Here is a 144,179-nt window from a genome sequence, read left to right as displayed (position 1 = left end):
GGAAAATAGTAGGAAAAGAAATCTAGATTCATTCTTCTGTAAAGTGGAGTTAAACAGTAAAGGGTGAGTAGGGCCAGTGCTGCTTACTCACCTTTTTTGGCCACAAAAATGAGTCTATTACTAATTTAATTATAGAGAAGGTTGATAGCTATTGGCCCTTGGGTTCAGTGCATATAGTCACTGCTAAAGAGGTTTAAGACAAGCTAGATTATTTGTTCACATGTGTGCCTGCTGTCTGCTCCATGCTAGAATGTAAGCTTCGCAAAGACAGGTGTATTTGTGGAATCACAGTGGAGAGGGTTGTGGTGAGATGAAAGAATGCATGCAAAGCCCTCACAGTTGACCATGGGCATTGCTTGACTAAATGTAAGACTGAGTTCACCTGTAGCCAATATGAGTACCTGGCAGCTTTGAACTTTTGCATTGACTTTTGTCAGGTGTCAATTTGAAAACTTTTGAATAAAGTTAATTATAAAAGTTGGAGCTCTTGTTCTGGCTTGCTTTGTTTCCCATCAAGTAGTCAGGTACAGCAGAAACCTCATACATACATGCAAATGTATTTCTGAGCCCTTATTCCGCAATGTCAATGACTAACAAAGTTAGTGAAATGAGAGTGCGGTCATCAGAACGGTAGAAAATGTCTGTTGGAAGGATAGTCTTATCAAATAGCATGATTGGTTCTGAGATATGCTAAGCCCCACAATATTAGGTTAGAAGATAAGCTTTCCTGATTCCATATTTAAAGTTTGTAGGGGATGGACAGTCCTAGAAAATAGTTTCAAGTGTACTAATGATGGACACTAAGACATTTTTGATATGTGAAACTTACAGGAAATACATCTTCATTATTCAACAGAACATAATACATTGGTTGGGAAAAGAGTTTATTATTTATTAGCCAACTCAAAAGGCTCACCAGATGTTTTAACAATTCACCGAATTATTTATCCCAACATTTACTGAGACTCAAAGATGCCACAAATAAATTCTTTTAGAATTGTCTTTTAGAGAGTTGTCTAAAAGATTCTATTGTAATCAATTCTTTTAGATTTAACAGAAATTCTTCGAATGATTGTTATAGTGGCGAATGATTTCAACATCTTAACCTACAAATGGGACTAAGGTGGCTCCCCAAAGACATTGCTTTTAAGTGCTTTGTTTGCAAATTGATACCATTCTAGAAGTTTTGGAATCCTGAATTAAAAACATCAAAATTGACATATTATGTAAATAACCTGTTTGTTTTTAAAGTTTAACTGACAAAACTGTAGCATTCAACAAAGATCTTGCCGTTGCAATGATTACTGTGGCTTTTACGTGATGATTTTCTATCTATATGTTTATTAATTGAAATTCTACTGTAAGGAAGATTTATTTCATTTTTGTCAGTATGGACTCTTGGTTTTACATTATTCTTTGGTTGTTATGCAGGACTGTCATTTTTACTGTTGCTCAGATTATCCCAGCTCTGTCCTTTGAGAGCTCTTTGGCTCCCTCATCCTTTTGACATACTCCGACTCTTTGTTTTGTTTAATGTTTAATAACACTTCCTTTCTGGAGCATCAAGATGCTCCAGGCTCATCTCATCTTTTCCTCCCCAGCCTCAGAACCCATCACATTACAAGGAACCATGGTTCCTTTTTCTGATAATGTTATTGAGAAACCAAAAGTGGGGTACAAGGTATGCTCATTGCCACTGCTACTAGAATGTCCACCCTTGATTGACGAAGCTAGAAAATCTGTGTCCATGAACCCATGTATCGGCAGTGGTACCTATGTTTCTATGTCTAGACATAGTAAAATAAATTAGTTCATACTGGTTTCTTCAACTCATCTATGATGTGGAGAACAAAGGCAAAAGAAATATGGAAAAAAATTAAACTTCCTTATAACTTACAGCTCATTGACAAGTACTTGGGACAGGCAGGGTGACCTTCCTCAAGAAGCCGAGCTGCCTTAATGTTAATACTTCGCTAGAAGGAAAAGGCAACTTTAGCTTGACATTCGCCTGACCTCCAGGATCATGTAAAAATCTCTTTGGAAGCTTCGTTTATCTCTACCCAGCCCACCAAGATGTATGTTAGCAATCATCCTCCATGTATACGGCCCACTGATACACATCTGAAGGGTCTCATGACTCAGGTTTTACTACAGTGATAAATTACCTTCTCCTAACAGCGCCCAGCCCCTCAAGGTCCTGGAAACCTTGCTTGCTAATTCCTTAGAGACTTATGCTATCCCTACCCCCCTCCCAACTTGAAAATGTATAATCAGTCACTTCTCACAACCCCAGTGCAACTCTTTCTGCCCACAGGTCCTGTCCCCTTTAGTAAGGCCAACTTTTTGCACCAAAAATTTCTCAAGAATTCTTTCTTGACCACTCAGTCCTGAACCTCTACTTTTCACATCACTCTGTATATTTTTTTCTGAAACAATGAACTATTTTATAATATATGTACGGACACACACACACACGTGTGTATATCATAAACGAATAGGTATATAGATAACCTCTTTAAAAGTTGATCCATCATTGGAATCTAAATAATCTAAATACAAAATAGAAATGATCAAGAAAACCACTTAAATTACTTAAAAGAAATGAAGTCATTTCCTCACTCAATTCTACGTTACACAGATGGACTACTGGGTAAGGATTACTTTTTATTCTGATGATTACATTGTGACTTTATAGAAGATAGAATATTTAAATGTAGTCTTAACCAGCACTCCTGCAAAGGAATATTTCAGAGGAAGAGTTGCATTATTACGTTGCAACAATTTTGTAGGATGGAACTTTCAAACCAAGAGATCTGAAAAAACCAAAGATTAAGAGGATTTCTATTGAACATCAAAAAAAATTATAGCACATAGTAAAAACAACTGTGGGTAAACATGTATAATAAAAATAATTGTTAAGGAAAATGTGGATGATTTTCTCTATTTTCCAAACTGAATGTCTTAGGATTTAATGATCTATTTCTGAGGGAGATCTTTGTGGTGACATAATTCTGTGTCTTGATTGTGATGGTGGTTACATGAATCTACACATGACAAAACACAGAAAACCATGGAACACTGGCACACATATACCAGTGTTAGTTTTCTTTTTTTTAATATTTATTTTTGAGAGACAGAGCGCAAGCTGGGGGGGGGGGGTCGGAGGGCACAGAGAGACAGGAAGACACAGAATCTGAAGCAGGCTCCAGGCTCTGTGCTGTCAGCACAGAGTCTGACTTGGGGCTTCACCCCACGAACTGTGAGATCATGACTTAAACGGAAGTCAGACACTCAACGAACTAAGCCACCCAGGCATGCCCCAATGTTAATTTTCTGGTTTTGATATTATAGTTTTGTCTGCTGGAAGAATGTGGGTGAATATTTTTGTAGCTTTTTGTGAATCTATAATTCAGAGTAAAAAGGTTTTTTTCCCCCAGAGTAAACTTTTGAATGAGAATTTTTTTTAATGTTTTTTATTTATTTCTGAGAGAGAGAGAGAGACAGCATGAACAGGGGAGGGTCAGAGAGAGAGGGAGATACAGAATCTGAAACAGGCTCCAGTCTCTGAGCTGTCAGCACAGAGCCTGATGCAGGGCTTGAACCCATGAACTGTGAGATCATGACCTGAGCTGAAGTCAGACGCTCAACCGACTGAGCCACCCAGGTGCCCCTTGAATGAGAATTTTAAAATGATCCTTCTGTCCTTTTGTAATCCCGTTTGTTTTCTACGTCAAGTTCAGTAATTTCTTAATTATCTGCTGAGTTACTCATCCATTCATTCCACAAAGAGTCGTTGAGTACTTACTATGTGCTGGCCATTGTTCTAGGTCTCGGACACATGGCAGTGAACAAGAGAGAGGTAAGGCTTGCATTCGATCAAGAGAAGAAAAACAAAAGATCACACTTCGAAAAAGTAAAAATAAAAACAGCGAGGTGGCTATGAGTGGCTGGCAGGCTACCTTATACGCAGCAGAGCAATTAAGTGAAATCTCTGACAAACTACTGTCTTTCGGTTATATCGGGATCTTTGCATTCCTTTGCTGGAATTCAGGTTTCCTTACTATAAGATGGGAATGATAATAATAATAAAATCCAGCTTCTTGCTGAATGCCACCAACACGGCATTTCGTGGAGATTGTCCAGGGTGGCCTACGTCTCCTTTGGGCCTCACACTGGGAAGCTGTTGATGATTGTAGATATTATTGATCAGAACAGGGCTTTGGCTGATGGCCCTCGCTTTCAGGTGACGAGATAGGCTATGCCTTTCAAGTGCACGCAGCTCACTGACTTCATCCTCAAGTTCCCTCACCAGTGCCTGCCAGAAGTATGTCTGAGGAGCCTGGCAGAAGGCAGATATCAAACATGGGCAGCCGCAAGATAGGCCAAGAAAATTGAAACCAGAGAAAGGAAAGCCAAGATGACAGATTCTGATCATTACAAAGTCACGAAGGCAAAGAAAATGAGGGATTGAATAATCAAGCTTGAAGTTAGGAAGCTACAAAAAGCAACTCTCCTGAAAGCTTCTCCCAAAAAAGCAGTTGCTGCTTAGGGTGCGGCTTCGGCAGCTGCTGCAAGGGTGCCAGCAAAAAAAAAAAAATGGCTGCTGTGGGCCAGAAGGTTCCAACCCAGAATGTTCCTGCCCTGAAAGCTGAAGGCCAGAAGGCGGAGGCTCCAAAGGCTCCAAAGGATCAGAAAGCACCTGCTCTGAAGGCATCTGGCAAGAAAGCATAAAAGCGTAAGAGGCTATTATAAACAAGTAATAATAAAGGTTCTTTTTGACAGGTAGTAAAAATAAACTCTCTCCCTGGGTTTTTTGTGAGATAGTATGAGCTTTGCACACGTGTTGGAAAATGCCTGCCATATAGAGAAATAATTTATAAATATTAGTCTCATTATTACTTTAAACTGGGGTCTCAGATAAGGTTTGCTGGAGGAAGAAAAATTTAAGCTGAGTCCTAAAAGATGAAAAGGGTCCAGCCTTGTGGAGATGAGGGCCAGGAAGAGTATTCCAGGCAGAGGAAAGAGCTGGTACAAAGATTCAAGTGGAACAGTTCAGCCACTGAAACTGAGTAGAAGGTGAGTGATCATGTGCTGGGTAAGCCTGGCTAGAGGTTGTGAGTTTTATTTAAGTGCTTTGGAAAAGCAATGATCCTTAAAAAAAAAAAGGTCACTCAGGGAGGGCCTGGGTGGCCCAGACAGTTGAGTGCCCGATTTCTGTTCAGGTCATGATCTGAGGGTTTGTGAGTTGGAGCCCTGTGTCAGGCTCTCTGCTTTCAGCACACAGCCTGCTTCGGATCCTCTATCTCCCTCTTTCTATCTGCCCGCCCCCCCTCACTTGTGCATGCACTCTCTCTCAAAAATAAACATTTAAAAAGTCATAAGATAAAAATAATTAGAAAGGATCACTCAGCCTGTCTTGCAGGGAAAGGAGTGTTATGAAGGAAAGGGTGAAAGCAGAGAGACCAGCAGGAGGAAGGGTTATTTTGAAGGCCAAGGTAAGAGATTCTATACCCAGGATAGTAGAAGTGGAGATAGAAAGAAGTAAGGGATTAACCTTGTGTCATACTTGATTTATAAACCTCCTGTTTTGCTATTGTGCTTTCCTTTTCCATTTTATAGATATTTAAAGTTGTAATATATATTCAGATATTCCAGTCCTTTTCTACTGAGTTCTTCAGAGCAGAGAGAAATGAACTTTTCTTCCACAGATGTGTTTCAAAAATTGTCTACTAAGAATTCTCCATGAACTTAAGCTTCTATATTTAATTTCTTATCTATAGACTACATATTTTCAAATTTTGAATCAATTATCAAAATGCATTCATTAGTTTTCCTTATCGTTTTGATTTTGAAAAATCATATACAACCAGGTTTTCTGTTTCTCTTTTAAGTTGGAGTTGTGTCTCTTTCTGGATTCTTATCCATTGAAGTAGAATTCGATACCATTGCTCTTTTCAATTTCTCCATAATAGGTTGTAAAACCTGATAATAGCCCTCCTCTCCTCTTCTGGGCATTCTTTTATATTCTAATCCATTTATTTTCTCCTTGTGAATTAAAAAATAAATTTTCTCTTTATATTTAGCCTTCTCTATATATTTAATTAGATTTGCAGGAAAATAAAAACTGCATAATTTACATACATGTATGCAATGATAAATTCAAGAGGGAAAACAGACATAAAAATATTTAGCATCAAGTTTCAGAACTTACTTCCTAAACATACCTGGTCATCCAATATTTATTTATTTTCTGACTCCCTCCATCCTTTATGCCTGTAAACTCACTGTATTTAAGAATATGCTTAATGGGGCACCTGGGTGGCTCAGTTGGTTAAGTGTCGTCCGACTCTTGGTCACCGCTCAGGTCATGATCTCATGGTTCATGAGAACAGTGCTACCTCCCTCAAGCTCTGTGTTGACCGCATGGTGCCTGCTTGGGAGTCTCCCTCTCCCTAACTCTCTGCCCCTCCCCTGCTTGTGCTCCTGTTTGCTCTCTCTCTCTCTCTCTCTCTCTCTCTCTCAAAACAAAACAACAACAAAAAATGCTGTAGCTCTCCATCTATTCAATTCCTTTTTCAAGAGACTCCCAGTAACAAAGTTAAAAGCTAGCAGGATACTATGTAGCAGGGAGTGTTTTAAGCACTCTACATTTTCAACTTGTAATTTTCCCAACTGTATGCGGTAGGTGCTATTATTATCCCAATGTTACAGATGGATAAACTAAATCACAGAGAGGTTAAGTAATTTCCCAGTTCCTACAGCCACGAAGGGTGGACGCCAAGAATAGCACCAGGCAGCCTTGTCTACAGGCCAATCTCTGAAGCATTACCCAATATGGTTTATAACTACACAAATATATATTCCATCTTTTGTTGTTTTAAGTATTTTATATTTTTGTGACTATTACAGATTAGATCTCTTATTTTTCAGCTTTTAAGACTGGTCATACAAGGATCCTATTGACTTTTATCTATTTTTATTGCCACTTACCTATTTTTATATCTCCAGGATATTTTTAAGCTAATTTCTTTGGATTTTCTAAAAATATCACCTACATCACCTAAAAATAATGGTGCTTTTCTCTTTTCATGTTTCATTATATAAACATGGAATTTCCAAAGCAATATGGAATCATCATGTCAGTGAGAATAAATCTTTAGTCCTGAAGTCAAAGAGGATGTGTCTAGAGTTTCATTATTGGATCAAATTGTCTAAATGTTTTTTAAACTTAGTTGAACATTTATCTTGTCTCAAATAGGAGCAAACATTCCTTTAATTATGAGAGGTAGATCTGGGATTTCCCTCCCATTCAAACTTAAATTATATTGTTAATTAATTAATTAATTAAAGTCGTTTCCACACCCTACATGGGGGTTGAAATCATAATCCTGAGATCAAGAGTTGCATGCTCTACTGACTTAGCCAGACAGGCACCCCTCAAACTTAAATTATGAAGTGAAGTGCTTTGGCTTAGTGGATCTTGAAAATATAAAAATGAATTTAATTCAGCTAAATTGGATTTGAAGGTCTAGGAAACCTAAGTATGATTTAGAGATTATAGGGAAGGGAAACAAGTTTGAGATGAAACCATGTTTACTAATACACTGTTCAGAGCACCAGTTCTCAAGCTTGGCTGCATGTTAGAATCAACTGGTGGATTTACATAAGATACTGATTCCTGGGTCCCATTCCCGGGTAATCTGATATCATTAGTCTGGAGTGCAGTATGGGCATTGGGAATTTTTAAAAATGTCCCAGGTGATTCTAATGTATGGCCAAGTTTATAACCACGAATTTAGGGGAGACTTTAAACCTATTTCCACTCTGCAAATTCTGGTTATTAGGCTTTTGTAGGCTACTACTAAAATATACCAGTGTATACACCAATTTTCATAGCAGTATTATTCACAGTAATGAGGAGATGGAAACAACCCAGTGCCCACTGATGGATGTAAATGGATAAAGAAAATGTGGTGTGTACATACTATGGAAGATTATTCAACCTTGAAAAGGAATGGACGTCTGACAGATACTACCACATGTGTGGACCCAGAAGATATCATGCTGAGTGAAATAAGCCAAACACAGAAAAAGTACTGGAGGATTCCATTTGTGTGACATTCCTAGAACAGATTCATAGAGACAGAAAGTAGATAAGAGATTCCCGGGGGGTTGGGAGGAGAGTGGATGGGAAGTTATTTTTTAATAGGTACAGAGTTTTAGTTGGGGAAGATGAAAAGTTTCTGGAAGTGGATAGTCATGATGGTTGTATGATGTAAAAGTTCCTAATGCTACTGAATTATATACTGAAAACGGTAAAAGTGGTAAAATTTCATGTTATGTATATTTCACAACAATAAGATATTTCAAGCAAAAACATTGCCAGTGGTGGGATATGAACCTTTTCCAACTAGGTTTAGAGTCTTAATGTTAAGGAATATAATACAAAGTGGTTTAATGATTGCCTTAATAGAGTTTGTCTGGTGGTACTTCCCACACACACACACCATTTTCAAAGAAGGTTGCCCTTCTACTTTCTTCACAAATGGCTGTCATAAAACCTGCCCACATGTGCAGACAGGTGGAGGCATGAACTGAAACCAGCAGCACAGCACTGGGAGGCCTATCGTGTGGAGCCTTTTGAAGCAGAGATCCGAAGTGAGCCTCCTCCATCCTCACACCTGTGATTCACTCCCTCCTGGACGGCTCATGGACACACCGAACAAAACCAAGACCTCAAAAGCACCATTTTTTATTAAGCAAAATATTTATCAAGAGGGAAATAATTTGTATCTGACTTAATATGCTTAAGGTGTTCCATAGAGGAAGATGAATTGAATGGAAGCATGTCTGATTGCTATCAATTTTCATGAGGTAAATGAGGCCATTTAGAAATGGTCTTGACTGAAAGAAATGGATCACAATATCAGAGAAAGGCTTGGATTCACAGTAGATGTGATGATCTGCTTCAGCAGGAGATATGTGAGCTTTCTTGGCTTGGTGTTCCTATGCGAAATCATCATATCCTAAATCCATTTTGGATGCAAGTAGCAAATTACTAACATTTAGAAAGTATAAAATTTTGAAAAATGCAGTGTCTAGGAGATCTATCATAGATACTACCTCACCAAACAGAAGATTTTAGAAACTGCACCATCTAGCAGTGCGTTCCTGGAATGCGGCTAGTGCTACTGTGTGTATGAATTTCCTGCTGTAAGGAAATTACCACAAACGCAAGGACTTAAAACAGTGCGTGTTTATTGTCTTACAGTTTGAAACTTGTTTCACTGGGCTAACACTAAGCGGTCTGTAGGGCATGCTTCTTTTGTAGGCTTTAGGGAACAACCCATTTCTTTGCCTCTCCCAGCTTCCAGAGCTTCCTTCTATGCAGTTCTTCCTCCTTCTTCAAAGCCAGCAGCGTAACCTAAGCCGGATTGCTGTTTCCTTCCGTTCTGCCATCCGGTCGCTCTGTGTCTCCTTCTTATAAGGACACCTTTAGAGTGCACTCAGATCAGCCAAGATAATTTCCCCATCTCAAGATCTTCAGTTTAGTCACATTTGCAAAGTCCCTTTTTCTGTATAAAGTAAAGTTCACAGGTTCTGGAGACTAGGATGTGGTTATAATTGGAGGCCATTATTCAACCTACCATATTGAGGAACTGCATTTTGAATGGAGTGAAATTTGAATTTAATTGGCCATGTGGCTAGTGGCTACCATATTGGACAGTACATTTTCAAACTCACAGGAAGTTGTATAGGTCGCACTGCTTTAGAAGGCATCTAAAAGCCAATACCAGTTATAAAATAGATAAGTCACAGAGATGAAAAGTACGGCACAGGGAATATAGTCAATAATATTGTGATAACATTGTGTGGTGACAGATGCTATGTACACTTACCGTGGTGAGCACCGTGTAATGTAGAGAATTGTTGAACCACTGTGTTGTGCACCCCAAACTAATACAACATTGTATGTCACCTACACTTAAATAATTTTAAAAAATGTTTCAAGCTACTCATGCCTAAAATGGAAAAAGGCGGCGGGGGGGGGGGGGCAGTCCCAGATGCTTTATTTCACAGCCATCTTGAGTTTATTGCTGGGCTGCTCTTCAAAAAAAAAAAAAATCTACATAAGTTTGTCTTTTAGAAATTTGGAGCACATCATCCCATAGATAGGATGAGGAAAACTCCTAGTGATCCTTCACCACTGAGCAAAATTTAACGAGTATTTATGATAGACCTGGCACTGAACTCCAAAAGTAGTTCACAATCTACAGCATAATGGATCTACATTGTGATCACAGGAAGCACTGGGACCATGAGATCAGAAACTGACCTCAGGGAGGTCCAGGAAGGAATTCTGGAGGATGTGAAACCTAGGTAAAGAGATGGCCAAAACAAGAAGATAAGAAAGAACACCGGCAGAGAGAAAGGGGGTGGGAAAGCTGTTACCAGGAGACGAGGAAGCGCGCACAGAGGGAAGAGGTTAAGAGAAGGATCTGGAAGGACAGTGGTCCTATATGACTGAATATGTGGGGTCAGAAGGGGCAAGGCAGAGACAGGGGCCAAATCTTGTGGGGTCTGGTAGGTCATGATTAGAGTTTGGACTTTATCCCGAGTGTCCATTAGGATTGGTTTCAATGAAGATAACAGAGAGCCAGTGTGAGTGCCTAAAACAAGGCAGATGATCATCTTTACAGGCACCAAGCCTGGTGGGAATGTGCTCCATGAAGCACCTCGGGGCTCAGATTCCTTCCACCTCATTTCTTTGCCATCTCTAATGTATTCATTTGCTAGGGCTGTCATAAGAAAGTCCCACAGGAGGTGCCTGGGTGGCTCAGTCGGTTAAGCATCCGACTTTGGCTCAGGTCATGATCTCATGGTTTGTGGGTTCAAGCCCCACATTGAGCTCTGTGCTGACAGCTCAGAGCCTGGAGGCTGCTTCAGCCTCCCTCTCTCTCTGACCCTCCCCTGCTCACGCTGTCTCTCTCTCTCTCAGAAATAAATATAACAGTAAAAAAAATTAAAAAGAAAAGAAAGTCCCACAAACTGGGTGGCTTAAACAACAGAAATTTATTCTCACCATTCTGGTGGCCAGACATCCAGGAGGAAGGGGCTGACAGGGTTAGTTTCTTCTGAGGGCTGGAAGGAGGAATCTGTTCTAGTCCTCTCCCACAGCTTCCAGTGGGGTTCTAGAAACCTTTGGCATTCCTTGGTTTGTAGAAGCATCCCTGCCTTCATTTCCATGTTCACATAGTGTTCTCCCTGTGTGTGTATGTCTCTGTGTCCGGATTTCCCCTTGATATAAGTACACCAGTCATATTAGATTAGGGGACACTTCAGTATGCCCTCATCTTAACCGGTTTACATCTGCAATGACCCTGTCATATCACATTCCAAATAAGGTCACATTCTAAGATATTGGAGGTTAGGACTTCAACCTATAAATATGGGGGGCAGGGGATGACAGAATTCAACCCATAACGCCTCAGATGGGGTCCTTATCCTTATGGCCCAAGAGAGCACTAGAGACCCAGCCACTCCGTTCATAGGCAGAGTCTCCTTGAAGGGCCCTCCCTGTAGGTCCTTTTTTCCACATTGGCTCAGAGGTTTGCCCTGGCAGCTCTAACAGATTCTACACCTAAAGAGGACACTGACCATTTGTTGGCAATGCCTCTTCCTCAGACGCAGGGTCAGAGAATAGCTTAGCTGCAGAATGAGGAGGGGAAAGGTTGTTACTTCTCAGATCATTTTAGAAGGAGTTCAGGAAGAAGAAGGGATTTCAGGACACATTCACAAGACCAAGTTGATGGGCAGCGGGGCTCATTTCCCCCAGGTTAGCTCCCTGTACCTCCCCCTCCCTTCTGTAACGTCTGTTCTCCTGTGGGTTGTGGTTATCACGTCTGTCTCCTTTACCAGACAAGGTGTTTCTTGAGAGGGGAACAAAGCCCCTTTGAAGTCTGAAGGGTCTCACAGAGGTGGGAGAGAGGTTAGGGATTCAAAGCTTAAATCTCAGCTCTAGCACTTAAAAGCTGCAGAAATTTGACCCCCCCAACCTTAGCTTTATCATCTGAAAAATGAGGTAACAATATTTACCTTATAGCATTGTTATGATCATTAAAAATAACAAATGCAGATATGTGAGTTATAATAGAAGCTCAATGGTAACCATTTATTATTCACCATCATCTCTCTCTAAGGCCTCTCTCTCAAGGCACCTCGCAGGTTAGGTACTCAATAAATACTTGTTGCCCCAGTGGAAATGTAGATCACCACTAAAGCCCTGTGCTATACTCAAGTCTGGAAATTGATGACAAATTAAAATAGCCATCACAGGAGGAACCTGAGTGGCTCAGTCAGTTCAGCATCTGACTCTTGATTTTGGCTCAGGTCATGATGTCATGGTTCATGAGTTTGAGCCCTGCATTGAACTGTCAGCACAGAGCCTGCTTGGGATTCTCTCTCTCTCTCTCTCTCTCCCCTACCCCGCTCACACATACATTCTCTCTCTTGAAATAAATAAATAAACATTAAAAAACTAAAATAGCCATCACAGTGCTAGAAAACACAATACATCAGAAAAAAAAAACAGTTCTCAAATTCAAGCATTGTAGGGGCAAATAAATATACCTACTGTAAGAAGTAACACCAGAAGTACATAATAAGTACATGTGCATCATTTTTGTGGCATGAGACTTGAATGTCACTGATGGAATAAGCAGGACAAAATGGTTCGAGGAATTCCTTACACACAGGAGCCAGATCTGAGGGAGTCTTCTATGACAGGTCAGACAGCAACCTCTCTCAAACACAGCTAGTGACAGCCCAGAAAAGACCTCTGAAGGAGAATTAAGTGTGACCTTGGACCAGAACAGATAGTAAACTACATGTAAGGGCACTCCAGCAGGAATCTTATCATGTGATTTGGGGCTGCATATTTTATGGTGTCTCATCAGAGGAAATGTCTCCCAAAGCATGTTTTCATTGCTAAAAGTGCAAGGTCAAAAGAGTTGGGTGATTTGCTTACATGTGGGAAAATGTGTTTTGCGTTTCTAAACTGATTTTACACAAATATTTTTTGAAGAGCAGCCCAGCAATAAACTCAAAATGGCCTGTAGCTATGATAGGAAGGATCTGGCATTGGCCTCTAAATGTCTTCCAAAGCCGTGCTGTCAACAGGACCTCTCATGGGGGTGGAAATGTTCTGTATCTGTGCTGTCCAGTTTGGTGGTCACTAGCTACACGGCTATTTAGATTCAATTTTAATTAAATTAGAAATTCACTCCAGTGATACATACTATCAAGGGTAATCATACAGCAAATAGTAATGAAGACTGTGTGGCATTGATGCAAAGGTAGACAAAGCAAATCTATCAAACACAATAGCATTGCCAAATAGGCCGATTCATATATGGCCACCTGATTTAGACAGTGCAAATGGGGAAAATGGTCTTTTTAAATCACGTGTTGGATTAATTGGATATCCACATGCAAAAAAAAAAAAAGGCATCTGGATCCACTTCTACAGCCCATCATTTAAACAGTCAATTCCAAATGGTTTACTGTTCTTAATGGGCAAATTAAAATAGTAAAATTTTTAGAAGAAAACAGAAGAGAAATCTTAATAACCTGGAGTAAGCAAAGACTTCTTAAATCAGAAACACTTAACACAGAAGTCAACAAATTAGAATATTGAAATTAAGAACTTATTTTTTTCTCAAAAGCTTCATTCACTAAAAGAATGAAAAGAAACCCAGAATGGAAGAAGATATTTGCAACACATATACCTGACAAAGGATGCATACAAAAAAAATCTCTTCTACATCAACAGATTGTGGTATTTTCATCCAGTGAAATATCACTCAGCAATGAAAAGAAATAGGCGGCTGACGCATGCAAAAATATGGAATCAGAAATACAGTATGCTGAGTGAAAGCAGGCTTACTCAAAAGAGTACCCACTGTTCAATTCCAGGATTATGCACTTTTGAAACACATAAAGCTATACAGTGGAGAACAAATCAGAATGGTGGGGGGGGGGTGTCCCCAGGAAAGTGGAAATGAAGATGGACTGGGGAGAGGTATAGAACTCAAGATTCACTTGTTCAAAAATCATCAAATATACAATAAAGATTTGTGGATTTAATTTCGTGTAAGTTGTACATCAAAAGAAACCTTAGACATTGAATTTTAGTAATATACAGGCTAAAGTATTTTTTTAATGTTTGTTTATTTTTGAGAGACAGAAAGAGAGAGCATGAGCAGGGGAAGGGCAGAGTGAGAAGGAGACACAGAATCTGAAGCAGGCCCCACTCAGAGCCCGACGCGGGGCTCAGACGCAAGAACCAGAGATCATGACCTGGGCCGAAGTCGGCCGCTTAACCAACTGAGCTACCCAGGCGCCCCAACAGGCTAAAGTATTTAGAGGACATGTATTGCTATCTGCAATTTACTTTGAAATGCAACAACATTCAGATGGATAAAGGATAGAAATGTAATAAAGCATGTTTTATAAAATGTTATTCATAGACTCTATATGGTATGTTTATGTATGTTTACTATAAAATTCTTTATACTTTGCTAAATATTTGAAAATGTTTATAATCAAATGTTAGGAAAAATACAAATAAAAAAGACAGCTCACAAAAATGGGCAAAATTTTAACAGACACTTCATAAATTTATAAACAACTAATAAACATGTGAAAAGGTGCTCAACCTTATTAATCATCAGGGACATGCACATTAAAATCACATGAGACATGATTATCACCCACCAAAATTGCCAAAATGAAAAAAGATGGAAAATACCAAGTGTTGATGGGAGTGTGGAAAAACTAGAACTGTCATATTTTTCTGATAGGAATGTAATTGGTGTGCTTTGGAAAACTTTAAAAATATCTAAATTTGAATATGGCACAACCTATGACCCAACAATTCCATTTCTAGGTACAGATCCAAGAGAAATGCGTTCATCATGTTCATCAGAAGATTTCTATTACAATGTTCATAGCAGCAATATTTTTAATAGCTGCAAAATATACACTATTTCACTGGATACACTAGATCCACTATTGACTGGATAAATTGTGGTGTATTCTCACAGTGAAATTCGCACATATGGCATCCTCATGAACAAACTATAAGTGTACTCAACGTATGGATGAAGCTGATGAACATATAAGTGAATTAGTTAAAGAAACTACACATCAAAGATTATGTGCTATAATGGTCCCCTTTATATAATTACAAACACAAGGATACTACTCTACTTACTACTTAAAATTCTAAGGATAGTGGGTAACTCTGGGGTAGGAAGGAAATGGTTAGTGATTAGAAAGAAACACTTCTGGGATGCTGGTTATGTTCTGTTTTTATGACCCATTTGTGAAATTTCAGCAGGCTGCGCATATATGATTTGTGTACTTACTATAGGTATGTAATATTTCAATAAAAAGCAGCTTCTGTCAGAACCTGAGAGCAATACAGGGCCACAGAAGGACTGACATTTGAGAGACTTGAGAAGGATTTGAGACATGATTAGACTTGCATTAGAGAATTTAATCCTTGGCTTTGTAGAGGATAGCAAGGAGAGGAGCTAGGGGGGTGTTTGTACACGTAATCCAGGCAAGCAATTATGAAGGCGTGAATTAAAGTAGGGCAATAGGGCTGACAAGGACAGTAACAGTACCTACTTCATTGGGGGCTATTTTGATGACTTAATGAAAGGCACTTAATGGGTTTAGTTAGTTCTAAATTAAAAAAAAAAATAAATCAATGCTTTATACCTTGCTCTATTCCGGTTAGACAGGGAAATATCTTTTATTTATTTATTTATTTATTTATTTATTTATTTATTTATTTATAGGAGAGAGAGAAAGAGCGTGAGCAGGGGAGGGTCAGAGAGAGAGGGAGTCACAGACCGAAACAGGCTCCAGGCTCTGAGCCGGCAGTCAGCGCAGAGCCCGACGCGGGGCTCGAACCCACGAACCGCGAGATCACGCGTAGGACTATTCGGGGGACTGAGCTCCAGCACCAGGAGCCCAGCACAACTGTGGGCGTTTCCCCTTCCGCTCCCTACCCACTCAGCTCAGAGGTGGAGCCACTGAAGGGGGCGGGCATTCGGGTCGAGGGGTTGGAGTTGGGGCCAGAAAAGATGCCCATGGGACGCGAGCTTTCCCATGTTTAACCAATTGAACGCGCTCCGGACCGCCCCCGTCCGCTGATTGCCACAACGCGCCTCCCAGTCTTCTCGCCGCTGGCGGGCGCAGGTCTTGTGTCTCGCGAGAGTTCCGAACATCGTCTCGCGGCGGTGTCTTACCAAGAGGTCTCGTTGCTCCGACACCCGGAGGCGTGTGCCGGGTCCAGACTGGGTCGAGGGCTGTTGTGGTGCAGTGGGGACGGCCAGGGACCTTGACGAGGCGCGGGCTGCGAGCTCCGTCTCCTCCCACGCTGGCGGTGCCGCGCCCGAGGCCCAGGTGAGGCGCGGCCCGGGCACTGGGGTCTCGCTCCGCAGGAGCCGCGACGGGCGGGCAGAGATGCTCTGCTGCCACTTGGCAGAAGGTCCCCGTGGTAGGAAGGCGACACCTGATTGCGCCCTGCCTGGTACTGACTCTCACTCCACCTGTGTTGAAGGGTTTGCAACCTTGAAAGGGACGTGTGGACTAAGAATAGAACTTGTTCTGTCGCTAACACACTTTTTAGTTCATGGCACTCACGTAAGTGTCCCAGCCCGTTTTTAACACGTGCTTATTCTGCTAGTTTACAGAGTTTAAGCGGAGTCACATTTTGAACTTCGTTTCTGATGCACTTAAACTGGCCCTGTTCACCTCCTAAAAAGGTAATGCAGATTCCTCCAGCAAAGGAGCATGTCAGTATGTTTTGAATTCTTGCGCGTGTCAAAACCGACAAAACTGTCTGTGTTTTCACCGAAGGAAAGGCACTGCCGAAAAAGTAGGGGGCCTGGGAAGAGGGGGAGGCAAAAAAGTATTGGGAAGCAAATACTTAACCCTGTAGATACCTGAATTTTCACCTCCCGGTGTGAAAGTTTGTAGACAATAAGTGTTGGCGAGGATATGGAGAAACTGGGACCCCCGTGCATTGCTGGTGGGCGTGTAAAAATGGTGTAGCTGCTGTGGAAAACAGTTTGATGATTTCTCGAAAAATTAAACACAGTTACCATATGATCCTGCAATTCTACTTCTTAGTATATAACCCAGAAAATTGAGAGCAGACACTCAAACAATTACTGGTACACCCATGTAACATAGTACCATGCATACATAGTTACTGTGTATCATAGTAACATTGCTTCAATAGCCTAAGGGTGGAAACAACCCAAATAAATGTAGAGATGAATAGATAAACAAAATGTGGTATATATTTGGCAACCTTTAAAAAGAGTAATACCTGCTACGAAGTAGGAGAACCTTGGAAACATACTAAGTGAAATAAGCCAGATACACAGACAAATACTGTATGATTTCACTGATATAAGGTACTCAGCATAGTCAAATTCATAGAGACAAAAAAGTAGCATAGAGGTCGAGGGAGAGGAGAGAATGGGGAGTTACTGTTTAATAGGTAGAGAATTTCTGTTTGGAATGATGGAAACGTTCTGGAAATGTGATGGTTACACAACATTGGGAATGTAAGGAACACCTCTGAATTATACACTTAAAAATGATTTATGGTATGTATATTTCACCACACAAACAAAAAGGAAAACTCATCAAATACAATCTAAATTTGCCACCAATCATTGGATACTCTTGTTTTAATTTTAGTTCCAGTATTTGCGTTGTACACACATACTTCGTGAAAACCTTTTCAAATTTTGATTTGAGAACTAAATGGAAGAAATTCATGTTCAAAGCTTACAGGATGGTGTTCTTCAGTGTATGTGTGTTTGTTTTAAACTCTGAATACACTAGGTAGTATGCACAGGATGAATATAGGTAACAGTATTTAAATGATAGAATTCCTAAACACTCAACTGCATACATTGTATTATACAGACTGGAGACAACAGCATCGATTCTCTTGTTATGTATTTGGAAATAAACTATTTTGGTATCTTACATTTGGCCTCCCTATCAATCAATATCATTAGAAAACCATAATTTCAGGATGCCTGGGTGCCTCAGTCCGTTAAGTGTCCGACTCTTGGTTTGGCTCAGGTCATGATGTTATGGTCATGAGATCAAGCCCACTTTGGGCCCTGGGCTGAGCATGGAGCCTCCTTAAGATTCTCCGCCCCCCTCTCTCTCCTCCTCCCTCACTCTCCTCCTTTCCCTCTCTACCTCCCCCTCTCCTCCTCTCCCTCCCTCCCTCTGCACCTCTTCCATACTCACGGTCTCCCTAAAAATAAATAAGTAAACTTTAAAAAGCCCCATAATTTCACCCTAGCTCTTTCTAAACATACAGCCAAGACGCATGGCATCTTCTATACTGTTATTAGGATGGATTTTACCTTAGGGTTGTTTTTTTGGGGGGAGGTGGGGAGGGTAAATGCTCCCTGCACATAAAATTCATGTATTTCAAATATCATTTTCTTAGCCATTTGACAAGTAAGCAAATGCTGATTTATTTTCTCCCTTTTTGTATATATATGGGAAAATAAAAGGCATTCAAGCTGAGATGGTATATACGAGGCTGAAACCTTCATCCACTCCTCCAAAGATTGTTTGCTCTCTTCTGTTTTGACTGTTTTTCATGTGTGGCTTGTGAATCACAGGAGTGACTGTTGCCCAGATGCCCAGATGCAACATGTTGTGAGTACACGTGAATAGAATTATTCTTTTTTCCACCATCAAAATGAGTGACTGTTATTTAGACCGTTATTTTAGACCGTTATTTAATATAAGTATGAATTCATATTAAGTTTTGTGTAAAGTCAAATCTGCCAGTGAGACACTTGAGATGTTAAAAGTAGTTTATGGTGAAGAAGTAATGTCAAGAGCAAGAGTTTTTGACTGGCACGAAAGGTTTAAAGAAGGCAGAGATGATATCCATGGTGACATGAAAAGTGGCTGTCCAGTTATGCACAGAACACATGAAAACATGAAGAGGGTCAGAAACTGGCTGGGCTCAAATAGCCAAAAAGTTAAATTTAGACCAAGAAACAGACTCATGCTGACAGAAAACTTGCATGTGAGCAAAGCTGCTAGGAGGATCATATCTCATTCTGTTGTGGTTCGAGATCCTGCAGAGGCCAGACAAAAACAGAGCTGTACATGAACCTGACACTTGGCTATACATTCAGGGCACAATTGCACAGTTTAGTTTCACTGGTCTTGGAATAACTTCTTTCTGAGTCTAAAGTGAGCTGAGCTTTTCCAAACGTGTTCCATTGGCTTTGTAGGTACATGATTTGAGCAGAGTCAAACCTGTAGAGTTGAGTGTGACAAAGTAGAGAGCATTGAGCCTAGAGGTTTATTAGGAACCTGGCAAACTGTTATCATAGTACCAAAATTTCTACCTTGGTTTTTCAGGGTGAGCTCATTTGAATAGTCAGTAGGTTACCTAGAGTCTGGGCAGTTAAGCAAACTTCCAACAGGGAGCTAGACATCATTGTTACTCTGTACAGAAACACTTCATTTTATTATTATTATTTTAATGTTTATTTTTGAGAGAGAGAGTGTGCGAGCAGGGGAGGGGCAAAGAGAGAATGGGGGACAGAGGATCCAAAGCAGGATCTGCATTGACAGCAGTGAGCCCGATGCAGGACTTGAATTCACAAACCATGAGATCATGATCTGAACTGAAGTCGGATGCTTAACCGACTGAGCCACCCACGCACCCCTTTATGGAAATATTTCAACAGCAGTAAGAAAAGAATGGCCATCTTTAGGAAAAAATATTCACACTTGTAAAAATGAAACTTCTTGTAGTAGGAGATTGAGGTCGGATGTTGGAAAGAGGTATTCAAGTCTGTCAGCAAGAACTAAACAGAAGAGGCTGTAAGGAATAGTGGGCAGCTTTAGTAAAAATATACTCTTCCCTTCCACTCCCCCCCACCCCCAAATCAGGACCTGATTTTGATCAAAAGCCCACAAAACTTTCTATTCTTTATGTAATCTAAATTTCAGTTTTAAATGGATGCTTACATATAAACTGTGTGGGTCTGGAATTAGAGTTCAATTTTGTTCCTTACATCTTTCACCAGAAGAATGAGTTACCGTGCTCTGAGTTTTGAAAGGCATTATGGCAATTAGCAACGTGTGAATAACAACATACACAGTCTTTTCATCAACAACAAGGAGCTGAGTTCTGACCTCACCGTCTCCACGTGTACTACTGATTGAGTGTGGTGGTCATAGTCTAAGCTTCGGCTCTAGTAAGCATTCATCAAAGGGAAGGCATGATCTTGAATATTCAGTTGGCCACCAATAACGATAAATACATTATGGTCAAGTCCAGTGGTAGTTTTGCTGAAATGGTAATAAAAAAGCATTGGTAATCCATGTCAGAATGAGATACAAAGCAATAGGTGAAAAATGATTTCACATAAAAGAAATTTTGGGGGCGCCTGGGTGGCTTAGTCGGTTGAGCGTCCGACTTTCGCTTGGGTCATGATCTCGCGGTTCGTGGGTTCGAACCCCGCGTCGGGCTCTGTGCTGACTGCCAGCTCGGAGCCTGGAGCCTGTTTCAGTCTGTGACTCCCTCTCCCTCTCTGATCCTCCCCTGCTCACCCGGTCTCTCTCTCTCTCTCCTAGAAATAAATAAAAACATTTAAAAAAAAAAAAAAGAAATTTTGATAAACCTAGAAAACGACTTTAGTTATTTTTGTCCATTAACATTCGCATTTTGGGTTAAGGAGCTAGTTGAATCATGTGCCATTCCTTCCTGTAAGAAGAAATTTTGAGTACAACAGATAGGAATTTCTCATTCAGAAACTTGTGTTTTTGCCCCACTTTCCTTCCCAGTCTCCAGTAGGATACTGTCATCATTCAGTATTGGTATCATTGCAACTTAGACACACCGAAGTTGCAATGTACAGGACTTAAGTGAACGCCGTATGGCAGTGACTCTGAAAAGACTAAGTTTTATTAGTTATGCTGTTAAGGTTTTTTGTTGCTGTTTTAAAAGACTCCCAGAAATTCAAATTTTGTGGAACATGAGCCAAAACTAATTGAGGCTGTTACGGAAAAATTATCTCATTTTAATGGTCTATATATTCCCTCTGGGACACTGCTGGTCAAAGCTGTATGGCCCACAAGGCAAAAATTATAATTAGAATGATGTTTTTCATATTGTCTTAATTTGTTTTTATTACTGACTTTTTATAGCTTCATCTTTGGAGGTGCTTTGTACTGTGTAAATGAAATTTACTGAAAGTGTACATAAATAACTGATGTCCCAATAAACCATAAATTGATTTTTTAAAAATAGTGTTGATCATCTGTGTTGTTTGAGGCACTTGCTAATCCTCCATATTTTACCCACATGCTCATGTGGCTCATGATTTAAATCTAAATAACGTTTAACTTCATTGCTATACATCTGAAATAAAAAAAAAAAAAAATCAACTAATGGATAGAGAAGATCTACCCCCCTGACCTGCAGGCCCATAAGGCACTAAAAACAACAAAACACAGCACTGGAGGCAGTGTGGTGAGGGTACAGCTCCAGCTAGATTTGCGATCCGAAGCTTTCCATCTAAAGTATTAGTTACCAGAGGCTCGTTACTGCAACCAATTACTACAAACTTGGTGGCTTACAACAGAAACTTACTCTGTCAGTTCCAAAGCCCAGAAATCAGTTTCACTGGGTCAAATCAAGTCTATGCTCTCAGGGTAGGTCTGTTCCTCGAGTCTCCCAGTTTCTGGCGGCCCAGCCTGAAGTTGTATCTACATCATCAAGGCCAAAATCAAATCTTTTTTTTTTAAGCTTATTTATTTTTGAGAGACAGAGAGAGCAGGGGAGGGGCAGAGAGAGAGGGAGACACAGAATCCAAAGCAGATTCCAGGGTCTGAGCTGTCAGCACAGAGCCTGATGTGGGGCTTTAAGGGGCTTGAACTCACAAAGCGGGAGATCATGACCTGAGCCGAAGTCTGACGCTCAACTGACTGAACCACCCAGGTTCCCCAATCTTTTTCTACTTGTCTTCACACAGCCTCCTCCTCTGAGCATGGAATCTCCTTCTGCCTCCCTCTTACAAAGGCATTTCGGATTAGATTTAGGGCTCACAGAGATTATCCAGGATAATCTTTCCATCTCAAGATTCCTAATCTAATCACATCTGCAAATCACCTTTTCCAAAGAAGCTACCATTTACAGGTTTGCAATTAGGGCTTGATTATCTTTGAGAGTCATTATTCAGCCCACGGTACCCTGTAGAACACCTTATAACCTCTAGTACAGTGCTGCCTATGAAACTTTCTGTAGTAATGGGTGTGTTCTCCACCTGTTTCTAGTAGCTTCTAGCCCCATGTGACTTCCGAGCATTTGAAATGTGGCTAACAACTGACGAGCTGAATTTTTCAGTTTTGATTTAAATGTAAATAGCTCCATGTGACTAATGGCCATCACACTGGACAGTGCAGTTCTAGTATCTGTAGTTCTAAATACTCTGTGGCACCTTAAAAAAAAAACTGAGTTCCCTGTTTTCCCGCACCGTTTCACTGCCTGGCTTAAGACTGCTTCTATTTTTCAGCTGCTATTGTTTAGTCTAGTGGACTTCAAGCTTTTTAGCATCAAAATCCTTCCTACCAAAAAAGAAAAAAATTATTTGGAAAACCAGAGTGTAAAGAGGCTGCGCTGGCTCAGGCTTGGTAGTGGGGAAAGCAAGGAGGACCCCTGCGGACCCGGGGTCTCCAGCCGTTCACTCACCCAGGTAACTCTGAGGGGCAAGGAGCCACCATTAGTGGTCCTGGTGTCATTTGTGACACCAACGGGTTGTCCCTGGGAGCTGTCTGCCACGGCCCTCAGTCAGACTTTAACACTTGCGGCTCGACCCCAGCTTTAGACAGGAGCTAGTGCAGTTGTTCCCCGGGCCCTCCTCCCTGGGCCTCTGTTGCGGTTAACGTCTCGCGCATCCCGTGCTCTGCCGGAACGTGCTGCCCTGTTTAAAGCTCTGGGACTCAGGTTTTCCTTTCCCTTCCCCTGCCTAGCATTTGACGTTGCCTCCCACGGGCCTTCTGTTCTCCTGAGACCTTCCCCACCGCCCCGCACCCTCCCCATTGCTACCAGGCAGCAAGCAAGCGTCGCAGGGCTTTACACCGGAGCGCTATCAAGGGATCGGCTGCAACCATGTGCTCGGGTTTTGTCCGATTTGTGCTCCGATGCACTCACCTAGAGTAGTACTTGACCTAACACACGTGCTCTATTATTTACTAATGAAAATAAAAGCCAGCATTTTATTTTTTTAGTGTTTGAGAGCGAGTGACCATAGGGGAGGAGCAGAAACTGAAGCAGGCTCTGCACTGTCAGCTCAGAGCCCAACCTGGGGCTCAATCTCACATGCTGTGAAGTTGCGACATGAGCTGAAACCAATATGGCGGGAACCAAGATGGACTTTACCTGTAACAGTCCAGAGCCAGCAGCCTGTGGGGCAGGGGTATACAAGCAACCACAAAATGTACCTCTGAGTATGACAAGCCTATTGCAAGATGCTGTAGAATTCCAGAGCCAGAAACTCATGGCCACAGAAAAGCTGGACGGGAGTATGGTGGTTAGGAGCATTCCTAGGTAAATGTTAAGGCATTCTAAGACAGGAGAGGCCGGAAAGTTGCCATTTTAGAATAGTCTCAAATACTGTCGCTGCATACAAGTGGTCATGAAACCCTCCCCTTAAGGTCACTTCGCTGCAGTTTCACTTGGAGTTCCCCCAAACTTTTACATGCTCTGCTCAGGACCTTTCACTGGTTTCCACTCTGCCTGAAATGTTCTTCACCCACACCCACACCCCCATCTCCCTCAGGTCTGTCATCAGCACTCCCCAGCCAGCCCTGAGCTTATAAATGTCCTCCATTCACAGTGCAAATACATGCACTTCCTATTCCCCCAACACTCCCCCCCCACTTTTTCCCGGCTAGCAATTATGGTCTAACACAGTTAAGTAAATTACCTGAAAGTCACAAGGCTGGGTTTTACCATGAAATCGGGAATATTTAAAAATGTAGTTTAGATAGAAAGGCTGCAACAGTGTTATGAAATAAGCATGAAGAGGGACTCCAAGGTGGGAGTGCCTGGGTGGCTCCGTGGGCTGAGCTTCAACTCTTGATTTCTGCCCAGGGCTGTGGGATCAGGCCCCACAAGGGCTCCAAACGAAGCATGGAAACTGCTGGAGAATCTCTCAAAAAATAAGTAAATAAATAAGAGTGACTCCAAGGTGAGTATTAGTTATCTTTATTTAAAACGTCTGGAGGGGCACCTGGGTGGCTTAGTCGGTTAAGCGTCCGACTTTCGCTTAGGTCATGATCTCGCGGTTCGTGGGTTCGAGCCCCGCGTCAGGCTCTGTGCTGACTGCCAGCTCAGAGCCTGGAGCCTGTTTCGGTCTGATTCCCTCTCTCTCTGACCCTCCCCTGCTCATGCTGTCTCTCTCTCTCTCTCCTAGAAATAAATAAAACATTAAAAAATAAATAAATAAAACGTCTGGAAAATGAGGTATCTGCAGACAATCAGAGCTGATCAGCAAGAACTAGCGGTCCTAGGCTCTGCTGCTCTCGCTACACTGTCTCATTTCTTCCCCCAAACTCCCCCATCACCTGTCATACTTTCATGTTCTAACCATCTAGCACCACTGTGCCCTTCAAATCCCTGTTCACAGCTGTTATGCTAATTCATCAGAACCACCTAACGTGCTGACAGATACTCGCTTTGTGCCAAATCGTGGGTTCACCGGGATTAAATGCTATGAAGACCTTATGTTCTTCACAGCTCTAACTGTGGTCTCCCCTGACCAGACTGGCCTCGTCTGTTTCAGCATTTCTACTGTGACGCTACAACATTAAATGCCCATAGAGGGAAGTTAACTTTCTAAGAGGTCACAGAGCCAGGAAGTTACATGAGGATTCACATTCAGGGCTCCACATGTGACAGGACCCTGAGTCGGTACCTGACCTGCAGTTGCTTGACTAAAACGAGAGGCCGGCGTCAACTTCACAAAGTTGTAAGAACTAACCGACAAGATGAGAAATCGAACACCTGCTGTGCTGCCCTGTTGCTGCCAGCACTGGACACGTGGTTAAATATGTGACCTCATTAGAGGCATGTGTATGTTATAAACTGCATAGTTGGTGTAAGTCAGTTAAAATACCAGCATCAGAGTACTCCAGCATCTGTGGCTCATACCTGTAGTTTTCCACCTATAAAAAAGAAAACATTTTCAAATATGCCTTTCAACAGAAAGCAAAATTGAGGTACATTCTTTTCAGTTTGTCTCAAAGGATGTCTAGAAAAAAGCCCTGTATACACTGTCCTATCGCCTGGGTTTCCCCACCTTTAAAAATAAGCTGTTTCTGAGGCACTTGGGTGGCTGAGATGGTTCAGCATGGGACTCTAGATCTGGGCTCATCATGATCTCACGCTGTGGAAGTGAGCCCCACTTCTGGCTCTGTGCTGGCGGCAGGGAGCCTGCTTGGGATTCTCTCGGTCTCTCTCAAAATAAATAATTATATAAAAAAAAAACCCACCTCTGAAGGTATCATCAAAACAAGGTTAAGTTTAAATTTACCACTGTGCTATATTAACTCTATGAAAATATCACAAGCGTGCTCAAACTTAAAGAAAACTGTCCTCTGGTTCAGCTGTGACTCCAGACAGGATCCAGAGAGGAGTTTTAGTCTCTTCCCTGGGTTTTATGGAGACTTCCTTTACCCTTCTGTGTTAGCCTCTTAAGGCACCGCGTCAGCCTTAAAAGGGCACAGGAAAGGGCGGCCTGGGTTTTTTTTTTTACAGGCTTCTGTACGACCCCTGCTCTCCTCGCCCGTCTATACCCCCTGGATCTCAGCGGTTCTGGGCCAAATCCGAGAACTCAACCAAGCAGCCGTTCTGCATGGGGTGGGGCGCTCGGGAACGTACATTCCCTCAGTGCGAAGGGGCAGCCAATTGGGGGCCTGAGAACCAAACACGTGGGGACCCGGTCGCCATCGGCCACTTGCTCCGGGCCGAGCTCCCCGCATTGCCCTCCAGGACCGGGACGTACCTGCGCGTGGAAGTCGGGCCGCTGCTGCCCCGCACACGTCGGAGAAGGACTCCGCAGGCCCCGGGCTGGGCTCCGGCAGCCGCAGGCGGGCCGGGCCTCGAACCCGCCACAAAGAAGCCGCGCCCGCGCCCTGGGGGAGCAAAGCGCGAGGTAGTTAAGACACCCGGGCCTGGCCGCGGGGAAGCCTCCCGGCGGCTCCGCGCGGCGTCTGTGCCTCGCGCGGCCCCGGGACGGGCTGGACCGCCCGCCCCCCGGGCCGCCGAGGGCTGCTCTACCCCTCCGTTCTGGCCGCCGGGAGCAGCGGAGCTCCGGGCGGGCAAAGCTCGAGGGGACGCGGGGCGAGCGCAGCGCCAGCCGGGCCCGCGGACCGGGTACCCTCTCCGCCGCCCACCTGCACTTACCGCTCAGCTCGGCGGGACTGAGGCCGGCGTCTCGCGTGCGGCACAGAGACCCGGGCGGCGCCGCGACGACGAGGACGGCGGCGCGGCGGGCGGCGGGCAGCCAATCCCGGGCAGCCTCCGGCCGGGGGGCGGGGCGGGCCTGGCCATTGGCGCCCGCGGCCCTCGGCCCGCCCAGAGCCTTCGGAATCCTTCGGGCCCTTCCGCGGTGGGAGGACGCGCTAGGCCTGCGCGCAGCACTTCTCGGAAGCTCTGGAGTGTGAGCGCCTCCCCTTGGCCCTAGAGGACCTGGTTCTCGCCGGCGCCGTCTTCCTCAGGGCCCCTCTGGAGGGTTCGTGGTGACTCTAGGGCTGCTCCACGACCCAGAGGTGCCCTTTCCTACAACCACCCCAGTCCAGTATGCGTTTAGAGTCTCTCCTGCTCACCTGGCAGCTTAAAGAGAAGCCAGAGCTTGTCTCTGACCAGGCTCACCCAACGGCCCCTCCTAAACCTGAAACGCCCACTGTTCCTTCATTCAGTAACCGCGTTCAACCAGCAGACTTCAGTCGGCAAGGGAAGGGGTCGGGGAGCACCATAAACCTTCCCTAGTGACAGACTCAAACTTGACAAGCAAGGGGAATAAAATCGGAGTATATGCTAAAATGAGAACTTGTATCACAGGCCTAAGAGTTCATCATCCGTTATCAAATTTAGTCCTCAAAATACCTTTTATCAGCCCCACATTTTAAGTGGAGAAACTGACACATTGAGTAACTTTCCAAGGTGACGGAGGAGCTAGCAAGTGGTGGATCCGGGATTCCAACCCAAGAAGTCTGGAAGTCTAGCCCCTCAAAACACTCTACTAGTCACTGCCTTTCCACAGGTGTGTGAGGTGGGGCGGGAAGGGAAACAACGTAGCATCTACATTTGACTGGCTGAACAAGATAGGCCATCTCCCACGTGGTTGGGGGTCTACAGGCGCGAAGAAGAGCTTGTGGTAGAACCGAAAGGCACCCTACCCGTTTAAGGACCCCAGGGTGTAAATGGAATTTAAGGATGGAGCAGAGCGGTCTGAGATGTGGGTGGCTCAGGGCCATAGCAAGCCTGACCCCAGGCTAGAATGCATATTATATGCTAAGAACAATGGAAAGCTGTTCAGGCAGATTTTAGGGCTGGAAATGATATGATCTGATGGAGGGTGTGGTGTGAGAGTCCTTCAGTTGCTTTGGGGGAGGGGAAGAAATAGGGTACCTTTTATTAATAAATCCTGGCAGCCAGCCCCTACTTGGTAGCTATTCAAAAGATGAATGTAAAATGGGTTAGAGTGGCAGAGGGAGCACCAGTTTGCTGTCCCTTTACCTTTCTTATCTCAGATTCTTCTAAGTACGTCTCTGGTTTTGAATCTGTTCTTGTCCTTTTGGGTAGCTGAGCGATGTTAACCTTGCCTTCCATTATGCCAATGAATGTGGACAAGTTGCATAATAAGAATCTGAGGACAGAGAAGAAAATCTCGGGAAAGAGACCAATGTAGGAATCCAGTGGCGACCTAGTGGGGTTGGCAGTAGTTGTCCATTATGTCTTCCTCCTGAACCGGGTGATAAAAACTGAAAGAGGTTATGAGATCATTACAACTAGTGTTTAACTCGAACTCAGGGAGAAACCCACCTCAGTCTGAAGGCTTCGCACAACCCTGGCCAAAGGACAACTGCAGTTCATTGGAAAAGGCAAAACCATTCATTTTGTGTAGAGGAAAAATGCCTTCTCAACTATTAAAAAAATTCTTAATTAAAATTAATATAGAGATGGCAGATTAAAATGAACTCATTGTATAAATTCAGGGTAATCTGCATTTGGTATTAAAAATGCTTCTAAAATGGGCAGAAGACATGAACAGACACTTCTCCAAAGAGGACATCCAGATGGCCAACAGACACATGAAACGATGCTCAGCATCCCTCCTCATCAGGGAAATACAAATCAAAACCACACTGAGATACCACCTCACGCCAGTCAGAGTGGCTAAAATGAGCAAATCAGAGAACTCTAGATGCTGGCGAGGATGTGGAGAAACGGGCACCCTCCTACACTGTTGGTGGGAATGTAAACTGGTACAGCCCCTCTGGAAAACAGTGTGGAGGTTCCTCAGGAAACTAACAATAGAACTCCCTTATGACCCAGCAATAGCACTGCTAGGAATTTACCCAAGGGATACAGAAATGCTGAGGCATAGGAGCACATGTACCCCAATGTTCATAGCAGCACTCTCCACAATAGCTAAAACATGGAAAGAGCCTAAGTGTCCATCAACAGATGAATGGATCAAGAAGATGTGGTTTATCTATACCATGGAATACTACATGGCAATGAGAAACAATGAAATCTGGCCATGTGTAGCAACATGGATGGACCTTGAGGGTGTTATGCTGAGCGAAATAAGTCAGGCAGAGAAGGACAAATATCATATGTTTGCACGTATAGGAGGATTAGGAGGAACTTGACGGAGGAACAAGGGGGAGAAGAAGGGCGGAAATGGTGGGGGAAAGGGAGAGAGGCAAACCATGAGAGACTCTTGAATGCTGACAAAAACTGAGGACTGATGGATGTGGGGGGGAGGGGGGTGGGCATGGAGGAGGGCACTTTGGGGATGAGCACTGAGTGTTATGTGGAAACTAATTTGACAATAAACTATTTGTAAAAAAAAAAAATAAAAATAAAAAACATAAATAAATAAAAATGCTTCTAATTCAGTTTAAAGAAAATGGAATCGGGGCGCCTGGGTGGCTTAGTCGGTTAAACGTCCAACTTTCGCTTAGGTCATGATCTCGCGGTTCGTGTGTTCGAGCCCCGCGTCGGGCTCTGTGCCGACAGCCAGCTCAGAGCCTGGAGCTTGCTTCGGATTCTGTAACTCCCTCTCTCTCTGACCCTCCCCTGCTCACGATGTCTCTCTCTCTCTCTCTCCTAGAAATAAATAAAAATATTTTTTTAAAAAATGGAATCAATTGGCTTTATTACCAGATGTGATTGTTTGAGAGAAATTTGTCCAATCTGAGAGAATTTAGCTTGACCCAGAAGACCAGGGATCAGGTGGAAAAGCACAGGAGACCTGATGGGCCCATACTGTCTTCATATTTCCCCAAACACTCCCTTCAATAAACAGGTCTATCTCCCCTAGTTCCCCACAAGTCCCTGTCCCTGAGCTCCAGGCTCCGTTCCTGTCAGCCTGCCACAGCCTCACAAGCTATCCATTATTTGGGGGGGTTTTCCCCCTCCCTTTCTCTTCTCTCGCTTCTTCTGCCTGGCTCTTAGCTTCTCTCTGCATGTATACTCTATCTCTTCCAACCTGAATAAACCTTCCCTCCTTCGAATGTCCCCCAGTCCTGAGATGCCACGCTCTCCTCCCCTGCCTCACAGGCCTTCAGAAAGACCAGGCCAACACAGGTCTTCAGCCCTGTTCAGCCTCAGCCTTCTGTAGCCCTCGGGTCCATAGAGTCTGACTTTCCTCTTCCCAGTTTCCCTGACGCTGCTCTCCAAGGTCACCAGTGACCTCTCAGTGACCAAACCCTCTGCTCCGCATCTCCTCCAGCCTCTCTGTGGCATGGGACATAGCCAGCCACTCCCTCCTTGATTCCCCTTCCCTCTGGTTTCTGGGTGTCCACTCTTCCCTGCTTTTCCTTCTACGCCGGTGACCTTTCCTCTCCGTCTTTTGTCCTGCCCTTTCTGGCGACATTCTTTCCCAAAGCTCTTCCCTTTGTGTTCTTTGCTCTTGCTGACCAACCTCCCAGGAATGACAGTAATAAAAGTCATTAATGGAGTGTCAGACACTTTACACACGCCATCTCTAATTCATAAGCCAATTCTGCAAGGGAGATAACGAGAATATTATTAGTATCACTGAATGAGCACTTACAAACCAGTCATAGTGTTTAGTCTCTTACATAAAAATATCATTATCATCACTTTAGAGATCATAAACTGAGACCAAGAAAGCCTGAGTGATTTTCTGAGACTGCACAACGGTGGCAGAGCTAGGATCCCTACGCTGACTCCCAGCCTGCCTGCCCTCCCCCACCCCCCAACGCCCCCCATGCAGAGGCTATCCCTCAGCCAAGCCCACTCTCCCTGGCTTCAGCTACCAAATACCCACAAGCCCTGCACACATCCTCATCTTGAGGACCCAGAGACACCACAGATCAGCTGGTCTCAAGCAGAGTTCATTCTCTTCTTCCAGCCCCACACTTTTATGTCCTCTTGATGAATAACAGTTCCTTAGCCCAGCCGTCCAGGATTCAGCTCAGATGACTTCCTCTCTCTGCCTCCTCTCCAATTCTCAGCACCCTGCTTCCTCACCTCCTTTTATTCAGTCAGTTCTTTCTGTAGACCATCCCATGAGTCTTCCCTCTCATACCGACTCCCTGTTAAACTTTAGTTCTAGCTTATATCCTCTACTTTCTGGCCCACGGCAGCAGCCTCCACCCAGCCTCCCTGCCTCCAGTCTTCCCTCCCCTAGTACAACCTCCACACTGCTGTCATTTCCACTGGAAATCCTTAAATGGCTCTGCACTGCCTCCAGGGTCAAGATCATTGACCTGTCTTTCTACCTCCCCCCTCCCCACACACCTATTATGATCCAGCCATACTGAACTATTTGTAGTTCCCTGAATGCTCTGTCCAGCACTGTTCCGTACAGCTGTCTGTGATAACGGAAACGTTCCGTAACTGAGTGGCTATGAAAACTTGAAATGTGAATAGTACAACAAAGGAATGGTGTTAAATTTTTATTCACTTTCAATTAATTTATTTTTAAATGTTTCTACTTATTTTTGAGAGAGAAAGTGTGCACCTATGTGAATGAGGGAGGGGTGGGGGTGGGGGCAAGAAGATCTGAATCAGGCTCTGCACTGATATCAGAGAGCTCAGTGCGGGCCTCAAACTCACGAACTGTGAGATCATGACCTGAGCCAAAGTCAGATGTTTAACAGACCACCCAGGCACCCCTACTTTTAACCAGTTTGAATTTTTTTAACGTTTATTTATTTTTGAGAGACAGAAAGAGACAGAGCGCTAGTGGGGGAGGGGCAGAGAGAGAGAGAGAGAGACAGAATCTGAAGCAGGCTTCAGGCTGTCAGCATAGAGCCCAATGCGGGGCTGGAACCCACGAACCTTGAGATCATGACCTGACCTGAAGTTGGATGCTTAACCAACTGAGCCACCCAGGCACCCCTAACTAATCTAAATAGTCATATGTGACTGGTAGATACCATACTGCATAGCATAGCAATTTATTTCTCAAAGGTGTCTCGCACAGTGGACATCACCTGAAAACCTGTCTGAAGTAAAGGATCTAAAAAAAACAAAAAACAAAAAAAACCCAAAAAACAAAAAACAGATCTCAAGCCCCATCCCTGACCTGCTGATTCATAATCTGCCTTTCAACCAATGTAATTTATATGCACATTGAAGTTTCAGGGAGCACTGCTCTAAGAGCTCTCGCTTCCTTGCCTTTGTACATGCGGTTTTCTTTTTCCGGACTGCCCATCACCTCTCCTCCTTTGTTCCTTAATTCCTATTTGTCCCTCAAGACCCAGCATCTACAAGCACAACATATTCTTAGTATGGTTATCTGGAGGACAGAGGGTGGTGGGGAGCAGTGAGAAGGAGAGAGAAAATGTGTATGATAAAACTACACGTATCTTGTAATCCCAAGTATCTATATATCTGTATTTACCCCCATTTATACACATATTATATACGTCTGTGTATCGACATGAAAAGATGGTTACTATTAGTGGTGCTTCTCTCAAGATGGTGGGGTTTCATGTATTTTTTCTTTTTTTAAAATATTTCTGAGGTATCATTCAAGTTCTTTACAATGAGTATATATTATTTATAATCAGAATATAAAATAATAGTCATGGGGCACCTGGGTAGTTCAGTTGGTTGAGCGTCTAACTCTTGGTTTTGGCTCAGGTCATGATACCACAGTTCTTGAGTTCAAGCTCTGCACGGGGCTCTGTGCTGGCAGCTCTAAGCCTGCTTGGGATTTTCTCTTTCTCTTTCTGCCCCTCCTTCATTCATTCTCTCTCTCTCTCTCTCTCTCTCTCTCTCTCACACACACACACACACACACAAATAAGTATTAAAATATTGTTTAGAAAATAAAATAATAATCATTTTCACTACAGAAAATAAAAGAAAGCCTATTTTACCCCTCTGTAGATATTTGTATAAACATGATATCAGAATAAAGTACAGTTGAACCTTGAATAACATGGGGGTTAGAGGCACTGACCCCAGCATTGTCAAAAATCTGCATATAACTTTTGGCTTTCCAAAACGTAACCGCTAAAAGCCTACTGTTGACTGTAAGCCTTAGTGAAAACATGAATAGTCAATTAACACAATTTCGTATATGTTTAATATATATTCTTAAAATAAGCTAGAGAAAAATGTTACTAAGAAAATCATAAGGAAGAGAAATACATGAACAGTCACAGCAGCACACTGTATTTATTATAAAAAGCCACACAAAAACACGGTCCAAACCTGTGTGGGTGAAGGGACACCTGTGTAGGGCTTTTCAAAAGGCGAGCTGACACCTTCCACAGTTAGAGATGCTCACGTGATTAACGGCTGGGAGCAGCCCGGGCACTGGCGAGCACTCACTGAAATCAGATGAGGAAAAAAACATCATGACCTCCCTTGTGATGTCTTTGCTGTTCTCACTCATGTCTACCCTTGTGGCCCCAAGAGACCTGATCCTAACAGAGTGATGACAGCTACTCCATCTCCTGCCTGGGTTCCTCCCTATGGCTGGCAGACTCAAAGCGGGGTCAGGTATATGGAGAGGGTCACCTAGAATCATTACAGGCATCTGCGGAGGCATTTGGGCACCTTGGGTGGTGGCATTTAGCTGGCCTTAGGCATCACAGATTTGCTCTATTTAGAACCCATGTCTTTGTACATTGGCTATTGCATTCCATTCTTTTCTAAGTTTTGGCGATGTTTTCTTCACTGAAAAAAGTGTGACAGTTACCTATAGAGGTTATTTTAAATTCGTGGCAAAATGTGTTTTGCTGAGCTATTGGATGCAAGTTCTACAAGGCTCAGTGGGAGCCGCTGTGGAAATCAATGGGGTCCAGTCATAGAGCAGGGCCACAAAGAGCCACCAGCGCAGAGGCGGCAACCTAGCCTGGGGCCAAAACATTCCACACAGCAATTAACCTGCAAAAATACAGAATACTGTGAAATTTGATGAAGCAGCAAGGTGAAGGTGGCATTGTTTAGATTAGAGAGACACCTATTCAGGGTATTTATGCAAGCATTCATTTGATTCTAAATAAAGATTAGAAGAAAATGTATATTCTTTATCTTGGAGCAAACGTGGCTCATCTAAGCGAATGACACCATTTTAAATCAGCCTTTGTAACACGAACGATATTTATAAGTCTGTACCCATTTATCAATCTCCCTGCTGTCAGCACGCATCTGGCCATGTAGCGGTGGCTCCGGAGATGTAACATGATTGGATGCCAGATGGAGCCAGACTTCATGAGGCCTGAAGCTCAGACAACTTGAGCAGTCCTTCTTAGGTAAAAGACTGTGAAAACATCCCCCTTGTGTGCATTGGACAGAAATATGCAAACATGTGAACACACTGTAGGGCTCCCCCACCCCCCAGGCCCGGAACCAGAACTTTACTCTAGTAGCTTCATTCTAAATTGGCCTGTGCTGCTCGGATGGGTGAGAAAAGATAAGCTCTGGCTCTCCTTCAATCCCATCCCAAGCGCGGCAAAGCTAAGGAGAAAATTCCACGTTTCAACGTTCATACTGCAAGGCCTTCTTGCTGAATCATCAGAATAATGGCCAGCGTTCATTGCACACTCATTATCATGTGCCGGGCACTGTTCTATATTGTCTCCTTGAATCCTCATACTAACACTGAGAAATAGGTAACGTTATGATTTCATTTTATACATGTAGAAACTGAGACCCAGACAGGTAACAACGTGGCCCAGAAGATGCACTGACCGTGTACTCAAAGGCAAGTAGAGGCGGCGAGAACTGATTTCCAGCTTTTGAATTCCTGCCGCAGTGCTCTTTCTGCCTGACTCTAGAGCTGGTGGAAGAAAGCAGGGTCTAGGTCACCACGCTGACATTGACCATGTGACCCCGGCTCTAGGAAGAGCTTGGTAAGAACGGGCAGGTCCGTAAGGGACCAGAAAGGTCACTAGAGGGTGGACCCAGTTAGCGGAACTGGGCAGAAGATCTCAGCTAATTTTGGAGGGCAGGTGTGGAGAAGCTTGGTTTTGAGCCCCAGGAATCTCTCCTGTGCAAAATGAGATTGGTTTTAGAGACTCTGAAAAGATGAGTCAACCTGCAAAAAGATTCCCTGAGAGCCACAACCTCAAACATAAAAATGGTCACTTGCCTGTACTCTCTGAACGGCCACCAAGCTCTCTGGGTAAACAAGCTGCCGGGAATGACTGCGGAACAGTCTGACACTGCTTTTCTCCGCCCTGTTTGGGATGGAATGTACCTCACATGCTCTTTTTTCCTGTCTTGTGCGTGCTCACACACACACACACACACACACACACACGTGCGCGTGCACACACATACACATTAATCTCAGACCATCTCTGAAGGCATGTTTTTGGTTTTCCAATGTAGGAAAATCCTAATAATATACCCAAAGCCTTCTGAGTCTTGCCCTCTCCATTCCTGACGTTTCGTGGTAAACCCCAGCTTGTTCACAGGTGATAAATGTCGGAAGGGAGCCAGACATCCACATATAAAGGAAGAAGGAAGTAGTACATGTTAAAACTGAAATGGTGTTAACCAAGTACTTGAAAACAACTTGTGTTTATTTATATATAATTTTTTATCTGCTTTTGTATTTATTTCTAATTTATTCTTTCTTGTTTATACCCCCATTTTAGTCCAAAGAGGACTTGAATGTCATTTACAAGAATACATTGCAATGAGATTAAAACAAAACAAAACAAAACAAAACAGTGAGGAAATTGTAGTGCAGGGACTAGTAGACAAAATATACCCATGAGGCTCTGTACACTTGCTGGAAGAAGGCCAAAAATTTTGCTCTGAACTGTCTGGCAGATGATGCAAAAATCAGAAAACGGAAACAATTCACTCAAGAGAAACACAAATATTCCCGAAAGAATTTCCTCTGCGGGTCTTCATTAAAGAGGGCACTGGAATCAGCATCCTCAGTATCAATAATGTGAGAAGAATGTTTATAATCTTTCAAATTCTCACATGTCCAAGATTTTTTTTTTTAATTTTTTTTTAATATTTTTATTTATTTCTAGGAGAGAGAGAGACAGCGTGAGCAGGGGAGGGTCAGAGAGAGAGGGAGTCACAGACTGAAACAGGCTCCAGGCCCTGAGCTGGCAGTCAGCACAGAGCCCGACGCGGGGCTCGAACCCACGAACCGCGAGATCATGACCTAAGCGAAAGTCGGACGCTTAACCGACTAAGCCACCCAGGCGCCCCACATGTCCAAGATTTTTGATGTCCAGGCAGAGTGTTTCCTAGTCAATGTGTTTTTTTTTTCCCCCAAATCCTAATTAACACGTGGCAAGAGGGTTATCAGTCAGGCCAGATGGCATTTGAGAATATGGGATTCTGATTATGAAGCCCATAGGCCACCCTCCCCTGGAATACTAACATCAGAGGCTGAAGACACATGGTATGTTCCCACACGAAATCTACAATCATTTGGGTTAATCCCCTGGTCAAAGATTCAGCCTTAAGTTATATATATAACTTTATATAATATTAAGTTATATATGCATGTGTGAGTGTATATACAGTGGCAGGCAGATCTTTGAGGCACGTAAATGTCTCTAGTAAGATTGTAAGAGTAAAATTCAGTTCTGAAGCAACAGATCACCATAAGAAGTCTTACACATGAAATGTTGAGCCCAACACATCAGACACAAGTCGATCCTGATGTGAAATTAATTTGTTGCTTCAAGTATCAACTGAATCGTTAGTTAACAATATCTTCATCCTCTTAGAACTTCAAGAGGCTTCCGAGGAATTTGAATAGTTATTTTCTTTTTTAAAAATGGCCAAGGAACTTTGAGCCCAGTGTCTTTCTATGTTGCCCGTTCATTTCTCTGAATTCCAGGAAGTATGCAAATTCTCCCTTTGGGCTTTTCCTGCTGGAAAGCTCAAAATGAAAGACCTACCTCTAGTATTTGCCCTTCAATTTCATCCTGACACTGTAGTATGTAATCATACAACTGAAGTTTTTTGGAATCAAAACAAATGAAGATAATCAAGAAACCCTGAGTTCCTTTATTCTTAACTTTTTATCATGAAAATATCCAACTAGGCACAAAAATAAAATTCAACACATCCCTGTGTATTTATTTTTCAGCCCACAACTATCAACCAAAGCCATTCATTTTGCAGACTGTTTTGCCAAATTATTTTAAAGAAAACCCAGATATCATGTTATTTCACCCCTAAATATTTCAGTATTTATCTCAAAAGAAAAGACATAATCATACCTAACAATGCCAGTATGATTGCTAAGAAAAGAAACAAGAATTCCAATCTATGTTCAACTTTCCCAATTGCCTAAAATTGTCTATTTTACAGTTTGTTTGGATCAAGTCCACACAAGGTCTACTTACTGTATTTTTGGTTACATTCTGTTTCTTTTAAAAAAGCCTCTTTTAGTCAAGAAAAAAAAATGCCCTTTTTCTTTGCAACACCTTTGTCAAATGACAAAACCCGAAACAATTTAGTTACAAGTTTGATGTCCTTTGTTCAAGGGAAAACAGTCCATGGTTTGGGGGAGTACAATGCCTCACAAGCAGTTGGACACTCTTCCTGAAGGATTTTGGGCAAAAGTGAGTTTTAGAGAGCCTTAGAAGTGGCAGTGGAAACAGGGCAGGATTGGCTAGGAAGCCTGAGATTTTAAATAAGACTAGTAGGTCCCATTTTCTAGGACAAGGTAAGCTGACTAAGCCTGAGTTGGAGGGTTATGACTGGCATTCGTTAGGTTTCTTTGACAGGTGCTTCCTGTAAGTGCAGGTTGACCTAGGTTTTGATTCATAAGGACGGCCAGGCCCCTGGGGTGGCTTCCGTTCTGTGAGTCCTGATATAGGAACTAACTTTGTCAACTTCAGCTTTTCTGTTAAGTTTTTGAGATGTAATTCAGAGATCATAGCATTCACCCCTTTGAGGTGCACAATTCAGTGGGTTTAGTATCTGCATACACTTGGGCAATCATCACCATTATTTGATTCCAGAAAAGAAACCGAGCCATTAGCAGTCACTCACCATTCTCCCTTCCCATATCTTCTGGAACCACTACTCTACTCTCTGTCTCCGTGGATCTGCCTGTATAGGACACTGAATTACACAACATGAGGTCTCTGGTGTCTGGCTTTTTTTACTTAGCATAATGTTTTCAACGCCCAACAGACAAGAATACTGCTAGACAGTGCTGGACTCCTTCATCCCTTTTGACGGCTGTAGTGATCGGATATACCGTGTTCTAAAATGTATTTATCAGCCAGTGGCTATGCCTTTGACTTTTTGAAGAAACCAGGCCAGTTGTCTAGCAGAGTGCTCTCCATGCTGGCTCACTGCCTCCTCCTGATGCTGGTTCACTTGTATCTCTATCCTCTGTTTTTCTCCTAGACTTGAGAGCAACCCCCATTCTGGAACGTTTGCTTGTTGAATTGGGTGTGGAAGAGCCACCTGGCACACTTGCTTCAAGAAGCAGAAATCTAAGCCCCAGCAGCAGCAGTGTCTCCCTCAGTAGACTCGAGAGGGGGCCCAGGGTTCTGTTATCTTTTAACACACCGGTTGATTCTGATGAGTCCTACCAGAACCCATTCTGAGAATCTCTGCTGTGTGTCTATCCTTAGAACTTGGCCTTAATGACACTAGCTATTTCACAGGAAACCCATAAAAGCAACTGGTAGGTCATTGGCTGAGATTTTTTTAAGAAATAAAGTTGGAGATACTATAGAATTCCTCAGTATTCTATAGTATAACCTCAGAACACCCTAGGTTAATATCCAAGTTGATGTCTGGTGGGTTGGAGGATAGGCATTTGGAGGAATCCTGGCCAAGAGAATTGTGCTGTGGGTGTTAATTAGCCGCCCGGAGTGAGTGAGCTGCCAAATGTAAAGGCAATGAGAGCCAGGCAGCCTTTCAGAATTAAAGTACTGCACACATCTTTACAGTATTGAGTGCAAAATTTACAAGTGTGCCTAGATAATTGGAGTACTTTTTGGTTCAGGAGTTTTTAATTCTTAATCTGAAGCCATTTTCTTTTTGGCGACCAAGATGAAAGTCCCTTGCAGATATCGCAAGGCAGCTCTCCTTCCGCTCTAGAAATAAGCTGCGACAAAGCACAAAACTTTTTGCTTCTACTCTTTTCATTATCTAGAGTATTTTACACCCAAAACTCCTGAGTGGGAAGAGTTGTTTTCCCTTAACTTAATGATGAGTTTTCTTTCACTTAATAGATGAGTGATGCTTTTATGGGTCTTTTAATGGTTCTCTAGCCGTCAAAGCAGCAAATGGAATTCCATTTACTCTCTTCGTCTCATTAAGCTATTACAGAAGAGGGTAATGTGGCTGAGGAAAAAATGCTGGTGCTTTTCTGGGCCGTGAGAGGAAAAAAAATGGATTTCTGAATTTGAAAACTGAGCTTTGATTTTCAAACGCCCTTCTAAGAGTGTTTACAGGGGAGTTATCATTAGAAAGGAATGTTAATTCCTGAATAATAATAACCTCTGCTTCTTGACCTAGTAGCTTCACTTGTAAGGGGTGAGTGCCTACATCAAAAGTCTATTTTAAAAGCTGTTTATTGTGGAAACCCTCAAATACGGAGAAGAATATTGTAAAGCTCCACATATCCAGCATCAAGCTTCCACGGTTAGCCATGTTTTGCCAATTTCAGTTCACTCACCCAAGTAGATTAGGTTTACTCAAGCATTTTCAGGAAAATCCCATACATTGTGTCATTTTACTTGTAAAAACTTCAGTATGCATTTCTAATCAATAAAAACATTCTTTTTTAGAAAAATGTTTATTTATTTTGAGTGAAAGAGTGTAAGCAGGGGAGGGACAGAAAGAGAGGGAGACACAGAATCTGAAGCAGGCTCCAGGCTCTGAGCTGTCAGCACAGAGCCCGACACGGGGCTCGAACTCACAAACCTGAGTAAGATCGTGACCTTAGCAGAGGTCGGAAGGTCAACCAACTGAGCCACCCAGGCACCCCTTGATAAAAACATTCTGGAATGTAATTATATGCTACTTCTGCACCTAACAATAGTCTTTTTTTTAATCATCTAATACCAGGTCCATATTCAGATTTCCCCTATTGTCTCTGATCAGTCTTTTTACCGTTAGCTTCTTCTAATCAGAATCCAAACATGATCCATTTGGTTATGTCTTTAAGTCTCTTTTATTTTATAACAATCCTCTTTCCTTACCTGGCTACTGATTTGTTATAGAAATTGAGTGACTTGTCCTGTAAAATGACAGCACATTCTGGATTTGTCTTCTTTCTTCCCTTTGGTGTCACTTGGTTCTTTATTTCCTATAAACTGGCTAGATGAGATGTGAGCTGAATGTTGGGGGCAAGAAAACTTCATACTTCCTAGTGCATCACATCATGCGGCACATAATGGCACAGTTGTGCCATTTTTCTAGGCTTCCTTAGTGGGTTCGGATGGTGTCCATGTGATTCCTCCATTGCAGAATCAACCATCACCCTTTGCTGAATGTCTTTAGCTCCCACTTCGGTTCATTCCCTAAACTCTCTATCCCATTAATAGCTATAAAATAGTGATTAGAAATTGCTAACAAATAATTTTTTCTGCATTTCATTAGCTGGACTTCTATAAAGAACAACTTTCTCTCAAACACTATTCAGTTACCCACCTCTCCCCCCCCACCCCCCCCACCCCCCACCGCCCCGCCAAAACAGTTCATACAGGAAAGGCAGGATAAGTTCTTCTTTTCCTTTATTTTTCAAATTTCAAAGTAATACAACTTCTAATAATAACAAGGAGATTTCATACGCTTATGAATTCAGGATTCCTACCTGTTTTACATTTCTTCAAAAGTAAGTTTTTCAATTGTTGCTGGGGATGGAATCCTGAAATGTTGGCATCAGCTTTCTACGATCGCTTTCCTTAAGGTCTGGCCCCAGACACACCTCCATCAGAGCCCCCTGGGGCATTATGTAAATACCTGGTCCCCACCGGGACCTACTGGGCTTGAGTCTTTGCAAATAAACTCTGGAATCTGCATTCCTAAAGAACTCCTCTAGGGATTTCTAAGATGGCTAGGGAATGGATAGCCTTTAGGGAGCACCTCCTCAGAGCCTGGGGACCACGCATCAAAGAGGGTACACATCTAAGCGGTTACCCCAAACTAAGATCATGAGCTTAACCACTTGATGATTCAAGAGAAGGGAGGGCGGATAAACCAGGTCCTCCAAGGAGGGCTCAGCAGACAAGAGTAGTGGTGGGCAGTGCTGCCTCCGTGCACGGCTTTATCTTGGTTGAGACAATCTGGGTTCTGGCTACACCTCGTTATTATTAGAACTCTGGGAAAATTTCTATAACCATAAATCCTGTACAGTGTGGTTCTACATGGCATTGAGCTAATTTTTCCTGGGGATTCCCGTGGACTGCTGCTGTTCACATCCATGGCCTCAGATCCTACACAGCTGCTGTCCACCGGGTTCCAGAGAGTCTCCCTGCACGATTCATGTCATCTCATCAGGTAACACGGTTCCTCATCCATTAGGACATGGAGTGCCGTTCATATTTGAAGTATCAACTAGCACTGTCCTCATACGTTCTATTTTTGGATGGCTCATCTCCTCTAGGGAACTCACTTCCAATATTTTATTAAAGTCCCCCAGAGCCTGACATTTTAAGCAAAACATTTGTTTAGTTGGTTTTCCATAAAAGTGATGATCCATTTTTGTAACTTCATTTGCCTTGATTTATTGACTATTAAACAGCGTTGTTGAACGCACTGACTCACGGGGGGAAATACAGATGTTTGAAAGAAGAAACAAACTTGCCTATCTGTCAATTGAATTCTTTGCAGATTGGAGACAAGTAAAACACATCCCTCAGCACTTTTCTGCCCTTATACTTGGGGAGAGAGAATGGGAATCAGGGTCCGGGAGTGCAGTGGAAGTCCCAGATCTCTCTCTCTGAATAAAATCCCACTGTATGCCGGGAAGCTCTGTATTGTGCCAATATCCTGCCAGCAGAAAGGGCGTGGCCAAGGCCAGGGTTGAGTAACCCTGCAGGGAACCAGAATTCCATGCAGCCTGTTCAGAGACTCTTGCAGTTGCTGCCCTTGTCTGGCATTGTTGCCTCCAGGCAGAATCCTGGGGTTGAGACTATTTGATTAGGGCAGGCATCTTAAACTCAAATGCCTCAGGAGGCCAGGAAGGTAACGTAAAGGAGTGAAGAGACTTGGATAGGAGACCAGTGGGTTACAGAGTCTTGTTCCTGCTGAAGCAGGTTACTCCATTCCATTTCTTCTGGTTGTGGCAGGAATGTGGACCCTGAGTGGCTAGAGCTTTTGACATTTCAAGAGAAGCCAATAATCTGAATTAAAAAAAATTTTTTTAGGGGCCCCTGGGTGGCTTAGTCGGTTAAGCGTCCGACTTTCGCTTAGGTCATGATCTTGCGGTTCGTGGGTTCGAGCCCCGCGTCGGGCTCTGTGCTGACTGCCAGCTCAGAGCCTGGAGCCTGTTTCAGTCTGTGTCTCCCTCTCTCTCTGACCCTCCCCTGCTCACCCTGCCTCTCTCTCTCTCTCTCTCTCTCTCCTAGAAATAAAAATATTAAAAAAAATTTTTTTTTTTAATGTGTTAATTATTTTTGAGAGAGAGGAAGAGACAGGGTGCAAGAGGAGGAGGAACAGAGAGAGAGAGGGAGACAAAGAATCCAAAGCAGGCTCCAGGCTCTGAGCTGTCAGCACAGAGTCCAGCGCGGGGCTCAAACTCACGAACCGTGAGATCATGACCCGAGCTGAAGTCAGATGCTTAACTGACTGAGCCACCCAGGTGCCCCAATAATCCGAATTTTATTCCCCAGATCAAGATGAGTAAAAGTTAAGAGTCTAAAGCCGGTTTGCCGATGCCATTAGCAGAGACATAAACCATAAATCTTAGAGGGATAAATCAGCTATAGTCTGGTCAGTAGCCAGAAGCTAGAATTTTGCAGTCCTGTGTCATTTGTCATCTAGAAACTCTGGATGCATGCTTATGATCAGTGCAGAGCCACGACTCAACGTTCGCACTCTACTGATTGTGGGTCAGGGGTGACCTCTTCCCACAAGAAAGCTGTGGTTCCACAGCTATCTCCCACTTTTTGAATCCTTATAGGAAGACGGAGCTGAGTATGTATGTGGATTGCTTTATTAAAACTCGAAGGCTTGACTTGCAGGAAGAGAAGGTAGTGGGAATTTAGCCAGACTGCTTTGCTTGTTCTGAAGAGTGAGAGCCAGATAGCATGTTCTGCTGGGATTAGATTTCAGTGTCAAGTTGTCTTCTGATTAGTCAGAAAGAGAAAGCATGACTATATAATTACTGCCTATGGACTGTTCAAAAGAAACAACAGGTCCAAAATGGAGTTGCTACCATTAAGCCCCACCAAGACTTAATACCTTAATACTTACTGCATTTTTGGCCTCTCCTAGGAGTAGAATTTAAAACGCATCAGTCTGGAATTTCCTGATCAGCATTGGTGAGGTAATCTGCCTAAGACCCCCTGTTCTTCTCCCTGAGGGAAGGTGACCTTGCCTGAAACAATCTTTTTTTTCTTTTGCAAATAACTGTCTAGTCCTGCCCTATTTGTGTGTATGAAAGCCTTCCATTTTCTACACCTCCTTAGAACACCCTTCCAAGGGACACTGCCCGATTCAGGAAACATTGAATAACTCCAATTAGATCTTTTAATTTACTAGGTTGAATTTTTATTCTTTAACAGATTTGGTGGCAGGGGTGGGACTGAAGAGAACTGGCAGATTTGGGAACAAGAAACACAGGCATGGTACCTGCAGACCCTTTGAGTTCTCCGCCTGTTTCCAAGGGCTATTGGGAAGTTCTCTATTCTGGTCTCCTTTCTCTTTGCATTGAGCTCCTGATCTAACTGACTTTCCACAGTTCCCTATTTGATTGGAAACCCTAGCCCTTGGTTCTATCCCTTGACTCCACACTGAGACCTCTGGTGGCAGCTGTTTGGAATCAGTCCGCAGTCCTGTTTGGGAGCTGCTGGTTCAAATCTTGCCCCAGTCCCTAGATTCCATATGTGAAACTGTTGGTGGTTACCAACCAAAGTTGAACTGGGTCCGGGATCAGACTGGGTCCAATTTGGGCTAGAATGGGGTCCAGTGGGAGGCCCTAGGTGAATATTACACAAGGGCTAGTGGTAATGGGAATCTGAGAAGTCAATAAAGTTGGTGGGCACAGATCCAGCATGTAAAGGTGGTTAGAGCATGTGTTACCTCAAGGACTCCCATTAGGCCCTCTTTGGTATTAGTTTGGCTCCAGGAAATCCAAAGACCTAGCTAAATTAAGAAGTGGAATCCTTGGAGTGCCTGGGTGGCTCAGTTGGTTAAGCATCTGACTTTGGCTTAGTTCATGATCTCATGGTTTGTCAGTTCAAGCCCTGCTTCGGGCTATGTGCTGACAGCTCAGAGCCTGGAGCCTGCTTTGGATTCTGTGCCTCCCTGTCTCTCTGCCTATCCCCTGCTTGCACTCTGTCTCTGTCTCTCTCAAAAATAAACATTACAAAAAAAAAAAGAATATTTAAACAAAAAAAAAAAAAAGAAAGAAAGAAAGAAAGAAAGAAAGAAAGAAAGAAATTAGATCTTTAAGGGGCACCTAGGTGGCTCAGTTGGTTAAGCTTCTGGCTCTTGATCTTGGCTCAGATCATGATCCCTCAGTTCATGAGACAGAGCTCTGCACCAGACTCTGCACTGTCAGCAAGGTCTGCTTGGGATTTTCCCTCCCTCTTTCTCTCTCTGCCCCTTCTCTCCTCTCAAAATAAATGAATAAACTTAAACAAAATAAAAAAAAGAAGTGGGATCCTTTAAATCCAAAGAGTTGAGGGCACCAGCTTCTGGGACACCCACTAATTTTATGTTTAAGAACTATAATCCTGGAAGCTGCACCTATCTAGCAAAATGGCAAAACTTCACTAAAGATAACCTAGAATTACAATGGCCACTACGGGGAACATCCCCATTAGACAAGGTCGCTCACTGAAGAAACACACTTGAGAGCAGGAGATCCCAAGTTGAACAAATAGAATGGGACGCTTACTTTAATTGGTGGGCAGAAGCTTTCAAAAGGCTTTAAGATCCCAAAGTAGCTTCATTAAAAGACTTGTTACAAAGGCTAATAAAAAACTTGAAGACACAAGAGGCACCGTACACAAAAAGATAATAAGACTAATGTGACCCCTCATCCTTGTTCACCTGAGTGCCCACATTTCACTAATTGTCTGACCTACCCTTCCATTCTGAAGAGATTATCAGACAGTTATTTTTTAATATAAAACTTTGAGGGGCGCCTGGGTGGCTCAGTTGGTTGAGTGTCCGACTTCAGCTCAGGTCATGATCTCATGGTCTTTGGGTTCGAGCCCCACGTCAGGCTCTGTGCTGACAGCTCAGAGCCTGGAGCCTGCTTTGGATTCTGTGTCTCCCTCTCTCTCTGCCCCTCCCCTGCTCACTCTCTGTCTCTGTCTCTCTTAATAAAATAAAGACATACAAAAACAAAAAATAAAATGAAAACTTTGAGGTTGCAGGTGAATCACCTCAGGTACCCTTCACCCCTTGGCCAAAGACTGAACTAAAGGGCCATAGTTAAAGAATGTCCTAAACCTAGGGAGGAATCCCAAAAGTTTTTTTTGAAGTATTTAGGGTCATTTTCAGGGTCTATGATCTGAAGTCACCAGATCTTCATTAGCTCGTACGCATGTCAGTAGGACCTGGTAAAGTCCAAATATGGATTCAGGAAGCAAGATGGCAAAACGCCAAAAATGATATTTGAGATCTTTGGTCTGATCTCAGGGCCCAGCAAAAGCTCATAAAAGAGCAGCTGAACTTTTACAAGCCACTCCTAGAGTCTTCTCTGTCCCTCCTCATTGGCCTGTTATACAGACTCGCAAACAAAAAAAACCCCGATGAATCTCTGACCGACTTTGAAGCCTGTGTGTAGCTCTTTCTCTATGGCTTTCAGGCTCCATGCAATAAACAAGGTCACCCCGCCTGTTGGCTGCTCTCTTTGTACATGGATTATCTCTTGAGATTAGTGGATCGATAAAAAGGATGTGAGGCCACTAGTCTAACTGAACTCGTGACTATAGCTGAGTATTTTGAAAGGACCCTGGAGCAAGATCATAAACAAAAATCTGCCAACCTATTAGCTTTACAGCTCCAAGGCCAGAGACCCAAACAACATGCAAATTCTCCTCAAAGGCCCTTATATTTGCCTTCAAAGGGGAGCTCCTCACACAGCTGAAGGACTCTCAGGGGTTCTCTGCTAAACTATTACTAGGAATTCCCTTAAATAGGGATATTCAAGGGATAGGAATAAAATAGGAATTTTCAATGGAAAACTAATGTTAAAATTAATAAGAAACCCTGCCAAAATTTAAAAGGTACCGGAGTTATGCGTTCTACCTTAAACCTCACCCTCAAAGCAAAAAGGAGGTTTCCATAGTTGGGGGAGGGGGTGTCTAATAAAGTTCGGAGAGAATTTTTATCTCAACCAGTACAAATGATTCGGGGACCTTTTACTGAACATCATTCCTTTTTGCTGTGTCAATCAGTTCCAATCAATCTTGTAGGTAGGGCTCTCCTTTCTAAATTAAAAGGGCTAATACGGGGCACCTGGGTGGCTTAGTCGGTTAAGCGTCCGACTTTCGCTTGGGTCATGATCTCACAGTTCGTGGGTTCGAGCCCCGCGTCGGGCTCTGTGCTGACTGCCAGCTCAGAGCCTGGAGCCTATTTCAGAGTCTGTATCTCCCTCTCTCTCTGACCCTCCCCTGCTCACGCTGTCTCTCTCTCTCTCTCTCCTAGAAATAAATAAAACATTTAAAAAATAAATAAATAAAAGGGCTAATACATTTTGCCTTCAATGGAGACTTCGCCTTAGAATTTCCCGACCCACCTGTATTTGATTTTTTATGTTCCTTATAGTCTGTCCTTGACACAGGAGAGGAAGAATTCCAACAAAAGTCCCTGAATTTAATGGAGGAGCCCGAAAATCTGTGGGCTATTTCTGATACTGACAATGGAAGAATAAGAAGTACAGGACCCATAATGATTTAGACAGATATAAATAACACTCTCCCTACGTTGTCGCAATGTCCCTTCAGGCATGAGGCCATCCAAGGCCTCACCCCACCTAGTAGCTGATCTAACTGCCCAAGGGCTAATCACTCCCTGTACTCGTCACTATAGATCTTGTCCATTCTAAAACCCAAGGGACAGAGAGGGCGATTTGTTCAGGATTTGAGAGCTATGAATACGATGGTCATTCCCGGTTTCCTAGTTGTCCCAAACCCGAACACCCTCGTGTCCCAAGTTCCACCTGACTCGGTTCACTGCTGCTTTGTGGGCATGATGTCTCTGGAGATACCATCAGCCAGTATCTATTTGCCTTTACTTGAAACTATCAACACTGGACCGGGGTAGTTATGAAAGGTTCACCGAGACCCCTTCTTATTTCTCTCAAGTAACTTCACTGAGCTCTGAGTACCCTCTAGTTCCCCTGGGAAACAGCCTTTTAGAGTATGCAAATAGCCTTTTTGCTGTGCCTGGTTACAAACGAGGGATCTTCTATTTATTTGCTGCAACAGTTAGCTGAAAAGGGACAGCAAGTCTCTAAGGAAAAATTACAACGATCTCTAGACATTGTTCAGTACCCAGGTCATGATCTAAGGTCCGAAGGAATTCAGTGGTCTCCAAAAGAATTAAGCCAGTTCAGAGATTTCTTAGACTCACACATAAGTGACAGCTTTGTGGCTTTATCGCAGACTATGGGTTCCCAATTATCCCCTTTTGACTTCTCCAACTCCATAAACCTACTAAAATTTCAGTCCCTGAATCCTTTGCTTGGAAAGACAAACACGAGCAGATTTTTACAAGACTAAAACAAGCTCTGTAAGAACCGCCTGCCTCAGGGCCGCCTACCTGTCCAAAACCTTTCACCTTATTTGTGCAAGGAGGGGATACTCATGTCCTGGGAATGCTCACGCACAGACCAAGTTAATAACGTAGGCCTGCCACCTACGACAGCATATGGCGCGGTTCGGTTGCTGGCGCCTGTCCCCACGGACTTATAGCCACAGCAGTTAGGTGAGTGGAAGCCTGCGCAGGTCTGACCCTGCGGAATGATGTTGACTTGGAAACTTTGTCCACAGTCTTCCGCACTCTGCACTGACTCAACATTTCTCTGCAAGTAGGCAGCCTTCCTGAGGTCCTTCTGCTTTGACCACCTAGACCACATCTTATACGTTGCTCTGTTACTACGTCTATCTGATAAAGGTAAGCCCCCTGACAGAGGTCCGTGCTCCTGTTTTGTGACACCTCATCCTGACTTATGAGACACCCCTTTAATCCTGATCTAATCTTGCTTACTGATGGGTCATACCGTAGAGGTGAAAAAGGACATTTCCAAGCAGGTTGTGCTGTTTTTCCTCAATACAACCGACTAGAAAGCGGTAACCTCTCACATGCTGAATCCACCCAACGAGCAGAGCTCCACGCCTCGCCTGAGCACACCAGTTATCAGGACAAACTGCTAATGTTGATACCAATAGCTGGTGTGCCTTTGGAGTCTTCCATGATTTTAGAATGTTCTGGAGACAAAGGGGTTTTCTTACATCCTCCGGGAATCCAATCAAAAATGGGCAAACCATAAATAATCTTCTTAATGCTGGCTCTTCTGCCATTCTCTTACCTTCTCAAATCGCCGTTATCAAAATTGAGGCTCACCCTGAAAGCCCGGAGTATCAGGGAATGCCCTGGCTGGCTCTCACTCAAAGGCAGAAGCAACTGGATGTACACATCGTGGCACATGGGATGAAGTCCATTCTGCTTCTGCGACAAATGGCTTCGTGTTGCCAAAGTTTTGCCATCCCGAGGTCTTGGTAACATGGCAACAGTCTGCTCCTGAATCAGAGAAATGAAGATGGGTAGACAACGGCTATGAATTAAACAAACAGTTGGGAGCTAAACCTAACGCCATTTTTCGGTTTCTGTATTCCTTCACCCACCTTAGGGCATTTGAGATGACTCAAGTTATAAACTGATATTGGTAGGGACACTTCTGTAAGACTGCAAAAACAGTCTACCAGCAATGTCTGACCTGCCACGGCCAGAATCCTGGCAAGATATTTTTGTCTCCAGAAGCCTCAGCCCTCCTTCCTCTGGACTCTGAGCACCAGCTGTTCTTCATTCAACTGCTACCTGGTGTGGGTTATTAATACGTTGTTATCGCATGTGTATTTTGCAGGTGTGCGGAAGCCATCCCCCTCCCACAGGCTGATGCCCTCACTGTGGCAAAGAAATTGTTGGAAAATGTATTTCCCATTTGGGTTATGCCTTCTATAATCTCCAGTGATCAAGGCACCCACTCTACTGGGTAAACCATATGAGCCTTAATGAATACCCTGCAGACTTCTTGGGATGGCCACTGTCCTTATTCCCCTCAATCATCGGGCAAGGTTGAGAAAACTAGTGGATCAGTAAATGTAAAACATCTAAACTTGCAGAAACCACTGGATTTCCACGGCCTACTGTATTGTCTTTGGTCTTGCTGACTGTTCATGGCACTCCCTTTGGGAAAGTCATTGGCAGACCAGTGTCTGTTGGTATACAACCTTCTGCCGAAGATATACAACTTTCCAGCTAGTCTGCCTAGCTGCAGTAAGTCTTATGCTTGTCTTATGTTTAAGTATATCATCAACAGATTAAAGAAGCTTTCCTGGATCCCATTTCAAGGGATCCTGTTGTTCATAGTCTAGACCCTTTGGACTGGGTATTCTGGAAATGTCATCAGAGGAAGACAACCTCATTATGCCTCATTGGAAAGGACCCTACAAAGTGCTCCCAACCACACATTACTGCAAAACAAGAGCACATTGGGCCTTGGGTATATGTCTCACCAATAAAGAAGGCTCCACCTGACATCAGGCCCTGGGCAGATGATGCAGACCTACAAAATGAACTGACAAGGAAGAGAGGTAGCTGACAAGGAGGTAGACTTCACCCAAGATGCTGGGTCAAGATTTTATACTTTAACTAAACATGAAGCCCTTTCTCCTTTTTCTTTTCTTTACTCTGGCATTGGCATGGAGAGATTATACCCTCATTCATACCTCCCCCCTCCCCAGGCCATTTCTAAGGAGGGTAAACTCTCCGACTGCACGATTTGTCATGATGCAAGAGATCCTCTCTGTGACCAATTTGTCTTCAATTCCCAATGTCAATGCAAACTATGCCTGATACCTTCTCCACCTAGAAGTATGTACCCAAGTAGACACATTTACCTATGTGAGTCTTAGCACATTTGGACCCTATGTTCCCATGATTATCTAGACCCTATGTTCCCATGATTACCTAGACCAGATTTGCCCCTGCCTACCCTGAGATCTCACCAGCAGCACCCATCTTCGTAAGGCAGGGTGACTTTTTATTTCAGGCTTGGAGATTCTCTTCCTACACATGCTAAAAACCTGACTGACTCCTGGGTTAGGAGTAAATACAAATAAGAAAATGATTAGAAACTTCTCCTTAACTCCTGGACACACTGCAGATGATGTTGCTAAGACACTACTAGCTGCCGCGCCAAGACCCTTAGACTCTCTGGCCAAAGCTGCTCTGAGCAAGGTGTCTATGCTGTAGCCAACACAGCGTGCTGTGCCTGGATTAACACTTCTGTGGGAGCTACAACTCTGTTATGTAAAATTACTGGGCAAGCCACATGGCTTAAAAGGGGGATTTCTTTGGTGGGGTTATTCTTTGATTGGTTTGGTCTTGGGGACCATGGCTCTGAAGTGCACTCCAAATGTTGGGACTTATCCTGCTTAGAGGTATAATAATCTCCCTGGTGCAGTGCATTCTGCAGAAAGCTTTCCATGTGTGTCTGCAGCCACTAACCACCAGGGAAATGATCTCCCTAACACTGGGATGACAAAAAAGGAACAAAAAAAAAATGACCCGATGAAAAATGGTGAGCCTGAAGTCATGACTGAGTACCACAGAGTCGGCAAAACCCAGGATGAACGAATGCTTCGAGAACTAGAGTGGCCACTGAGGCGCCAATGCCTTAAATTTTGATCACATTTCTCAGTGAGGTTGAGAGTTGGATCAAAAGGTGGGAAATATTAGGAAGAAACAACAGGCCCTAAATGGAGTCAGTGGTGGTAAGATGCACCAAGACTTCACGTCTAACCTAACTTGTGTTTCAGCCTCTCTTGGTTTTAAACTCAGTCTGCAGTTTCCTGATCAGCACTGGTGAGGTGATCTGCCTAAGAGCCCCCTGCCAGAAACGACTTTTCCTTTTCTTTTGCTGGCAACTTCCTCGTCAACCAGAACAACCTTGGTTCTGCCTATCAAAGCCTTCTGTTTTATACAACTCCTCGGAGTACCCTTCTGTTTGGTGGATGGGATGTGAATCTTCAAAAAAGCCACAGAGATCTTCCAACTTACTCTGCTGAATTTTGTTCTTTCCCAAGACATACTGGTCTTTTTCATGGTTAACTTAGTGCACCTACAAAATGAATCTGAACTTTGGGAAGTTAAATTTAGTTTATTTTTATTCTTTTCTTTTCTTTTATTTTTTTAATTTATTTTTGAGACAGAGAGAGACAGAGCATAAGTGGGGGAGGGACAAAGAGAGAGGGAGACACAGAATCTGAAACAGGCTCCAGGTCTGAGCTGTCCGCACAGAACCTGATGCAGGGCTTGAACCCACAAACCATGAGATCATGACCTGAGCTGAAGTCGGATGCTTAACCGAATGAGCCAAATTTAGTGCCCCAAATTTAGTGCCCCAAATTTAGTTTATTTTTAAAAAATTTTTAATGTTCATTTATTTTTGAGACAGAGCATGAGTGGGGGAGGGGTAGAGAGAGAAGGAGACACAGAATCTGAAGCCTGCTGTCAGCACAGAGCCCGACATGGGGCTGGAACCCACAAACTGTGAGATTATGACCTGAGCCGAAGTTGGACACTTAACTGACTGAGCTGTCTAGGTGCCCCTAAATTTAGTTTAAAGAGAAAATTTAGATTTCAGAAAGTACATTATATAAAAATTCTAGGTATCCTATAAAAGGCTAAGGGTGTATGGACTAGAATTCTACTTCTGGCTCTGTCCGCAACTGGTCTAGGTCTTGATCATTTAACTTTTCATGGCTTTAAGTGAGATGAATTAGATGAACCTAACTGTAATATTCAGTTATTCTGCCACTTATACTTTGTTTCAAAAAAACTGGCTATTTTTCTCTTATTGCTTATAGTCATTGACTATTCATTTCTCTACCTGTTTTCTTTCAAGAAGATGTTAGATGAATCCTTTTGTTTGCTGGATAGTTCAGATGGAGATGTCACGTGTCAATATTATTGTTTTTGCATTACGTGGGACATGGACTGATTGTTGAGATGAGCCTAAATAAAAGGAAACAGGATAATGTGCACTTATTACCAAAAATATTTTGGTATATATAGTTCTTACTGTTCTGCTATAAAAGGAAACAGAATTCGTGTTTATGAAAATACAGTACTTTAAGGCACCTGCCTGGCTCAGTGGGTGGAGCATACAACTCTTGATCTCAGGGTTGTGAGTTCAAGCTCCATGTTGGGTGTATAGATTACTTAAAAATAATAGTATCTTTTTAAAAATATGTTTATTTGTTTACTTTGAAAAAGAGAGAGAGAACACGAGCAGGGAGTAGGAGGGATGGAGGGAGAGAGAGACAGAATCCCAAGCAGCCTCCATGCTGTCAGCTGTCAGTGTATAGCCCAACACAGGGCTCGGTCTCATAACCTTAGCTGATATTGAGAGTTGGATGCTCAATTGACTGAGCCACCCAGGCACCCCCCAAAAATAATAAAATCTTTAAAAAGATAAAATAAAATATAGTACATTAATACCACAATGACAGGGGTGCCTGGGTGGCTCAGTTGGTTGAGCGTCCGACTTCGGCTCAGGTCATGATCTCATGGTTCGTGGATTCAAGCCCCGTGTAGGGCTCTGTGCTGACAGCTCAGAGCCTGGAACCTGCTTCAGATTCTGTGTCTCCCTCTCTCTCTTGCCCTCCCCTGCTCACACTGTTTCTCTCTCTCAGAAATAAATAAAACATTTTTAAAAATACCACAATGACATACAGCTATATAAACACACATATATATGTAACTACATAAATATATATACATAATTATTTAAATATGTGTATACATGGATATATATGTGTGTGTATATACACACACAGACACAGACACACACCAAAATGGCTGAGGTTAAAAAGCTAATACTAAATATGGGGAGGATATGGGGCAACCGGAACTCAGACATCTGATAGTGGGAGTGTCACTGCGAACATTTTAAAACTGTGTTTGGCATTATCTCCCCAGGTTGAATATGTGCATGCTCTATGACTGAGTACCTTGTGCCTAAGTATAAGCCTAGCAGAAATGTGTACCTATGGACTTCAAAGAGCATATATAAGAATGTTCATAGAAGCATTTTTGGTAATAGCTTCAAGCTAAACAACACATCCAAACATCTGCCAGTATTGAATTTGTAAACAGATTGTGATAGCTTCAGCGATGGAATACTATACACCAATGAAAACTAACAAACCACAGCTTTTCTGAGCAAAATGGCTGAATCTCACAAATGCTTAATGTTGTGCAAAAGTTACATACTGCATGATTTTATTTATATAAGTACACATAAATAAAAGACCGAGGCGACATTAAGTTATGGTGTTAGAAGTCATGGTAGGGCTTACTCTTAGTGAAGAGAGGTCAGTGATCTGGAGAAATGTGGGGGAAGGCTTCAAGGATGCTGGTAATGTTCTATTCCTTCACCTAGGTGCTGGCTACACAGATGCGTCTGCTTTGTGACAATTCACTTAAGATTTACGCACCTTTCTGAATGTATATCTTAATTAAAAATATTAAAAACAAAAATTGGATGCTCTGTGCTTAGTCAAAATAACAATAGCTCTTTAAAAAGTTATAATAATCTATATGAATCAATAATAACTGTTCCTGAAACTCATTATTTTATAACACCAACTTTGACCAAATGGCTCATAATTAACACCCCTCTTTAGCAAAAAAAAAAAAAAAAAAAAGTAAGCGACCTTGAATTGTCCTTATTTAAAAAAAAAGTACACACCATACACACACCAATGCATGTAGTGTGCCTAAAATTAAAACATCTACAGTATCATTGCGGAGGTGCAAACTGAACCAGAATAACGACAAAACAGCATAAACCATTTGTAATTATTTAAATGAAGTAGAACTCTTGAAACTTTTGAATCTATTGCCTTAGTTCATGCAAATTTTGATGGGTTTATTCAATGAATACAGCATTCTAAGCCAGGCAGTTGCCAGCCTTCCTCTTTGGGACCATCCTGATGGTGAGTGATGGATAGGATGTGTGTAGTGTTTTACAAGGTACACAGCATCCCATCCACCACCATGCTGCTCACGTGGCTTTGTCAGTGGCACCCTTAATCTGGCCATCTGACTCTGATTTCTAAGAAGGAATGTAAGAGTACAGCCTTAACCCCTGACTGGGGACAAAGCTGTCCACTGAGAGAGTTCAGGATGGTGGTATCTTGTTTTCAATGGCTGCCAACTCTCTAGAAGGACAGGAGCAAAGAGAATTACAGGTACTGCCCCTCGAAAGCAAGCTCGTTCCAGACGCCACATGTGAATCCCTGCCCTCCCACCAGATGGCGGTGTCGGTGGGGTTTGTTAAAGCTACGGAAGTGCTCACATACAGGCTGCTAGGACATGCTATTTTGGCAGAAAGACCTATGTTCCCTTTATTGAAAATAGTGTTTATGAACATGGAAGGGATGTAAACGCCTCCAATGAAGCCCTGTTCTGAGTCTGCTCAGGCTATAGAACAACAATTCACCTCACTTCTAGAGTCCATACTTGGACTTCTTCCAGTCTTCTTTCAAACACGTTCAATCATAGCCCTATTCAACAATTTATTGAGCACCTATTATGTCTCTTACTGTTCTGAGGGATGTGGTGGTGAACAAAGCAGTGAAAACCTCTCAACAGTGATGGAGCCTATATTACTCCCCACTTTACTGAGAAGATGGGGGTTATTTCATGTTAATTTCCTCAACCTAATGGATGGACTTCCTCTTTTCCAAAACCCTAGGGCTCCTGATCTGCCCCTCTACCCTTTTAATAACTCTCTTCATCAAGCTTCACTGCTGGGTTCACCAGCCCCTCATTTTTTTGATGACAAACATACACAGGGTCTCCCCAGACTAATACTCATGATAAAAGGGACACATAATATGATCAAACCTTTCCACTGATTCTCTTGCCTCCCTTAAGCTGCTGAGATCTCTCCTTATTTTATTACCAATTCTCTCTAGAAAATCTCATTTCTAAGGGAGGCTCATTTGCTTCAACTTCTTTACTGCTCACTTACCTTCCAAACACTGCTTTCTCCATACCCAAAGAAAGCAGTCAGTTCTATAGAGTTTAGATCAGAACGTGGATAAAAGAAAAAACCACCAGGAACGCAGGATGGTGAGTAAAAAACGTTCTGATCAAGTGAGCCAAGTGTTTCAGGTAAAATAATGACCTGCTAATTATCTGAGAGCCTCCTGTTGTGTGCCTGGCATTGTGTCAGGAATGTTTGGTTTCTAGAGAAATACAAAGAGTGACCTTTGATGAAAACTTACCAAGGAAGACGAGGCTGAGAAAGTTTCCTCTGGAAGTAAGTTTGAGCTGAGTTTTGGGGAATGGGCGGACCTGAAACCAAAAGAAGAATAATTGGCTGAGGGAGGGTTGAGGGGAGTCATGAGCCTGAGGGCTTGGAAGCATGAAATGGGGACGATGCGCTAGTTTGGTTTAAACTTTGGCAGGAGGGGGCAGAGCCACATTAGGAAGATCCTTGCCAACCAGGCAGAGCCACTCATTAAACGTACTTTTTTTTAAATATTTTTATTTATTTCTAGGAGAGAGAGAGAGACAGCATGAGCAGGGGAGGGTCAGAGAGAGAGGGAGTCACAGACTGAAACAGGCTCCAGGCTCTGAGCTGGCAGTCAGCACAGAGCCCGACGCGGGGCTCGAACTCACGAACTGTGAGATCATGACCTAAGCGAAAGTCGGACGCTTAACCGACTAAGCCATCCAGGCGCCCCCTCATTAAAGGTACTTTTGAGCTCTTCAATCTTCTACTATCCCATCTCTCTTTCCCTTCGAAGCCAAATGTCTTTATCTTCTTCTTCCCTTTCTCTCACCACCTGGTTCCAAGATGTGTTCTCTCCTAACCATTCCTTACAGGCTGCCCCTGAGACAATTCAAAGGACTCCTGAGTAACAGGCTCTGTTGAAATAATACTAAAATGAATCAGGGCACATTACTTAACACTCTCTGGGCCTCAGTTTTCCCTAAAATGGGGATTATAATATTGCCTTCCTTAAAGGGTTTGGCAGAAGGATTAAATACATCTTAAAGCCTTGCTCAAGAATTGAACAGTGTTGTTATTATTATTTATCTTCTTTGATTACTGAGCTCTATCTGATGCATTTGAGTCCTCCCGCCATCTTGCAATACTCTTTGGCTTTTGCCATGTTGCACATTTATTTCTCTCCCTCTACCACTTTATAAGCTTTGTATTAGTCTCTTTTGGGTCCTCTTCCTCCACCTGATCCTTCCGTGGCAGAGCCCTTCATGACATTCCCCCTGTCTATTCTCACTCTAGATGCTCTCCCTACCCAATTTCACCCATAAATGCATGTCCTGCATTATCTTCTAGGTATTAATTACTTTTAGATATATCTCCTCCAGTTCAGGCACTTCTTCTGAGCCCCAGATTTGTACTTGATATAACTGTTCGGTTTTTCATGGTTACCTGCGAAACCAATGTCACTTCTTCCCAACCGCCTACCTCTGAACCTTCTCCATCAGCATTCCCTAACGTAAAAACTGGCATTCTTTTTCATCCTAGTCAGAAGCTTGGGAATCATCTTTGACTCATTCTTGTCTCTCATCTCAGTCCATCACCAAATTCAGCCGACTACCTCCAAAAAGAGTCTCCAATCTGTCCACTTTTCTTTTTCTACTGCTGCTACTTACGTAGACTCAGGCTACCAACAAATTTCTCACCAAAGATTTCTTTTTTCTTCCTTCCTTCCTTCCTTCATTTCTTAAGTTTATTTATTTTGAGAGAGAGAGCATGAGCAGAGGAGGGGCAAGGAGAGAGAGGGAGAGAGAGAGAATCCCAAGCAGGCTCTGGGCTCTCGGCGCAGAGCCCGCAGCTGGGTTCAGTCTCACAAACCCTGAGATCATGACCTGAGCCAAAATCAAGAGTCAGATGCTTAACCACCTGAGCCACCCAGGTGCCCCTTGCCACAGATTTCTAGTTAGCCTCACAAAGAGAGCTTTTGCTCTCCTTCAACCCTCTTTCCCCAGATGGCAGCCAGCTTTCTTTCAGTCAATCAAAATGTATAAGCAAGTAACAATCTAATCATGTTCCGCCCTAGGTTAAAAATCCATCCATGGAGTTTTCAATTGGCACTTCAAAATAAGCCAATTGTTCCGAAGGCTTAGGGAATCTTAACCACCCGTAAATACACTCATGATCTACGACGTAGTTTCCCTCTCGTAGGAACTCTACATCGATGTTCACTACGAAGTTAACAGGTCCTTATGTTATACTAATTGCATGCAAAAAGCAGCAAAGACATCCATAAACAGTGCCAGTGAATGAGCACCGCATTGGAAATTAAGCGGTGCAAACACTGTGACTGCCTTCTTTTATCCTAGGATCACCAGTGGCTCACACGGCTTCTGGCACAAGGTATGTGCTTTAGTAAATGGGTGTCTGATACATGGTGAACCAGGAGAAAGGCTGCCCTGAAGCTCCTCACAGAATTGAAATACAATCCACAGAAACCACTCCGATTGCAAACCCTCCAGCCGGCAAAATATTTTCCCCACGGACAGGGAGAGCCAAATGTTTACTAGCATTTGCATATCAAATGAGCTGCAGTAACCTATTTGGCAATGAGAAAAAAAAAGAAAGGAAGGAATGTGCCAGGCACAGTGCCTGAGACCGGATGAGGCTTTTACAAATGTACAGGATGAACTTCTGCCCCTCCAGAAGCTTCCAGGCCCCTCAGAGAGGGGCAACTGCCCCCAAATTTAATATTCACTCTCTTGACTCTTCCAATGGATAAGAAAGATTGTGTCTTTCTTTAGGTGTGAAACAGTGATTTAAAACAGGTCTGTCTCTCAGTCCCTTTATGTCTGATGAGGATTGGGAATTGGATGTTAATCAAATAATCCCGTGTACGATAAAGACAGCTATCTTACACAGTGGTTAGTATGTACCAGGTGTATTTTGAGTACTCTACATAAGTTCATGCAGTCACATTCTATGAGGGGAACTCTCACCACCTCCATTTTATAGAGACAGAAATTGCAGCAGAGAAAGGTGAAGAAACTTGCCCAAAGTCATACACCTGGTCTAGGCAGTCTGGATTCAAGGTTCATTTTTTTAATTCACCCACTCTACTGCCTCCATCCTGTGTGCTATAGAGCAAAGACATATTTACAAATATGAGGTCCATGAAGGGAAGATGGATGGTGCTATAAGAACGTCCAACAGGACATCTCAATTCTTCTGGGCTTATCTGAAGGCTGAGTAGTGGTTTTTTTTTTAATTTTTAAATTTTATTTTTAGAAAAAGAGAACATGCGAGAGGGCAGAGGGGTAGAGGGAAAGACAGATCCCAAGTAGGCTCCAAGCCCACTTGGGGCTTGATCCCATGATCCTGAGATCATGACCTGAGCCACAATCCGGAGTGGGAGGCTCAACTGAGCCACCAGGCACCCCTGGGGCTCAGTAGTGCTAACCGTGCAAAAAGGGGAAGTAGGAGAGGGGAAGACATGAAACTGGTGACAACGAAGGGGAGACGATGGAACCATCTGGATTTAGTGTGGTTCATTGGTAGTGGTGGTGGGTGGAGGGAAGGGCCTTATGGCGGTGGGTGGAGGGAAGGGCCTCCGGAAGGCCTTATGGAGGAGGCAGATCTGAACAAAGACCTTGAAATATTGGTTTAATTTGTAGAGAAGAGAGGAAAAGGAAACATGAATTCAGATTGAAACTAATCAATTTGGGGGACAGGAAGACACTGGTTTTTAGGATTCTTTCAATTGCAAATAGCACTCAATTTAAACTGGCCAAAGAAAACAAGCCCGAGTTGCTGAGAAGTCCAGACTATAGATCTAATAGCAAGTAGATAAATTATGTTGTTAGGACCTCTCTTCCATTCTTCAGATCCATTTTTTTCTATGTTGGCTTCAATCGCAGGCCTGGAAATATGGAACCTCTAGATTTTATCTTATCAGTTCAGCCAACTCAGGAAGGGGAGTACTTATTTCTCCAAAGGCCCAGCGTTGACTCTCATTGGCTCAGCATATATTACATTCCCCTTGTTGAACCAATCACTGTGGCTGGGCCATGAGGTGCTCTCATTGGCCAGGCCTGGATCATGTGCTTTCCTCTTGAAACTTAGGTTCTGAAAATGAGAAAGGTCCCTACTTTGTAGAGCAGGGGCTTCTACCATCTGGTGACTGCCTCCCTCAAATTTACTTAGACCGTTTCGGGCTAACTCTGTATCTCATCCTTCGATTTGCCTATTTTCCGGTTTTAACTCCATACCTTCATGTTGGCTGGCCTATATGTGAAATGCTTTTCCTCGAAGTTCTCTCATTAATTTGTCAACATTTTTATGATTTTACCACTATCACCTCTAAATGTCTCCTCACTGAGTGAAGCTGAAGTTAGGATTCTTCTTCAACTGATGCCTTTTCCAATTTAGACCTGTGAACACTAACCTTGTGGTAGTGTAAAAATATATTTAATTATTCATGAGTCTGACAAGGTCTGTGGTGTTCATTGATCTGCTGTGTATGTAATTCACTGCCTGAGTTTCAATCTGGGTGTTTGTCTGTATTGAACACTTCAGGTTTAGGCTGTAGGCTGTTAAAAGGCATGCAAAAGATCCTTGGAACTTGCTGATATAGCACTCGGTAACCGTATGATGTTCAGTTTTCACTAGGTCATTAGTTGTTTTCAGTCCTCTGGACTTTGCAATCCACTGTGCCGATGTTGGCAGAAATACTGAACTCTAGTATGGTATAAGATTTCCATATCATTTAAGGCTTTGGATAATGCCTTTAGAATGGAATGTCTGTGAAACTGAGAACTTAGGCCTGAGTTCTAGCCTCAAGTGTGCTCCTTGAACTTATTTTGTGACTTTCTTCAAGCCTTCAAACCTCTCTAGGCCTTTTTCCCATATTGGAAAAAAAAAAGCTGGCCATATTGGGGGTCTTGTGGTCCTCTTCTCTCCCACAGTGCCCTGACCTGCTTCATTTGTGATGTGGTGGTGACACCACAGTGACCCTCTGTGGGTATTTTACCCACCTGCATGAGGCAATCATCATCATCTGATAGGTATGGTGGTGACTGAAGGCTGTGATTGTAAAGAACGTCATGACGTCTTACAAGGGCAAGAAATCATGGTGAGCTACTGTCATCATCAGGATCTGTTTGGAAAGAAGATGCTGCCAGAATGACTTAACATACGCAGGGATATTATTCCTTAAATCCACTGAAATATACAGAGCTGGGGGGCGGGACGCCTGGGTGGCACAGCTGGTTAAGCATCTGACTCTTCATCTGGGCTCAGGTCATGATCTCACCAGTTTTGAGTTCGAGCCGGACACTGCGCTGACGGTCTGGAAGCCGCTGGGGATTCTGTCTCTCCTTCTCTCTGCCCTTCCCTCTCTTTCTCTCTCAAAATAAATAAATAAATAAATAAATAAATACACTTAAAAATAAAAAGAACTATAAAGAGCCAACATGATCCCAGAGAACTTCACTCAGCAGTTGTCGGTGTTCTATTTCCACCCCAGGTCCCAGAGATACCAGCAACCAGTGGCTCTCCTCCCTGACACGAATAACACTACATTAATAATGGAGGATCGGGGCGCCTGGGTGGCTCAGTCGGTTAAGCTTCCGACTTCCGCTCACATCAGGATCTCATGGTTCGTGGGTTTGAGCCCTCCATCGGGTTCTGTGCTGTCAGCTCAGAGCCTGGAGCCTGTTTCAGATTCTGTGTCTCCCTCTCTCTCTGACCCTCCCCGGCTCATGCTCTCTCTCAGAAATAAATAAAACGTGAAAAAAAAAATAATGGAGGATAGGAGGCATGATATTTTGCCATTATGTCAGACTTGGTTAGCAAAAATTTACCTTCAATTATATTAGTTTCTCTTCTAATTCAATTTGTCATTAAATACATCGGCTTCAGAATTACCACGGGTTCCACTTGCATTAACTTCTCTGCGGAAAGCACTGGACTGCAACTCTGTACAATTGTTTCACACATTCGGAAACCCGCTCCTCCACTTCAGGCGAACAAATGGGCGAAACGATGTAGATTCGCGTTTGGAGCCAGAAGCCACGACCTTTCATGCAGGAAACGACCCGGCGCAGTTACCGAAACCTGAAGAGGCTGGGTGCCCGAGGGAGGTCTGTTTCTCCCGAAGATGCGTAAAAGTTTGGTCCCATTCTATCCGATTCAAACCGCTCCTGGGGCAGTCCCCGTCCTCGCCCAGCCCCGAGACTTTTTTTTGTACCTGCTCCAGTCACAAGCTGCCCGAGCGCCCCCCTTGCTGGCCTCCGCCCAGCCCCGGATTCTCGTCCTCTCGCGGCGCCTTTCACCAGGCGGCCGGCCCGCTGGGGCCGCGGCTTTCCGACGCCCCATGACCTGACCCCGTTTACTTCTTGGGTCCCCGCCGGTGCCATCTGGCTGCAGCCACGGGGAGAAACTAAAAGTTGGACGTAATCATCCCCACCCCTGGCTTTCTCCACTCGCCCCAAATGAAAACCCCGGGGCTGTTGGGGGAGACCAGGGGCAGGAAGGAAAAAAGCCAAGGCGGGAAACGGCCCCGGGGCCCCGCCGGCCCCCGCCTCCCCAGCCCCCGGACCGCAGGGGGCGCGGCGCCGCGAGTCGCCCAGCGGCCAAGGCCGCCCCTGGTCGCGTCTGAGTCAGCCCGGGGGCCCGCGCGATGTGGCTGCCGCAGCCCGCGAGCGAGGGCCGGGCCGCGCGCTCCGGCCCGAAGAGGGTGCAGCAGGAAATACGGAGGCCGCGAGAGAGGCCGGGCCCGGGCGCGGGAGGCGCGGGGGGCGCGGGGGGCGCCGGGGGCTCCGGGGGCGCGGGCGAGCGGGAGCGCTCGCAGCGCGGGCAGCACGCGGCGCGCTCGGGCCGCCCCTCCTCCCCGCGCCGCCGGCCGCGGCCCAGGCTCCCTCGCTCCGCCACTCCCCGCCCCTCCGCCCTCCCTCCCGCCTCCCCGCCTTCTCCGCCTCCCCGCCTCCTCCTCCACCTCCTCCTCCTCCCCCCTCCCTCCCGGCCTCCCTCTCCCAGCCAAACTGCGAGCCGGACCCCAGGCCGCCGCGCCGCCGCCTCCCGCCGCCGCGCCGCCGCCCGGCCTCCCCGCGAGCGCTCCACCATGGACAGTCCTGTTTTCACCTTATAAAGATGGCGGTGCGGGATCGCTGCAACCTTTAGACTAATGACTGTCCGAAACATCGCCTCCATCTGTAATATGGTGAGTGGCGGCCGCCGCCGCCTCAGGGGTCGCGCCCGAGGCGCGGCGAGGCGAAGAAAGGGAAGCCCGAGCCGCACACCCGCGGGGCGCCGGGGTGGGGGCGGGGACGGGCCGTGGGGAGGGGGCGGCGGGGTCCGTGCGGCGCGGCCAGAAGTTCCCGGTCCCCGCGCTCGGCGGGCGGGCCGCAGCCCCCGGGGCGGCCGGGGAGGGGAGGGGCCCGGTCCCCCGCCCCCCTCCCTGCCCGCGGACCCGGGAGCTCGCCCGCGGGTGCCGGGCCGCGCAGCCGTGCCTCCGCCCTCGGGTTGCGGTGGAGGAGTCTTGGAGGGGGTGGGGGTGGGGGGAGGTTGGGGGATTTGTGGGGATCCGAGGCGCGCATCCTGCCCTTGCGGTAGATAAAGCCCTGCCGGTCTCCCTGACCGCTCTCGTCTCATTTTGAGTTCACTCCTTAAACTGTATTTAAAATTCACTTTGCAAAGGCAGTCGGTGTATCTGGAGACATTTGAAATGCAATAAAGCTGTAAAGAAGTGCAAGCTCGTAGGTACAGAAGTGAACTTCTACCTGGTTTGGGAAAGCACGGTGATTTGTTGCGGATGCCTCAATTTCCCCACCTGTGAAGGAAGGTCAAGGTTATTTGGCGGTACTGTGTGGAGGCCCCGAGGGTGGGGCCGTCTTTGGGCCTGGAGGAGGTCTCCAGGGTTATCCTGCCTGATGCACTGGAGACCCAGTAGAGGGTGGTGAGCATGGATGCAGCAAAAGGGGACGTCATTGGGCTCTGGCTGGTCTGGGTCCCCATGTGGTACTGACTTTAACCTGGGTTTCTCCCCTCGTTCTCCCTTCCTTTTCAGTTTCTGTGGGAACAGCCTCCAGCCCTTTGGGTTCCCGGGTGCATCCTGCTGGCACCCCCCACTTGTCAGAGCTTTGGGAGGCTCAGCGTGCCCCCTGGCATAAGGCATTGCCCTCCTGTGCAGGCAGACAGAGTGTGCTTTGCCTCCACTCTCCAGGGTCCCCTTCCCTTCCATCAGAGCGTCCCTCCTCCCCCAGCTGGAACGTGTGTTCTGTTAATGCCAGTTTGGGGAAAACCTCCCTTGAAGCTAATAATACAGGCTCCTAAGGGGAATCTGAGAAGGCTTGATTGAGAAGCCTTGGGGTAAGGTGATCTGGCTACACAGCCTTTTAAATCTTCTGCCCCACATTCTCCTACTAGCTTAACACATGGCAGAGGAGCATTAACGAGTCCTGTGTTGTTAGCTCAGGGGTGGCATCAGGACCCACTGGCGCTGGCTTCGATTTTCAGCACCTTCGGACATCGCTGCTGCTGTGGCCAGCAGAGCAAATGCTGGGGCTTCCCAGAGGGATAGCTGCAAAGGTGTTGGCGCAGGGCCAGTTAGATGTGGTGGGTGGCTCGCCTAGCCGCCCCATTGCCTTGCTTTTCCTTCCTCCTCCACGCAGAGACGGGTCTCCTGCTCCTTCTGTGGAGTGGCATTAACGGTTGTTTGGTGCAGTGAAAAGGTGATGCCTTACTTCTCGGTTTCTCTCTCTGCCAAGACCAGCTCCTGAGGGGAACCGTGCAGCCAGAGCTTGCTGGGTGGCCTCGGGCTTCCAGGGCGGTGAGGCATGGTCCCTGCCCGTGGCGGTGTTGCCCTCCTGCTTGCATGCGGGGTGACCCCTCTCTGTACTGAAGTAGGCTGGGAACGCGAGAGCCTGCATGTCCCAAGAGAAGCCAGCCTCCACCTCCCCCCCCCCCCCCCCCCCCCCCCCCATGGGGCAAAGCTGATTTCAGCAGTGGCTCCTGAAGCTTTCTGATCTCTCACTGGTGTCAACAGCATCCTAAACTCCGGGTTGTAGCTTGTGGCNCCCCCCCCCCCCCCCCCCCCCCCCACTCCAGTGCAGCTGGGGCTTCTTGGCACACCTGGGCGAAATGTCACAAGCAGTTTCCGGTAAAACTCAGGGAGGCGGATTGCAGGGAGGACATGAGAGGCGCAGGCCAGTACTGTCTGGAGAGTCGATGCCTTACGTGGAGTCTGTAAAGGCATCAAAGGTGAGGATCATCACCCGAGTGAAGTGAGGAGCCAGTAATTCCTAATAAGGATTTTTCCATTCCTGTTTGGACACTGTCTTGAGCGAGTGCAAGTCCTGGTTCTAACACGTACCCACTTTTTGTCCTTGAACAAGTTGCTGTCTTACTTTCCTTATCTAGAAAAAGGGGATGACAGTGGCTTCCGCCGCATCAGGCTTTTGTATTAAGTGAGCTCTTGCACTACGTGGCCTAGTACCTAGCAAGCACTTGGTGAGGGGTAGCTGTTATTATTAACATCTTTTTTGTTACTATGTTGCCTTCCAATGGTTTAAAGAACAATGAAGATGATACGTTTTTGGACCTGGTGGAAGCAGCCACTATTGTAAATGAGCCCAGCTTGATCATTTATGTAAACCAAGCTGAAAGACTGTATAGGAAGGCTGGGATGGGAATCCTTTACCCCGCCCCTTATAAAAGTCTGCTCAGACACCCCGTCCCTCCCAGTCTTCCTTCCCACGCGAAAAGCCTTGCTGATGAGGCAACTGCTGTCTTTTCACCTGGCCACACGTACCTTTTCACCGGATCCCCCTTTAGATTCTTCACTTGATCATGAATTGTTTCCAGGTAGGTCTTGTCTGAATCTCTCTTCACTGCTTAGCTTCTCTCTGGGGCTCTGACTGGTCTTTTCCACTCCAAACGTGAGTAGGTCGTAGCTGGTTTGAGGAGTTGTAGAAGGAGCAAGTGGCAGTTGCATTTTTTTTTTTTTTTAAAGCTGGCCGTTTGGCATATTTTAAACAGGATGATGTGTCTGTGAAGGGTGTTAGAAGGTACCATCTATCCAGGTAAGATGTGAACAAGCCAAGAGCTAGTGTTGACAGGTAGATTTGTTTCCTCTACCAGACAAGAAAGGACCCACCAGAGCAGAAACTAAACTTGGAGCAAATCCTTTATGTGATTGAGAAATGATCACCTTGTTCCCCCCAACTTCTCATGCTGTTTTTAGGTACAGGCATCTTGGAAAATTTCCATACCCCTCCACCTGTCTCCTTGCCCAGAAATTTTATTGTCTCTCGCAAGTTTCATGCTCGTTCCTATTTGTTTTCATTTTACTTCCATGTGAACTGCCGTAGTGATTCTTGATCAGCTTGCTTGTGTCGGCTTAGCCACACAGCGCATCTGGTTCAGAGAGAGTAAAGCTTGTTTGGTTAGTGTGTTGTAATTTTTAAAATGTACTGGCTGCTGCCAAGCATGAGGAAATGTCCCTCGTTGATAATCCTCTGATTTTTATCCAGATCAATGGATTTAACTTCCTCTGTATTTTTATAGCCCTGCAAATGAAAAGGTTTTTTCCCCTCCCTGTTTTCAGTTTGAAGTGCTTGAGAAATTTTCTGAAGACGAAGCATTGGTTAGGAGAAACCAAATGTGCCCTCTAGAAATGTGATTTGTACCAATGCAAATTGGCCTGAATCATTGAATCTTCATTTTCTAGTAGCACTCTAAGATGTACTATAGAGAAAATGCTATGTGTCAAATAGACTACATTTTCGTTCCCATAAGCAGCCATTTGTTGAGGACCTGCTATGTTTGGGTTGGCATGAACTATGTGTTGGTGCTTTATGAATGAGGGGAGGCCCTACCCCGTTGGAGCTCAGCAGTTTCTTATTTTGTGAGCATAACATTAGTAAAGAGGAAACAATTTCATTGTATGTGGTGCGGTATTTGTACAGATGAACGTTGAACAGATTCTCAGAAGCTATACAAAGGAAAGACTGATGAACCCAGCAGGAATGTTTCTTTAATGTAATTTGCATTTCGCCAAAGTTGGATTATTTTTTATTTTAGAAGAGTCAGTGAAACTTTGAGCAGGCATCTGTTTCAATGGCTGTCTCTTCTTTGAAGCATGAGTCTAGTGGTGCCTTTGGACAAGTTGTATTTCTTGGGACTTTTGTCTTTCTCGTCTTGTAAAAACTCATACATTTTTGGGGGTTGTCCAAAACTTCTTAGTGAACGGTATTTCTTAGAGTCTTTATAAAAAAATTTCTGTCTCTTAACTGGTTAGCAACCATTGAGGACCTGACCAGCTTATTTAAAACTGTGTGGAATTTACCAGATATTAGCATTTTTTATTTCATTGAACAGTCCCAGGATATTATTGGAACCCTAGTGAGTGCTACCTTTGAATTGTTTTAAATAAATGAAGTCACCTTGATATGAAGGGAAAGTAAATTTAGTAAACACTTGGAACAAAGCCAGAGGATTTTATAGAGACCATTTTGTCTTGCTAAGTCAATTGCCTGAGGCAATTGCCTGAGGCATGAGTATTTTGAGACTCGTTGGAAAAAATTTTTTAAACTATTCAAAAAGTATGTACATCTTATAATATGGGAGAAGACAACTTCTTTCTTCCTCTAGTTCTCTTACTGTTGTTTCCCCTTCCCAAAGGGAATTGGAGATTCAGTTTAGGTTAATGTATCAGCTGGGGGTGGTGAAAGTCATGTGTGAGGGTCTACTCCAAGAGTCAGATTTTAGAAATTGCAGTCTGGGGTGGGGTGGGCTGATGTTTAAAGAAAAATTCTCTTCCTCTGGCCTCTTGGTCTAATATGTAGATGTTTGTGTTGGGTCAGGACCTGACAATTAGGCCTATATATTTTTCTCTGTTTTTTTTTTTTTCTTGGATTCCTAGACGAAAACAAAGTTGAATGCCAATATTTAGTTAGCATTATGGATTACAATATTATTTTCTAGATATCAACTTTGTGTTATAGATTATAATATTATTTTCTAGATATCAACTGATATTCAGTTCACCCACAGAATAAAACCTGTTTTTTTTTAATATTTATTTTGGGAGAGACAGCATGAGGGGGAGAGAGGGAGAGAGAAGGAGAGAGAGAGAATCCCAAGCAGGTTCTGTACTGACAGCACAGAGCCCAGTGTGGGGCCCGAACCCACAAACTTGAGATCATGACCTGAGCTGAAATCAAGAGTTGGTCGAATAACTGACTGAGCCACCCAGCCACCTTCAAACCTATTTATTTTTTAACTAATGTGAAATTTTGGTCTTTTGGGCTGTAACTGAAAGTAATTTTCAATTTTGATTCTCTTAGCAATTAATAGAAATCTACAGTCACATGTCTCCACCCCCACTCCCCCTGATCTGTCTAGTTTGTTTGAACGACTTCAGGCTTTATAATAGTGTTTAATTCTGTGGTATCATCAAAAAGGCATCTCCTGATGGTTTTATCTCTAGCCTTCTCATGGAGCCAGCCCAAAGCAAATGCACTGGAAGAGTTTGGTGTATTTTAGTCTAGTCAGTGCTCTGGACTAAATATTTTAATGCAAATTCTTACACCTTCAATTGTGGTGAAACCAATGCTAATATAAGGGTTTAAAAGGCCTTGCTGATCTTTTAAGAGAAAAAGCCACTACAAAATGAACAAGCAGATACCTTTTTGAGACAAATAAATTCTGTATCAACAATCAAAACTGGCATTAAAGGCTTTTTGGAATGTTTGTGTTCTGAGATTGTTGCCAAGAATTTGGGCTATGTCATAAGTCCTGTACATGAGGTTTTACTACAATTTTAAGAGTGGTTATTTGTGGTGGATATTTTTAAGAGCGTGTGGAAGAAAACCCTGTGTTGGTTCCCAAAGCTTCACATTGCACATGTCAGTCCAGTCTTCTCCTGCCCGTCCAGTTTCGATGCCACTTTCAGAGCCTGAAAATACCACTCTTTTCCGGAGTGGTGGTAAATTTCAGGCACACAGGAACATGCGGAGAGTAATAGAGTGAATGCTCATATGTTTCCATCCACCACCCAGTGAAGAAATAAAATATGACATGTAAATACAAGCGAACCCTTCCTCATCTCACTTCCCCCTCCCTCCAGACAGTGACTGCTCTTCTGTATTTGTGTTTATCTGGTGTTTGTATCCTTTCACTAGACATGTGACTATCCATCAACCACATGTAGTATCATTTTCTCATGTTTTAAACCTGCTCTCTGATACTGAGTTTGCTTTTGTTTAAACTATGATTTCCAGATTTAGCCATTGAAGTGTGTGTAATTCTAGATTATTGACAGCTATACATGCGTATGCTATAATATATTCACTTTATTGTTGGTAGGCACTTGGTTTACACTTTTTTGTGTTTGTCATGACGGTTTTGAATTTGTCTCCCTATGCATATGTTTGAGGTTTCTCTGTGGCCTATACCTAAGAGAGAGATTGCTGGATGAAAGGAAATGGGCATCTTCAACTCTTAATATACTGCCTGATTGCTCTCCAGAGCAGTTGTGCCAATTTGCATTCCTCCCAGCAGCGCTGGGGAGTTCCAGCTGTTCCACGTGCGTCCAGGCCCCCGATGTTTTCAGACCCGATGTTTTCAGACTCGATGTTTTGCCAGTCTGATGGGTGTGAAATGGTATCTTTGTGGTTTAAAATGTGCACTTTCCTGTTTACTAATGAGGCTGGACATTTTTCATGTGTTTATTGTGCTGGGTTGTTTTTAATCCAGGGACCCCTAGGGCGGTTTTCCAGACTTGAAAGTCAGGCTTGCATTGGTTTTGTCTGAAAATAGAGAAAAGGAGGACGCAGGGGCAAACTGGGGAGACCAAAGAGCAAATTGATAACGGGAGGGATGGAATGGAAGATAGAGGCCCATGGAGTGATAGCAAGGGGCTGAAAACTTGCTGCGGAAAGACTACAGACTAGAAGTGAGAAGGTACATTGAGTGATGAGAGTAAATTCTGGATACATTGCCAGGCAGGCCAGGCCTCTCAGTTCAAGTAATGCTGTTCATGCTTTGTTTAATTGAAATTGGCTTTGGTGTCTGGGGCTTCTTCCGGTGAGGACAGCGAGGCTGGGACTTACGGAGTTTCCTGTTTGCCCAGTTGCTTTCTAAAGTTCTTTTAATTTTTTTTTACATTTTTTAAAATTTAATTTTTGAGAGACAGAGTGAGACAGAGCGTGAGCGGGGGAGGGGCAGAGAGAGAAGGAGACACAGAATCTGAAGCAGGCTCCAGGCTCTGAGCTGTCAGCATAGAGCCCGACATGGGGCTCGAACCCACTGACCGTGAGATCATGACGTAAACAGAAACCAGACACTCAACCCACTGAGCCATCCAGGCGCCCTTTCTGAAGTTCTTTTAGAAAGGCGGTATGTTTCTCTGGAAACAGTGCCTCTGTGAATGTGTTCACGCCTGTCTTCTTTGCACACGTGCCTTCGTTTTCCTAGGACACGGGCCTCGGAAGGGAAGTGCTGCTCTCAGGGCGTGCCCGTCTGGGGCTCTGCTGGGTGCTGCCAGATTGCTCCCCAAGGTGGTTGCAGGAAATGGAGCTTTTTGGATGTGTAGCTGCTGTGGCCCTAGTCTCAGAGTTTCTGACTATACAGAGGTGTAGGTAGGTCTGCGGTGGGCTTTAATCATCAGCGAGTTTTTTAAGTGCCACAGCTGATTCTGAGGAGTGTCCAAAGCTTAGAACACCATCGTGTTAGATCGGCACCTCCTCCAGGACGGGGCCATGTGTGTCTTCACCGTTGATTCGTCAGCATTCAGCACAGTGCCTGGCACGTCCATGCTAGAGGCTCAACCAGTGAGTCCTGGATCCTTGAATGAAGAGCTGGAGCCTGGGGGAAGGGAGAATTGCCTTGTAGTAAGGCAGTGCCCCTCCAATTTCATTGTCCGCAGGAACTACCTGGTGAGCCTGTTAAAATGCAGATTCTGACTCTGGAGGCCTTTGGGCCAAGATTGTGCGTTTTGGGCATGGCCAGGTCATCCTGGTTGGAGAAGCACACTTAGAATAGCAAGTCCCCAGGGAGGAAAAAAAGAAAATTATTATTTTTTTTCCCTCTAAAGTGGAGGAGTTGGGGATTTGGAATCCTGCTTAGTAGATTTCAAAGCCTGTCTTCTCATCTCTTGATAACACAAAAAGGCAGATGATAAAATGCCTTTCTCACAGCATTCTTGGGAAGAATCAAAGAAAACCGTGCTGCCTATGGAAGCATTTTGTGAACCGTGATGCCCTCACACATACTACTTTTCATAATTATCCTCGTTCTTCTAGAGCATTAATGTTTTCCCTCAGGTTAGTCAGAGCACAAAGCTGTTGGTCAAAGAAGTTGATCAGATTTAGGGGAAAGCTACTAATAAGTTCAGGTAGTACACGGATGCACTGAAAACCACAGAGGATAACACACTGACATCTGAGAATCACTGGTTTAATGGAATTCTGCTTTCATTTTGACCTGCTGTCTACATTTAGTGGGCATTCTGGGAGGAGTGGGGTCAGGGGAGGAGGTCAGGCAAGAGGCAAAAACCACCTTGTATGGTTCCGATTGCAGGTGCTGGGAAGTGGGGTTCCCTTCTCACTGGTTTGTGGTGGGGGGAGGAACAGGACTAGAGAGAGGCCCAGTGCTCTCTCCCACTCAGCTCTGTACTGTGGCAGGTGATATGACAGTAGGGAGTCCCTCTAGTTTATTTCCCCAAGTCAGACACTTCTTTCAGTGAGAGGAGGATGCTCCAAATAGTTATTAGGTGTGAATTGATCTACTATAGGTGTAGTCAGAGCTATTCAGGGCAAGCCAGGCCTTGCGGGTCAACCCAAGGTTAAGCTACCAAAGGACACTGCCGTTTAAATGCAACATTTCAGGGTGCTTTATCTATTGGGGATACTGCCTCGTCCACCTGAGCGAGGCAATGTGGTATACAGAGAGGAGGCAAATAGAAATAAAATAAAAGGGACATTCAGAACTAGCGTGTATTTTATGCTGCAGTTGTTGTTTTATATTTTTTTCCTCCCTGGCTTCACTTTATCTTTTTATTCCCAAGTTTTCACTGTGTCTTTCAACCACTTGACTTTAGTAGCTGTTTTCCTTAAATCTGTCCAACCTCTTTTAATTTGGCCTCATTCTGTGCTAAGACATCTGTGAAGTAATGGGTTTGGTGAGCTAGTTATGTGCTTTTCTAATGCATATCAGAAACATAATCGCTATAGATACAAATATCGGGTCATTATGTTGTACACCTGAAACTAATTTAATGCTGTATGTCGATTATACCTCAATAAAAAATGCGTAATTGCTGGAATTAAAAGTGTTCACAGTGGTGCCACCCCTAAGATTATCTCACCTCCCTCTGGGATTAATGGTTCCTAGTTCAGGGAGGCGTTGGCTCAGATAAGAGGTTCTTTATGGTCATTCAAATAACTGACTATAGGAGGAACACTTGTGTTTTTGTTTTGTTTTGAGTAATCTCCATGCCCAGTGTGGGTCTCCAACTTCTGCAAGATCAAGAGTCACATGCCCCACCGACTGAGCCAGCCAGGCGCCTCTGGAGCAGTACTGTTATGGTGGTTTGTAGATTACAGCTTGGCGGGTTTCCTTGGGAGGCAGGTTAGCGTGTGGAGGGGCTCTGGATGGGGCTTCCACACTGTTGTTGGTTGGGTGTGAGAGTTGCCAATGCTCCCCTCCTCAGAGACCCTAATTGTCAAGGTCACGCATGATGGCAGTGGCAAGAGAACTTCCCTCCCAGTGGTACTGTGGGGCTGAAGTGGACTCATTAATGTCTAGCGCTTAGCCCAGAGCCTGACCATTTGACTACTGTTGTCTTCTAGTGCCCCTGTTTTTCCCGCTAGCACTGGAGTCCAGGGGACGGAGTGGAAATTGTCCTGGGATCTGAGGTCTCGGGCTCCAATCTTGATCCTGCCGCTTTGTAGCTTTCCTGACATGGGCCATGTGACTTAGACCTCTTTGGGTCTAGAAGATGAGCAGCATGCTGCAGTCTAGCATGGCTTTCAGGTGGGGAAAGCTGGGAGGGCAGAAGGAGGAAGAAGCTGTGATTTCTGACGGAAAGGTTCATGGGAGACACAGTGCAGATGGCCTGTCACAAAACTTTTGTAATCATTGGTCAGGATACAATGTTTCTCCCTTTCCTGATAATGAGGGCATGTAATATAGTCAAAGACTTCTCATCATCTAATAAGTGGATAACATACCCTCTTGTATTACCTGGTGTCCTCAGGTGCTCCAGCCTGAGAAATACAGAAGTAACTGAGCTCAGTTGCTTTTAAAAGAAAAAAATTTTAAGTTTTTAAAAAGGTAATATGAGCTCCTATGGTAGAAATTTCAAATTGTACAAAAGGATATATATTGAAAATATACCCATCACCCAGTTCTTATATCTGGCATGATTAATATTTGCAGTTTCTTCTGCTTCCATTCAGAGGTTCCTTATGCATACACAAATATGTTTATATTTCTCTCATAGTTTTTATTTTTAAGTTTTTTTTTATGTTTTCTTTATTTTTGAGAGACAGAGACAGAGTGTGAGCAGGAGAGGGGCAGAGAAAGGAAGACACAGAATCCGAAGCAGGCTCCAGGCTCTGAGCTGTCAGCACACAGCTGGATGTGGTGTTTGAAATCACGAACCATGAGATCATGACCTGAGCCAAAGTCCCATACTTAACCAACTGAGCCATCCATGCACCTCTATTTTTATTTTTTAAAAATGTTTATTTATTGAGAGAGAGAGAGAAGGGGCAAGGGAGGGACAGAGAGAGAGGAAGAGAGAGAATCTCAAGCAGACTCCATGCTCAGTGTGGAGCAGATGCGGGGCTCCATCCCATGACCTGGAGTTAATGACCTGTCGGACCGACTGAGCCACCCAGGCGCCTCTATATTTCTCTCATTGTTTTTAAAAACACAGATAGTACTTCTGGCATATACTAATCTATCCTATCTGCTGCTAGCTGTTTGTGCCTTGAAGTTAGGTCTGTGCTCGTAGTGTGTGAAGAGCATCCTCATTCTTTTTTAATGGCTGCAGAGTATTCAGTTGCTTGAATGTATTAGATTCATTTCACCACGAATGGGCATAAAGGTAGTTTTCTACTCTCTGGTTTTTACAAACAAGGCTATAGGGAACCTAGATCCATATGTCCATATATTATTTTACATGTACGGGAATATAGCTGTCGGCTTACTTCTTAGAAATGGATTTGCATTTGTAACTTTGATGGATTCTGCCAAATTGTCCTCCACCAGCAAACTCTCATTACCTGCAGCCTTGCCAAAGCAGTGTGCTGTCCAGAAACCTTTTGATCCTTGCCAGTCAGGGGAAAAATAGAGTCTTAGTATATTTTTAGTTTGCGTCTCTCTTGTTAGAAGTGAGCTTGAGCAGCTATTCACACGTTCAAGAAAACCAGCTCAATTTCACTTAGCTGTCTTGTTGTTGGCAATTATTTTCCAAGTCTGTAGGGAAGGACCAGTTTTATTTTTATTTTCAATCTGTCGCAGACTGATATTTTTATAAAATACAAATAAAAAAGAATTATTAGCAAAATAGAATTAAAAACTCCAAAGATACATAAACACAAAAACACCTATATTTTTTTTAACGTTTATTTTTGAGAAATGGAGCCAGAGCTGGGGAGACACAGAATCCAAAGCAGGTTTCAGGCCCTGAGCTGTCAGCACAGAGCCTGACGCAGGGCTCAAACTCACAAACTGAACCGTGAGATCGTGACCTGAGCCGAAATCAGACACTTAACTGACTGAGCCATCCAGTCACCCCACAAACCCCTATTTTTTATGATCAACTTGACAGATACAGAATTACTGTATCCATTCATTATACCTGTCTTTAGTTTCTGACCTTAGCTCATGGCAGTGTTAACACTTTGAGTGATCTTGTTGTAAAGAACTCCTTACTCGTTTCTTTTTTTCCATTACAGCCCCGTTTGGGGATGAGAGAAGAGAGCACAGAATTCTGTATTTTCTGTTTCACAATCAGTACTAGATGCTTTTGCTCCATTAGAGTAGAATATCTCTGATGGTGCAGTACTGATCCAGAAGGGCAAGGTGCCCTGCAAACCCATCTGGGCACGTTAACCCCTTCAGTTCTCCCAGGCTATGACACGGAATACTGGTGTCCTGGTTTTTCCTTGATGAAGACCTTGAGCTTGAACTAGTAGATGGGGTTGGGTGGAGAATGCTCAAAATCACTCAGTCCAATCGGCAGAGTTGACCTCTATGCCCTGGGGCTTTGCCAGCATCCCATGCCACTTATGCTGCTTCTCTGGGAAGTGATGGGAGGGGTTCCTGGGTAAGTAAGGTAAGAGCTTAAGAGACCTCATAATCAAGGTGGCACCTTGGTGGCTTTGCAGAACGTTGGAGTGGGAATGAGTTTCTCTTTCTAGCGCACCGAGTTCAGTGACTGTGGGTGAAATTTCCTTTTTCTCCACCTTCAGCCAGAAGATAGACACAGACCAGTATCTTTTGTTCTGCTTTTGAGCTGAGATTTTACCTTTGCATGAGGGCTTTGTTACGGTGCCTCTAGGCATGCAGAGAGCTATTTTACAAACCAGAGTCTCTAGCTGCTCTTTAATAATGTCCCTTCCTGTGATGACTTGGGATCATTATGTATCCCAGGCTCATGTTTCTTCAGTAGCAGGCATTTCTGTTTCTGCCTTGTGATCGTTAAATGAAATCCTGTTGAGCTGTTTTTCTGCGTGTCTGTCCCTACCCAGTATCACACAAGGCGTGGAAGTGCTGTGCTGTCGCGGTGCAGGATGCAGATGCGTTCTCACTGCCGTCTGTGGATGACGCCTCCCGGGGAAAGCCTGTGGGCGTCTGGGGGGCGGGTTAGCGCATGCACCAGGAGTCTGGGGTGCAGCACGTAGATTGTGGGTTCACAAAGGGCCTCCGCTTCATACCAGCACCTGACCTTGGCCAGTTTCTTAACCCCTCACTAACCACATTTCCCTTGCTTATGAAATGGGGCCAGTGGGTCCCCAGGAGTGGTTTGCCTGGTTTAGGTTTGCTCACTGGGCCTGGGTGACCTGTCTGCTGCCTGAGCAGGATGGTCACTGATGGCCATGCTGCGGTGTTGCGGATTCGGTGGTTAGGTGACGTGTGACCAAGGGCCAGAGAGCACACGCTCAGAAACGGCTCTGGCTCCCTGTCTACTCCCTATAAACTGTAGCTATGGAATTACTAAAAGTCCACATGAGAAGATCATCGCCCCTGACTGGGGGTCAGGAGTTCTGGCTCTGAATCCGAATGGCCTGGTGGAGTTCTTGAGTTCTGTCTCCTTGACAAACGAGTGAATGTGGGCAGGTTCCCTCCACTTCTTCATAAGTAGAACAGGGATAATAAAAATAATCTGGCTTGGGCTGGTGGACAAAATTAAGTGAATATATAGACAGGAAGTTTCTGAATGAGTGGCACATACCACTTACTCTTCCCCATTTGCTGAATTTATTCAGTTAGCAAATTTATTTCAGTGCCTTTTATATGCCAGATGCTCTGGTAGGTGCTGGCAAACCAATCAGATGTAATAGAGGCTGTTCTCATAGAGTTTATGGTCCTGTGTAGACATTAGCAAGCTTTTTGGCAAAAGGCTCTATGGTGAATATCTTGGGCTTTCCGGACCCTAGGGTCTTGTCGCAACTACTCTTGTGAAAGTAGCTACAATAAGTAAATGGATGACTGTGGCTGTGTTCCAATAAAACTTTATTTACAAAAGCAGTTGTGCCAGATTTGGTCCACGGATCACCCCTTGTCAACCTGTGGTTCGGTGGGAAAACATGGTAAATAATCACAAATGTGTTATTAGAAGTCATGCTAGGTGTTATAAAACTGTGAAATCTCACAAGATTATATAAGAGAAAAAGGTCAAGAAAGGCAACTTTGAAGAAGTGACATTGAAGCAAAATGGTAAGGTAGCAGAAGGAAGAAAGGGCAGCTGCAGGGAGCATAGCTCCAGGGGCCAGTGAACTGGCCACACTAGCTGTTAGCTAAGAGGCTCAGAATTACAGCCTGCACTTCTGTCTTGTGGAGGTACATTGGATATTTTGCAGCCTTCTTTGAATCAAGACAAAAATGGGTGTTCGACTTCTGCTCCAGTCCTGATCTCATGGTTCGTGAGTTCGAGCCCTGCATCAGGCTTTGTGCTGACAGCTCGGAGCCTGCTTTGGATTCTGTGTCTCCCTCTCTCTCTGCCCCTGCCCCACTTGAGCTCTTTCTCAAAAATAAATAAACATTAAAAAAATGTTAAACAAAAATGGAAAACTTCCCAATATATAATTTATGCCAATTGCTTCCCCCTTCCCGCACCCCCAACTCCTGTTATATAATCTTAACACTGAGAGATGAGCTGTATTAATATATTGACACATTTTGGGGTACCTGGAGCATGTGACTCTTGATCTCAGGCTTGTGAGTTCAAGGCCCTCATTGGGTGTAGAAATGAGTTTCAAAAATCTAAAAAAAGTATATATATATATATATATACACACACACACACACACACACACACACACACATAAATACATTTTGTTACGCATTCTTTTGGTAGGGTCTTTCTCTATTCAGGTGTTTTCATTATATTGTCAGTATCTAAAAATTTAGAAGTTAGACTAATAAGATTGTACATTATTTCATTCGTAGGTATAAAATGTTTTACCCCTTAGAACTCATTTTTATTTTTTGATGTTGTTTTCTCTTTTGCATTGTTAGACTTAAGATTATTTTCTTTTCCTGTTTGGCTAAAGATTCACAAACCTTAAAGCCATTTGGGAAACAAAAGACCCGTTTTCTTATTGACTACATCCTGAGATTTTCCTGACTTCCAACCTCAATTGTAGATTTCCTTTAATCAGGTTGTAGCATCCTTCAGTATTCTGTAGAGATTTTATAGAAAAGGGCGCGTGTGTTGCACACTATAGACTATTTGAAGGGGTGCTTCGGAGTTTGGGGGTTTGTCTGTACCACTGTGTGACCTCTTCAGGTTTTCTCATTCTGCTGTTCTGGGGTTCCGAGGGGACTCTACCTCCGTGAGGGTCAGTGTGGTGCAGCGGTTGGGAGCACACTGGTGTGAGTCCAAACCCAGTTCTGTTACTTGGCTGTGTGAACTTGGATCAAGTTACTTACCCTCTCTGGGTCCCAGTTTTCTTCTCTTTAAAATGGGAACAATCATGGCATTCACCTCATGGAAGTTAAATTTAGAGGATTAAAGGAGTAAAATGAGTAAAACACCCCTCAAGCCCTTGGAGCAGCGCCTGCAGCAGTGAGGGTGATTTGTGTTATCCGCTGTTGTTATTACTAATTACAGCGGGGGAGCCACTGGCCCCACTCCTCCTGAGATCTTGGGCGATATCACTTCATTTCTTTTTCATTCTCTCTGTGAGGCTGTAGGAGTGACTTTAATCAACAGAAGTCAGGGAATAGTAGTCCTTTTGAACTAGTTCTTTATGTACCTCTGTACTTTGAAAACCTGCTTGATAAGTAGAATAGCCTTTTGAACGTGGACCTAAATGTACGTCTCCAGCAGCAACATTCTCTTCTCCTGTCAAATATTTTAATTCTGGGTTTATAATGAATGACTTAGTCTCTGTATACTTGGCAATTTTTACATGTTCTCTTTGGCCTTTTTTGTGTGTGGTCCTTCTTTACTCTGTACACATTTGAAAGAGAGGTCGCCTAACCCAGGATGCCGGTACATGGGCTGTCCTGAGGTTATCTTGGCCAAGCAGGCTTACTTCTCTGGGCCTTGAGTTTTTTCATGTGTGAAACGGGTCTAGCTGATCTCCAAGGGCCCTCCCAGGTCTCTGCCACTTTAGTTCGGGTGCTCCCATAGTACGGCAGTATTCTCATTGGCTTTTATAGACCTTGCAGTGCTGTTGTTCTGATGATATCATCCTCCTGAGCAAGATTCTGTCTCCTTTTAATTCCCCCCGCCCCGGAAGAAATTCTGATATGCTTTCCTTATAAACTGCCTTTAAAATCGCTTTAAAAAGAAATGCTTTTCTATATCTATTTTATGCATTTACGCTTCATCCTTCCCAGTGGCGGTGGTTGTTTATTTGGTGCTTCTGTAGCCCCCCTCGGCAGCCACAAGATTGCTCTCAGAAGTGCTTTGAAGAGCTAGCATTACAGTCTTCGTGTTGGAACTTGTCCCAGCTCAGATTCTATTTTTAATAAATGTGGCACATTGTTTTTCAAAGGTTACCAAATTTTTTACTGATGGAAATAAGATCTTTATGTTTCTATACCTCCAGACCCTGTGATTTACCACCATTGATAAGTTCTTTTGTTCAGCATCTGGTCATGGAGTAATTATTCTCAGTGCCTCCCACTTGCCTTTTGTGCCTCTGTGCTGGGTGCTGGCAGGGGAAGTGCAGGCGCTGGGATTTGTAGCCTACCTTGCAATTTGCATAGTGCTGATGACATTCCCAGTTTTGCTTGACTCTTCCTGTCTCCCTGAGCATAGGTTGGCTGGATTCCAGCTCCTCCCCCCACCCCACTCCGTCCTCAGCCAGGAAACCAAGGCCAAGTGAGGGGAGTGACCAAAACTAACGGCAAATTCATACTGGGAGGAAAAAATGGCCAAATACAATCTGAATCATGTGCCATGGGCTTGAGATAACTGGTCTGCAGGATATTGGTTTGCTAATTTTCATTAACTTTCTTTAATGACAAAAATAACATAATGCCCGGAGTAAAAAATGTGAATAGTTGGGAAGAGAACATGAAAATCCCCTCGGTGGCCTCCTCAGGCCCCGATCCCGCTCCTAGACCCTGGTGACTAGTGTTCATCATTTTCCCAAGTATTCTCGAAGGGGTTTCCATTCGAATGTAGGCACGGAGGGGCGCCTGGGTGGCTCGGTTGGTTGAGCATCTGACTTTTGATTTCTGCTCACGTCACAATCTCACGGTTTGTGGGTCTGAGCTTCACATTGGGTTTTGCACTGACAACATGAGCCTGCTTCTGATCCTCTCTCTGTCCCTCCCCCACTCAGGCACGCGCACGTGCTCTCTCTCTCTCGCTCTCTCTCTCCTCTCTGATTAGAAAAAATATGTAGGCATTAAACACAGGCCTGCTCTGCCTGTGGCGAGTGCCTCAGATATAAGTGCTGGGCACAAAGCAGGGCTTGGTGTCTGTTGATTAAACGAATGACATTTCCAGTATTGTCCTGCACATTGTCGCTCTCCAGCATGTTTCCTCTTATCGCTCTATCTTGGACAGATTTTCATAGCGGGGCCTGTAGGGTAACTTTACTTTTTTAAATAGCTGCATGGTAGTCCATCATATGGATTACTGTAACTTTTTAACCAGTTCAAGCTGTTTCTTCTGTCACATGTGTTGCTCTGAGGATCCTCTGAGACATTGACTGTTGGTTGTTCCCCTAATATCCATTTTCTGGTTCTTTTTTTTTTAATGTTTATTTATTTTTAAGAGAGAGGAAATGAAAGAGAGAGAGACCAAGCAGAGGAGGGATAGAGAGCGAGAAGGGGACAGAGGATCCAAAGCGGCCTCTGCACTGATAGCAGACAGCCTGATGAGGGACTTGAACTCATGCACTGTGAGATCATGACCTAGGCTGAAGTCAGATGGTCAATGGACTGAGCCATCCAGGAGCCCATTTTCCATTTCTGATGTTAGCTGGTCATGGCTGCTCAGGTGAAGACCGTACTTGCCAAGCCCCCTTGCAGTAGGTATGGGCACCATACAGGAGCCCCGGGTTGAGGGTGGAGATTGTGTGGGTGAAGTTTCCTCTTGCTGCTGTAAAAAATTACCACAGACTTAGTAGCTTCATTTGATGCTCCTGAGGTCAAACCAAAGTCCTAAAATCAAGGTGCCAGGTAGGCAGCACAGCCCCCAGAGGCTGTAGCAGAGAATGCGTTTCCTGCCTCTTCCAGGTTCTAGAGGCTGCCTCCATCCCACAGCCCAGGGCCCTCCTTCTTCACATCCCCTCGGAACTCTGCTTCTGTCGTCACGTCTCCTCGCTGACTCTTGCCTCTCGCCTCCCTCTCCTGAGCACCCCTGTGGTTACGCCGGGCCCACCCAGGTAATCCAGCATAATCTCCCCTAATCAACTCCTTACACTAACTGTACCTTCACAGTCCCTTTTGCCATGTAAGGTCACAGAGTCACAGATTCCAGGGGTCAGGGTGTGGAGGGGCCATTGTTCCTTCTGTCACAGGGACTACCAGAGCCTGGGGGCAGTCAGGAATGCCCTGAGAAGGGTGCCGCGGTACAGCCAGGTGACGAAGTTGAGGAAGGACCTTCAGGGGGTGTCTGGGATGGAATTTGAGGTGTCCTGAGCTGCATGAGGAATGGAATGAAAGGCTGTTGTGACAGACTAGGTTACAAGGGAGAGGGTGATGAGAGGTGACTCTGGAGACAGCGGGGGAAGTCCCTGGAGGGTGTTAGAGTAGATGTGGATTTACAAAGAACTCTTGTGCTGCCATTTTGACAGTGGGGTTAGAGGTGGGTATGGAGGGTGTCAGAAGCCACATAGGAGGCTGTCATAATCCAGGTGAGAGAGATGCTGGGGGCCTGGCCTTGCTGATGGCTGAAGACTAAAGAGAAGCAGATGGCCCTGAGAGATTGAACCCACAGACATGGTGGTGGGTGGGTCAGGCAAGACGCTCAGGCTAGATCTTGCGTCGGCCGAGAAGGTGGTAGCATTGTCATCTGTGGGGAAATACCAGGAAAGGGTTGGAACTGGGGGGAAGGAGAAGGGAATGCTCTCATTTGGTGTAGGTTGATTTTGAGGGCCTGTGAGACAGTCCAGTGGAAATGTCAATCTTCACCCAGTCTGAATTAGCTCAGGAGTTTTCTGGAATGAAGATGAAATTGGACATGGTAGCTGCTGATTGATGCCACATGAGTGGTTATCGCTTGGACCCTACAGAGAGGCATAGAGAAGAGGGCTTCAGTGCCTGTAGAGAGCCGGTAGGTAGCTAAAAGCGCCCCCTGGAGTTGGCAGTGTTTCGAGCTCATCAGGGATGAAGTGGGGGTAGAATCCAGACGAAGAGATGTGGAGGTGAAGAAACAGAGAAGAATTTAAAGATTACTATGGAAAATTTCCAAAATTTTATTAGCTTTCTATTGCTGCTATTAAGAAGTTACGATTGACTTAGTGCCTTAAGCAATACAAATTTATCGTCTTCTGGTTCCGGAGGCCAAAGCCCTGAAATCGGGCTCCCTGAGGTAACATGTGGGATGTGCAGGGCTGCATTCTTCCTGGAGGCTCCAACAGAGACTGTTTCTTGCCCTTTCCAGCTTCTAGAGGTTGCCGGTCTTCCTTGGCTCCTGGCTCCCTTCCTTCATCTTCAAAATTAGCAAGGGCCCGTTGAGTCCTTCAGTCATGGCATCACTCTGATCTGTCGTTCTGCTTCTGTCTCCCACTCTTAAGGATGCTTGTGACAACATTGGGCCCACCAAGATACTCTGGGACAGTCATCTTATTTTGAGGTCAACGGATAGGTAAATCAATCCCATCTACAAGCTAATTTTCCTTTGCCATGTAAGCCAATGTATTCACAAGTTCTGGGGATTAGGACACGGACAACTTTAGGGGATCATGACTCTGCTTATACACATATATGTTAAAGTATAAACAGAGAGTATGATGAGCCCCACATACCCAGCACTCAGCTTGAATGACACAGCGTGTCCCCACTTCTCCCCACCTCACCACTGGGGTTTTTAAAACCAATCTTAGAAGTTAGCTGACTCCTCTGTAGATGTTTCAGAATAGAGAGTTCTTTAAAGAAGTTGAGCTCTCATGGGACAGTGATAAGGGGGAGGTCACTGGGGAGACGTGTGGGAGAGTGTGCACCTGTGCCTTTTTAGTGGGAGAGGCACTTAGACGTGCTGAATCCTTCACTTTGGCATTCGCAGCACTGGGCAGAAATCACATCATGTCAGCGCCCTCCGCGGGGCCCTGCGATAGGCGTGTTAAGTTCTGATGGGAAGGATCTAACCGTGGAAGAAGACTGGCTTGGACAACAGAGCGATGTCCGTCATTACCAGAGGGAGGCACGTAGGTTCGAAGGTTTGGGAATGAAATTAAGGGAGTTCCTCTCTGCTGGTTTAATTTACTCCAATTTTTAAAAAAAATCTCCCCCTATTGAGGAGGAGGCCAGTGAGAGGGGCAGAAGGGAACTGGGGGATGCGGACCTTTTGAGGAGCTCCAGGGAATTGGGAATAGTCGCCGTGGAGAGAATGAGTGCACTGAAGAGACATTATTGGAGGTGGGGCCTGTTCAGGGCCAGCTAGGTGAATTCAAGTGAGTTGGGCCAGCGTGGTTGTGGGACTTCTTCTTCCACTAGCATTGCACATCTGTAGGGGTGTACATTCAGAGACGGTGGACCATTTGGCTCTTACTGGGTTAGTTCTTTGCCAGGTGGTGTGGTCAGGGGGCAGGGTTTGTAAGACCAATTGAAATGATGATCCCTGGACCCTAAGCCGAATAAGAAAGCAGAGGAGTGACAGGTTCGGGTGAGGTGACTGTAGCCGTGATGCCGGGATGCTCGAGGAAGCTGGCTGGCAGAGCGGAGCCTGGATCGATGATAGGGTGGTGACCAGGTCCAGAGGACGTCTTTGGGCGTGAGGAGCTGGAGCAGAGTGGAATAAAAGACATCTCAGACAGTTACTGAGAGGTCAGGCTGTGGGAGTGCTCCTCCACGTAGGTATTGAGACAGACCCCAGATGACGGCAGGAGATGGGGGGGAGGAGGGTAAGGTCGGCTGTGAACGGAGGTCAGCCAAGAAGCGGAGACGGAAAGGGCCTTGCACAGAACTGGGAGATGTGGGCCTCAGAAGGGCAGGTGTTTTGAACAGGTTATTCCTCTTAAACATTGCCCTCCGTATGAGTCATCATCTCCCCAACTCTCCCTCCAGTGGGAAAATATTAAGATAGGTAGAAAAAAGCAGACTCGATCCAAGAATTCCTAAATAGCAAAAATCATGGATTAACTTGAATATATGGCTACCTCATAAAGAGAGACTTAATGAGCTCTGTCTCCATGTGCTATACTTTTATATCTGACATTCCTCCTGGGCTCTAAGCCATATAGTCTAGTGTTGCTTCAGATACGGCTGTGGGTGTATTTAATATGCATTATTTATATTGATTTATGATTGGGATGTAGCTTCTTTGAAAACTTATAGTGGTTTTTGTCGAAACCATAAAATCCTGTCATATGATAACTGTTACTTAAAAGACTCAGCCTTGTACATGATGTTGCTTGTGTATGGTGTGAAAGGTGATGAAAACCACACGTGGGTACGTGAGAAGACAGTGAAACTATCAAATGCACAGGTAACCACCAAGCGCAAGGTCTTACCTGTTGGGAAAGGGAATTTAGATTGGTGGGCTGTATAACAGACCTAGAAAACACGGGAAAACAGGATATTACAAGAAGGGAATAGAATTGCCATTTCTGCTGCAGTTCTGTTTGCTCAAAATTGGGTTCTTTTACATTTAATGTTTTCTTGCTGACAAGTGACCTTCTTGACTGGTTCTCAGTCCACCTTTTGGCCATTTCTTCCTATGACAGGAGATGCTAATTATATGAATGAAGAATAAGTAGCAGCGGCAGATTCATTTTTTAATAAAACATAACGGTGTCTCTTCCTCTCTCCCAGATCTTTGAGATTCTCTGAACTGAGTTGCTCTCGGATAGCCTGAGAGCATGACAAGGCTGTAGGATGATGATGAAGCCACCGGTACATGTGGGGCCTGATTCTCCCCAAACTCCTTATCTGTTGGACTCAACTTTGGTCACTTTTCCTAATCCCAGCGCACTCATCTGAGCCTTGGGGAGAAAAGGGTGTGGTATCGCTGGCGGCCACTTGGCTCTTAGCCCTGTGATCCATTGCTCAACATAGCATCTGGATAAGGTCAAGGGCTCCCAAGCCTGACTCCTGGGTTCAAGTCCTAGCTCTGCCACTTCCTGCCTGTGGTCCTGGGGCAGATTTTTAACCATTGAAAACTTCTGTTCCTGTCTGTTAAATGGGCGTTATAAAGGTCCTTACCTCCAGGATTGTTGTGAGAATAAGTAGTGCGGTCCCTGGTACTTAGTATGAGTACTCAGTAACTTTTCACATCACGTTGGAGCTTCCAACTCGGGTTCATACGGCTTACCGATTTGATGCATTTGGGAAGTGTTCGTTTTACAGTATATTGCTCCATTATTCGCAGTATTCCTCGGACGCTTCACTTTTCCAGTTAAGGTCTTTCTCTGTGCCTCATTTAAAGCTTCAGCTGCATACACTCCCCCATGTACACTCCATGCCCCTCCCCCCCCACCTCCTCCCTGAGGCCCATACCCTCATTTCCTACTTCATTGTTTGTCACGCCACTTACCTCCTTCCAGTATACTGTGCATTATATTTGCTTTTTCTTTCTGACTGTCTTCACTAAAATGTGAGCTCCCTGTGTGTGGGCTTTCTTGCCTGCTTTGTTCACTGTTATATTGTCACTGCCTAGAATAGTGCCTGGTGCATAGTGGGCACACAGTACATCTTTATTGGAATGAAGAAGTGGACTTCAAGAGCGGTGATATGATTCTCTACACCACCAAGTATTATAAAAGCTGCTGGGCTTACGATGTTTTATTCACAAGTTCTTAATGATAATTTGCTTATTTGCCTATCTCAAACCAGCTTTCCTGTAGAAGATCATCGAAGCCAAATAGAACAGGTTGGAAGGGATGATTACATTGAATGAAAAGAAGAATAAGGCTGACAGTTTTAATTCTTTTACCCATTTACTTCTGACACTTTTCCCCCAGCATGAACAACCCCCGCCACTGTGAGGACGAGGAGATGCTGGTCTCGACAGCGGACTCTCTTAAGAGTCTATTGTTCCTTTTACGTACAGTAGAAACTTTGTTATTTTTCTCTTTCAGGGCACCAATGCCTCTGCTCTGGAAAAAGACATTGGTCCAGAGCAGTTTCCAATCAATGAACACTACTTTGGATTGGTCAACGTAAGTATTTAAAGATGTATTATTTTTATCAAATGTTTTAGGGTACTTGAAGCAACTCCATGGCACTTTCTCTTATTACCAATTTTTAAATAATTGTTCCTGCACCTTCATTCTTAGAAATGGCAGATGTTGGGGAGGAGAACTTTGGTTCCATTTTTCGAAGTGTCAGTTGTCCCCAAAAAAACGGTTTAATTACTGTATTGTTGGGTCCGATTCTCACTTCTTTCCCCTGTGCTTATGAGATTTCCTTTGTAACTTTTGGAACAGTTTCCTTAGCCTTTAGGGCCAAATCTGCCTGTGTCGTGTGGATGACACATGCGGACAAGCCACTCTCAGTTTCAGTATGCATCAGTACAGAGTTTTAAAAGTGTTACGGGCTCATCACCAGTACCTGCTTAACAATATAACTTGATGGTGGTACTTAAAGCAGGGGTGGATCGTGGGGGAACAACTGGGACCAATTTATCTCACAGTTCTGTGGCCTTCTCTTATCTGTGCTCAGCAATGCTCTCTTGCATGTGGCCACACTCAGCCAGGCTCTGCTTCCTTGATAAGTTGGTTATGACTAAGTAGTAAGGCAGTATTACCCAATAGCCTTGTGAGCTTTCTTCCTCACCTGATCCGCTCCCTCTGGGGTAAAGGTTTTCCACCTCATAAGCACCTCACCAACACCTGGTTTTCTGGTACAACTGCTCTGATCAGAATGTGTCAGGACCCAGGTGTAACAGGTAGTAATTGTCACAGGGGAAGCTAGACGTATTCTCAGTGAGCGAATGCCACTTGTGGCACAGTGGAAAGAACATTGGCTTTGAGGTAATGCAGACCTGATTTCTGCCCGTGCTACTCACTAGCTGTGTGATCCTGAACAAGCCACTTGGCCTCTTTGATCCTCCATTTCTCCATCTGTAAAATGGACACCATCACAATATCTTTCTCTTGGGTTATAGTGAAGGATCAGTGAGAGAGCTCCTACTGAGGACCCTGACGTGAGGCTGAGGCACATTGTGAACACTCATAGACATTAGTTCCTTTTCTTTCCCAGGAGTCGTCCACTGGATCAGGGCTAAGCATTACTAAAGGGTGTCTAGGTAAAGGTGAATACACTGATTCAAAGAGAAAAGGATGGAAGAAGGAAGGCTCAAGTACTAGAATATAGGGCATTCTGTTGGCAAAATATGAATTTCCAATTTAAAAAAATTTTTTTAGCATTTATTTATTTTTGAGAGAGAGAGCATGAGAAAGGGAGGCACAGAATCGGAAGCAGGCTCCAGGCTCTGAGCCGTCAGCACAGAGCCCAACACGGGGCTCGAACTCACAAACCACGAGATCATGACCTTAGCCAAAGGCGGTTGCTCGACTGACTGAGCCACCCAGGTGCCCTTGGACCTCTAATTTCAATACAGTTTTTTTTAGTCATTATACACAGGCCTCTGCTGAGCTCTATGAAGATAGTTGTTCAAGTTGTGGAAAATTCTGTCCTAGCTAAGGAAAATACAAATGGGGAAAAAAAGAATTAAGGCCATTTCCTAGTTTGTGGAAGCATTGTGAGATTACATTTATTAATAGCTTCATTTATGTTCACTTCAAATGGTAATTCATGAAAGTTCCAGCTTCTCTTTAAAAAGAGGTTTGTCTCCTATTACATAATTATGTCAAAGTAGATTAAAATATGTAAAAATAGGAAATGTTCTCTCTCAGCATACGTAGAAATGTCACATTAAGTATGGTGGAGCATCTGTCTCCCTCTTGGGAAAATGACACACAAGCCAACAACCAATCTTGAGAAGATGTTCGTGTTCTATTTTAATCGTACAAAGGATTTTGAAATCTATGTTATTAATCTCGTGGTTTCTTTAGATTTTTCCTTTTTCATTTTCCTCTGTGTGAAGGTTTCTGAAGTGATAGCCTGGGCTGTGTTCTTCCACAGAGTTGGTGTCACAGTCCATTGAACCAGTGAGGTGGTGACTTTTCCCCTCTTGAATCATAATCTGAGTCTCCGTGGGTTTTGAGAGGAGCAGACTATTAGGTGTGAGTCCTCATGTGATTGTGGGAGACCAGGACCTGAGTGCCGTGGCGTTTGGACACTCGCCGTCATGGCAGAAAAAAGACTGAGGGTGACTCAGGAGTTTGAAGCGAAGGAGCTGGTGGGATGACCTTGGGAGGCACCTCTTCTCCCTGTTGCTCTGGAGTCCACGAGGACATGGGTCTGAAGCAAAGTGCAGCGGCGCTAGAATCCTGGAAGAGTAAAACTAAAACAGGCCGCCATGTCGGTGAGGCTGTTCAGCTGTGCCGGTAGTTCCTTTTCCTGGATTTCTTTCTGATTTGGACTTTTTTTTTTTTCTTCTAGGATTGAGAGAGTGAGCAGGGGAGGGTCAGAGAGAGAGGGAGTGACAGACTCTGAAACAGGCTCCGGGCTCTGAGCTGGCAGTCAGCACGGAGCCCGACGTGGGGCTCGAACCCACAAACTGCGAGATCATGACCTGAGCGAAAGTCAGACGCCTAACCGACTAAGCCACCCAGGCGCCCCCTGATTTGGACTTTTATTTCCTGTCCTATGAATTTAGATATGTTGTAATGTGGCCTTATTTATTTATTTATTATTGCTTTTTAATGTTTATTTATTTGGAGAAAGAGAGGTGGGGAATGGGGAGAGAGAGAAAGGGAGACATAGAATCCGGATCAGGCTCCAGGCTCTGAGCTGTCAGCACAGAGCCTGACACAGGGCTCAAGCCCACGAACCATGAGATTATAACCTGAACCGAAGCTGGTCATTCAACCGACTGAGCCACTGAGGTGCCCCATGCCACATGGCCTCTCTTATTAATCGGCTACTTTCCTTCGTCATCATATTATGTCGATTTTTCTTCTTTCTTTGTAAGCACCAGAAGGTCTCCTTAGATTTTTTTTTTTTTTTTTTTTTTTTAATTAAGGCTGAGAGCTTCCTATCTACTTTAAGGACTTTAATGGGCTCTGAGAGGCACCAGGCTGATGGAAACCTGTATTCATTTCCCTGTTGCTCAGATAGTCACTGGCGTGTGTAGACTGGTTTGCCAGTTTTCTAACATGCGGGCAGGCCTCCAACCTGGGAAATCTGGGCTGGCCGCAGAGGCTGGAGTTCGTCTTGCCACTGGAGGTGGCACGTCTCCAGACCGTGAACTGACCCATCCCTGTTGTCCGTTGGCAGTTCGGAAACACGTGCTACTGTAACTCCGTGCTCCAGGCATTGTACTTCTGCCGGCCGTTCCGGGAGAATGTGTTGGCATACAAGGCCCAGCAAAAAAAGAAGGAAAACTTACTGACGTGCCTGGCAGACCTTTTCCACAGCATTGCCACGCAGAAGAAGAAGGTTGGCGTGATCCCACCAAAGAAGTTCATTTCGAGGCTGAGAAAAGAGAATGGTGAGTGATGTGTTTGAAGGTCCGGAATAAGGAGAATCCACAGTTCTGTGGATCCTCAAAATGCATCTGCCCTCTTCCTTTTTTTCATGGGAAAATGGTCTGGCCAGCTAACCGTAAAGGCAGATATGATTCTCCTTTTCCACCACATGAACATCAAACAAAACTGGATAAAATATATGCTTACTAATTCAGATTTATCGCTTCATTTTGGAGTGGTCTTTTTATTTGCCGTGCGTGCATCAGGAAGGGCTTATTCTGGGTTATCATCGAGGTAAGAGAAAAATTGCCCAAGGCAGCCTTCTAGGCCGGGACACTGATTGGAATAAATGGGTTGATGGAATAATTGAAGAAAATAGTACTCTTATATGCTTGCCCCAAGTGATTAAAGTAGATGTGTATTATCTAACCAGAGACTCTGCTCTTTTAAAAATAATACCCCTGACTTTTATTTGCCTAAAACAATTGAAGGATATTAAATTGATATCGTTATACTATAAAAATGCCCTGCTGTCACCTTTTTTTTGTGTGTTTTTTTGCGGGAGAGGTGGTGGTGGGGACTAATTTATTCAAGAAGAAGAATTGGCGTTGGTAATTTCTACAACTAGAAAGAGTGGATATGGCAACTTGTGTTTATCCCAGATTTCAGCCTTATTCCAGCAGACTTGCACAGTTAATCAGATGTTTGTTTTAGGAAGTCTCATTTAATTTGATTGCTGTCTTTTAAAGTTGTTGTAGTTTATATGTACCAGAATAAAAATAATCTGAGCAGGAAGCAGAGCACTCCCAAGTCTCATTGCGAATGTGATTAATAATGAAGTGTCACAGCTGCTTTCGTCTCTTGGTTGTCCCTGTGACAGGGAGCAGTGGTAGGCTTCTGGAATCATTTGTCTTTGGTTTCAGAACACTATCAGATAGATACATACATCCCTCATCTGCCATATGTGTTTCATTTAAGCTGCTTCCAGTCTGTTTCAGGGTGTAAGATGATCTTTGGGGAGAGACCCCTGTTGCTCTAGATAAATTGCAAAATGAATAATTGATCGTTGGTGGTCACATCATATTAAACATTGATGTTTTATCAGGGAACTTCTCAAATAATTTCTTGGGTTTTTTTTTTTTTTTGTAGAACAAATAAAAACTTCGGTAGCTTTTTATATACAGGATGACTTTAGGGAGATAGGGGAAATTTAGTTCTTGGTGGCAAGAAAATGAAAATGAACAAAAATTCTTTTAAAATTTACCCATTAAAGTTGCACGGTAGAGATGAATATACGTGATACCTGTCCACTTGACATTTCAATGTAGAAATTGAAGTGTGGCATGTAAAGTTGAGCATTTTGTTTGCTTTTCAAGAACCAGAGATTGAAATAATGACCTTCTCTTTTCCAGATCTCTTTGATAACTACATGCAGCAGGATGCTCACGAATTTTTAAATTATTTGCTAAACACTATTGCGGACATCCTGCAGGAAGAGAAGAAACAGGAGAAACAAAACGGGAAATTAAAAAATGGCAACATGAACGAGCCTGCAGAGAATAATAAACCAGAACTCACCTGGGTCCATGAGATTTTTCAGGGAACACTCACCAATGAAACTCGATGCTTGAACTGTGAAACTGTGAGCATTGCGGGGGCTTTTCATGTGATTTGCTCGTGCGTATCTGTACAGGCTGTGTTGTGCGTGAGTGCATTGTGGTATACAGTGCCTGGCGGTTGTCTTTGATACACGCAGACAGTTCTATTTGTGTATATGAGCAAACTTTTGGAAGCATGTCTCCATCCAAGATGTCGCAGCTGGCTAAAGTAGACTGATGAGGGAAAAATCTCAAAAATCGGATTTCTTTGGATCACGGGCAGAATTTAGGGTGCACATATTGAACTGTTAAACTAGCCCTCTGCCAGTTACCTTGAAAAGATTTTGCTCATGCGGAGATCATGTGAGACTTAGAACAGACCATCCCTCCCACTTAAAGGGGATCATCTGTGGGATGGTGAACTTGTCGTTGGAAGTCGGGCTTGGCTTCCGATCCTGCCGCAGTTAGCTGCGTGTTTTTAGGGTGCTGTTGCAAGGGCCGGGTGGGCTCATCTGTCCAGATCAGTCTGGTACATGGTGGGTACTTCCTGTTAGTTGAATTTGCAGACATGGTCTCTGGAGTAGGACGCAGGACGTCACATATGAATGGCCTCATAGTTTGGAAGCAAAAAGCCCAGCTACAGAGCTGGGCTGCTGAGTTTGTATACTGGTTCCACCATTCCTTAGTTATGGGACCCTGGGCCTATTATTCAACCTCTCTGTGTTCACTCTCCTCATCTGTAAATTGGGGACAGTGAGAGCACCTGTGTCATGGAATTGCTTGGGAGGATGAAATGAGTTAACAGTTGGAAAGCACATAGGGCTGTGCTTGGCATGTAGCAAATATGTAACAAATGTCAGCTGTTGTTATTTACTGTAACTACCAACAACGTAGAAAGCCTCTGAGTTCACTAGGAGTTTCTTCACATCATATGAAGAATGGGATTGTGCATTTTCTGGAGAGAGTTCCATTAGTTTTTGCAAAGGGACTGGGACCCAGAAATGGTTAAGAAATGTAGATTTAAGTGGGAGGTTCTTTGTTTTTTTGGCAGTATTTCTTCTGTCCTTTTAAACAACTTTTGAATCAACATTCTGATCTGTTCATTGTAGAAACAACTAGATAAGCCTAGCTAAGCTAAAAGAGAAGAGAGACTAAAAGGTACCAGTGATCTCCCCACCCAGAGATGATAAATTTGTAACATTTTCTAAAAATTGTGATCACATTTGCCCAGACAGAGCCACTTGAACATTTTGAGATCTATCTTGCCAAAACATTTTCTACACATACTTTTCTATCTAGAGATCTTTCCTCCCTCCCTTTCTCCTTCTGTCCCTTTATATTTTATATTCCAGTACAATCTAAATGAATACGGAAGTAGAATAGTAGAGTAAATCCCACATGGGTATTACTATGATTGTTAACACATCAGCCCGTCTTGATCATTTCTTGTTTCATGCCTCCCCTTCTCCCGACCCTTGCCAAACTGGTCATTTTAAGGCAAATCTCAGATAACATAGCATTTCCTTTGAAGCTCCTTTATCACTTTGTTACAGATCTCTAAAAGACAAGAAAAAAAATTTTTTAAACAAAAGTACAATACTATTAATACACCTAAAAATAATTTTTTAAATCATTATTAGTGTTCAGGTTTCTCAGACTATGTCTTTTTTTGTCTTTTTTTTTTTTTTTTTTAAGCGGTTGGTTAATTCACATCAGGATCCAAACGTCCACACACTGCATTTAGCCAGTATGTGTCTCCATCTATAAGTTACTACCCACTGCTCCCCTTCCTTCCTCTTTTCCTTGCAATTTCATTGTTGAATAAATCAGGTTTGTCTTGTAGAATTTCCCACATTCCGGAAGCGTCCTGGGGTGTTAACAGGTACGGAAAAACGGCAGTATGTTTCTACCATTCTATTCTTTGTTCTTATTTAACCCTCCTATTTTAGATTCTTTTTCTTTCTTCCCTTCTTTTATATCAATTCATTCCCCCCCCCCCCCCCGGGTCTATTGTATTGTTAGCTTCAAATTCTCTTAGAGGTTACTCTAGACTCTGCAATATACATCTTTGTCTTAATTTTTTATCACTTTCCCAACATGGCTGTAACCTTTGGAATACTTCATCTCCTTTTCCTTCTTTTGTGTTACTGTTTTTGGATGAACTCATGAATTTTAACATTTTACGTATTTTAATCCTTTGCAGATTTTTATTCTTCTTGATAGTGAATGTATTTTTAGAATACCTTCATCTACTTTTAAGCATCAAAATTAGAGATATATTGTAAATATTATAGTTTGCAGATGTATAGTCGTTTTTTCCCTTTCTTCCCTCTTTTTCATAAGGGAGTATCCCTTGGCACCATCCTCACCTTATCTTGTGTATCTGTTCTGTCATCAGATTGTCTGTTGTATCTCTCTTTTTTTTCTTAAAATTTTTTTAAGTTTGTTTATTCTGAGAGAGAGCGCACGTGAGCAGGGGAGGGGCAGAGAGAGAGGGAGAGAGAATCCCAAGCAGGCTCTGTACTGTCAGCACAGAGCCTGACGTGCTCAATCTCAAACTGCATGATCATGACGTGCACCCAAATCAAGAGTCAGATGCATACCCACTGAGCCAGCCAGATATCCCTGTTGTATCTCTTTTTATTTTTTATTTTTGTTAAATTTTTAAAAATGTTTATTTATCATTATTTTTTTAATGTTTATTTTTGAAAGAGAAAGAGGTGCAGAAAGAAAGGAGGACAGCAGTCTCTGTGCTGACAGTAGAGAGCCCGGTGCGGGACTCGAACTCACGAACTCTGAGACCATGCCCTGTGTCAAATGAGACACTTAACTGACTGAGCCACCCAGGAGCCCCAAAATGTGTATTTATTTTTGAGAGAGAGAGTGAGAGAGAGCGAGCGAGCCCGGGAGGGGTAGAAAGAGAGGGAGACACAGAATCCGAAGTAGGCTCCAGGCTCTGAGCTGTCAGCACAGAGCCCGACGCGAGGCTCAAATCCAGGCACTGTGAGATCATGGCCTGAGGCAAAGTCAGACCAGGCCTGTACCACCAGGCACCCCCCTTTTTAATTCTCTACTTTTCTCAGCCCCCACAGTCATACCCTGGCTCAGGCCCCCTTCAGGTCTTGACAGGTGACAGGAGGTATCCGTTAAATTGCAGTAACTTCCTATTGGGATTTTCTGCCTTTTCTCTTGCCTCCTGCATGTTAATGTCCTGCCAGTGTATAGCAGTGTATCAGTTCTTTGAGTGTTTGGTACAACTTGCAATTTATTTTTGCAACCCTGAAATGTATCATTCCGTTTGGCTTTTTTTTTTTATCTTGATATGATTGAAATCATATAATATGTATTCTTTTTGGACTATTTTTTGGTTTTGCTTTTTTGTTCAGTATCCCTAGTAAGATTCTTTTGTGTTATTGCAGGATTCTTTAGTTCATTCATTTTCATCACCATGTAGTATTCATTCCATTGCATGAATATACCACACACATACTTTACAAATTCATTTATTTCACTGTGATGGATATTTGGTTGTTTCCAATTTGGAGCAAATCTGAGCAATGCTGCTATGAACCTTGCAGTACCTATAATCTAATATAGGTAAATCTCTCCCCCCCCCCCATGTCTCTCTCTCTCTCTCTCTCTCCCTCCCTCTCTCTCTCTCTCTCTAAATATGGTATGCCTATCAGAAGATGTGAAACCCCCAAAGAGGTTGTATGTTTTACATATCCAGTATATGACCATTCTCCTTTTTCCACGTTCTTGTCTATACCTACTATCCTTAGATGGCTTCACTTTGGATAATATGTGGCTATGTAGCTGAATATTCTTTTATTCAGTAAATTACCCCCACCCCGCCTCCTATCTGCTACGTAAAGGCACAGATCCTTAGGATACAGTGAGAGCCTTGCCTTTCTGGAACTTTCAGCATGGAAGATGGGCATTAATAAATAAGTAATTAATTAGTTTTGTAATTAAGAGTTTAAAATGCTGTGAAGGAGAAGCACCAGAGTACTGTGAATATATGACAGGTGAACCAGAACAGTGGGGCATCACACTTCTCCATTTAGCCAAGAAACCTGCTGCAGACGGTGCAGCTGGTCTGGTCCTTTGGGTTATCTTTGAAATTAACACGGTTACTAAATCTATCTTGTGGAAAACTAAGTCAGAGTTTTCAGGAAGGCTCAGACGATAGGCTTAGTCACATTTGTAGTTTCTTTTTTTGTCTATGAGCAGGTTATTCGATCCCAGCAAATGCAGATATCGCCCCCTTAGATATTTGTGTATCAGTACCTGTCACCTAGCCTGTTACTTCCTGGGGGGTTACTGTGCCCAGAGATTCCCTTCAAAACTTTTGGGTGAGACCCTAGTTTGTTATAATGGGATTCTAATCATTATGCAGTCATTATACTTGGATTGTGGAAGTGAATGTGTGAGTGTATCCTTTCGTTTTGTTTTTGTGCGAGTGTGTCCTTATGGAGGATGGCACTCTGAAAAACCTGTATATTTTATTTCCTAAAGTGATTCGATTTTGAGGCAAGAGTTTTCTCTGGAGTTCCTTAGGTAATCACCTTCGTTTCATAGATTGGTTAACTGGATGGGATCCTAAGAGTCATCTAATCCTTCCCTACCAGGGCCCGGGTCCCTTCTGTGACATCCTAGCCAGTTGGTCACCAGCATCTGTTTGGCCTCTGTCCAGAGATGGGGAACTCAATCTCCCCAGGCAATGCACTCCATTTTTAGAAAGCTCTAACTGTTAGAAAAGCCCTCTACTTTCTAAGAAAATACATAGCCTGCGGGCTTTTTTGGTTGTTGTTGCTGTAAGATGTCGAGGACTTAGTGTAAAAGAAGTAACATTTAAGTTTTCCTTCGCTGGATGAGAAATATGGGGCCCCTTTGAGTAAGGTCCTCTGCCCAAGGCAAGCAGCCCTTTTAGATGGTGTTTAAGTCGCATTGGTGATATCTCACAGAGGGATTAAACTGCACTAGAGCCAGAGCAGCAAATTAGCCCCTGGGGAAGTGGGGGGTGGGGGGGGGGGGGAGGGCTAGGAGCCTTGCCTTTGTAGCCACCTCAGCCAATTGTGCAAAATTCTTTGTGCGGCTTTCATGCTTTCAGAAAACAATGATTTTTTCCCCCTTGGTCTTACCCTTTGTAAATGTTGCTTGTGATTGCAGTGCAAATGTCAACTGAGAGATTTATGGAGACAAATGGTTTCACTCTGCGATAGTTGTGGAGAAACTATTTTAAGGGGGTAATTCAGTGCAGACTTGCCCAGATAACCTTGATCGAGGCACTTCAGAATTGCTGCATGGGGATTTTCCAGCCCAGTCTCTGGGCTCCTTTGGTTGTCCTTTGCTTGGTTTATAAGATTTGCTGGGCCATTTGGAGCTTAATTTTGTTGTTGTTAATTTCCCCCCTTTCCATTTACTGAGTTTTTGCTTTGCAAACTTGTGGTTTTTAGTGCTTCTCGGGGGCTTTAAGGCACATTTGTATCTGTCACTGGAGCCAAAAGGGTGTCTGAAGAACTGCTTTATTAAGTACCAGTTGTATGGCTCCTCCTTGCTTCATTTGCAGAGGTTAAAACTGATTCAGTAGAGCTTCTGAGCTCTTCTGTAAGAAGAGGAGGGGGGAAATGGGTGATGCACCCAGGTGAGATCACTCAGTGGTGATTCTGAGCCCCTCGGGTGGGCTGTTGTTCCCACTTTTCCTAAGCCCAGTGCTTTGGCACTGCTCTCAGCTAGCACATTTTCAGTTCCTGGCTGATCAGCGTCGAATAACCACCTGGTCACCTTTTCAACCAAACCAAGGAAAGGAGTCTGGGGATTTAAGCACATTTGAATAGGATGTCCATTACTTAGGGCCCTTGGAAAGCTCCTGGTTTATATGTATATATGTATATATTATATATTAATTTGTTCTATGAATTGATTTGTAACCTACTAAAAAGAAGAGCAGGCAGGGTCACTTAATGTTCCCAGATACCTTTTCAACTAGTCTTTGGGGAACTCCATGCCCAGAACTGGGGGAGAAGAAAGGAGAATAAGATGTAGCCTGTGCTTGCTGAGAGTATTGGAGTCTTCGTGACATACATGTTTCCTTGGAGACAAGCTGTATTTTCACTTAGACCAGAATGAGATCCTTGTGTGTGGGAAGAAAATGGTTTCATTATCTGGCAGCTTTCTGGGAAGATAGAAAGGAAAAACAAAATTGCTTGATCACCCATTGCTTTTGACTGTATCAGTCTGAGTCGGGGAAGAATCCTGATGGAAGGGTTTAGAGGCATTTTTCATACTACCCCCGCGGGGTCAATCTACCTGAGCACTGCTTTCTCACACTATAAATTCTGGAAGCAGTTTACACTGGGAATTGGGAAAGTTACAGTAACTTTTTTAATTTCATTATTTAGGTTTGTACCTCTATCCCCTCCCTAAAATAATTAAGTAAAGATTTGCATCCAGTAGGAGATCATGTTTCTTTGTTTTTGCCCCCTTCAAGTAGAAGCTTTCTTAGAACCTGATCCTCTCTCTGTCAATTATGTATGTTTTCAGTTGGCTATAATCCTTTTATTTTCTCCCAGACAAGGACCATTTAGGTTTAAAAAGTTTTACTAGTTAGAAAAATGCAATACCTATGGATTATTTCTTCACAAATCAGACACCTGAACATATAAAATGAAAATCATTTGTAATTCTGTTTTCCAGATGCCACTGTCGGCATTTAGGTATCTTTCCATTTGTTCAGTCAACTATTCATTCATTTAGTAAATGTTTATTGAGTACCTACTAAACGCTGGAAAGTATTTTAAGTGCAAGGGATATAGCATTTAAAACAAACATAAAAGGTAGTCCTTGCTCTTTTGTTTACTTAGATGCACATTTAAACCTATACATGTCTCTTTAAGTACTGCTTTAGCTATATCCCACAAATTGGGATTTTTCTTTGTTATTCAAAATATTTTCTAGTTTCTCTTGTGCTTTTTTCCCTTTGATCCATTTATTACTTAGAAGTATGCTGATTAACTTGCAGTTATTTAGGATTTTCCTAGACACCTTAATTTTACTGATTTCAAATTAAATCTCTATGGTTAACAGGAAGATAGCCTGGATTATTGCAGTCTTTTAAAATTTAGTGTGACATGTTTGTAGCCTAACACATGGTCTACCCTGGTAAATGTACTAAAAAACTAGGTCTCTCAACCTGGAACTGTTAATATTTAAAGTCAGGTGAATGTTTGGGTGCTATGCTGTGTATCATGGATGGTTAACAGCATCTCTGGCTTCCACCTGCCAGATGCCAGTAGCATTCCCCGATATGTGGCAGTGGAAATGTGTCCAGATGCTGCCACATGTCCCTTGGAAAGAAAAGTTTCCCTTGCTGAGAACCACTGGGTTGAACAGAATATATATTTTGCAGTTATTGGATACATTATTCGAACAATAGAGTTCTTCAGGTTTTCTATGTTTTTCTTGATTTTTTCCCCCTAATCTTTCTATCAGTTGCTGAGAAAGAAGTTTAAAATACCTATGATGATGGGGTTATTTTATGTCTTCCTCTAATTCTGTCAGTTTTTCCTTCATAAATCTTTTACTTTTTAAAAAACAACTTTATTGAGGTATAACTTGTATCCCATAAAGTTCGTCCTTTCAGTAATTTTTAAAGTAATTTGGTAAGTTGTGCAGCTATCACCATAATCCAGCTTTTTTTTAAAAATTTTTTTAATGTTTTATTTATTTCTGAGAGAAAGAGAGAGAGAGAGAGAGAGAGACAGCGTGAACAGGGGAGGGTCAGAGAGAGAGAGGGAGATACAGAATGTGAAACAGGCCCCAGGCTCTGAGCTGGCTGTCAGCACAGAGCCCTATTCAGGGCTGGAACCCACGAACCGTGAGATCATGACCTGAGCCGAAGTCGGACACTTAACTGACTGAGCCACCCAGGTGCCCCACCATAATCCAGCTTTAAAACATTTCTGTCACACCAGTAAGATCCCTTGTGTTCCCAGCAATTAATCTCTGTTGCAAGCCCCAGGCCACCACTAATGTCTAATGCAAATTATTGGAATGGGTGGGTTTGGGGCTCCCAATTTATTATTTATTTTCCATTTATTTCCCCTCAGTTTTTTATTTTTTTGTTCCTCCTCTGCTTTTTTAAAAATTATTTTAATCTATGTATATGTTGAATAGATGTACATGTACATACGCTTATATGAACAATTCCATTTTAGTTTTCCTCTCAGTATGTACTTGTGTGTGTATTGGTTGTTTCTTTAGACATGACGGTATATGTTCTTTACTTTTCACAGTCCGCTTACAGTTCCTAATGTCACTGTGCACATAAAACATAGAAAGCTTATAATTTACAGGTGCATATTCCTTCTGCCTGCCCCTACCTTACCTTGTCCTTATGCCGTAGTTGTTGTATGTTTTACATTTATGAACATTATACACCCCACAGGGCAATGTCAAAATTACTATTTTTTTTTTAATGTTTATTTATTTTTGAGAGAGAGAAAGGAAGAGAGAGAGGAAGCGGGGGAGGGGCAGAGAGAAGGAGACAGAAGATCTGAAGCGGGCTCTGCGCTGAGAGCAGAGAGCCCGATATGGGGCTTGAACTCATGAACTATGAGATCACGACCTGAGCTTCACTGAATGAGCCACCCAGGCACTCCCAAAATTACTATTCTTGATGCTCTTCATTCTTTTCTTGAGGATCTGGTTTTCCATCTGGTATCATTTCCTTTCATCTTGAAGAACTTCCTTTAACCTTTTTTTTTTTGCAGTGCAGGTCTGTTAATGATTCTCCTTATTTTGCCTTCATTCTTCAAGGATCTGTTTTTGGACTTTAAGAGGTCTGCATTGACAGTTTTTTTCTTTTAGCACGTTAAAGATGTTGTTCCGCTCTCTCTGGCCTCCATAATTTCTGGTGAGAGATCAGCTTCCAATTGCATCATTCTTTCGTAATGTGTCGTTTTTCTCTAGATGTTTTTAAGATTTGCTTTTTACCTTTGGCTTGTACCAGTTTGATTGTGATGTGCCTGGGCTGGCCTTCTTTGCATTTATCCTACTTGGTCTTTGTTGAGCATCTTGATTCTATAAATGTATGTCTTTTACCAAATTAGGAAATATTCAGCCATTATTTTTTAAATAGCTTTTATGCCCTATTCTCTCTTCCTCCCTTATGGGACTCCAATTATATGTATGCTATTTTCTGACAGTTCTCTGAGTGTTCATTTTTATTTCATTCTTTTTTTTTTTCTTTATTCTTCTCATTGGACAATTTTCTACTGATCTGTCTTCAAGTCCACTTTTTCTTTTCTGCTGTCATCTCCAGTTCATTGTTAGGTTGATCTGGCATATTACTTTTTCATTTCTGGAATTTCCATTTGATTCTTTTTTTATTTTTTTTTCTCTGCTGAGATTTCTTGGTTTTTGGTTCATTGTGAGTATATTTTACTTTACTGAGGATAGTTATAAGAGCTTCTTAAAAATTCTTATCTGCTTAAAAAAAATTCTCATCTGTTAATTTTAATATCTGCGTCATCTAAGGATTGGTGTTAGTTGTCTTAAGAAGGTCTCCCATTTTCCTGGGTCTTCACACCCATTGTAGGTTTGAATAATATCTAGGACATTGCGGATGTAAAATTTGAGAGTCTCTGGATTCTGTTACCTTCTTCAGTGATTATTGTGTTTCTTGAACATCAGCAGTCAGCCAGAGGTGAGGGCAGACAGAGGCGGGGATAACCTCTCAGACTTCTTCCCTTCTTGCTAGTAGATGTGGCTTCCCAAATTGATTTTCTGGTTCCAAAACCAAACAGACTGCATTATGTTCCCCAGAAAGAAGCTGTGGAACCATAAAGTTATTCTGTACAACTGTCCTCCAGGTGTGGACTCCCCATCTGCCTGTTTGTGTTTATTCTCTTAACACTTTCTGGTAGCTTCTTTTATTTATGGTTATCTGAATTTTATAGTTTTCTGGAGGAGTGTTGAAATGGTAAGATTTTAGTCATTACTAGAGCCAGTCCTGAACTTCCATTTGAGTAAACGAGAGTCAGACAATAAAAAAATTAAAAAAAAAAACAAAAACAAATAAAGCATATATAAATGTGAAGGAGTCGTATCGATTATCTATTGCTTTGTTACAAGCCACCCCCAAACTGAAACTTAAATCAGCTATTGTTTATAAAAATCATTCAACTTTGGGTTGGCGGAGGGTCACCTGATCTAGGCTAGACCTGGGTGAACTTGTGTGTTTCTGCTTCAGCTGACTCACTTGTGTATCTACAGGCCATATGCATTTTGTTCTAGACGGCTCTTGTCTGGGGCATCTTAGTGAGAACAGCTTTCCTCCATGGGCCTCTCGTCTTCCTAGGAATGGTGGGCTAGCCTGGTGGGCTAGCCTGGGCTTATCTTTCTTATGGTGTTGACAGAAATGCAAGAGAGCAAATGTCATAAGTACTTGAAGCTTCTGCTTATAACATGTCCTGTAACATCCCACTGGCCAAAGCAGGTCATGTGGCTGAGCTCAGAATCAAGGATAGGGGATCTTATCTCTTGTTGGGAGGATCTGTAAAGCCATGTGGTAAAGAAGCCAGTATAGGCAGTGGTGGAGATCTGGGGCTTTTCATGCATCCCACCATAGCAGTAACAGTTAGTGCCACTACAAAAGAGGCAGAATGATGTAGTATGTGTATATGTAGAAGAGCATGTGTATGTGTGTAAATGGATATGTGCCTTTTTTATACAAAATTGGAATTAGCTTATATATATGGTAGTACAGCCTACTTACTCATTGAATGTGGCGCCCACCATGCAGAAACCTTTTCCAGCTCTTAGACCATGTTAGGCCAGTTACAGTTTTTATACCCCTCTCTGATGTAGCGACTGTTTACTTTTTTTTTAAGTTTATTTATTTATTTTGAGAGAGAAGGAGCATAAGCCGGGGAGGGGCAGAGAGAGAGAGAGAGAGAGAGAGAGACATAGAGAGAGAGACAGAGAATCCTAAGCAGGTTCCGTGCTGTCAGTGTAGAGCCTGACATGGGGTTTGAACTCCTGAATGTGAGATCATGACCTGAGCTAAAATCAGGAGTTTGACACTTAACCAACTAAGCTACCCAGGTGCCCCGACTGTTTTACTTTGGAAAGCACTTAACATGTATTATTTTATCCTTACAACAGCCTTATTAAATTAATGCTCTTACTGTCCCCACTTTACAGATGAGGACTGAGGTACACCAAGGCTGAGTGGCCATAAGTCATCCACTGCATAGTGGCATGGCACAGTGGAACTTTCCAGTTCCATAGCCTGTCTCAATACCCTTCCTTGTATATACTAATGAAAGTATAAAAGATTGGGTCCACATTTTGAGTATTTCTTTAGATAATGGCCTAGCAGTAGAATATTGGGCCATAGGGTAGTTGTCATACTTAAAGGTGTGTTTTCTCATTTTGCTGCCAGTTGACTGAACACTTCAAGGTTGTTGCTGAACTAGTTTGTCCCTCTCACCGCAAGAGAGGGAAACGCCAGGCTTGCCAGTGAACTGCTGGAGTGCAAGCACTTGCTCCGTGAACTAGTATAGGTCTGAGCGCCAGGATTCCAGTGGTGTGAACTGCTGGGGCTGAGGGACAGCTGGGCCAGGGAGCCCGCTCCTTTGAGCAGTCCACAGCGGGGGGCCTGTGTGAGCCAGGGCCCCTGGCCAGCTCCAGGCTCAACTGTTAGCACACACGGCACAGGGCTCTGCAAACGATGGCCACGTCCCAAGCTAAGGGACAGGTGCCGGTGCTGGTTAGTGGGACTCTCCAGCCCGGCACACATTTGGCTCCCTGGCCCTGGACACAGTTTGGATGATGAGGTACAGGAGCAAATGATTTCAAGGGATTGGCAGTAAGTGTAGACAGCTTCACGAAGAGGTGACCATCTGAGCGGTGGGTTTCCAAAGTCTCCTGTCCTTTTACCATTTCCGTTTTTATCATTGTGCCAATCTGGGCTACGTGGGTGTTTATTTGATAACTCCCTACTTTGAAATGATGGGGAAAATCAATAGAGAGGAAGAGACATCTGGTTGAGTGTTAGTTATTAAAAGTTCTAGACCAGAGCTGGAACAGGAATATATATAATTCTCAATATAAATTGAGAATTGAGGATTTTTCTGTAGGTTGTCTTCAGGGTAGCTGGTTGCCAGCGAGTATAGAAAACCACACGTGACTATTTCTGCAGTCACGGGTTTTGGTTACGTAGGAGTGTTCAAAATTTTATTACTATATCTATTATGTATTTTAATACTTTTATTCTTTTTTCTTTGTCTTTTTTTTGCTTCAGGTTAGTAGCAAAGATGAAGATTTTCTTGACCTCTCTGTTGACGTGGAGCAGAATACTTCTATTACCCACTGTCTGAGGTAACCTCATGAATTCTGAGTGTGATCTGAGCTTTGGATTCGGCTGGTAAATAAGTGTGTGTGGGGGGAGGATCCCTGTATTTCCTCAAGAGGTAATCTTCCTTTCTGTTAAACCCATATAATCCTATTATTTTCTGTTTCTTCTTTCCCAAGAGAGATTAAGAATAAGTATATGTGGTCTAGAGAAGGATCCTGCTGAGAAGAAAGAGGATCAAGTGGAAGTCATTAGTCATTAGGTTTAAAAATAAGTTTTCATTTTTAATACAGATGTGGGCTTTTGGCTTTCATCAGTTTTTCTCTCTCCCTCATCTTTGTCTCCTTGACGCACGCGATCACACAATTAATAAATGCTACACACGCCTACCATTACTCTTTTCTTTTTTTTTTTTTTTGTAAGCTAATATTAAAAATCATGTACTTTTGAGCGGAGACCCAGTGAGGGAACTGCCTCTCCCTCCATCTTTCGGCATTCTGTGGAGATCATTAAGGGAAAGGAGTTCTTCCTTACTAGGGATGAGAGCAGGTACGAATCTGGAACGCAGGAGCAACTCCTGTCCAGGATTCCATGCGTACTGTGTGTTGACTTGAATGTTGGAAGTGTGCCCAGAGTTGATATGGAGACACAGCTCCCTTTTTCCTCCTCCATCCCTTCCTCCCTAACCTGATTTCGTGAAGTTGTGAGGACTTAGCAGCAGCTCAGCCCTGCTGTAGACACTGGACACGGTAGAGCGAGCCGCAGACACGTTCTTGGCCCTCCCAGCCCTTACATCCTGGGGGGAAACCGCAGGCAACGATTGGTGCTTTGTGGCAAATTGAACAGGTCCAGAGAGTGCGTGGTCATGGTGGTGCCAGTGTAGATAGACCTCGTGGTCCGGGCAGGCCTCCCCGTTGCTTAGGAGCCCAGAGCTCTGAGACATTTTATAGTGTCAAACAAGGTACTGTTGATTGTTACCAATGGTGATTGGGTGACAAGCATGATTTCAGTTCACGTTACCTGGAACCTTTTTAGAAGGATAGTTTGAGGGGACCAGCTGTGGTGGTTGGCTGTTAGAAAGTCATCTCTTAGGGTGAAGGCAACAGCATCAATGTGGAGGAACTTCTTGGATCATCTGGGTTTTATGTGTTGTGTGAGTGCGTGGGGAGCTGACTGCTTTCCGGTCACCCAGCACTTCCTGTTGGTGGCACACCGGCCCTGTGTCCAAGTGCCTTAGGCCCAGATGTCTAGGACAAGTGTGTTAACTCTTATGTTTGCAAAGTGTCTTGTAGGCCAGGGTGGCCTCTTTCTTCCAAATGGTTCTGTTTAGAACATGGGTTCCTAATATTCCTGTGACAAGAAGCCACTTTTTATTTCCTCACAGTCTTCTGCTCACAGGGAGTGGGAAAAATTATGATTTTTCCAACTTCAGTTGCGGATGAAGGAATGGGAGGAAAGATATCACTTGCCCATTCCCCCCCTCCCCTTCTTTTTTTTTTTTTTTTTTTTTTTAACAAGTGGGCATTAGGGAGAATTTGGAGTTAGGTTGACTGCTTCCTCCCCCTTCTCGGAAATTCCTGGGCCGTTCAGAAGGGCAGATGGTGTTGGCTGTAGCTTTGAGATCTCAGTCAACCAGGTAGAGGAGGGCTAACTTGTCGGTTATAACTTTAGTCTTTGGGGAACCTTGTTATAAAGAAATGTAACCCGGATTTATGTTTCTATTATTATTATTTTATTGTTATTGTTATTATTATCATTATTTTGAGAAACATATATATGTCATGCATCCCTGAAGTAGAGGTTTTTGGAGATGTTAAAGCTGGGATGCCCAGGTATGAAATAGCTTCAGAACACCTTTTTAAACACTAGATTCACACCCATTAAACATTGGACTTTCTGGGCTGATATTTCTGAATTGCCTGCCCTGCCGCCATTTTACCTCATCCCTAAACTAGACCTTGACTGACTTACCCATACCTGCCCTCACATAGGCCTGACATCTCCCCTCTCCAATGGGAAGACAAGCCCCTTGCAGGCAACAGGTGGCGTTGCGCCCACCCTCACTCTCGCTAGAGTTCTGTGGTGAGAGTGGCAGCTTTCTAACCCATCCAGAGGCCTGAAGTGCCGGAGAAGAGGCCCTGGGGAATAAATGATGTGAACAGATCTATTAGCATTTTCTACCTGAGACCACAGGGAAGGAACAATTACCATCTTGATCTTTTGGGCCCCTTTCTTGGTTTAATTTGGTTTGCATTCTTAAAGATTTGTTTTTAAAATTAGAACTATGAATTTTCTTTTTATGTCTGCATGTCTTCTGATGTTTTAGCTTTCCTTCATTTTGATGGCCAAAGAAGAAAGTTGAAAATCAAGGTAAAATTGTAGGATTCTCTTTTAAAGTTTATTTATTTTTGAGAGAAAGAAAGAGCGTGAGTGGGGGAGGGGCAGAGAGCGAGGGGACCAGGGATCTGAAGCAGGCTCTGTGCTGACAGCGACGAACTCCACACGGGGCTTGAACCCAGGAGGAGCAAGATCATGACCTGATCCAAAGCCCGACGCTTAACCGACTAAACCACCCACGTGCTCCTGAAGTTGTAGGATTTGAATGTAATGCCTTTGCCACCTTCTTCTGGAGGGACATTAGGTGACCAATTAGTGTGTTTTCACTGCTTTTGTCACAGAGAAATGATGAAATAAATAGTGGTTCTATTCAGGGTACAGGCCTACAGAAGCCATTAAATCCTTACTGTAACTGACCTATAACCCGAATATTTCAAATGTCTGTTCCATGTCTTAGCCAGGCCTAACCATCGGTATCCTAAGTGAATATCAAGAAAATTTTTTCTTCTTTTGAAAAGTTCAGGGATGGCCTCAGGCAAGAGCTTCAAATACGTGAAGTTTATCTTAATTGCCCTTCTATGGCCTTTTGGGTCTTTTTTGCCTTTCACTTCAGTGCCCTAGTCTCTCCCTGTGGCTCCTTCACAGAAACCTTCTCTTCAAGTGGTCCTCTGTCTGAAACAACTTTTCCCGTCCCCTGGCCTCCTCTCCTATTAAATGTCCGTTCTTCCGGCACTGCCCAGGTCAGCTGGGAGGAAAGTAGCTTTTCATACTCCCGCAGCTCTTTAAAAATGTATCCTCTCTAGGGACGCCTGGGTGGCTCAGTCGGTTAAGCGTCCGACTTTGGCTCAGGTCACGATCTCACAGTTTGTGGGTTTGAGCCCCGCATTGGGCTCTGTACTGACAGCTCAGAGCCTGGAGCATGTTTCAGATTCTGTAACTCCCTCTCTCTCTGACCTTCCCCTGTTCATGCTGTCTCTATCTCTCTCTCAAAAATAAATAAAACATTTAAAAAAATTTTTTTAAATGTATCCTCTCTAAAACAAATTCCTTTTCTACTTCTTTTGAAAAACTTCTTTAATGTACTGAGCTCATATACATCCCTACTGCACATCCATTGCCACGTGCTTTTTTATTTGTTTCTCTGCTTTGTTTCTCTGACCTGTGGGGTTTTTATTGATATAAAGTGTTTTCTAATATTTGACCTCAGGGTGTTTCTTGTGGATTTATTTTCTCAGTCTTTAATACTCTTTTCAGTGGTTCTCAGACTTCGGCATATATGATAACCACCTTGGGGAGAGTTGGGAGAACTAGGGGCCTAGCCAGTATTCAACTTCAGTGAACCCAGGCCTCTCTCCCTCTTCTTTTTTTTTTTTTTCCTCCTCCTCTTCAGAGCCAGAGCCCAACAATGATTTATTTGTTTTGGGCACCATATTCTTTTTTTTTTTAAGTTCTTAATTTTTAATTCCAGTATAGCTCACATGCAGTATTATATCAGTTTTAGGTGTACAATGTAGTGATTCAGCAATTATACAACACCCAGGGCTTATCATAACATGCGCCCTCCTTAATCCCCATCACCTATTTCACCCATACCCCCACTCACCTCCGCAGTTTGTTCTCTGTAGTTAAATGTCTGTCTCTTTTTTTCTTCCTTTGTTTGTTTTGTTTGGGTGAAATCATATAATGTGTTTTGTTTGAGTGAAATCGTGATGTTTGTCTTTTTCTGACTTATTTTGCTTAGCATTATACTCTCTAGCTCCATCCATGTTGTTGCAAATGGCGAAATTTCATTCTTTTTTATGGCTGAAAAATATTTATGGTAGAAATACACACACACACACACACACACACACACACGCATCTTCTTTATCCATCCATCTATCATAGGACAGTTTTCCGGCTTCCATAGTTTGGCCCTGGCTGTATTCAACTTCAGTGAGCCTGGGCCACTATTTTGTTTGTTTATTTTTGAGAGAGAGACAGAGCATGAACAGGGGAGGGGCAGAGAGAGAGAGAGAGAGACACAGGATTCGAAGCAGGTTCCAGGCTTCTGAGCTGTCAGCACAGAGTCAGACATGGAGCTCTTGGGGCTCAAACTCATGGACCACGAGATTCTGACCTGAGCTGAAGCTGGATGCTCAACCGACTGAGCCACCCAGGTGCCCTGCGCCACTATTTTTAATTAATTTTCTAGGTGATTCTAATACTACCAGAATTTGATATCCGCTGCTCTAGATATGCTACTCAAGCAGTGGTCTGTGGGCTAGCACCATTGACCTCACCTGGGATCTCATTAGAACAGCATCTCAGGTCTCCCCCAAGAATGAATGAATGAACCAGAATCTGCATTTTGACAGGATCGCCATGTGATTCACATGTACGTTGAGGTATACAAAGCACTGAGAACAACGGCTCCCAGACTTTGAAGCATATTCTTCAAGGGAAATTTTAAGAATAATAATGCCTGGCTTCTATCACAAGAGATTCTGATGTAATTGGGTGGGGACTGGGGGAGGGATTAGGCATTGAGAGTGTTTTAAAAGCTCCCCAGGTGATGCTCATGGGCAGCCAGGAGAACTGCTGAGGCTGCTGCTGTCCACCCTAGAACGAAGTCTCCTGGCTGGCGTGCCCCAGGAAATAGGTTCCAGGTGTGACTCGATCCCCTTGGCTCCTGGGAGGTCGGACAGATCCTGGAGCCACACGGGTTTACTCTTCCACAGGGTAACCTTCTCTGTGTGGGTCACGACAGGACACTTGTCGGAAGTGTCGCTTGAGAATTTAAAAAAAAAAAAAATCTATTTCTGACCTATTGTGTGGAGTGGAAAAGTTAAGACTGTACTAAAAAATGTATCAAACATGGACATTACCTTGGACTCAATGGCTGTCTTTCCAACAGTCTTTTCACCCAGAAACATAGTCTTTCTTCAGTTTTTCAAGTTTCCTCGTACACATTTTTGTAGAGTTTTATAGTATTCTTTATAAAGACTTCCATTTCTTACTTGATTCATTTCCAAAGTGTATTTCTGAATGCTGTTTTATTGCTGTTGTAACTCTTTTTAAAGAAATACAGGGGTGCCTGAGTGGCTTAGTCAGTTAAGCGTCCGACTTCAGCTCAGGTCATGATCTCACGGTCTGTGGGTTTGACCCCTACGTCGGGGTCTGTGCTGACAGCTCAGAGCCTGGAGCCTGCTTCTGATTCTTTGTCTCCCTCTCTCTCTGCTCCCCCCCCCCCCATTCAGGCTCTGTTTCTCTCTATCTGAATAATAAATAAACATTAAAAAAAAGTACAGAATTTTGTGCTTTCTCCTAACCTCACCTCTGTGCTTTGGTCATTTTCCTGAGCATCAGAAAGGCCTCTCTACTCTCTCCCTCCTCTTTGACTTTCTCCTTGAAAGCTTTCCTCAACCTTTGCTACCTGCTTTTATTCCAACAACTGTACAGCCTCTAGTGCCAGACCCACTCTACTGCAATTTCTGCTGGGGCCAGCCCTTTCCCTGCCCTAGCCCCGTTCTCCCGTTCTCAGCTCGCAGGTGCTCTACAGGCACTCCCCTGTCTCGTGGCCGGGAGCCCCAGCCGGGGCGGGGTGGCAGTGAACCTTAAATCAGGTCTTTCAGTTCAGTACTAACTTCTGCTACATTTCCAGCTACGTGGGTCTGCAGTTACCTCAGAAAACTTTGAAAAAGAAGAGTAGAGGGTGTTTAATTCCTTACTCACTGCTGTGCTTGCCTTGGTTACTCTGGTTCTTGAGCTGGATAAAGAGCTGTATCTGTGGTAGACGTCCCAGGGACGTGAATCTGCACCATCACCCACCCGACCCTCCTCCCTGCTCCCCGGCCTCCCCAGGCCCCGTTGCGCCCCAATCCTGTGCAGGCCAAGAACGGATTTCACATCAGTTAATTCATTAAAGAGTTAGTCTGGGGTGCTGCGGTGGCTCCTTTCGTTAAGCATCAGACACTTGACTTTGGCTCAAGTCATGACCTTACGGTTTGTGAATTTGAGCCCCATGCTGGGCTCTGCGCTGACGGTGTAGAACCTGCTTGGGATCCTCTCTCCCTCTCTCTGCCCCTCCCCTGCTCATGCTCGCTCGCTCTCTCAAAATAAATAAATAAACTTGAAAAAATAAAATAAAAAAGAGTTAGCCTGTATACCTTCAGCTAAGTCTGAGTCTGTGTTACACACCGAGCAGCTGAGATCTGAGAGTTGAGTGTAATTTTCTTCTACTTGCCTCTCAGCCCCTCCTATCCCTCCTCTGTAATGCTGCCAGAAATGGCATCTCTAGAAAGCACTGTCTGGTTATGTCTTTTCCTTGCTGAGACCCGTCAGTGGAATTCCAGAGTCCCAGCCAGGGTCGGAGCCGGCTTCTAAGACACGCCCGTCACTCGCCTCCATCTCCCTGTGCTGGGCATTCCCTCGGTCTGGAAGGCTTGCCTTCCACCCACCTGGCACACTTTGCTTCTTTGAGAACCTGACTTCCACATCACCCCTTGGAAACGACTCGCATTACTCCAAGTACCTTTCTCCTTCCTCTGTGCTTTCCTCTGGACTTCATACACATGCTTCTGTTTTCACTCAGCCAACAATTACTATGGACTGCCGGGTGGCGTTGGGCCTCTTGGTAGGGCTGGGGCTGTGGCAGTGAGGGAGACAGTCATCCCCCACATAGACAGAAGGCAGGTAATCCGATAAATAGGAGGGTGGTTTTGGCTAAGGGTAAGTGCTCAGAAGAAAACAAGACCGCCAACGAGGTAGAGGCTGGAGGGGTTGGGAAAGGGTGGACCAGGAAGTCTCCTACAAGGTGGCATTTGTGCTGAGCTCTGAGCAATGAGTGGAAGCAGCCATGGAAGCATCTGGAAAGATGCTGTTAGCACAGGGGAAGCAGCACCTGCAGAAGCCCAAGGCAGAAAGGATGTGGCATTCTGGAGGGACAGGAGAAAGCCTCCCTGTGGCCCAAGCAGGGTGAAGGAGGTGGGGCAGGGTAAGAGATGAGGTAGGAAGAACAGCCAGGGCCATGGGGCTGAGCACCTACTGGCCATGGCAAGGAAGTCTAGATTCATTCTGAAGTGCACTAAGGAACTGTTGAAGCATTTTGGGCAGGAGAAGTGTGTGAAATGATTTTCTTTTTCTTTTTTTTTTTTTTTTGAGGGGAGTCGGGAGAGAGAGATACCACAAGTGTGGATCCCGACTTGGGGCTTGATCTCACAAGCCATGAAATCATGATCTGAGCTGAAATCAAGAGACTGACACTTCACCAGGCACCCCTGAGATGATTTTTGTTTTAAGTGTTTACTTACTTTTGAGAGAGCGAGAGAAGAGAGAGAGAATGAATGAGCAGGGGAGGGACAGAGAGAGAAGAGAGGATCTGAAGCAGAATCCTCGCTGACTACAGAGAGCCTGACATGAGCCTCGAACTCATAAACCTTGGGATCATGACATGAGATGAAGTCAGACATGTAACCCGACTGAGCCACCCAAGCGCCCCTGACATGACTTTTTAACCTGCACTGAACACTTTACATGGCCCACTCGCACATGCGTGTGTTAGACTGTGAGCCGTGTGAGGGTAGGTGCTTGTGCGAACCCCTGCACCAAACCCAGAGTGCTGTCGAGTAAACATTTGAGTAGTGCGTGAATGAGGCATCCATGTTTTCTTTTGGTAAGCTCTGTTTAAGTGTGTGAGTCAATAACACCATGTAAATAACATTTTCTGTTTAATAAAATCTGATCATTCTGGCGCCAGGATACTCCCTATGAATAAAGAAATATCACAAGCTTTCTCAAGACTCTAGGGTATTATGTTCTGGATGCTCTTCTCTGAAGCGGTACCACAGGAATGCTAAGCAGAATCTCAATGACCAGGAAAGAATGAAAAGCCATGACATTTAAGAAATGAAAACTATAAGTAGAGCAGTAAGTCTCATGATAGGGGCGAATACAGATATAACATCACAGTGGTATTTGTTCTCAAAAGGAGCCCAGGGTAGGGGGCGGGGAGCAAGGGATGTGGAAAGCTGGCGTTTCCTGGTAATTTGGGATTTTCTTAGTTCCATATAAGGGCAGTTGTATGTGATTTAAATTTCATTATCTTTACTTTCATGATCTTTGAAAATAGAGACTACTGAGATATCCCGTTCTTCATTAACTCTACAATAATGTCACCTTGCATTTTATGTGATTGAGGTTTTTGGACCTGACTTACAGTGTAATGATGGACGTTTATAATAGTTAGCATTTTTCTGTTAATAAGTTTTAATCTTCAATTTACAGGTAGTCTTGTTAAACCCTGAGATTTTTTTTACTGCATTGGAAACTTTAACTTCTATCTATTTGTGTCCCATTCAATAAAGCTGTCCTTGAGAATCTCCAAAGGTGAAACCATAGCCCAGTCCAGCAGACCTGCTCTAATGGCAATCATAACACCTTACTCCTAAGAAAAATCTTTCCTCATTACTTCTATCCTTGCATTCACTTAAAAATCACCCTACAGGTGAAAAATGGTATATATATACCAAGTACATTTTGGACTTTGTTTTGAGTTGAAATATTTTTCTCTGCAGAGACTTCAGCAACACAGAAACCCTGTGCAGTGAACAGAAATATTATTGTGAAACCTGCTGCAGCAAACAGGAGGCCCAGAAAAGGTGTGTAAAGGATTCAGGCCAGAGGGTGGCTTTTTACTGAGGGGAGGACCCGTACCTGATTTTGAATCCCCGTTCTGTGGGCTCATGGCCAAGTAGCTTTGAAGAAGTCAGTTGCCTTCCTCTCTGGCTAAACAAGGATAAGAATGCCTGCTTGGAAACTTGTCCATTTGTCTGACTGTCCGATCATTGGTTTGTTCATTCGTTCCACAAATGTTTATCGTGTGCTGTGTATCAGATACTGTGCTGGGTAAATGAGTTGTGGTCAGATGTAATTAATATTTTCTTGGGATTAAAGACAAACTATAAAAAGGGTTTAGCGTAGTAACACATAGTAGATATCTATTAATATTTTTACTTCTTATTGGAACTTCTTTAGAGGCACAAGAGGTTTAAAAAGTTAATTGTTTAATATGGAAACATGAGGAAATCAATAACACATCAATTGCATGGATAGGTGATAAGAAGTATCACATCCTGAATTGACACAGGATCCAGGATCCATTGAACTGCCTTTTTTTTTTTTTTTTTTTTTTTTACCAGCACCAGCCAGTTACAGCCCCTGGACAATGTGTGATAATCAGTGATTCTCTGTTATCTGCCCCCCCGAAGTCAAGAAACTTGACATTTTAATTATCCTGTGAAGCCTTACTGTGAGTTAAATTTACCTTGTCCACGGTTGTGAATATTCTGAATAACTCACAGAAGCTCATCACCGCCACCTAAAACCTTCAGGGGTCTCAACCTGAGGTCGAAGTCGTTTCTCTGCCCAGCCTCCTCTGCCCTTCCCCCTAGTCGTGCACATCTTTCCTTGCTCCATCACAACTTACAAAAGGTTTTTTATTGGGGCAGATGGGGGTCGAGTGCTAGCCGGGTAACCTCTGCGAGTTCAGGGGAACTCATATCTCCCTGTCCTTACAATCTCTGCCCAAGGCCAGCCCAGGCTTTCCTAGGTGGCATGAAGGCGTGCTCATTAAAATATTGTGTGTTCCTGTAAAATACGGGGCTTCCCATGATTCTTACGTTTCTGCGGACGTTATTTTGCTCATTTTTATGAACAGGGTTTTACCTCAGTTGATTCCTGAACGATAATCTCTTCAAATTTGTCCTTTTCAAATAATATGCATTGAAAGTGTAGGCATGCTCCATGGTATTGACCCTGACTCAGGCATTCCTAGAAAGGGAGTCCTGGAAGGGGACCAGAGATCCTCTATCTAGCAGAGTTGTCTCCATAAAGTATTGTTTTTATGAGTGTTTTTTTTTTTTTTTTTTTTTTTTTTACCAAGCAATATTAACGGTCAGCTAGGGAAAAACAGATTTCTGTGTTCATGGGCATTTGAGAAATGCGGCATCAAACAAAAGAGAGCAGTTCCTTCATCGCAGGATGTCTCAAAGCCTACCTGCCAGTGCGCAGGGAGGAACTTGGAAATAGGAAGTAGTGCTGTCCAAACTTGGCACCAGGAACCCCGCCTCTGCTAACATCTGCGGTGTTCCACAAGCCCAGTTTGGGAAGCGTGACCCATAAACCAGCCCCTACATTTCATAGATGGGGAAGCCAAGAGCTCGACAAGGGGAAGGACCGACACGGAGTGAGCGAGCAGGAACCCAGCGTGCTAGGTTTCCTGATGGCCCGCGGTGCGGTGTCTGCGGCGCCCCGTGGCCCTCAGACCCTGGAAGTCCACAGCACAGCCACCTGTTTGTCCTCTTCCCAGCTTCCTTTTCTTGAAAGTCATCACCCCTCCTCTCCATAATCTCCAGGCGGGGTGCATGGGGTGTCGTTGCCCAAATAGTGGTCCTTCCTGGAAGGCAGGGGACAGTAATGGAGAGCAATTGCACACTGTCTTTGTATTGGTGCAAAACTCCAGGACCGTCTCCTTTGGCTACAGAGAAACGGAGCTGCTCCTGCCCCCTTCTGCTGGCCGTGCCTGGTTAGCCGAGCGAGCGGGTGAAGCCAGCTGTACGGGTACAAGCACCCTTTTATTCTTGCGGCCGGTGTGGTTACTTGCTGGGTTGAAGTCCGTTGGACCCCTTCTGCTCTCCGCTTGTATGCCAACAGTGTGTTCTGTCCCCCTGACAGCTCTCAGCGGGTACAACTTCTTTTCTATTTCGTGGTTTCTTAGGATGCGAGTAAAAAAGCTGCCCATGATTTTGGCTCTGCACCTAAAGCGCTTCAAGTACATGGAGCAGCTGCACAGGTACACCAAGCTGTCTTACCGGGTGGTCTTCCCGCTGGAGCTGCGGCTCTTCAACACCTCCAGCGACGCCGTGAACCTGGACCGCATGTACGACCTGGTCGCCGTGGTGGTTCACTGTGGCAGGTGAGGGCAGGCGGAAAGGCGGGGTGCGCACGCGAGAAGGGTGCCGAGGTAGAGCCGGCCGTGCCTTTCCTGGGCTGCGAGACTCCGGAGTGATGGGACTTCTGAGAGTGGCTTCCAAGCTCTTATTTGTCATCTCAGAATAAATCCAAAAGGGACTCCTGAAAATATTCTCTATGCAGTTTGGAGTCCTTCCCCAACCGGAAAAATGAATAAGAGCAAAGGCTCCTAGATGTGGAGAAGAAAAGTGTTTTGCTGAAAGTCCTTTGAGCAGATATTCTTTTATTCCATAGCTGTCGATACATGCGTGGAAAAAGTCCATTGAAAATACACCTGTTTGTTATCCTTTGCTCACAGCTGGGACGGCTTTGTGTCCTGTCATTCTCCTGCCCTTCTGGATTTTAGATGGGGGTGTGTCACCAAGTGGGCGTATTTTCTTCTCCATCTGCGTGGATTGGATTTTGGTGTACACACCAGTGGAGGTTGCGTGGTCCACACAGAGGAGTGGACCGATTTACTTTCCCCCTGCACTGCGGCGGATGCTTTGCCTCCGAGCCACCTTATTTGTCCCCTGCAGAGCAGACTTGAAGTCACAGGATACTTGGTTACGTCCTCAGTGTTCTGTGGATTGCTTGGTTATAAGCCAGCTCTGTGGTTTTCCTGAAGAGGAGTACTACCAGTTATTCTTCTAAAGAACACAGAGGCTGGTGATCCAGAAACTAGCTGTGAATGCTGGGTGGGACCCCATGGCAGGAATTGGAAGGTCTTAGAGCCGGCAGAGCCTGGTACCCAGAGGGCATTGCGGCCGAGGTGGGCAGCGGGCTGATGTGGGCAGGTGATGGGGAGACAGAAGTGCTCAGAAGCACATACGCATTTACAGTATGGATCTCTGTGGGTGGTGACTAGTCTCCGGAGCACTGGTGAGGGTAAGGCAGTGGCCCATGTAGGGGACCTGAAGGACAGGTGGAGGCTGGGTTCTGGAATAGTGACTTTTCTGTAATGAGGGTGCAAGGTCAGAGCGGCCCTGGCAGCAAGGGCGAACACGTGCTACTCACTAGCATTCATTAAATTCTTCCCCACTAGAGATAGCACTGTCCTCATACACGGAGCAGGGCTGGCCTTGCGCATGGGGACCAGGTGGCTTTGGGCTGTGGGCACTGGGGAGCTCAGAGGTCAGGGAGCTGAGCTCTTCCTCATCCACACCAGGACCTGCTGGGCCACAGACCCAGCCAGTGTGGTCTCATTCACTCGTTTCTACTGCAGATATTCCTCGAACCCTTGTTTCTTGGGTTTGTAGCAGAGGCTGAAGGTACACTAGTGACAAGGACACGTGGGCCCTGTTCTCATGAGGCTGAGCCTCTAGTGGGAAACGTAGATAATTAACAAGTAAGCATACCACCCTCCAGCACATAAACAAAACCACTAGGAGGTAACTTACGAGTTTGATGAGTGCTGTGAGGAACAGACAGGGCGCTGAGAGAGAGCAGTGGGAGTTTCCTCTTCAGGGAGGGTGATTGGTGAAGAGTAGCTACCGAGGGGACATTGGGGGCTGAGGCCTAAGGGATGAACTGAGCCAGGAAGGCCCACGTTCGGGGAGGATCATTTCAGACAGAGTCTCACAAGGGCACATGCGCTCCATGTGAAGAAGTGGTGTGCGAAAACCAGAAACCAGTGGGCTGGAGCTCAGGGAGGGGGAGAGAGTGGCTGGATGGCATTGAAGAAAGGCAGGAGCACTTCGTGTGGGTCATCTTGTATCTAAAGAAAGCAAATAGGGGCATCCGGCTGGTTCAGTCTGTACAGCATGTGACTCTTGATCTGTGGGTTGTGAGTTCGAGCCCCACGTTGGGCACAGAGGTTCCTTAATAGCATTTTTTTTTTAAAAAAAAGGTAAATTTGGGGTTTGAATTGTAATGGTGCACTGAAAAAACGAAACAGAACTCTAGATTTAGGGTTAAATTCCCTCAGTTGTGCAAATCTAACTAGTAGTAACCACTGTGTAGTTCCATTTTTTTCCATATTACATGATACGTACCTCTTCATTTTAGCACTTGTTATTCTACACTATACTTTAACATAGGTCTAAAACTTAGATGATGTCACTCCGCAAAGTTCCCAGTGTCTTCCTGGCGGACTCACAGCAGAGTCCAAAATCTGAAGCAAGATCCCCCATGCCCCGCCTCTGTGGCCGCCTTGCCCCCCTCCCCCTGGCTCACTGGGCTGTGGCTTCCTTGCTCTTCAGTGAACACTGCAGGAGCCCTTCCCACCCATGCCCAGTACCTTTGCACTTGCTCTGAACTTCCATCACATGGTCACATGGCTTGTCGCCATCACCCACGGCTTTCAAGGAAAGTTCCTTCTGCTCTGTCACCCCTTTATATCAAATAGTACTCTCCTCTGCCACTCCCCATGCTATTACTCTGCTGTATTCTTCATGGCACTTTTTTTTTTTTTTTTTTAGTTTATTTATTTAATTTGAGAGAGAGCAAGTAAGAGGGAGGAGGTAGGGGCAGAGACAGAAGGAGAGAGAGAATCCCAAGCAGGCTCTGCATTGACTGTCAGTGCAGAGCCCGATGAGGAGCTCAAACTCATGAACTGTGAGATCATGACCCGAGCCGAAGTCAGGAGTCGGACGCTTACCTTACTGAGCCACCCAGCACCCCTTCGTGGCACTTATTATACCTAGAAACCTATTTTAGTGTGTTCAGTGCCTCTCCAGTCCTCACCCCAAGAAAGTGGGGACTTTGTTTTCTTCACTGCTTTTTTTGTCTGACAGCCAGAAGACAGTCTGGCACATGGTAAGTACACCGTAATTATTCATTTATATTTGTTGAATCTGAATATCTGCTTTCCCCACCGGACCGTGGGTCTTTAGAAGCCCGGCATTTTTGCATCTTTGCCAAAGATTCCTTTATGCCCAGCACAGCAGCACCACATGGTCTTTCCCCATAAACTGTGGCTGAACAAATGTGGATATAGATGTGACCTATACCAGTTCTGTCTCCTGATGAGAGAGGTGGTTCTGCTAGATCACTGCTTAGAAAGAACTACCTAGTTTTTTTTAAAGAAGTAAGTGTTAACTTGTTAACTTGTGTTGTTCTTTTCCAGTGGTCCTAATCGTGGGCATTATATTACCATTGTGAAGAGTCATGGCTTCTGGCTTTTGTTTGATGATGACATTGTAGAGGTTGGTATGCAGATTACTCTATAATGGGGTTGCAGCTGTGTTTGGGGGGAATGTGTAGGTATGGACATTTCCTAAAATAGGCTTGTTTTCCCATAACCTGGCTTCAAAACCATTTACATTTCTCTCAATACTAAGTTCTTTATTCTCTATAGAAAGGGAGAAAGAGGTGTGAGTGGAGACTCATTAGTACTGCGTTTTTGTTAACTGATCAGCTATAGATATGGGATCTATCACTTTGTCCTCTAAAAATCGTATGTATATATAAGTTCCATTTTCCACTGTGACTAAAGCCCTCTCTGATACAGACCAAATAAACTTTTTATTTTAGTTTAAAAATTTTTTTTAATGTTTATTTTTGAGAGAAATACAGACAGGGTGTAAGCAAGGGAGGGGCAGAGAGAGAGGGAGACACAGAATCCGAAGCAGGCTCTAGGCTCTGAGCTGTCAGCACAGATCCAAATAATAAACTTAATGAAAAGCTCTGTTAGCACTCTTTCATTATACTAAATTCTTCTTGTGTGATGGAAATCTTGATATTACACTCAAGTGTTCCATATATTGATTTTCTTGTAAAGGAATACTAGCTGGAGACAGTTCCACACTCAGACAAGGTCCATTTTAGCTCAGAGGGTGGTAGTAACGGGAATGAAATCTCATGACCTGAAAGAATTAAGGTTATTCCCCAGACCCCCCAGTTTGAAAGACAGAAGTCCTGACCGCTTCAAAGCTTTCCCATATGTGTCTGCCTGATAGAGTGAAGGATGGCTTTCCTTCTCAATGATTTGCAGCATATGTAATCATGCCCCCTTGTCAGGTCTATGGAGTTACCCATTTGCCTCAAGTTCCCAGTTTGATTTGGTAACCACATTGCTTAGGTCTTCTTGTTCATTCCATTTGTTTTTCTTCCCTTCTCTCAGTCCTCACATTAAGCAGTTGCATTGTGTTCTCTCTCTTTTATTGCAGAAAATAGATGCCCAAGCTATTGAAGAATTCTATGGCCTGACATCAGATATATCAAAAAATTCAGAATCTGGATATATTTTATTCTATCAGTCAAGAGAATGACTTGAAGAACTGTGGGACTAATTCCCACGGGGGGACACGCTCACGGCACTATTCCCTGGTTTCTCTGCAGACTTGCCTCCCCCGTGACCCGCCCGTGGCACTACGCCAAGTCTAATGGTCTGGCTGTGTTAGACTTTCTCTCCCTTTGGTTTTTTACATGCAGCACTACTTGTGGTTTTATTTTAGTCTGAGGTAGAGTTAACTGCAATCAGATTGTAGTAAGATTTATATGAGTAACAGTTGCTAATTTTAGGATTGGGTAAACGCTACGCCACCAGCGCTGTCTGGCTGAATTAGAGTGACATTTCCTACGAGAATGTCCACAGTCTGTTTTGGGTCTCTGCTAAATGTCCTAAGTGGCTTCCGGGATCTCATGTCAATGCATTCCTTTAACTTGTCCCCGGAAGCACAGCTACCCATTTGTAGCTTCTCTGCCTCTTTTCTGACACAAGGACAGAATTGGGCAGAAGTTCACCTGTTAGGGCTGCAGCTATAGCTTTAAGTCTGTGTAAGTGAAAACGTTTAAAAGTGAGTAACCTCAATACTAAGATCATCCTCCAGGCGGAACGGGGTGGAGAGAAGCTGCTGACGTGGCTAGCGCCTGCCTGGGGCTGTGCTCGCCTGGCCGGTAGGATCCCAGAGGCCAAGAAGACTCAGAGCTCAGGGCTGGCAGAACCCAGAGGAGGAAGCTTTTGTGGACAGTGAAAAGTTACCTTTCTTATCTTTCTACCAAAACCAAGTTTCAGGAAAATAACTCCACTCCATTTGTTTTTAGTGATGCTCTACTTCCGTAAGGTCCTGTGAGTTGTATCTGTCCTTTATCTGGCGCTGCTAAGCTTTCCAAGGTACCTTTCCAGTCCTGCTGGCGTTCTGCAGTCTGTGGCTGCAGGGCCGAGGTGCCGAGGCGACTGCTTCCGGCACAGCTCTCCTTAGCCAGTCAGTACCCACTTCCTCCTCTATCAGGAGGGACCCAGACACCGCACCTTCACCACCATTGGCCGCATTGTATAGCCGTTCACCTTTTAACATTTCAGTCTGTTTACTGAGGCGCTGGCGAGTTCCAGGACTAATATGGAACCTTCCCTAGAGGGATTACTGGAGTCAGCTGGGTGTGAAGGTGGGTCAAAGGAAGTGGTCGTGGGTGGGCGGAGGAATGAACAAGATGGCGACGTTTCTTTGGCTCAGACTCCTAGAAAGCTTGACAAGACAGTTTTTTGGAAGAACCTCATCTCGCCATAGTTACTTTTACTTTTTTCACTTTGTTATGTATGTATTTATTAGATCACTTGAGTATTGGTACCTTTTATTAAAAGGGTCAATTTGGTGTTTTGCTGTTGAGCTGGTTTTTGGATTCTTACAGATACTATGAGTCCTAGATCTTGGCTTCCTTTGAGAGGTCAGTTGACTTCCATACACTATAAGATACTGTGAACATATTATTTTGTTACCTAATAAATCGGCGAATGAACATGCAAATGTTTGGCATAATGTGAACTAAAATTGAAATCGGACATGTTAGCTGCCATTTTGTAACAATTAAGAGCATAGCACTTTATCTAGATGAAAACTGGATCTCTGTCTTTAAGATATCTTGAACTGTTTCTTGCTCAGAATTTAGATAAGCATGCCAACACTTCATTCGTTCATGCTTGAAGTGAAATGTTTTCCTTTTCACTGGAGAAGACAAAAACAGGGTGATCTTCACGTTATTTTATACAAGTGATGAAAATATACCTTGCCTTATTTAGAGGCAAATTCATATTTATAAATATTTTGTCTTTTTCTTCCTCCATGAAACATATGCAGTAATCACCTACCTGGAAGGTGAGTATTTATTCCGTTTTTAAGGAGAGACACTTTGCAGTTGAAGGCAACTGATCTGAGGAACTGTTTACTATATATCACCCATATATTTGACTGCAGGTTGCAAAGTTAAAAAAAAAAAAAAAAGGCTCATATCTAATATATTTGGAACTGATTCATAAGAAAAACTATTAAAATTATCTTTGGAATGACTCTTGAAGCTAATTTATTAGAAAAGGAAAGTTTCAGTTGGAAGCCTGCAGAGGTAATATCTAAATGCTGTCATAGATTCAGTACTGGTTTGCTTTGTTTTATTTTGGTTTTTTTTCTTTTTATTTTTTGTCTGTCTGTGTAAAGAGTTTTTTCCCAATGACTTAACAGAAGTAGCCTAAAGGGTCACAGTTAAAATTCCGAATTCATGGATAGCGTTTAGGAATAAGAACAAGTATGGAAGATGAAATGCAAAGGCAAGAAAATGGTTGTGTGACGCAGGAAAAGAAGCTTGGAGAAAGACCAAAACACACTTACCCACCGGCACTCCATCAGCTTTTTAAACTTAGAGCTATCTGGTCATTTCTTTCCCCTTCAGTAAATGAAACAAACACAAGGCAGCTACCTTTCCCCGGAGTCATTTCACTTTGTGTAAAGACAGTGGCGTGTGAACACTTTATCTTCCGCCCCTTGTTCGTTGTGCAAAGCAGGGAACAGTGTGAGGTCTGTGAGACCATTCTGAGGTCAGTGCGAGCACAAAGGCTCAGCGATATTCCCTCAAGTGGCAGAGTTTTGGTGGGTCCTTCTCCGGCAGCAGTGAGCAGGCCTGCTATATTTCTTTTAACCGCTGCAGGGTTTTTAAAGTAAGTGCCAGTGGTTTAGACCTAGAGAAGAGAAGACATATTTGCTTTATTGGCTACTTACTGGCTGAGCATTTAGATTATGGTACAGTTTGCTCAAAAGGCATCTGTTTAAAAGTCACTGTTTGGCAGAATGCTGACATCCAGCCCTGTTACCTGGATGCGATTTTCCTTCCAGGGCGGCACAAAGTGGGCTGGTTCTGAGAGAGCCAAGGAACAACGGAAGAGGGTGTCGGTTTGACTCGGAAGCCAGTCCTCTTGGGGTTTACAGCCTGGTATATTTTGGATTTCAGATGAAATGGGGGGGAAAATGACAGGAGAGTGGTCCCTATGCATTTATTTTCATGGATAGGCTTAATTTCATGGGCATGCCTAACAATGAACTATGTTCTAACTGGAGCTTAGGGCTTATTTTAGATATTGGAGTGTAGCTTTATTACAGATGGATTTTATCTTTAAACATTGCATTTTGACCAACTTTGTATATTCACGTGTATTAAAATATTGTGCACTAAATGTTTTGCCCTCATTTGCTATTATATGGTCAAGGCATTTATCGGCACTATTGTGATTAACTCATGTAAATGGCATGGGTCAGGGAAAATTATTTCCTACTTTTCTGCCTAATTAAATTTCTGTTTTCCATTATTACATTAATTTATTTTGGGCTTCCATTTCTTTGTAACCAAAATAGTTACTGTATTTGTGTGGCATTCATTTCACTTTGTTGCTAAAGAAACCAGTTTAGTTTTTATTTAAAATGATCCGTACCTTAATTTTTTTTTGTAACCAAGTCAAGCACTTTAAGCAATAATGTCAATCTTGTGAAATTTCAATCAGTTTAACACCCTGCCTCTAAAATTGTTTGCAAAAAAATAAATAAATAAAATAGGAACTCCCTCCCTAGAGAATTATATCTTGGTAATGTTACACACATGGTACTTAAAATCCTTTTTATAAAATGTGAGTTATTGGCAAGTCTCCTGTCTGGCTAATCATTCCAAACTTCATTTTGAAGCGGTGGCAATGTATAGAACATTCCGGTCCCAGTGACATACAAAGGCAGTGCTACTGTCAAGGTTCTGGAGGTAACTCACCCCTTTCACCGAGTAAAAAAGATCAACAGAACTAATCCAGAAGCCTGTATTTGGGGAATAGCAAATTGAGGATATCAGTGGGTGTGGAGAAGTAGGGGCAGGTACCTTAGGTGTATTAGGCATCACAGTGAATTCCTTAGCTGGGACTCTGCATCTAAACACGTCCTTTCCCGGTTAGGAAAGGAAAGATCATTCCGGGTGTAAGGAAGTAGTTCCCAGCATCTGGCTTCTAGGCAGGAGTGGGGAGTGTGGCCCTCCCTCCATGTTGTATTGACAGCCAGCCCTGGACCTCTAGGTAGTTTCTGAGCTGCGCCCCCCTCCCCCGACCCACCATGGGGTGCACACCACTCCCTACACTGGCCTGCCAGAGTGGGGGCAGCATGTGGCCTCCAGCCCAGACTCAAGGTTGCTGTTAAAAAGCTCAAGGCTTTGTCATCATCCCCCCACCCCCCAGTCGCTTCAGGGGGCCGTGTGTGGGCAGCAGCTTGTCATCTGCATACATTTGCCTGGGCCCCAATTGCGGGAAATACAAACCCACAGACCACGAGTGGGACATGTGCCGTTGAGTCCTCAGTTCCACCCATCTTCTCGCGGGTCATGTCAGCTGAATGTGACTGAGGTGGAACAGCGGCTTGTGGGAAGGCCACCTGTATCCTCCATGGAGGCTGTGGGAAGGGAAGACCTCAGGAAAGGCTTTTTCTTTTCTAGGCCTGGTTTTGGCCGTCTGTTAGATGGCGTCTCTAGGGTAGGCGGTCACTGCCAGCGGGACCCAGTTTCTGCGGAGGGAGGAGTGTTCTCAATTACCCTCCATTTCTGTGCTTCGAGACCTAAACCACCTTTAACAGAGAAAGAAGTCTTCCTTTACCTTCTATTTACATGAAGATAAAAATACTTGCTAAGTCATTCTCCACCCCTACCCCCACCCCCTAGGGAAGATGGTGATTGTGGGGACAGTACTAAAAACAAGCCACTTAGACCCGTCCTAGAGATGCCCCCAGTGGAGCGATTTCTAATGAAGCCATCATTTAACACCTGTTACATGTGTTGGGAGGGGGGAGGGGAGGGGGAAACAGAGAGGATCTCCTTTCTCATTTCTTAACCTCAGGAAAAACAAAATTTGTGGACAAGAGATTTAAATTGTGGAAGTATTGTGTGTGAGGGGAATTCACAACTGAGCACCGTTTGGCTGTGGGCCTCGGTCTCCGGGAGCAGATGGGCGGTTAGATGAGGCAGGCTGGTTCCTCTCTCCCCAGGGTCCCCTTCTGGGAGTCCCACGTTCCTCTCTGCCCGCTCCTTCGAGGGAGGGACAACACCTTTTAAAAGCAGCATGTAAATCTGTTATGTTGCAGCAATGGACTTCAGCATTTTGCCTCTTAATTTCATGTCAAAAGAGCCAGAATTTCGAAAGTCTTAACAGGATTTTATGAATAAGAAAAGCTATCCCTTTATGTCATTACCAAATAATTGGAGCCTGTCCCCACTTAGCAAAACCCGTCAGGGCAGGAGAGTTTCTAAGCTATGTGACCAATGACTTTACTGACTTAACCTGTGTTCCCTTTTTTGAGTTCCTTTATGTTTTATTATTTTTTTTAATGTTTATTTTGAGAGTCAGCGAGCACAAGCAGGGGAAGGGCAGAGAGAGGGTAAGAGAGAAAATTCCAAGCAGGGCTTTGTGTTCAGTGTGGAGCCCGACATGGGGCTCGATCCAAGATCATGACATGAGCCGACATCAAGAGTTGGATGCTAGACCGACTGAGCCACCCACGCACCCCGAGCTCCCTTCTGTTTTAAAAGTGCTTTGAACAAAGCACATTAGGAGCTTATAAACAAATTAAAATCTCCATTTTGGTTGTGAGATCCCAGAGTCAGAAACGACATTAAATGTTGTAAAAAGGATTCTCAATTTTGTGCTCATTTCTCACATGGTCATTCATGATGAAGTTTTTATTAACAACCCTGGCGTAGCTTATCCGTGTTGTAAGTTACCTGGCCGCACCTTCACAAGTGAGCATACAGGTTCTACAAAAGCAGTGTGGAATTCCACAGAAGCTCCGTGAGAAACTGGGACGCTTGTGTTGTGGGTTGAAATCTTATAGCAGGGAGCTTGGAGAAGAAAACAGATGTAGATTTGACTTGGCAAGAGGCAAAATTATTTAGTAGTGGAAACCACCATCTCTATGTATTTAACCAAGGCCTCCTGTGACCCAACTCAACTGTATTTTGCATGAAAGAGGCTTTTAATCCACCTTATCCGAGGGAACATTCTGTGCTGGGATAACCGAAAATAAGCACACAAACAATTTAAGAGTGAGCCCTTCTTCCCTCCCACAGCAAGAGGAGTCTCTTAACTAAGGAGCTCATCTCCAGGTGAGAATTCCCAGTTTCCCATGCCAAGGGGTAGAAAAATATCTTTTTTTAAAGTTGATTTATTTTAAGAGAGAAAGAGAGCCTGGGTAGGGAAGGGGCAGAAAAAGAGAGAAAGGGAGGGAGAATTCCAAGCTGGCTCTGCTCTGTCAGTGTGGAGCCGGACGCTCAACCGACTGACCCACCCAGGCACACCGAAAAATATTTTTAATGGGTTATAAAAGCTGTGTGAAGACTCATTCATCCCCACCCCCAGAATAAATGGTTTGGGAAAACTCTGAAAAGAAGTTGCTTCTGCATATTTTCCCATCTCTGCAACCCCACAGCCCAGAGAATAAAAATAAGTATGCGTTGCCAGCCTAAATCGGTCGTCTGTGCCGATCTGGACTTTGAGCGGAAGTAGGGGTGAAGGCTGTGGAGGGGACCCCTCTTCCTGGGGGTCCGTTGATTGACCTGTTCCCTCAATTATGTCCTCTGAAGAGTCTAAAAGTTTATGAGGAACAAACTGACTTCAGAATCTGCCTTCAAGTGGGAATGTGCAGACTGTAGAATAGGGGGTGTGGCTCTCAGGAGATAGAGGATGGGGATAAGGTTAAGACCCAACATCACGGCTTAGCTTCTAGCCTGCGTCTCACTGTGCATCTGCCCCACGCTGCATTTGCCCTCCAGGGTTAGATGAGCCCCAGGGAACCTCACAGGTGCCTCTGGCCCATGTACAGCCTACAGATGCTTTGCCATTCTTGTTATTGTCCTGATCTCTGACACAGGAATGTTAGGCTTGATTCAGTGGTAGTGTGGAGAGCCCTACTGGGCTTGCAATCCGCTCCACGCTCTCAGGCGGGTTGGTCACTAGTTGGTGCCCTTGGCAGAACGTGGGGGAAGCTGGGGATCAAACGCCACAAAATCTGAGTTCAAGTCCCAACTGTGCCATCCCATTTGGATGGTACTAGAGATCTGCCACCTAAGATGTTGGCCATAATGTTGGGGTTAGGATGCTAATGAATGATACTTGCAAAGGAGCCCTTCTCCACAGGTCTCTAGGGCAGATAAAAACGCAACTGCTGAAGACAATGGAAAGCATATCATTGCTAGTATAAATTCTTTTTTAATGTTTATTTTTGAGAGAGAGAGACAGAACAGAGTGGGAGAGGAGCAGAGAGAGAGGGAAACACAGATCGGGAAGCAGGCTCCAGGCTCTGAGCTGCCAGCACAGAGCCCAACATGGGGCTTGAGCCCATGAACTGTGAGATCATGACCTGAGCTGAAGTCAGATGCTTAACAGACTGAGCCACCCAGGAGCCCCTGTTAGTTTAAATAATTAAGAAGTTCTGGGGTACCATGTTGTACTACTTCGTTTTATCTAACCACATCTTGCAGACATCAAAGACAAGACTGAACAGAGCTGAGAACAAGAAAAACAGCCCTGACAGGCAGGAGCTGGCTTGCGGCAGCTACATCTTGGATGTTGCTAGGAGCTGACCTGGCTCTCCAGCTGGGCCACCGTGTTTTCTGGTTGGACATACACAATGTCACAAAACACCAACCTCAGACCACGATGAAGTGACACACAAAATAAGACCACATCACAATTTTATCTAAGCACAGGCAAAAACAAGGCCATTCCAACCACAACCTATCAAACATTCTTTTCTCCCACCAAAGTCTGAGTCACTGCCACTGCTTTACAAGCGACAGCTTTAGTTTTGTCTTTTTTAAATATAGTTTTTATTCAACTTTGAGACAGAGACAGAACATGAGTGGGGGAGGGGCAGAGAGAGAGGGAGACACAGAATCAGAAACAGGCTCCAGGCTCTGAGCTGCCAGCACAGAACCCGACACAGGGCTCGAACCCACGAACCGCAAGATCATGACCTGAGCTGAAGTCGATCACTTAACCAACTGAGCCACCCAGGCGTCCCTCAAGTGACAACTTCAGGTTTGCCCTCATCTGTCCTAGGTGAGATTTACTGTAATACCCCATCAAAGAGTGATCCTCACTTCCTGCCAGCACTCATTCCAGAGCAAACCCCTATTCCTTGGGCCCTCCCCCAAATTACCAACCAAAGCTCCAAGCCCGCTAGGTCTTTCTACACGCTGTTAGTGAGTGCCCCATGCTTCCACCCCATGTGTGGCCTTGCTCTGTGGGCATTAAACACGATTCGTTCAGCCACAGTTGTGTTCCCGGCGGTCCGGCCGGAGGACATCCACGCAGGCACGTGCTACGCTGACAGATAAGCCACTTCCCGGGGTCGGCCTGCATCTGCTACTCTGGCTGGAAGAAAATGAGCCACACGCATTCAAGGTTGTCGTTACTGGATCTCCTCCTACCCGGGAGGGATGCTGGTGTTGGTCTAGACGCCAAGAGAGGCTTCTTACAAGTGACTTCAGATAAATCTAGACCTCAGTTTTCCCGAGCCTGTAAGTTAGAGCCGGACCCTGAGGAGCAGAAAGCTGCTGGGAAGTATGCTAGGCATGTACCGTGGGGATTATGAGCAGGATATGATATATATTGCTCATTGTTTATGGACCCCTGGTGCCTCCACACTTCCCCACACTTAGAATTTCTCAGGCTCAGGTATGACTCTCTCCAGAGCCCTTGAGTCCACCCAGGCGTCAGCACTCCCATTTTGAGGCAGGGTCTGAAAACTCGCAAGATGGGCCTGAGTTCCATCTGTAGAGAGGGTGCAAGCGCTATTTGGGGAATTCCCATTTTCTCCAACCGAGAAGGTCTCAGTTCCGTCTGGACCTTGTTGCGTATGCAGAATAGCTTTTTAGAATTATGGGCAGTGAGGGGCGAGGGGCACGGCGAGGTGAGGAAGGCCCAGGGTCCTAGAGGTGGTGGAGACCATAGTGCAGGGTCTAGTGCCCTCTAGTGGGAACGGCCTACAAATACCCCTGAATTTTCTCAAAATCATTACTGTCTGTCTGCTTTTATTTTATATACATTATTTGTCCATGGCCTTTTGTTAATCACAAACAAACCCTAAACCTGACAACAGCTATGTCGACTCCACATCGAGGCTTTAGTTAAACAGGCTCTCACTCTTCTGCAAGATGATACAATGGAAAACAAGGTATTGGCAGGGTCAAAGGAGAGATGAAAAACATCTCTTCGAAGACAGAAGAGTGTTGTTTTCACGTCTGAAGCTTTGTGCCTAGGAGAGGCCGTAGAGTGAAAGCAAGCACCTGATATCAGGCAGGAGCTACAGGAGACGAACCAAAGCCCGGAGTGCAGAAGACAGTTGACTCCTGGTCCTGTGTAGCTTGTTAATGTTACAAAGCAGGAAGGGAAGGACAGGAAAAGAAGAATGGAAAAAATATGGCATCACCCAGGAGCTGATAATAAAGAGTTAAGTGAAACGTCTGTCGTCTCCTTTCATATTTGGAAAATAAGAGAGTGCCCCACAGCAAGCCAGCTAAGGCGACAAGGCGTAATTTTAATCCTTACGATTTTGCCCAGGGGAAAAAATACCGTTCTCTCTTTTTCTGCTATTCACATTTTGGTGAACATTCTTTGCAAGCTATTGATTTTTGTGCACAGCGACTGTAAGACCTCTGCAAAGGTGATACGGGGGTAGGGATTCATTTCTTGTTTTAGAGTTGCTGGGAAACCCTTTTGTATTTTGGGGCAGTCTTACATTATTTTTCTAGAGGCGTTTATTTGTAATCGTGTCTGCTGACCCTCAACTATTGGATACGGACGATAGAACTTTAATTACAAACAGGCTCAGGATTTTTCTCTTCTCCATTTAGACATATGAGGGAGTGATGTATGGACGGAAAGTCTATAGTGACATTTGGGGACAGGAGCTGTGAATGAGAGAATGAGGTGTGAGAAGAACATCCAAGAAGAAAAACGGCATCGCAGCGCCAAAGGGAACAGGGAGAAATAACGGTTAGTCTTCTTAGGCACGGCTGGTCAGCGTGTGGCTTCTGCCACACTAAGACTCAGACGAAGGTGACTGATAGGACCTATTCTAAAATAGATTTCAAGGAGGAAAGATTATACAGATAAATAAATACACACATATATTTAAATGCGATTACAAGAAAACCTAAGTAAGTATAAAAGTAGGACAGAATAATGAACTTCCACGAACCCACGACTGGTCTTCAACAGTCAGTTACGGCTGGTCTTATGTGAGACTGATAGAATTTTCAGATCGCACTGGAAAGTTACCCGAACTCACAAGCCTCCAACTCTTCCTGGATATCTAAACACATGAAGCATAAATAGATGAGGTGGTGGTACAGTTCAGATGAACAACCCGCTCTGAGGGATTACCTGTCTATCTTGTCATTCCTCTAACATGAAATGATGTGTTGTTGCTCGAACCTGCAATGTTTCTCCATATGTGAGGAAACGCTTTTGCAATACAGAGATTTTATGGTGGAGGTGGGCTTAACTTGTATAATGGCTAAATAACATGAAATATCATGAACCTGAAGTTGCAGGGTTTGAGGGTGACCACATTTATTTGGAAAATTGTGATAAAAATAATGGCCCTTCTCTTAGTTATAAATGAATCTAGATTTTTTTTTAAATGTTTTTATTTCTGAGAGAGAGAGAGACAGCGTGAGCAGGGGAGGGTCAGAGAGTGAGGGAGATACAGAATCTGAAGCAGCCTCCAGGCTCTGAAATGACTGTCAGCACAGAGTCCGACACGGGGCTCGAACCCATGAACCGTGAGATCATGACCTGAGCTGAAGTCGGACACTTAACCAACTGAGCCACCCAGGCGCCTTTTAGAAGATGGTCTTGTGTATGTTTATGCAAAAGTGAAAAGTTTTGTGGCTCATATCTCTCTCATACGCCTTCTCTTCTAGGTCTTCACTTTGTCATATATCCGTTCTCTTTCTGGAATTTTACAGAGGGATGGGGCCGGCCTCACAATTTCTGTCTGTCTCCATCCTTTCTTGCTGGTGTTTTCCCTCCGGTCAGGTCAAGAACGGATCTCACCGAAAAATGGAGTAAATTGAAGAATGCCAAGGCAGAAAGGGAGTTCCAGATTAACAGGAACCAGAAGCTCTGAGCTCTTAGCAAAACTTGTTTGCTTTGCTTTCCAAGCTGGTGTGATCCAGAGTCAAGCAGGAGGGGCTGGCGGAGGTGGGCTCGGGCACTGAAGCAGGGCCCCTGTTGTGAGGTGGACCCTTGCACTCTCCAAATCGCGTCCCCCCCTCTGCCTGCAGACAGGACCTCAGAGCTGCAGGGTCTGCACAGGGAAAGAGAAACAGGTGATCTTAGCAGTCCGGGTAGAGCTGAAACCTGAGGGTCTAGTGCGTGGGACTTCTCCCTCCCCATTTAGTAGCCCGATCTTTTTTGAAAACTCTAATCTTATGCAGAACCTTACTGTGGGTGTGTATAGTAGTTTATATCACACTTTATTAGTCTACATTCCTTTTACAAGTTAGCTTTACCAAGTTGATGAGAACAATGAGACTACTTGATGTACCTGGTGTTTTGAAAGTGGCAGGATTTTAATGGTCCCAGCACCCAGCTTTCTGAGTTTTGTTTTGCTTGCATAGGATTAGGAGAATCCAAGTTCACACAGGTGTACGATTACAAATAAGAATTTCTTTTGCTTCTCTTGTTTTTTAAAAAGCTGTCTTGCTAATTCCAGGATTCTTTTTGGTAAAGAAAGATAATGGGGGAGATTTATTTTTGAAATCTTTATAAAAATAAGTTAACAGGGGTGCCTGGGTGGCTCAGTTGGTTAAGCGTCCGACATTGGCTCAGGTCATGAGCTCACAGTTCATGGGTTCGAGCCCCGCCACGGGCTCTGTGCTAACAACTAGCTCAGAGCCTGGAGCCTGTTTCAGATTCTGTATCTCCCTGTCTCTCTGAACTTCCCCTGCTCACGCTGTCACTCTCTCTCTCTCCCTCTCCCTCAGAAATAAATAAAACATTAAAAAATAATAATGAAAAATAAATTAAAAAAATAAGTTAACTTCCCAATTTATTTAGTTGGATGTCTCCAGTGAATTTAAATTTGATTTATAATGCACTTGAGTATGTCTGTTGATTATTAAAATGCATTATATTTAAAAAGTAAAATCCCAATGGGGCGGCTGGGTAGCTCAGTCAGTGATGTATCTGACTTCGACTTAGGTCATAATCTCCGGGGGAGCTCAGGCCCAGATCCAGTCTCCACACTCTTTCTCTTCCTCTCCTTCTCTCTCTGCACCTCATGAAATTCTCCCTCTCTCTCTCCCTCTCTCTGCTCCTTGCTCGCTTGTGTCTTCTCTCTCTCTCTCAAAAAAAAAAAAAAAAAAAAAAAAAAAAAAATGAAAACATCTCTAGAACCCCTGAAAGCAGGGTTCCTTGGAACACAGTTTGAAAACTACCAATCTGGTCTTCGAAAGGTAAAGCTTCTTTTATTTCCTTACCCAAACATCTTTCAGGCTTTAATGCTGCCCTTTGATGGCTTCCCTGCCGCCCCCACCCCCACTAGACAAGCACACTGAGATGATTTCCCCCCTAGCTTTATTGAAATGTAAATGACACATAACAGTGTATCCATTTAAAGTGTACCAGGTAAAGGGCGCCTGGGTGGCTCAGTCGGTTAAGTGTCCGACTTCGGCTCAGGTCATGATCTTAACAGCCCGTCCCTGGGTCAGACTGTGCTGACCGCTCAGAGTCTGTGTCTCCCTCTCTCTTCCCCTCCCCCACTCATGGTTTGTCTCTCTGTGTCTCTCAAAAATAAATGTTAAAAAAAATAAAGTGCACCAGGTAATGCTAGGCTACACTTGTATGTGGCAAAATGATTACTGCCATTACCTTCGTTAACATCCACCACCTCAAACAGTACCAGTGTGATTTTGTTGTTGTTGCTGTGAGAACTACAGATCTGCTCTCTCAGCAACTTTCAGATAAGGTGGAGCTCATTTTAACTATTTCCCTAAGACGGCGCTGTTGGTCAGAGGATGGAAAGGAGGGTAAAGTAGTCAGCTTGTTCTGCCTGGGCGGTTCCAGGGTCAAGTAAAATCATCAAGTAGGTGAACTTGAGTCTCATGGCTTCTTTAGTCCTTCATCAAGACTTCTCTCTGTTCAGTGTCCCCTGACTTGGACCTATTTCTGCACAGAGTTTGCTGGCTAGCCTGGTAAACCCATTCGGCTGCTGTGTCTACTGGTCCTCTTTTGCAAGTACTAGTTATTTGTCTTACATATTTATTGAGCAATTGCTATGTGCAAGGTAACTAAGCTAAGCACGTTACGTGAGTTACCACCTTGGGTTCCCACAACAACGCTGTGAGATGGAGTCTAGTCTTATCATTCCCATCTAGGGATGGGAAAACTGAGGTTGGCACTTCTAAAACTTGCTGTTCTGGTTTGAATTCCAGGTATAAATGATGAGGGGGTTTAGAGCCACGCTTTTGTTCATCTGAAGAATAGATTTTCCTTCAGCAATACAGCAGTTAAGAGCACAGGCTTTGAAATCAAATTACCATGAATTCGAATATAGGCTCTGCTACTTACCTGCGGTGTGTTCTTGGTCAATCTTAGTTTCCTTCTCTGTAAAATGGGGATGAGGAAAATAATAGTACTTCTGTCTAAGTGTTATGAGGATTGAATGAAGTATGTCGGCACATAACCCAACTCTTGCCTCTGAGTTCAGTGCATTCGATACATTTGATGCTATACGTGTTCAGAAAGTATTAGTGACTATTTTGTCATTATTAACTCATGAGTAGGTAGGTCTGGACTAGCTGAACACAATGGTACCAGTCAAATCTCCCACTTATGCACATATTTAAAATAGGAACAAATGAAGTTGCCTGGATTAATTTCAGAGAAGAAGTGAGACTATGCTAACACCATTTAGATTAACTCTTTTATTCTTTTGAGGTATGATGGTCTCCCTGAGAGATGCTACCTCGTGTTTGGTATCTGATGTGGCTAGTTCTTTTTATTTTTTATAATTTTTTTTTTTACCATTTATTTATTTTTGCAGGGAGAGACAAAGCATGAGCAGAGGAGGGGCAGAGAGAGAGGGAGACACAGAATCTGAAGCAGGCTCCAGGCCCTGAGCTGTCAGCACAGGGACCAACGCGGGGCTCGAACCCATGAACTGCAAGAACATGACCTGAGCCGAAGTTGGATACTTCCCGACCGAGCCACCCAGGTGCCCCTGCTGTGCCTTAATTCTATGGTTACTGTTCCCCCCTCCTCCGCACTTGCCATGTAAACCTTTTGTTTTAATAAATAAAACATACTCATAGCTCAGATTTTATTTATTCATTTTTTTTAATAATTATTTTTGAGACAGAGAGAGAGTGTGAGCAGGAGAGGAGCAGAGAGAGAGGAGAGGGAGACACCGAATCTGAAGCAGTCTCTAGGCTTCAAACTGTCAGCCCAGAGTCCAATGTGGGGCTTGAACTCATGAACCGTGAGATCATGACCTGACCCAAAGTCAGATAGATGCTTAACTGGCTGAGCCACCCAGGCGCTCCTCATAGCTGGGATTGTAATCACATTTGCAGATGAGGAACCCTTGTGGGCCCCAACAGGTTAACTAACAGTGAAGCTACTATTACAAGAAGGAATGCATGCCCCTTCCCCTGACCCAGTGCATTTTAAGCCTAAAGGGCAGAGAACGTAAGGTTGGTGTTTTACATCTTCTCTTCCTTTAGGGCAACAGAGTCATCAGCTCAGGGCCTGGGCGTACGTGCCGGCTCTTCTGGGTACCCCCCTCCACCCGTGAAAGAAAGGGCAGAAGGAGCTGAGATCACCAGCTCATCATTCCTGTACTTTGGGGGAACTTGGCCTGTAAACAGCTTTGGTACAGATTTTGCCCTTCCCTCCCCCCCCCCCCCCCCCCCCAAGGAGCTGTTCATGATGCTGGTGTCTAAACAAGTGAGCATTTTCTGCCTAAGTGTGGTTTCTGCACTTGGGAAAGGACAAGGGGTCTCTGGTAGTTGCCGGCCGCTGTCGGGCACGCAGATGGGCCTTGGCGGGGCTTGCCCAGGCCCGACTCACAGATACTAGGATCTCTCCTGGACCTAAAGGGACAGTCACAGGGGCCCATGGTGATGGCTTCACTTCCTGTCCGTCCTTGAAGACTGGCCCGGCAAACGAGCTGCTCCAAATCTGTAGCGATTTTGCAGCCCCTTTTCTGAGCCATTTAGGGATCTTCTACTGGGCTTTTTTTTTTTAAAAATTCAGAAACACCCTTGCTTTCCCTAGCTCCAGTCAGATGTCTTTATCTTTTCTTTTAAAAAATACTTTGCCATAGGGTGCCTGGGTGGCTCAGTTGGTTCAGTGTCCGGCTTTGACTCACGTTGTGATCTTACTTTTCACGAGTTCAAGCCCTGCGTCGGGCTCTGTCCTGACAGCTCAGGGCCTAGAGCCTGCTTCCGATTCTGTGTCTCCCTCTCTCTCTGTCCCTCCCTCACTCATTCTCCCTCCCTCCCTCTCTCTCTCTCAAAAATAAACATTTAAAAATTTTTTTAAAACTTTGCCTTATTTTTAAAATAAAAGTAGTAAATGCTCATTGTCCATATATACATTACATACATACACACACATTACATACGTACATGCATACGTACATTACATACTTGCACACCTTACATATGCACATACATAACATACCTAACATACATACCTAACATATATACAATACCTCCTTCTATATATTACATACATACATTACATACGTAGTTTTTGAAAATTATAGAAGTGACACACAAATCATGATTCTAGTTAAAAATTCAAAACTACCCAGTAAAATAGGATAAAAACTGAAGATCCCCTTCTCTTTTCTTCCAACTGCGTTTCCTTCCCCAAAGGTAACTAGTAATGAAAATTTGTGGAAGGTCCTTCCAGACCTTTTCTTGCATTAACACACTTATGTATGCATGTAGATAGGTAAATGTGTACGTGTGCTTACTTTTGATATTTAAAACTTAAGTGTTGTTAAATGTTATTCTGCATCTTGCCTCTCCTCCAACTCATTCGTCTTGAAGATCTTTGTATACCAGTGCTACTTCATCTAAAAACTCATTGCATATAATTCTATAGCATGGAGAGACATGGATAGATCATAACTTATTTAAAGAATAGATTCCTGGGGCGCCCGGGTGGCTTAGTCGGTTAAGCGTCCGACTTTCGCTCGGGTCATGATCTCGCGGTTTGTGGGTTCGAGCCCCACGTCGGGCTCTGTGCTGACTGCCAGCTCAGAGCCTGGAGCCTGTTTCAGAGTCTGTCACTCCCTCTCTCTCTGACCCTCCCCTGCTCATGCTGTCTCTCTCTCTCCTAGAAATAAATAAAAAACATTAAAAAAAAAAAGAATAGATTCCTTACTTGCTATTATAAGCAACATTGTAGTAAGTATCTTTGCAAGGGGCTCATTAAACTTGTTTTTGTTTTAAAGAAATCTCTGTGCCCCGCATGGGGCTTGAACTCACAACCCCTGAGATCAAGGGTGGCATGGTCTATGGACTAAGCCAGCCAGATGTCCCTTGTGAACCCTTTTGGACAAGAGCTAACGCTGAACTTCAGAACTACTTGGGCTTATGAATGCCCAGAGAGATATTTTAGTTTCATGTTTGTTTGATATACACAGACCTTGGAGCCATCATCTAAGGGTAGTAACTGGAGACATAATTTTAAGATTACTGGAAGACAGTGTAAAATGGGCTTGATATCTATCCTCATCTGGTGTTTGTGATTTTTTCAAGTATCCTAGAGCCAAAAGAGGCTTGAAAGTTGATAATGTGTGTTTTTCCACTGTTACCCTTTCACCAGGGTCTAGAATTTCCAACTGGTTCGATTGTGAGACTTGTCTTCTTGCTGAAATGTTTTCCCTTGATTTGGGAGTGTTTTTTAAGGCTGCCAAAGTCACATGATTTAAATTGTAAATGCCGCAGAATGTTTTCTCATGCTGCTGTTCTTGAGACAAAATGTGAGGGATCTGAAATTTGAAGAGCAGGACTTGGAAGGGAGCAGGTAGGATTTCAGAAGCTTACAGTTTCAAAGTTGTCATGATAGTGAGGCCATCACACGTTGCTTTGACTTTGGAGTGTCTTGAATAATCTTGTTTGTTTGCCTGTCAGTCACTGGGACAGTGATTAATAAACCCCCTCGAGCCAGAGTGGAGGTTTGCTGCAAAACACTGAGGGAGGCGAATGGAGCAAGAGTCAGAGACTGAACTGCAAAGCCAAGAGCACACGTGGAGCAGTGGCTGTCCAACCTGACAGTGCCTCAGAGCCAGTGGGAAGCTTCCAGCCACACGGAGTCCCAGGTCTCACCCGCAGGCACCCCTCGTGTGACGAATCACAGACTCCAGCCGTGGTTACTCTTCCTCCACGAACATTTGTTACAGCAATGGGAACAAGTTATTCGTGTGTAGTCAGTAATAATTACATTCATGATAACACTACGTTTAGGCTTATGGTGACTTTAAGTATTATCGTAATATATCGAAAGATAATATTACGCTAAAAGAGCAACCTGAAAGAACCAATGTGTAGACTTGTGTGATGGTGACAAGTGTAAATCTGATAGCTCTGTCTCTTTTCATGCCGCAGGCCCATTCCTTCACCTCCAAGACAAATGTCAACCACATGGGTGTCCCTTCATGTCCATTGTCAAATGCCTAGACCAAGCCACTTTTCTGTTTGCCTGGACCAACCTTCTGGATTGCTCCCTCCGAACTATTCATGGCACAGCAGCCTGAGGGATTTCCTTTACCTTTTTATTTTGAAAAGTTGCAAACCTGCAGAAAACTTGCAAGAATAGAGTAATAAGCACATGTATACCTTTACCTAGATTTACTGATCACAATATTTTACTATATTTGCTTTATCACTTTATATATGTGTATCTTTTTTAAAAAAAAGTTTATTTATTTATTTTGAGAGGGGGGGATGCATAGAGAGGAGGAGAAAGAGAATCCCAAGCAGGTTCTGTGCTGTCAGCATGGAGCTCGATGTGGGTCTTGAACCCATGAACCGTGAGATCATGACCAGAGCCAAAATCAAGAGTTGGATGCTTAACTGATGGAGCCACCCAGGTGCCCCTATATATGTATATCTTATTACTATTACTATTACGATTATTTATTATTTATTTATTTATTTATTTATTTATTTATTTATTTCTGATCCACCTAGAGTATGCAGGTGACACCATGGTGCTTCACCTCTAAATATTTCAATCTGTATCCTCCAAGCACAGGGCATCCTCTTACATACTAACTATAGTACAATGGTCAAATTCGGGAAATTTGACATTGATTCAATACTGTTATCAATAAACTATTATTAACACTATTAATAAACTACTAATAATACTATTATTAATACTATTTAATACTATACTATTAACTAATAGCATCATTAAACTATTGTTAATACTATATTAATGCTATTAATTAATAGTATTATCAAACTATTATCAATACTATATTAATAAATAGTATTAATACTATTTAATACTACACAAATACTGACACTTTATTAATAAACTATTACTAATAATACTATTAATACTATTAGTGCTATTTTTAATAAACTATTATTAAATTTCACCAGTTGTCCCCAAAATAGCCTTTATAATTTTTTTCTTTGAGGATCCAGTCCCCAACATACATTCAGCGGTCATGTCTTTAGCTGTTTTTAACCTCAGACTTTGTCTTTCATAAATTAGGATTTTTGAAGAGTGCAGGCCAATCATTTCTAGAACACCCCTCCCTTTGGATTTGTCTGAGTTTTCCTCTCGAGTAAAAGTGGGGGATTCGTTTGGGTAGGGTCCTTCCCAGAGCATCACATCAGGGGTCCCACAGACCACAGGAGAGCTGGAGCTTCCCCGGGTTAGTCACCTCCGGTGGCCTCCCTCAGTTAACCTTTCCACGCCCTGGCCACAGAGCCCTGCAGGGCCTAATGGCCGCTTCTCTCCACCTTCCCTCCTCCCACCCGCTCCGCTCCCCTTCCTCTCCCTGCGCTTGGGCCACACCAGGCTTCTTCCAGTTCCTTGAGCTGCTCACCCTTGTCCCTGGGAAGCTCTTCCCACCCCGTTCTACCTGCATTTGGCCAGTCTGTCCACTCCAGGAGTCCAGCTGCAGCAGAGAGAGAGTAAGGAATCGCCACTTTTTTGAAATGGAAGTCACTGCAAGATGCATTTTATTAAAAACATTTTACCTCCCTGAGGATACCTGTCTTTTGTTCTCTTTGCTTCAGTTTTCAATGCCACGTTGTCCAAAAGCAGGCTGAGCTATAGCCGGGACGTGGCACGCGCTGATGCACACCCCCAATTCCGTGTAACAGGCTTAGGTTTTGGAGGTCTTTTTTTTTTTTTCTTTTTAAGATAACAGAATCTAAAAGGCAGCATTTAAAAAAAAATCAACTGTTACTTTTAGGCTACTTTATATTTACAACAAGGTTGTGAAGGTATATTCCAGAGGTCCTGTAAATGTAAATGTCCTCTGATTTTAACATCTCGTCTTCCCTTGGTACCTTTGTCAAAAATAAGAAATCAAGACTGACATATTGTTATTTATTTTTTATTTTTTTAATGTTTATTTTTGAGAGAGTGGGCGAACATGAGTGGGGGAGGGGCAGAGAGAGAGAGGGACACAGAGGATACGAAGTAGGCTCCATGCAGATAGCAGAAAGCCCAATGTGGGGCTCAAACCCACAACCTGCGAGATCACGACCAGAGCCAAAGTCCAATGCTCAACTGACTAAGCTACCTGGGCGCCCCTGGCTTATTATTAGTAACTAACCTCCTGACTTTATTCAGGTTTCCCCACGTTTCCCACTACTGTTCTCTTCCTGCCCTAAGACCCAATCTAGGACACAACATATTCTCTTGACATGTGTCCATAGCCTACTCCAATCTGGAGTAGTTTTGCATTTATTCCTTGTTTTTCATGGGTTTTTTTTTTTTAATCATTCAACAAACTTTTATTTATATTTTTTAAGGTGTACAACATGGGGACTTAATATATGTATACATTGTGAAATAATTACCACACTCAAGTTGATTCCCATATTTTTCATGATCTCGACAGTTTTGAGGAGTAGTGGTCAGATATTGTGTAGAATGTCCTTCGATTTCAGTTAGTCTGATGCTTTTCTCATCATGGGATCAACGATAGGAGTTTTTGGAAAGAAAACCTCAGAGGTGAGGTGTCTTCTCATTGTATCCAGTCAGCAGGTATGTGCTACCAACAGAACTTACCGCTGTCGTATTGATCTTGGTCCCTTGGCCAAGGTCGTATCAGCACACCTCACCACTCTAACATGATTTTTCCCATTCCGTACTCCATTCTTTGGAAACAAGTCACCAAATCCATCTCACATTTGGGGGTGGGCATGCGGACAAAGGCAGCTTTAATATTTTTAGCGTACATGCTAGTTTTGCCATTTAGAATGAAACATGTTTTTTTCAACCGCTTCTGGGGCCAGAGGGGCCATAATCGTTTGAAGTGTTGTAATCAGACCCTGGTTCAATACCTCCCCAATGTTAATTCCAAATGCCTTAATATGATTTGGCATTTCCTAGCTGGTTCACGGCCAGGACTAGCAAGGTTTTGCCAGGAAGTTTATATTGAAATAGTTTTAATTTTGTAAAGAGACCTCTATATTCACATACTTATTTAATAAGTAGATATTTATGGAGTGCATCCTATATGCCAGGCGGCACTCAGAAGTCAAGAACACATTTCCTCACCCTGCAGCTCGGCATGGGAGAATAAATACAATCACAGCTACTTAGGGAGGGCCTGGGGCAACCTACACATTGGGTGCTGGGTGTCTTATATCCGTGATTAAATCTTTTGGCAATCCTGCCAAAGTAAGGTTTTACTCTCTCTGGTTGATTTGATTCTAAAAATTAATTTATTTTTTAATCAGAAAAGCTCAGCTTCAAAAGATTTACAAGGAAACTGAGGAGTGCATCACCCAAAAGCCATGCAACCCTGCAGAAAGTAATCCACCCTCACCTGTTCTAGACATTTCTCCTGGTTTTGCAAACGTCTGGATTTGGAAATAATATGCTTGCGTTATTATTAAAATTTAAAATTTGCCTTTAAGGCAAAATAGAATACAGACCCAGAGCCCCACACAAAGCCAAGGATGGTTTAATGGGATATAGTGAGACAAGCACTTTCTAACCACCATCCGAGACACGAAACAGGACTCTGGAGCCACCCAGATGTCCCTCCGTGTGCCCCAGCCTTACTGCTGCCCCTCGTTTTCCAGAAGTAGCCGCTCTGCTGACTTTTCCTGCTATCACTTTCTTGTGTTTTTCAAATAGTTTTATTACCCGGTGTGCATCCTGGGACACTAAGATTTGTTTATTTTTCATCATTTAAAAAATTGTTATGTCTTTTCAGTCTCTTTTATTTATTTTTTATTTTTTTTAATGTTTTATTTATTTCTAGGAGAGAGAGAGAGACAGCGTGACCAGGGGAGGGTCAGAGAGAGAGGGAGACACAGACTCTGAAACAGGCTCCAGGCCCTGAGCTGGCAGTCAGCACAGAGCCCGACGCGGGGCTCGAACCCACCAACCGTGAGATCATGACCTAAGTGAAAGTCGGACGCTTAACCGACTAAGCCACCCAGGCGCCCCTTTTCAGTCTCTTTTAATCCAAGGTTTCCTCTTCCCCTTTTTTCTCCCCAACAAAATGCACAATCTGAATTTTCTTGGTTTTCGTAGTGGAGGGTGTCTTTGACGTGACCTTGCCCCAGTGCCTGGAGTCCCTTGTATACCGGCTAGCTATGCAAACAGAGACAACCTGTCCTAAGAGACATTTTTACATCTATCACTTTTGGGAGAAAGACATAAAATACAATCCAGTGATGGTTTTGGAAGGTAGGAAAATGAGGGTGAAATAGAAGTGTGGGTGCTTGGTAGAGACAAGCAGGGTTTTACCCGACATTTTGCCTTTAGCAAAAAATAACATTATTATACATACAGTTTTGAAATTAAAAAAGGCTGTGAAAATTGCATACTGATTAAAAGTACGTGCTCTGATATGTGCCTGAGTTCTGGTCCTGGTCTCTCTACTGCGTAGCAGCTTTGTGACCTTGGGCAAGTTACTTACTTCCCTGGGGCCTCAATATTCTCTTCTGCAATATGGGGGTGAAAACCATCAGGGCTGGGGAATGCTCTGAGGATTCAACGTTTTAAGCTCTTATTACTCTTTGCAGTGGGAAATAGACTGAAAATGATCAGCTTAAGTCTGATGTACATGGCTAGGATTTTCAACTCATTTATTTGCTTTTCCTCCTGGTACATTTCCAGATCTTGTTCATGTGACTGGGGATAAAATTAATTCATCCACAGCTGTTCTTTAATCTCTGGTTATTTTCTGACTTCTTGGCAAATAAATTACCAACCTTTAAACTAAACAATTAGTCTTAGCTTGAAAGAATTTGTATATATCTCCAAGGCCATGCACAATGAAACAAATCCTTTGTTTCCTCTGTTTATACATAAACTGTGGGCTGTAACTTACTGAAACCTCTACTCTTCTCTATGGCATTTCAAGAAGGAAAAAAGACAACCATAATTAATGTTTAACATCAAAGAGAAAACTGGTGTATTTCTATGTACATTCTTAAAATCCAGAGAGTCTTTTCCTGCAATCATATTTTCTAATATAGGTATCTGTTCTCTTGTAGTGGGTTGAATGTATCTCCCCCAAAGATGTATCTGAGTCCTAATCACATGTACCTGTGAATGTGAACTTATTTGGAAATAGGGTCTTAGCAGATATGATTAAGCTCAAGAGCTAGAGATGAGATCATCTAGGATATAAGGTGGGCTCTAAATCCAGTGTCTGGTTCTTATAAGAGACAGGAAAAGAGACATAGACACAAAGGGAAAGACAGTAGAGACTGAGGTAAAGCTTGGAGTGACGTGTCTGCAAGTTAGGGAACATCAGGGATTTCCAGAACCTTACAGAGGGGCTGGGGATGGATTCTCTCAGAACTTTCAGAAAGAACCAACTCCCCCAGCATTCTGATTTCCAACTTCCAACTTCTGTAACTGTGAGAGAATAAGTTTCTCTTGTTTTAAGCTGTCACTTTTATGGTAATTTGTTAGGGCAGCACTGGGAAACTACTATAACCCTCATGATAATAAAAAAAAACATTCTGAAAATTTTTCATTTTAGTACACGCGCTGCCGAAGTGAACACTCTTCCGACAATTTTTAAATCAGAAACTGAAAAAAATACAGTGTAGACCTAGATAGTCCACCCCTGCCAGTACAAATGATAGCCCTTCCTCACACACTCACCTTTCATTTGTCCTAAACTAAACATAGCTGGGGAAAGGACAGGTTCTGGTTCGTGCGGCATCCCACACCAATATCCGTGCATTTAAGGAATCCAAATATTTAAACCACGTTGCACATAAATTATTCATTCTTAGATGATCCAGAAGGCACTGCATGTTTTTAGAGGCCTGGAGGTTACCTGTGATATCCCCATCACATTCACCCTGACGTCCAGTCAATCACACGTGCCTTAGATGGTACCTTCAAAATACCTCTTGACCGTATCCACTCCTTTCCATTCCTCTGTCACACTCTAGCCCAAGCCACCTTTCACTCCCACCCTGACCATGACAGCAAATGCCCTTTGCACACCCGTTCACTGTGCCACAAACAATCAGTATCCTAACTATGCAAGCCCGATTATAGGATCTCCTGCCTGAACTTCCTTGCTAGGCATCCAGGGCTCTTTGGACAAGAGATCGAACTCCTTGAGAGAAGAGACTTTGCTTTCTTTTCTGCTTTTTTAATGAATTTTAAAAGAGAGAGAGCCGACACGTGAGCAGAGAGAAAGAGGGAGGGAGAATCCCAAACAGGCTCTTAGCTGTCAGCGGAGAGCCTACTGCGGGGCTCAATCAGTCTCACGAACCGTGAGATCATGACCTGAGATGCAGTCAAGAGTCTGACACTTAACCGACTGAGCCGCATGGGAGCCCCGAGACTCTGTTTCCTTCTCTTCTCTATTTCAATGCCTAAAACAGTGCATGGCCGCAATAGGTGCCCAATAAGTGTCCATGGGATGGATGACTTAAACAATGCTTTGCATAGTCTAGCTTAGGATCTAACCAGTCCCCACGGGTGCTGGCTGCGTGACTTTGGAAAGAACCACTGAAACTCTCAGGCTCCCTCCGGGGTCCTGCTCTGCCTTTGCTCACCACGCCTTAGCCACACAGAGCCTTTTGGATCTTTGTGTACGTTGCGTTTCTTCCTTCCTGAAGAGTGTTTACCAGGCAGTTCCCACCTCTTTCTCGTTCCTCCCCTCTTAGCATCTACACACCAAATGCCACCTCCCAGGCAACGTGACCTCTCCTTATGATAGAATCTCATAGGACTTTACACATTTCCATCACCTCGAGCATGACTGTATTTATAGCTGACCCTTGAACAGCCTGGGTTTGAACTGTGTGGGTCCCCTTAGGGGCAGATGTTTTCACCATAAACGCAGTCCAGTGCTGTAGATGTATCTCCTCTTCCTTATGATATTCTTAATAACATTTCCTTTCCTCTAGCTTACTCTCTTGTAAGAATACAGTTTATAATACATACAGCATACAAAATCTGTGTTAACTGACCACTTACGTTATGGCTAAGCCTTCCAGTCGACAGTAGGCTATTAGTAGTTAAATTTGGTGGACGTTGAGAGTTATATGTGGGTTTTTGACTGCACAGTAGGTGGACGCCCCTGACCCTGACATTATTCAAAGGTCAGCCGTCCGTATTTATTTGCTGATTACTTGTTTGCTATCTGCTTACCCACGAGGCATCAGGTTTGGTAAGAGGAGAGACAGGCTCTACCATACTTACCACTGTATCCCCAGAGGCAGCCACGCCGCCTTTGTTCTGTAAATGTTTGTGGAATGAGAGAGTTGCCTTGTGGGTAGAAGACTCTATCTGCTCTGCGGTCCCGGGGGGGGGGGGGGGGGGGGGGGGGGGGGGGGGGGGGCTCGCTGCAGGTGGAGGACAAGCCGTGGGAGAGGGCAAGGCAGGTGGGCAGAGGTGGGGTGTGGCAAGCAGGATGTAAGCGGAAAGATACAGAAAGCAGCAGGAAAGTCAGGGCTTTTGTCCGGCCTCCGCCTTTTGCAAGTGGCAGTCCTGGGCACAGAAACTACCAGTCCCATTGGAGAAGGATGGACAGGATGGAGTCAGAGGGGGAGAGAGGGCAAATCCGCAGGATGCTTCACAGACTGCAGACTAGAGAGACATTGAACCTCTTTTTGGGAAACACTTTTCTAACTGGATGCATCGTGGTTCCCCTGAAAAATGAAACAATGTTTAATAGTGCTTAAACGTTTCATTTTCTCCCTGATTCAGCTGTTAGGATGTTGTAGTAGATCACCAGGTCGAGAAACCGCAAGGCAGGTTGGGAAACAACACTTTTAAGAAACTTTAGTGGATCGGGTTCTGTGCTACTGACATCTGTCTGCTTTTCTCCCCTTCCTTCCCTCCCTCCCTCCCTCCCTCCCTTCCTTCCTTCCTTCCTTCCTTCCTTCCTTCCTTCCTTCCTTCCTTCCTTCCTTCCTTCCTTCCCTCCTTCCACGCATTACCCAGCACTGTGTTAAGTCCCAGGAATGCGCTGATGGTTAAGACATGCACAGTCCCTGCTGCCATTGGGCTCACCCTTTAGTTTTTATAAACTTAATTCTCCCAACAATCCACTGCAATATATGTTCTTTCCCTGGGGGGAAAACAGGCCCTAATAGGTTAGGGCCCTTTACCTTAGGAAATGGCAGAACTGGATCCAGTCTTTAACCTACATCCCTATCACAGGCTGTGTCGAATCCCCTCCCTGTCAGGCAACACGTGCTGCCCTTGGGAAAGTCACATCCTCCCCAGCGCTGCCCCGTGAGGAGTCAGTGGCAATAGGTTAGGGTGAGGGAGGGGCGCCCACAGGAGCCTCCGGTCCCACTCGGGAGCCTGGCAGATGCTGCTGGTGCCCCACCC

At 44.1% G+C, this 144,179-nt stretch overlaps 2 protein-coding genes, 1 non-coding gene and 1 pseudogene across 3 annotated transcripts; 2 read left to right on the top strand and 2 right to left on the bottom strand.

Moving 5' to 3' along the window:
- Nucleotides 1-3,838: 3,838 nt before the first annotated feature.
- LOC120237703 lies at nucleotides 3,839-4,731 on the top strand (annotated as a pseudogene).
- A 19,856-nt stretch (nucleotides 4,732-24,587) lies between these two features.
- Nucleotides 24,588-27,976, bottom strand: LOC120237702 (putative uncharacterized protein DANCR). Its single transcript, XM_039241106.1, has 4 exons — nucleotides 27,884-27,976; nucleotides 26,549-26,745; nucleotides 26,148-26,277; nucleotides 24,588-25,308 (listed from the first exon to the last, which is right to left on the bottom strand). The coding sequence occupies exons 1-4, from the start codon at nucleotides 27,974-27,976 to the stop codon at nucleotides 25,222-25,224; spliced, it is 507 nt and encodes a 168-aa protein (XP_039097037.1). The 3' UTR covers nucleotides 24,588-25,221.
- Nucleotides 25,748-25,867, bottom strand: LOC120237723. The gene has a single exon (XR_005530024.1). It is a non-coding gene; the product is annotated as a small nucleolar RNA SNORA26 (small nucleolar RNA).
- A 34,264-nt stretch (nucleotides 27,977-62,240) lies between the features above and the next one.
- USP46 (ubiquitin specific peptidase 46) lies at nucleotides 62,241-121,673 on the top strand. The gene is made up of 9 exons (XM_039241098.1): nucleotides 62,241-62,451; nucleotides 85,169-85,249; nucleotides 88,434-88,647; nucleotides 90,037-90,266; nucleotides 102,533-102,609; nucleotides 111,475-111,558; nucleotides 113,676-113,873; nucleotides 116,976-117,054; nucleotides 118,018-121,673. The coding sequence occupies exons 1-9, from the start codon at nucleotides 62,416-62,418 to the stop codon at nucleotides 118,117-118,119; spliced, it is 1,101 nt and encodes a 366-aa protein (XP_039097029.1). The 5' UTR covers nucleotides 62,241-62,415; the 3' UTR covers nucleotides 118,120-121,673.
- The last annotated feature ends 22,506 nt before the right edge of the window (nucleotides 121,674-144,179 follow it).

Source organism: Hyaena hyaena, unplaced genomic scaffold (assembly GCF_003009895.1).
Source record: "Hyaena hyaena isolate Hyena2069 unplaced genomic scaffold, ASM300989v1 scaffold_187, whole genome shotgun sequence".
Lineage (NCBI taxonomy): Eukaryota > Metazoa > Chordata > Mammalia > Carnivora > Hyaenidae > Hyaena > Hyaena hyaena.
Note: the sequence above shows the minus strand (reverse complement) of the source record. Positions and strands in the feature narration are given on the sequence as shown.

What these genes read in the sequence shown, in the direction of transcription:
- LOC120237702 (XM_039241106.1), bottom strand. Translation starts at nt 27,976, where the DNA reads ATGGAAGGCAAGGTTAACATCGCTCAGCTACCCAAAAGGACAAGAACA. An exon ending in AAGAATCTGAGATAAGAAAG is followed by an intron (nt 26,746 to 27,883) that starts GTAAAGGGACAG and finishes CCACCGCGGAAG; the next exon opens with GGCCCGAAGGATTCCGAAGG. An exon ending in CAGTCCCGCCGAGCTGAGCG is followed by an intron (nt 26,278 to 26,548) that starts GTAAGTGCAGGT and finishes TTGCTCCCCCAG; the next exon opens with GGCGCGGGCGCGGCTTCTTT.
- USP46 (XM_039241098.1), top strand. Translation starts at nt 62,416, where the DNA reads ATGACTGTCCGAAACATCGCCTCCATCTGTAATATG. An exon ending in ACTACTTTGGATTGGTCAAC is followed by an intron (nt 85,250 to 88,433) that starts GTAAGTATTTAA and finishes GTCCGTTGGCAG; the next exon opens with TTCGGAAACACGTGCTACTG. An exon ending in TTGATGATGACATTGTAGAG is followed by an intron (nt 117,055 to 118,017) that starts GTTGGTATGCAG and finishes CTTTTATTGCAG; the next exon opens with AAAATAGATGCCCAAGCTAT.